Source organism: Balaenoptera musculus, chromosome 1 (genome assembly GCF_009873245.2).
Source record: "Balaenoptera musculus isolate JJ_BM4_2016_0621 chromosome 1, mBalMus1.pri.v3, whole genome shotgun sequence".
Taxonomy (NCBI): Eukaryota; Metazoa; Chordata; class Mammalia; order Artiodactyla; family Balaenopteridae; genus Balaenoptera; species Balaenoptera musculus.
The window spans coordinates 127,209,039-127,352,884 of NC_045785.1; the positions used below are offsets into that span (position 1 = coordinate 127,209,039).

The 143,846-nt window shown below is 38.5% G+C and overlaps 2 protein-coding genes across 16 annotated transcripts; both read left to right on the forward strand.

The window, feature by feature from the left end:
- The first annotated feature begins 18,517 nt into the window (after positions 1 to 18,517).
- On the forward strand, positions 18,518 to 120,194 carry PRRC2C (proline rich coiled-coil 2C). Of its 15 annotated transcripts, XM_036834910.1 has the most exons (36): positions 18,538 to 18,777; positions 49,144 to 49,309; positions 50,822 to 50,999; positions 54,622 to 54,731; positions 55,849 to 55,974; positions 57,954 to 58,174; positions 62,033 to 62,115; positions 62,715 to 62,848; positions 62,929 to 63,016; positions 64,044 to 64,188; positions 65,716 to 65,769; positions 70,233 to 70,866; positions 76,740 to 76,909; positions 77,365 to 77,614; positions 78,945 to 79,155; positions 80,342 to 82,594; positions 84,846 to 85,054; positions 88,366 to 88,520; positions 89,937 to 90,774; positions 91,193 to 91,278; positions 96,161 to 96,349; positions 96,485 to 96,736; positions 97,938 to 98,030; positions 101,101 to 101,202; positions 104,640 to 104,841; positions 107,045 to 107,248; positions 109,133 to 109,245; positions 109,503 to 109,639; positions 112,736 to 112,967; positions 113,188 to 113,310; positions 114,415 to 114,633; positions 114,973 to 115,076; positions 115,467 to 115,593; positions 116,446 to 116,682; positions 118,212 to 118,264; positions 118,715 to 118,937. In XM_036834910.1, exons 2-36 carry the CDS (start codon positions 49,198 to 49,200, stop codon positions 118,785 to 118,787), a joined length of 8,517 nt encoding a protein of 2,838 aa, XP_036690805.1. In that variant the 5' UTR covers positions 18,538 to 18,777; positions 49,144 to 49,197; the 3' UTR covers positions 118,788 to 118,937. The 15 variants fall into 15 exon arrangements, with proteins under 15 accessions (XP_036690278.1, XP_036690536.1, XP_036691050.1 ...); XM_036834383.1 differs by lacking the exon at positions 118,212 to 118,264 and having other exon boundaries at positions 18,518 to 18,777; positions 50,828 to 50,999; positions 118,715 to 120,194; XM_036834641.1 differs by lacking the exon at positions 118,212 to 118,264 and having other exon boundaries at positions 18,518 to 18,777; positions 50,828 to 50,999; positions 113,188 to 113,295; positions 118,715 to 120,194.
- A 15,633-nt stretch (positions 120,195 to 135,827) lies between these two features.
- MYOCOS (myocilin opposite strand) lies at positions 135,828 to 139,563 on the forward strand. Its single transcript, XM_036873830.1, has 3 exons — positions 135,828 to 135,859; positions 136,829 to 136,965; positions 139,404 to 139,563. Exons 2-3 carry the CDS (start codon positions 136,871 to 136,873, stop codon positions 139,561 to 139,563), a joined length of 255 nt encoding a protein of 84 aa, XP_036729725.1. The 5' UTR covers positions 135,828 to 135,859; positions 136,829 to 136,870.
- Positions 139,564 to 143,846: the final 4,283 nt, after the last annotated feature.

Sequence of the window (143,846 nt, forward strand, 5' to 3'; positions counted from 1 at the left end):
AGTACAGGAAAAAAGCAAACCCAACAGAGAAGAGGACGATACAGAGGGAACACAGGGAGAATAGACACAGAAGGAAAACACAGTAAGGATCATAGAGTATAAAAATAAGAAAAGTGATATAAAGATTTTAAAGGAGAGAGCACTATACAGGAAACAAGTAAAGAAGCGCCAACACATGCATAATTTAAATCCTTGAAGAAGAAACCCAAAATAATGTCATAACAAATAGTTAAAGATATCCAAGAAAACTTTCCTGAAATAAATGAGGACGTGAATGTACACTTTGGAAGAACATACTAAGTACCAAAGAAAATTCACCCGAAAAAGCTGTCGATGAAAAATTAATCAGTCGATCTAAAAAAGAAACGGAAAATTTTATTCGAGCCAAATTTGAGGAGTATAACCCAGGAAGAGCATTTCAGAAAGCTCTGTGAACTGTTTTGCCCATCAGAAGTCAAGGCACAGTTATACAAGTTTTTTGAGACAGGGGGCTATACGTCAAATGACGTATTATTGACAGTTTACATAATCCAGATCTAAGCGCCATGGAAGGAATGTTATCTTTAAGAAGTTGTCTTGTTGATGCTAGGAGAATATTGCTCTTTATGGTTGAGCAGGTATTTTTGCCAATGGGGAAGTCTGGTTGATGCATAATGCAGATACATAATGCACAGTGGGGGAAGAGAGGAGGCCAAAAGGCAGAGAAATTTTTTATTTAAATTTTTCTTGTCTTGCCATAAAATATGAATTTTATTTCACAAGCATATCCTAGGAAAGTTATTGGACTGAAAATATAAATAAAGAATACTTTGGACAGCCAGGCAAAAGACTAAATCATTTATAAAGGAGAAAAAAATCAGGATGGCCCCAGATTTCCCCACAGCAATGTTCAATTCCAAAAGACGTTGGAGGTTTGATTGGAGCCAGATTTCTCTATCGTTTTTCTTTTTTTTAAATCTATAGGTAACATGGTACTGAATTTTTTTTTAATATTTATTTTATTTATTTATTTGGTTGCACCAGGTCTTAGTTGCGGCCGGTGGGTTCCTTAGTTGTGGCAGGCGAACTCTTAGTTGCGGCATGCATGTGGGATCTAGTTCCCTGACCAGGGATCGAACCCAGGCCCCCTACATTGGGAGCAGGGAGTCTTAACCACTGCGTCACCAGGAGAGTCCCCCAGATTTCACTTCTTAAGGTTGTGGCTGGATTTGATAATTCACTGATTAATTACTTAATTCAACAAACATTTAGAAACCATTCAATAAATGTTTGTATATTTGGACAATAGACGTATCATCTGACAACCTATAATTTTCCTGAGGATTAAAATCACATTCTAGGGACGTCCCTGGCAGTCCAGTGGTTGGGACTCTGGGCTTCCACTGCAGTAGGTGCGGGTTCAATCCCTGGTAGGGGAAGTAAGATCCTGCATGCTGCACTGTGCTGCCAAAAAAAAACAAAAGACATTCTATTAGTTTATATGCCCTTGGGAATTTTAGAAGCTCACAGACTAGTAGGAAAGACAAACAAGTAAACAAATTATCACAATACAATTTGATAAGGGTCAAAACTCATGACAGGAACAATAGGAAAGTTGTGTTCAGATGGCAAGAATTTCAGGGAGAGGTGGAAGATGGCCTACTTTAGGGCCAGTTCATTATGAAATTTGACCTTAAATTATAGGTGACAGAAAGTCAATGAAGGGTTTTAACTTTGGGAGTAATAAGGAGAAAGTGTGTGTCTCTCTGTGCTGTGTGTTCACATGTGTAGGGATAGGATTCTTATTGGACCTCAGATGCACAGGGATGAGTTAATCACTTGATAGGTCATGGCATATTATCATTTTTTTTGGTCCTTTTATTTATTCTCTTTTTATCCTCATATTCTTTTTCACTTCCCTTAACTCCTACCATATGTAATCATATTATGTTTAATGATATTTTTTGTTTTATGTGTTCTTACAAAATGTACACGTACTTTTAATTTCTGTAAATGATAGTTTGTCACACAGTTCATCTCTTTAGTGTTTTTTTTTTCTTTTTTTGGTTGTCGTTTCTTTTTAGTTTTTTTTAAAGGGCCTTTTTAAAATTTTTATATATTTATTTTTGGCTGCATTGGGTCTTTGTTACTGCGCGCCAGCTTTCTCTAGTTGCAGCAAGCGGGGTCTATTCTTTGTTGCGGTGCATGGGCTTCTCATTGCGGTGGCTTCTCTTGTTGCGGAGCAGGGGCTCTAGGTGCGCGGGCTTCAATAGCGGTGGCACGCGGGCTCAGCAGTTGTGGCATGCAGGCTCTAGAGCACAGGCTCATTAGTTGTGGTGCACGGGCTTAGTTGCTCCACGGCATGTGGGATCATCCCGGACCAGGGCTTGAACCCATGTCCCCTGCATTGGCAGGCGGATTCTTAACAACTGTGCTGCCAGGGAAGTCCTTTAGCATTTTTTTATGTTTATTTATTTTTGGCTGTGTCGGGTCTTAGTTGCGGCACGTGGGATCTTTCATTGTGGCTCCCAGGCTCTCCACTGAGGCATGCGGGCTTCTCTCTAGTTATGACGTGCAGGCTTAGTTGCCCCTCGGCATGTGGGATCCTAGTTTCCTGACCAGGGATGGAACCGCGTCCCCTGCATTGGAAGGTGGATTCTTAACCACTGGACCACCAGAGAAGTCCCTTTAGCATTTTTTTTTAACTAAACATTATGGTTTTAAAGTATATCTGTATGGCTCTGTGTATATCTAATCTGTTTATTGTAATTGCTATATAAGGGTGTGCATTCATCACATTTTACTATCCACTCTCCAAATGATGAATGCTCAACTCCTCACTACCATACCAAAAAAAAAAAAAAGCTACAGTGAACATCCTCTTATGTGTCCTGTTATAAATCTGTATGAGAATTCTTAATTTGACTAAATCATGCCAGGCTGCCCTCCAAAGCAGCTACACAGGTCTACATTTTCACCAGTAATGCGTGAGGGTAAATTCCCTCACCTTGCTTAAACTTTCTAATATTTGCCAGTTTACTTGGTATAAACTATTTCATTGCTGTTCTTATTTGCATTTCTCTGATTACCAATGACCAGCTTCTACTCATAAACTCATTAGCTTTTCAAGTTTCCCTTCTGTAAACATCTTTGGCCCATTTTTTTTCTTTTTATCCTTAGCCCATTTTTTCATTGGGGTTGCTGTCTTTTGTAAGAATATTTTAAAATATTCTATATATTAATCCTCAGGTAGGTTTAGACATTACAAATTCTTTTTCCTATTCTTTCCTTTGTTAACATCATTTACAGAAATACTCAGTTTTGATATAATTGCCTTTGTCAATTTTTTTCCTTACAGTTGAGGCTTTTAAGAAGCCCTCTCTGACCCGAAATCACAAATATATTCTCCTACGTGTTCTTCTATTAACTTTGTCATTTAGCCTTTCACTTTTAGATCTTTAATCCATCCATAGCCCACTCTTCTATATGGTGTTAGGTGGGAAGTAGGTTTTAATTTTCTCCATATAGTGAGCCAATTTCCCAAAAATTATCTTTTTAATAATCCATTCTTTCTCTCTATTGATTTGGGAGCAAATTTGTTTTTTTGTTTTTGTTTTTTTTCTTGGAAGTTAACTGACTGGCAGTTCTACAGAGAAGAAAGATTAGAAATAGGGATGCCAGGTAAGATATACTGCTACAATCCAGATAGAAATAAGAACTTGACCAAAGACAGTAGCATGAGGGTTGGGGGAATGGATAGAGAGGAGTATCAGATTTGAGAGATATTTCTGGGTTGGAAATGTGGGATGAAGGAGAGAAAGGAGTCAGAAACAACTTCAGTTTTGAACCCAGCACATTCTGTGGCTAGAGATGCCGCTACTGAGGTAAGGACAGGAATGTGAACAGGTTTTGAAGAGAAGAGATGAACACAGTTGCAGAGGTGTTGAGGCTGGGGTGCCTGTAGACATGCTTTGGCTCTCACATTATTTAAAAAATAATGTGTTAATTAAATAACATCATTTAATAACTGGGAGGTTTTATTTTTTTAAAAATCTATATTCAGCTTCCTTCAAAAGATCAGGACCGCCGTAACACCAAAACTGCTTCTCTGTTTGGCTTCAGCTGAATGTAGCAGGAGCTCCACAGCTCTCCACAGTCTGCACTGGACCCTCAGTTCCTATAGACATTTGGGATTGGGATCCTGGTATATGCGAAGTGATGAGGTGGCACAAAAGTGTGGATGTTTTCCATAAACAGACAATTTGAATCCAGGGTTCAGCCATTTACTTAACTGCTCTAAACCCGTATCTTCTTATCAAAAAACGGGCAGAGTACCCATCTTACACGGGTTTCTTAAGAGAGTTTAAAGAGAGAATGCATATAAAGCTTAATAGTAATTGTTAGCAAATGATAGCTAGAAAAAAATCCAATTAAAAATTGGAAATGCGGGCTTCCTTGGTGGCGCAGTGGTTGAGAATCTGCCTGCCAATGCAGGGAACACGGGTTCGAGCCCTGGTCTGGGAAGATCCCACATGCCGCAGAGCAACTAGGCCCGTGAGCCACAATTACTGAGCCTGCGCGTCTGGAGCCTGTGCTCCGCAACAAGAGAGGCCGCGATAGTGAGAGGCCCGCGCACCGTGTGAAGAGTGGCCCCCGCTTGCCGCAACTAGAGAAAGCCCTTGCACAGAAATGAAGACCCAACACAGCCAAAAATAAATAAATAAATTTAAATTATTAAAAAAAAAAAAATTGGAAATGCAATTCCAGATCTGAGGAGAGAATCAGAGCTATGAGCCATGGATTGGAAAGGCAGTTGTGTATGGCTCTGTCCTACAATCTACAAATCATGACGTGTTTTGTTTTTTTTTTGTTTTTGGCCATGCTGCAGGGGCATGCGGAATCTTAGTTCCCCAACCAGGGATCGAACCTGTGCCCCCTGCAGTGGAAGGACAGAGTCTTAACCACTGGACCGCCAGGGAAGTCCCATGACTTTCTTGATGATTGGAATGTCAGAACCTCTTCTCTATCACAACCCCATCTTCACTTCTTTAAATCCCTAAAAGTTGACACATAGAAAGAATTTCATAAACATTTGTGAAAAGAAGGGAGAGAGGAAGAATAGGTGAAGGATCTGGAAAAAAAAAAAAAAAAGGCCTTTTCTTTCATTTGTAAAACAGAAGAAAAATTGAAGTTACCAACTTACCTACGTTTATTCCTGCCAGCCCAGCCCCACCTCCCAGCAAATAAAAATGTTGACTAAGGCGTACAGTTGCATTCTGTACTCCCAGTTCCCAGGAAAAGATTGCAAAAAGACACACAATTAGTCATGTTGGCTGAAAAATATATCTCTAAGCCTCCCTGAGTAAAATACTATTTGGACAGTATTTTAAAATTATTTCTTATATGTAATTAATAATACCAACAGAACTCAAAGAATACAAAGACATAACAATTAAGATTTAGTGAAGAAAGCTTCAAAGAAAAGATTGTGGGAGTTGTTTTATCTTTTTCTGTTGTGACAAATATATATATTATATATATATTTATATAATATATATATAGTTCTGAATTCTCCACAGCAACATTCAACTCTGTAAACACATTTTGCTCATGCTTCTGCTAAACAACCACAGTTACTTTGAATTCATTTCTTCAGGATACCCTGGTATTTGTTCTTTTTATAGTATGTAAAATTGCACTGTTAGTGTGGTCCTGATTTTACTCTCTGTAGCTAAGGAAAATAACCATGTTAAGTTTGAGAATGTGTTAACTCCCGTGGGGGGGGGTGGCGAAAAAAAAACTAGGCTAAATTAAATTATAAAGTTTTAATATGATTTTATTTTGGCTGCGCTGGGTCTTAGTTGCAGCATGTGGGATCTTTGTTGAGGCATGCGAGATCATTTAGTTGCAGCGTGCAGACTTCTTAGGTGCCGCATGTGGACTCTTAGTTGTGGCATGCAGGCAGGATCTAGTTCCCCAACTAGGGATCGAACCCAGGCCCCCTGCATTAGAAGCATGGAGCCTTACCCACTGGACCACCAGGGAAGCCCCTAATATATTTTAGAATGTCATGAATTTTCGAAGCTAGAGTATAAATTATCTGACAACAACTAGGTCATCTTCCACTATAAATAAACATTATTGCCAGCTAATTCCAAAGATTCACCTAACATAAAAACTGTAGGGTAGGTTCTTTTTTTTTTTTTTTTTTTTTTTCACACACACACACTGTATTTTATTTTTACAAGAGATAAATAGACTGACACCAAGCATTGTACATGGATGACCACAACAAAAGCAACAATGATTGCAATTACCAAACATGAAACACACTCATACTATGTCATAATATTGACATTCAGTTAGGGTAGGTTCTTGAATGCAATGATTTGGCTGGAAAACCCAGATTATCCTTGGAAAGAAATGAGCACCAGCAGAGAAAATAAAGGGTGATTGGCTAGTAAAGGAGTGCTATGAAGGGTATCCTATTATCAGATGAAGGAATAGGCATTTAGTGCCAAATCACCTGTTATTATAAGCAGATGTATATAAAGTCCAATTGTTTTACATTGTCTCAACCAAAAGATCATTATGGTCATTATTCCCAAGGAGCTAGATTCAAAGACACTTAGAACTGGAATGGGATTATTGAGATCATCCAGTTTAGTTTGCTCATTTTCCAATAAGGAAACTGAAGATCAGAAATCTGACTTGCTCTCAGTAACCAGATCATGTGCTCCTTTTGAACTCCCTTGCTTCAACAGCAACTGCACCAAGCATAAGTTATTCAGTAAATGGTGCTAAATTTGTATTCATGAACAAAGCATGGGAAGGGTCATTTTCATGGTGCTTATATTCTAGCTGTGCTATTGGAAGAAGGTTTGTCAACAGAAAGATTTCTAAAACAGGGAGAAGTAAGAATATGATGTAGAATGTGTCACTGAGAAAAACCTTTAAAAATTTTTTATTGTAGAAATTTTAAAAAATTAATGAAAAGAGAATACAATGTATCCCTAACCACCTTAAACAATTATTGACATTCTGCCATTCTTATTACATATGCATTTCCTCCATTTGTTTTTTCTTTTTGCTTTGTTTTGTTTGGCTAGAATATTTTTAAAGCAAAACTGAGACATTGTATCATTGTACCTATAAATATTTCTATATGTATCTCTAGGAGATGAGGATTTTTAAACAACATAACCACAGTAACATTATCATACCCTTAAACAGGCTAACATCCAGTCCAGGAGAAATTTAGTTCTATGACAGTATTCAAGAATGGATCAAGATCTCAAGTCTTTCAATAAGGCTAAGAATGAATTCAAAAGAAGAGAACTTCAAAACTAAAGATCGCAATCTCATTTTTTCTTGTATTGCTCTGCAAATACAAATCTGGATACTCAGATTCCAGAAGAAGATAAAAATAGTCTATGAATCAAAACCACTAATCATATCCTGTTATTTTTAGTTATGTTTCTTCCTGATATTTTAATTCAAAATCAGTTTAATATATTTAATCACACTTCTTTTTCAGGGAAAAAGTATTTTAGGTTGAAGCAGAAAATTTTGACCAAACGATAAATTTAAAGCTAAATTAGGGTGGTTGTCAGAGCCTATATCCATGACCTTGGATGAGGTGCTTACTTACTGACTTGGAAAGTCCCGTGTTAATAGTCTGTTCTATGACTCAACTATCTGTCTCATAGAGATAGTACAAAAACACCCTCAAAAAACTCACACCTAGAAATGTAAAAAATCACACAAAATATATAAATGGTAATTGGGTGATAGGTCACATTACCCTCCATACTAAAAGCAGACACTAATAACAGGAATGTTGAGATAGCTTGTAAAAACATCTGGCTCTGAGTAAACTTAGAGTCAAAGTAAAGTACCAAAGTTTTACTTCTGTTGGAATGTTTAGAAAGACCCCTCCATACACAGTAGATGCTCAGTAATATTCGCTGACTGGATTTAATGCTGGAACCAAACTTTTGCAACATAGCAACTATTAAATTCCTGATTATGTAAAATGCAATGGATATGTATTATTCTACATCCTGGAACTGAATAGGAGAAAACTTTTTTTTATACATGCTTTTGCTCTGCACTCAGCACTTTTTCTGCTGTCCCAAACCTATACGTTCATATTCAGGGTTCATGCTGAATTTGTGTTTGTGTGGATGGAGACATCCAGCATCTCTACTTCACCCCCATCCCCAAATTTCAGGGAAGCCAGAGGACTGTCCACAGGGTGAGTGATAATGGGGGCATTTTCTGGGCATTGATAGAAAGGTACTTACCAACACTTTATTTTTATACTAATTCTTCAGGATAGCCTACTTGGTAAGGATATCAGACCTCTCCAGATAATTCTATTTCATCTTTTCCTGACCTAGAATTCACTAGACCTAAGTAGACTTTATATTATCATGTATGCTTCTAATTACATACCAGCTTATATATAAACACAGTCTATCAGTCCACATATTTGTCTACCAGCACACTTTTACTCCCAACAGTAACATGAAAAAAACAATAGCACTTGGCCTGTCTGTGAAGCCTTAGGCTGTATTTTGCAGGACGGATGATATGGACAAATAAATTTGTATTACCTAGAGCCAAAATCAAACCAACAAACAAAAACAACAACAAAAACTGATGTGGCTTGACTAAGTTTTCCTTATTAGCTATGCTCCTCTCCCAATCATCTCTGTGAATAGGAACAGTGCCTTCAGTATATTTGCTTTCTTAGAAGAGTCCATCAGAATCACATAAAGAATTTTTTAAAAACATGAGTCCCCAGGACCTTGCAGCCCTTTACTACAAATCCCAGAGTGTGAGACCCAAGAATTTATGATCTTAACAATTCCTCAGGTGCTTTTTCTGTGGCCAGCACCAAGAGTGTGTGAGAATCACTGCCCAGAATACCTAGAACAGCACTCTACATATAGTTATTTTATATAAATGTTTGATAAATGAACGAATGAATAAGTCAAGATTGTGGAAATTAGCAAATCCATGAGTTCTAACCACACCCAAGATCTACTGGTTTATGTATCTTCTAAGTGTCTTGCATCTTGCATAGTCTGACCTAGATAGATACTGACGCAACTCTGATCTGTGTAATCTCACCCCCATTCCACCCTGAACAGCCAGCAACAATCCCACTTAGCCAAGAAACAGTGATAAGAAAACTGCTTTATTTTTACTCCTTGACTGGTAAGGTAAACAGACTGAAATCATAAACCCTAGCCTCACAGAAATACCTCTTGGCATTCAACGTAACTACTTATTGGTTATCTACTATAGACTTTATATATGCCATGCACAGTAGAAGACACAAAATGATTACAAGGCTTGATACTTGTCCTTGAATATTTTACATTCAAAGTTGATAAGACAAAAGGATGTGTCACATCCTGTGCTGGGAGCTTTTGGATATCATCTTATTCATTCCTCAGAGCAATTCTATGGGGGGAAAAGTATTGTTATCTCTATGTTATAGGTGAATAAATTGAGGCTTAAAGAGGTTAAATACCATCTCAAGGTTATATATGGGCAGAGTTTGTATCTGAATTTCTCTTCTTTCTGACTCCAGAATTCAAGCTATTGCCCCAAAACTACTATGCACCGTGCAATGGAGATTACTATCCATTCAACATCCACTCCAGAAGTATGTAATAAGCATTTACTATACATTAGGTCCTGGCATAGATGCAGATCACACAGGGTCTCTGTCTTCATACAGTTTCTAGTTTAATTGGAAAGGCAGACATTTAACAGTAAACGCAACAAGGATTATAAGGGAGAACTAGAACTAGAACTAGAACTAGAAGGATGTTATACAGGAGCCTGTAACCAGGAACTTATTTTGGTCTAAGGATTCAGGAAGTAGCTGAATCCATGTAAACCCAGGAACTCCACTTCCTAGCTGCATGATTTGGGGAAAATTACAGTTCCTTATTTGCAAAATAATGACAATAACACCAGTTACAGGTTTTGTGAAGGTTAAGAGATACAATGTATACGGGCTTCCCTGGTGGTGCAGTGGTTAAGAATCCGACTGTCAATGCAGGGGACATGGGTTCGAGCCCTGGTCCGGGAAGATCCCACGTGCTGCGGAGCAACTAAGCCTGAGAGCCACAACTACTGAAGCCCACGTGCCTAGAGCCCATGCTCCACAAGAAGAGAAGCCACCCCACTGAGAAGCCCGTGCACCGCAATGAAGAGTAGCTCCCGCTCACCACAGCTAGAGAAAGCCCTCGCGCAGCAACGAAGACCCAATGCAGCCAAAAATAAATAAATATTTTTTAAAAACCAAAAAGAGATACAATGTATGTAAGGCACAGAACCTGACAAAATAACCACTCAATAATCATTAATTAGCAGTTATTTAAAATATTCATTCATATTTAAGAATATACAAAAGCAGGGGTAAAACAGAGAGAAAAGAGCAGTAGAGGGAGAAGGAAAACGCAGGGCAAAGGCCCTAAGGCAAGAGGGGCAAAGCATCACATAATTTGGTTTAAGATCCAGTCCTGCTGGCTAGAAAGTAGAGAGCTCTGCCAGAGAAAGCTGGAAAGGCAGGTGGGGGACCACAGCAAGCCCTCAGGTAAAGATTTTTATCTTTATACAGAGGCAACTGAAGCAATTAAAGGAATTTAAGACAAGGAAGAAACTTATTGAGATTCAAATTTTAAAAGATTACCCCAAGGGAGGGTGGAGAGAATTTCTGTTTCCATTTTCTGATTGCACACACACACACACACATATATATATATATATATATATATATATATATAATCTCCAACTAGCTTGCACATGCAGCTTTTGTAATTTAAAAAATAATAAGATCAGTGCTGAAAATGTCACCTCGATTGTGGTAATAGTTTCATTTGACTACAAATGACTAAGGAATAATATACATTACGCTGTATTCCATGTGCGATGCCAAGAACTAAGATCTATGGCTCCACTTCATTGCAGCCAGCATAGGGTGACCAACTATCCCACTTTGCCCTGGACTGAGAAGTTTTTTGGATCATGGGACCTTCCGTACTAACACCACGACAGTCTCATGCAAACTGAGATGATTCATCATCCTAGCATTTTCCAAGGTTGGGCAGGTGGCCTGGTAACATGTAGCCTAATAGGTGGTACTATTTTATAAATCATTATTATGATTAACACTTTCCAATTAAAAATCTCATACAGGTAATAATGAATATTGAAATGAAGAGTTTCATTTCACTGCAATTTACCCAGGCTGTTAAATACTTTGAGAAGCTTTTTCTCAATTCTCTTTCAATCACTATTCCTCTTTTCTTTTCTTCCTATCAAGACAGTGCCCTATAAAGTTAACAATGGTCCAATCCCTTGAGTATTGTGCTTATTATTAATTCCCATTTGAAGCAATTATCTCACTGATACTCTCAGCAACTCAAAGAAATATTTCTGAAATAACTGTTTAATTAACCCCAACAGAAATAAGAATGGAGAATACAAAGAAATAAAATCTGAACTGGGTGTGAACTACCGATACTCTGTAACACATGAAATTCTCTTTTCCAATAGAAGCCTGAAAGTTACTCAAAATACCTAATCCCAGTGCTAACAAAGAAATGTACTATCATGAAATAATGCCATTTACAGCAACATGGATGGACCTAGAGATTATCATACTAAGTGAAATAAGTCAGACGGAGAAAGACGAATATCATATGATTTCACTTACATGTGGAACCAAAAAAATCTTTAAAAAATGATAAAAATGAACTTATTTACAAAACAGAAACAGACTCACAGACACAGAAAACAAACATGGCTACCAAAGGGGAAGTGGTGGGGGAGGGATAAATTAGGAGCTTGGGATTAACAGATACACACTACTTTATATAAAATAGATAAACAACAAGGTCCTACGTATTGCACAGGGAACTATATTCAATATCTTGTAATGACCTATAATGGAAAAGAATCTGAGAAAGTATATATATATAAACATATATATATAATTTTTTTAACATCTTTATTAGAGTATAATTGCTTTACAATGGTATGTCAGTTTCTGCTTTATAACAAAGTGAATCAGTTATACATGTACATATGTCCCCATATCTCTTCCCCCTTGCATCTCCCTCCCTCCCACCCTCCCTATCCCACCCCTCTAGGTGGTCACAAAGCACCGAGCTGATCTCCCTGTGCTATGCGGCTGCTTCCCACTAGCTATCTATTTTACATTTGGTAGTGTATATATGTCCATGCCACTCTCTCACTTTGTCCCAGCTTACCCTTCCCCCTCCCCGTATCCTCAAGTCCATTCTCTAGTAGGTCTGCATCTTTATTCCCATCTTGCCCCTAGGTTCTTCTGACCATTTTCTTTTTTTTTTTTTTTTGATTCCATATATATGTGTTAGCATACGGTATTTGTTTTTCTCTTTCTGACTTACCTCATTCTGTATGACAGTCTCTAGGTCCATCCACCTCACTACAAATAACTCAGTTTCATTCCTTTTTATGGTTGAGTAATATTCCATTGTATATATGTGCCACATCTTCTTTATCCATTCATCTGTTGATGGACAATATATATAAATTAAAAAAAAAAGGGAAATGTACTACAACCTTACTTCTCTTAATTACTATGTAGCAATAAATGATTTGAATTGGTGGCTTCATTTTTACATTTTATATACAACTGGTTGGGCAGCAAAAAAATTAAAAGTGACTTATACTTTGAGAAATGCTACAGGCAGCAGCCAAAGTTACAATTTTAGAGGTAATAATTGAGTACTGTATTTATATCATCAGCAATATATCAATTTTCTATTATCTGCCCTGAAACATTAAGAAATCACCTTTTCTGTATCTTCAATTACCACCTGCCTAGTTTCCTTGTAATCTTTTCTACTCTGCATTCCCTAGACCCACTCCCTTCCTATTGGTCTCTGGATCCGTCCCCCTTTATCATTACTCACTTCCTGACTTCGTAACTTCCAGCCTAAGGCAAAACTGTGAACCAGTAAGTCTCTTCCTCTAGTTCCTTCCTCTTCCCCTCCTTTCTTCTCCATGATATTCCTCTGTTCATTAATGACATTATACCCTCTTGACTTAAATCCACTGCTCCAAGAACTTAGTTTCTCCTCTTAGCTAAGAAAATTCTGGGGAAATTTTGGGTGGACAGTAGACTCCAGTTAATTCAAATTTCTTTGACATATGACTTGTGATAAATGAACACTTTTAGCCAAAAATGTACCTTTTATTCCATTATAAAAAGGGTTTGCTGAGCAAATTAATAATAGTCTGATAAATAATGAAAATCTTTATCCTTTACATAGAATATAATATTTTTATATAACATATATAGTAATATATTTAGTATATAATGTCTTACAAGTTGGCAGAAGGTAATTTTTCAAAGCACTGGCAATATGTTTTCTTTATTAGCAAAATTACAATATCTGTTGAGGTTTATAAAATGAGATTACATTTTCATACAGTATTTGGGTATTATGGTTTTCATTATATCAGGCTCATACTATTTCACAATTTTACTAATTAAGATTTGCTGGACCATTGGTGAAGGAAACCAAAATTGTCATGTGCACATAAATATTTAAGAAACACTATTACTAATGAAGCATGATACCTTCATTGGTTCTTTTGTTTTTCACCTCATACCCCATAAACGTTCAGTACCTATGGGTTTATAGAATCAATCCCAATGAGAAGGGTAGAAACAATAAAACCGCTAGCAAATAAGGCTGGGCAATCACAAACAAAGTAGGTCATACTGTTTGGAGAATCAATTTGTTTTCAGTAAGAAACTAGGTTGCCCTATTTCATATATCAATTGGCAATTTGATATTAACCTAAAATTAATGTTTAAAAAGCAGAACTGGAAATTAATTGCAAGTTTTCATTCAAACTGTCATGAAAACATTTTTGTTATGACAAATTTATCTACACTAAAAGGGTGTTAGGAGAGACGCAAATAATCCAAAACAAAATAAAATTTTTAAAGAGTATTATTTGGCTTTGGACACTGTACCAATATCTAGAGATCGCAGTCAGATTTTCCCCAAGATATTGGAAATAAGGATAATATGACTGTTTCCTGAAAGCTAAACTTTAAGATTATGTACAATGCATATGAGCAGAAGTAGGCAAAGTCACCTTTAAAACACAAACTGGCCTGACTTGATTGTAACTTGACTTTTAATGAAGAATATTGTTAAGAGGTTTGGGTAGCCATGGAAACAGAGAAAAGAGCATACAGGGTCGCTTTAGGGTTAGTGCCCATGCAAATGCTGTCAGGAGAGAAGGAGCCCAAATCAACAGTGCAGCAGGATGCCCCTACTATATTGGAGATCAATGTACAAAGTTGCAACCGTTGGAAACTGAGTATTTCTATCTCTGGGACAAAACAGTCCTGTCATGGAGTTAGATGAATCAAGAAGAGTCCGTACACACAACTCCACTTGTTCTGAATCTGTGCTCATCAGGCAACCTTCTGTTAATGCCTTTGGTTTCCTGAGTAGGTTTGTCTACATAGAAAATGCACTGGCTTTGCAATCTTGAGTATTCAGGTATATAAATTACAGCTCTTGGAAATTAATAACTATTCTGGTTGTATACACCAGTCTTGTGACCTCAGTTAAGGTAAGTTCATCTGATGGCCGGAGCTGTTCTACATTGCTAACGAAAGATATTTCTGTTCTAAAATACTCTAGACAACATCCTAGAGTATTTTGGAAAATTCACCAAAGTTATGCTTCCCTGTCTGCCTGGGGACAGTCAGCAGGCCTTTCGCTGGCAATGACCCTATATCAGCCAAGCTTTTCCATTTCAAAAGATCATTGATTATCAATGGGGTAGGGGTTGAGTGCCTGTGATTTACTTCTCTTTATTATTTTATTTATTCCAACATTGCTACAGTGACAATTTCATGACCACAATGGTATAGAAGACAGCTCATACCAGGAGAAGTGGTAGGTAACCTTTGGATATAAAATATATCATAAACAATTTATAAAGTGGACACAAGTTACCATCTACTACACATCCACCATATGTTTAAACACAGTATTATCATTACAGTCCCTCACTTACAGATATCCTTGCCTCCCTATGTTACACTTGCCCGGTAAAACTCAGCATGGGTGAATCTTTCTATGTTTTCTGTAGCTGTACCAAAGAGCTAACATTGCTGGAGAAATCATATGAATAAACTGAATGGCATATTTTAGATCCATAATCACAACTTCAAAAAATGCTCTCAGCAGATTATGCGAATCCTACTCTGTTCCTCACACTAGGCTTACTTTTTCACTCTCTGAGATAAATTTTGAATCTCCTTCTCCTCAAACTCCTACATACCAAGCCCTCTAATCAGATTACTTTGCTCCCTACTTCGCTGAGAAAATAGAAGCCATCAATGGGACTTCCCTTATGTTCCCACCATCAAATCATCAATTGTCCCTAGAGCTGCAACTATCTTCTCCTCCATCAGTGCTCTGGACTCACCTCTTCACATCTTCTCATGGATTTCTCTCTTTTAGTTTCCCTCTCTCTACTACATAATTGCCACCTCTTGCCTCTTCTGGATTATTCCTATTATCATACAAACATGATCTATTGTCTCCAATGTTTTAAAATGTCTCTCTTTACTCCACCTCTCTCCAGCCACTACTTTCTTTCTCTGTCACGACAGAGTTCAAGTTCTGGAAAGAATGGTTTATCTATAGTCTCCACTTTCTCAACATCTATCTCATTTTTAGCTCACTACCATATGGCTTTCTGGCCTCACTGCTCCACCAAAAATTCTTGTAAAAGATACCAGTAACCTCCATGTTGCCAAATACAATGGACACTTCTGGCTCCTTCTTCATAAGACTTGACCTCTCAGCAGCATTTAACATAGTCGATTGCTCACACTTTCTTACAATACTCTCCTCTCTTGGCTTCTGTGACATCATCCTCTTGGGTTTTCCAGTTCTCTGGCATCTGTTCAGTGTTCTTTGCTTAATCCTCCACCTCCACCTAACCTCCAAATGTTGTTGTTCTTCAGGTCTGGCCCTTTATTCTTGTTTCTCTAATCTCACTCTCTGAGTTATCTTATCTCTTCCCACTGCTTGAAACACGTGAAATACATACAAAACATGTCTATGAAGCCCAAATCTCTGTCTCCAACCCCAACCTCCCCTCTGAGCCCAAGACATCCATGTCAACTGCATACTTTATCTACAGTTGGACACTATGTGAACATCTCAAATTTAACATGCCTAAAATCTAATTGTTCTCAATTTTTTCTTTTTAATATTTAATTTTTATTGCTCCACCAACCAAACTGTTTTCCTTCCCTCTCCCATCCCCATGGTCTCTATAAATGTCACTGTCATCCACCCAATTGTTCAAGCCATAAACCTATGTCATCGTTGTTTTTTTTTTTTTTTTTAATTTTTGGCCGCATTGTGCAGCATGCAGGATCTTAGTTCCCTGACCAGGGATTGAACCTTTGCCCCCTGCAGTGGAAGTGTAGAGTCTTAACCACTGGACTTCCAGGGAAGTCCCTAAATCTATGTCATCACTGATTCTTCTCTATTCTTCACACCTTTCCCTCACTTAGAAGTGATCATCTCCCACAAGCAAGTATATTCTAGCTCTAAAAATATATACCAAACCTGTCTACTTCTCTCCATCCCAGAGCCTCTATCCTACTCCAAGCTACTATCATTCTTCACTACTGTGATTACTTCATTACTGCCTAGTGGGGCTCCTTGCTTCTATTCTCACCTCCCTTTAATCCATTCTTCACACTCTTCACTCAGCAGTAACGGTGAGCTCCTTAAAATGGAAAATCAGACCATGTGACTCCCCTTCTTAAAATCTTCCAATGACTTTTCACTGTACCTGGAAGACATTCTGAACTCCTTACCCTGACCTCCAAGGCCCCTCTGAGCCTAGCCCTTGTCTCTCCTTTTAGTTTCATCTTGTGCCACTCTCTCTCAACTAAGCTCCAGACATACTCCTCCTAGTTCCTAGACCATTCCAAGCTCTTTCCCAAATCAGGACACTTGTAATTGCAGTTCATTTGGTCCAGAGCACTTTCCCACCTACTCTATGCATTGCTGAGTAGGTCCCTACTGTTATCATTTAGGTCCCAGTTTAAATGGCACCTTCTCAGAAAGGTACTCACTGACCACATAAAGTAAATCTGGAGTGCCTGTCTTCCTGGTTATTCTTTTCTTCCTTCCTGTTTCCCTTCCTTCCTTCCCCCCGTCCTTCCTTCCTTCCTTTCTTTCTTTTCTCTCCCTTTTTTTCCCCAGTTATTCTTTACCTTAATATCCTGTTTGTTTCCTTCACTGCACATATCCAAATCTACTATGTGATCTGCATCACTACACTGTTTCATTAGGACCAAGATCTTAACTTTTCTTTACTTTTGTATCCCAGTACCTAGCACATATAGTAGGTGCTCAATAAATATTTGGTGAGTCAATAACACAAACTTGAAAAGTAAGTGTATATTATCTCCATTTTACAAAATGAGAAAACTGAATTTAAGAGATGTTAAGTAACTTATCCATACTACATAGTAATTAATTAGCAGAACTGTTATTCATACCTGTTTGAGTCTTATTTTAAAGGCTAAAAAATATGTAATCCTTTTCGTATCTTTTTTTTTTGCCTTTTTGTATCTTAAACACAATGCTATATATATTTACATAAGCATGCACACTAAATACACACATGTATGCACTATATATGTATACACACATTTACCATTTGTTTCTCATAACAATTTTATCACTCACAAAAATTTTTCATTACACATTAAAACTTTTTCTGATTGTAAAATCTAGAAATTACAGAAAGCCATACATAAAATATTTTTAAAAATCTGATGGCTCTAAGAAAACTACTGTTAAGTGTTTACCATTATAAACATTTCAGAGTACATTTTAAAGTCTTTTTTTCTATTACTATGCATATATGTGTGTTTTTATAGCATATTTATGGCATAAGCGTATTATGGCTTAAGCATTTCCCTTGTCCTTAAACATTATTCTGAATTTAATGGCTTCCAAATATTCCATAATATGGATGTAACATAATGCATTTATCTCTGTATCTTTATTAACAAACAGGTTTTGGCATTATGAATACTGAGTATTGTGCATGTACATTTCTAGAAAATACCGAGATACTGCCAAATATCAAGGTTAAAGATTATGCATAGTTTAATTTTGATTCACACTGCCAAAGTGTTGTCTGAACCAATTCACACAACTATCCAGCACCTACAAGAGTGCTCACTTCCCTGAGGCATAACAACCTGTAATTGAGGTCTCTTTAAGAGTTCCTGGAGAGATCTCAGGCGAAATCTTCACCCTGCATCTTGAGCTCTGATCGCAGGAACTCCCTCGGTCCAGCAAGCGGCGCCGTCACCTTCCGTCGGGGTTGGGTCGCCACGGAGACCTCACGTGATCCGGCCGTCTCTGCGCCGGGGGGCGGTCTTGCGGGGATTTGCCTTACGTACGCCGCCGCATGACGTCGTACGTAGGGGCTGGCTAGCCGCCATCTTGCTTCTTTTTCTCGCTCGCTATCTCCCTCTCGAGAAGGAGTGAAAGTGCTTTGGCGGTTTGTCCATCCGCAGCTTCGGATCTCTGGGGCCTAGGGTCCTTCCAGCCGCCCCCTACCCCTAGTTTCCCCTTCCCCTTCCCCCTATCAGAGCTCTGCGGAGCCCCTCGAAGCGCGCAGACACACTCAGCTTGACACTCATCCTGGCCGGTAAGGAAAGCGAGGGCGTAGGAGCTGCGATCAAAGCGGGCCCTATCCGGGAGGGCTGGCGTGGGGCGGCCCGGGGCGTGGGAGCGCACCCCGACCCTGGCGCCCAGAGACGAGGGAGCCGCGTGGAGAGGGCCTTGGGTCCGGGCATCCTCTTTTTCTCTTTGGCTACCATCATCTCTGCTTCTGGGGGAGCCTCGGCCTCCTGCTTGGGGAGCGGGAAAAACCGGAGTCAGACCCGCCCCATGTGGTCTGCAGCGGGAGTTCCGGACCCGTCGGCCTCCTCCCACTCAGGCCCTGTAGGGGGATTACGCGCGTTGCCGGGTAAGGGAAGGGAGTTTCCTTTCCGCGGGATAGGCGGGTGCGCGGTCTCTTTTCCTAGTGTGGGCATGTGTCCCCCCAAACAACTCGGGGGCTCATCTACGCTCTTTAATGCCTACCTCTTCTTCATGGTTAGTGAGGGTGAAATTTGCAATGAGTAGTGTGCGGGAGAGACCGGGTTAAAGGCCGGGCTCGGTGAGAGGCGCTTCGGGGAATGAGGACCAGTCCCACTTCCGCTAGGGACGTGCTGCCCCAACTCCAGAGGCGGGTTCGGATAGTCTTTTCTCACCCTAGGCCTCTCCATCCCCTAACCTGCTTGGTGAATCTCCGCAGCTTCCTCTCTTGAGATAGCATTAGTGTTGGTGTTACGGTAAAGGCCCCACTTTAGGGCTTGAAGAAAAGGGCATAGGGGGCCAATAGGAACACTGATAAATTCTTCCCTGCCTTGAGAGGACTGTGTCTAATTCCTTTAAAGGGATGTGTATATGTTTTGACTTGATCTGAGATTCTTTTGAGGTTTCCGACGTGTCTGATGTTTGCTGGCTTCTAAGGCTAGCCGGATTTCCGCATTGACCGATCTTCAGCGTATGTCCATAGATTCATACCTCGCCAGGGTACTTGGAATTGTACAGTAGGCGGCTGTGCTGTAAGATTTTCATTTGGAATGCCCCCAGAAGAATCGGGATTCTTGATTAAATGCTTGATAGCTTATTCCCGCAAATAAAAATGATAAGGTGATAGTTAAACACCCACTAAGCCCAACTCCAGCATTTGTTAGAAGTAGATTAACCTCCTCTGTTGGTAATTAAGATGCTGCTCAGACTGGAGCCATTTTTAGGTGTGTGTCACAAATGCACTGCAGCATCATTTCTGGTCCACTTCAAATGCATTGATCCCCTAAAAAAAGGAATAGGTTGAATTTGAGTTTCTAGCATATAGTCAACTAGTAATTCTCTCCTTTAACATAATGGGATTTTCAGAATATAGGCTTTTTACTTTTACTCTTGTGTTTCGGTCTAGTGAACTTCTGTATGTGGCTGTTTTCCCTCCACTAGTTGACCTTTTACCATGTACTGAGCACAGAATTAAGCTCTTTACAGACATTCTCTTTGTTAATCCTACAGCAAGCCTTTGAGGGAGGTACTATCATCATCCCCATTTTACAGAGGAGGAAATGAAATCTGAGAAATTAAAGTAGTTTGACCAAGGTCACACGGCAGTTATTGATGGTGCTGTATAGATTCAAACCCAGATTGTCTAAACGCAAAGGGGATGCTCTAAGCTGTCAAACTGCCTCCCTGTTTCTTGTAATTTTGCAAACTATAGGAACTAAATAAGATACAGCATTATTACTTATTACTAGTTTTTGTTTTCCTTGACTCAGTATAGAAACATTGTTGCATGTGAAGGTTACAGTGTTCCAAGGTGTAAAAAATACATTATAGCTACTCTGGGGATAGAAAAGCCAGCGGAGTAAAACTCAAATGCTGTGGTATGACAGATAATTTTTAAATTTTGATATCTGGTCTATATTATTGATAAAATATTTCCTCATCTGTAAAATGGAGATGATAATAGCAGTAACTCCTTCAAAGGCTTGCTGTAGGTTTATCACAGATAATGTATGTAAAGAGCTTATTACTGTGCTCAGTACATAGTAAAAGTTCAACTAGTAGTGGAAGGAGAATGACAGAATACTGGTAGAAGAAAATACTCTTCTTCCAAGCAGTGGGTAACCTGTATATTCTCAGAATGGAGTATACCTTTGGAACTTAAGAAATAGTTTTCCTTTTTTTTTTTTTTTTAAGGCTTTTTTAGACTTAAATATCTTTTTTTTTTTCCTTTTTTTTTTACACTTATATATTGGGTTTTGTTTCTTAAAGATTTCTTCATGTTCTAGAGTCAGTACCTCTGGGATCAGTATATTGGGCATAGCTGAAAATACAGAAGTTCTGCCTCATTCAAGTCCCTGTCTCCCCTCTACCCCTACCCCACCCCACCATCCTTATGGTAAAATGTCTTTGAAGATTATATTATGTCCTCCTCTCCCTCCAAGTGGTTTCCTTCTTCCCCCAGCCCCCAAACACCACTTCAGTTTGTAATTCAGTTGAGGAACTCATTTTTCAGATGCTATTTATGCCATATTTGTGTAAGGCACGAATTGATCTTTCATAAAATGTTGACACAAACTGGTATAGAACCCTATTCTTACCATGAAGGAGATCCAAAAGTTGTGTCTGCCTGAGTTATGACTAATATACTTTCAGTAAAGCGAGCCTTGTCATCTTATGAATAGGCTGACACAATGAAAGCTTGTCTCAGTCTGTGTTAACTGTTGCTTAGAAGTCTTGAGAATTAATAAGTTAGTTTTGAGTCATAACATTTAAAAATTCTCAATAATGCCATTGATGCATCAGTCAGGACATCTTTTGGGGTAAAAGTGTTCTCTAGAGACAGTGATTTCAGTAAATTTTTTATTGTATGTGTGTCCTCCCCCCTTCCCCAAAGGCTAAATATAGTCTGACCTTTTTGCCCGTTATATTTCTAGTCATTATTTTGCTCTAGATTGACAGAATGCCTGTCACATTTGGGGCCTTTGTGTGCGCATATTTTCTGGCAAATCAGAATAAGGGCTATTACTGAGTTTCAACAGTTGTCTAGTTGACAAAAACTTTTAGGTGGTTAGCCTATACCTAGAGTTGAACACAAGATAGCAATGGAATTATTACTGTCAATGTAATATACTCACCCATGTGTGGTGCTGCTAGGTGCTCTGCATTAAAGAAGAGCAGGACATAATCAGCATTTGTGAAGCACATCTAGTATTTAAAGAACACTATTAGGTTTTTTTTTTTTTTTTTTTTTTGGCTACGTTGGGTCTTTGTTGCTGCGCACAGGCTTTCTGTAGTTGTGGCGAGCGGAGGCTACTCTTCGTCGCGATGCACAGGCTTCTCATTGCGGTGGCTTCTCTTGTTGCGGAGCATGGGCTCTAGGCACGCAGGCTTCAGTAGTTGTGGCACACGGGCTCAGTAGTTGTGGCTCGCAGGCTCTAGAGCACAGGCTCAGTAGTTGTGGCACACTGGCGGCTTAGTTGCTCCGTGGCATGTGGGATCTTCCCGGACCAGGGCTTGAACTCGTGTCCCCTGCATTGGCAGGCATATTCTAAACCACTGCGCCACCAGGGAAGCCCCAATACTGGGTATTATTTACATAACATTATATAGTAGTTTTCTACTTACTTGTCTGCGTTCTGATATTACTCTGTCTTACTTTGCTAGACTGTTTCCGTGTCTTATCACTTTGTACAGTGGTTGGCATGTATCTAGAGTTTATTATATGTTATTGAATAAATGAGATTAGGAAACAAAGATTAGACCCACAACTAAGGTTCAACTGACAAATGTCTTAGTGGAGCAAAAGAATACCCCAATCATTTTTCCCCGTTTATTTACCTATTAGAATAGTATCAGATGCTTTCAAATAGTTTGTGTTTATGTTCTGTACATTGTGAGATTTTTTTGCATCAGATTATCCTTACTAATTTTTAGGTTTATTCAACAAACATTACAGGTTCTTTTAATTTTGTAAGGCACAGTGCATGAGAGGAAAATGGCTTTTGGTTCGTACTGCCAAGATGTTCACAGTCTTAAGGATTAATATTAAAAGTTATCATGTGATCTTTGGATTCATACCAGAAGATAAAAATAAAGATATAGAGACAGGTAATGGAAATTTGGAGCAGAAAATTCATATATGGAAAATTGTCCATAGTATAGGTCGAATGCCCAGTTGGTTACAAGTAAAGGCATGATGGCCAGGAGAGACTAAGAATAATTGTAATTATTAATATTTAGTGAGCACTTACCATGCCAGGCACTGAGCTAAGAACACTTTGAGGATTATCTCTTTCATTCCATACATTAAGCCTAGAATGTGGATTATTTTATTCCCATTACACAACTAGAAAACTGGATTTAAACAGAGTTAGTAATTTGTTCATAGTTACTTAGGTAGTAGGTGAGATTCGAATCATTGACCCAGAGCCTGAGTGCTTAACTTCTGTACTGCATGGATTTCCCAGTGGCCAGTGTTTCTCAAACTTTAGTCATTCACAATTTTTGCTTTATCTTCAAACCATCTGTCAATATTTTTCTTTAATTCAGCTTACTATCTTCTAATTGAGTTTAAAAGAAAAATTTATGTGATTATTTGGTGTTAGAGTTTTTTCCCCTCAACATGTGTTAAAGTAAACACGTAATTTTAAATATTCCTCTATGGACTACTTAAAATCATCTAATATACCATCAGTACTCATTTGTATCCCACCCTTTGGGACATAACTGCTATAAGAAATGAATACTGCATAGGATCAGGCAGCAGTTGGAATTAATGAAGGCCAGAAGTGATGAAAGCCTAAAAATAGAATAGATTCATCAAACAGGAAATGGCAGCATTACAGGAGTAGAGATATAAATTAGAGTCTTAACTACATACTTGGGACAACCATTTCCAGGATGAACTGCAAAGTGGATTGGGTTTATTTAGACAGAGAAATGTAACAGGATAGGATGTCTAAGACAATCTATGGCAAGAGAAGGAGAACAAGAATGAATAACTTAAGACAGAAAACACTACAGAAATCAGGGTGGAAGAGGAAAATCTCTAAAATAGGATTGTGACAGCCAAATGTAGCAGAGTTCAGAAAAATATGTGAGAAATGGCTCTTGGATTTGGCTTGAGTGATCCTTGGTGACCCTAAGGATTTAAGTCAAGTAATGAGGCTGAAAGGTTAAGCAGGGAGGAATAAGTAGTGAGACCTCTTGATTTTTAGGTGTGTTGAATACTCAAAATGAGCTCTGGACTAGGAGTTTGAAAACCTGGGGTTAATCCTTTTGTCACTTGGGGGCAAGTGACTTGGCTTCTTCAAATTGTGGATACACTGTATTCATCTGGAAAATAAGGATAGTACCTGTTTCCCCTATCTTAGAGGATTGTTACAAAGATCACATTAAATGTGTTTCTTATACTTTTTGAGTTTAATATCCTTTGATATCACATGAGTCTTAACCACATTTAAAACAAAAGGGACACATGAAAAGTAGAAAGTTGAAGGTAAAGGGAGGATAGGTCCTCAACGAGATTGGAAGATCTCCTCATGGTGCATATGTAGTTGGAGAATGGGTGTCTAGGGAAGTTAATAATCGATCTTCCTTCCTCCTTCTTTCCTAATGAACGATCTGAAAATGCAGGGTTGCTGTATATGGTTGTATACAGGGCTGCTGTATATGGTTGTACCATTTGTGCACTGCACAAAGATGCCTGGCTGAAGGAGGCAGCAAGGACTGAAACCTAGCCCTTGGTCTGCTTTCAGAGTCCTGTGCCCTGGCTAGGCCTCCAGCTTCTCATTGCGGTGGCTTCTCTTGAGGACTGTTAACAATGTCCAGCAGCATGTCTAGGAGTAGGGAGTTGGTGGGAGGCACAAAGCAGCTGGATCAAATAAGAAATTAGAGTTGTGCCAGGCAGGTGTAAAGAAAAGCAAGGGAGATGAGGATACTGCCAGGAGAATGGTTAGATTAACATTTCATGGAAGTCTAAATCAGAGTGAAGTAAGACAAGCTGGAAAAAAATGAGGAGAGGAGAAGGTGGAAATTGTGCCTCCACTTCTCTTCTCCCTCCCAAGACATCAGCCCTCTCACCAAGATGAGTACCTGTATCTTCCCAGAGGGTGTGTTTTTCTGTTTGCACAAAGGCCCTATGGAGGCCAGTGCTCTGAAAGGCTCCTTAAGGAGACATATTAAGGATATGTTTAGAACAACATCAAAAACATTTGGGAGACTGGAGAAATGGTCACTAGGAACAGAAAGCTTAGAACTTATTATGAAAATAGGTTAAGTAGTTGCCCAACAGCAAGTACAGAATTCCAGTTTATCCAGTGTATTTTTAAAGATGGGCATTGTAACTTTTTTTTTTTTTTAATCCTGTGCTCTTTTTTTTTTAATTTATTTTTGACTGTGTTTGGTCTTCGTTTCTGTGCGAGGGCTTTCTCTAGTTGTGGCAAGCGGGGGCCACTCTTCATCGCAGTGCGCCGGCCTCTCACTATCGCGGCTTCTCTTGTTGCGGAGCACAGGCTCCAGACGCGCAGGCTCAGTAGCCGTGGCTCACGGGTCTAGTTGCTCCGCGGCATGTGGGATCTTCCCAGACCAGGGCTCGAACCCGTGTCCCCTGCGTTGGCAGGCAGATTCCCAACCACTGCGCCACCAGGGAAGCCCTGCATTGTAACTTATTAAGTGTTTCTAGTAATTTGGAAACAAATAATGTTTATTAAAATATCATATGTAGATTATCAACTTTCCAAGAGCAAAGAGAATATATGAGTAAAACTATACTTAACATTTTAATCTTTAAAAAAACCACTTTATACTTTTTCAGTTGCAATTACAATTTACATTTTTGGCAATATGACTATTGTTGCTTGGCCTGTATATGTATATATTTTTAATGTTATTTTGATGTTTGAGCTTTTTTTTTTTTTGGCTGTGTTGGGTCTTCGTTGCTGCGCACGGGCTTTCTCTAGTTGTGGCGAGCGGGAGCTACTCTTCATTGCGGTGCGCGGGCTTCTCATTGCAGTGGCTTCTCTTGTTGTGGAGCACAGGTTCTAGGCGCGTGGGCTTCAGTAGTTGTGGCACGAGGGCTCAGTAGCTGTGGCTCATGGGCTCTAGAGCTCAGGCTCAGTAGTTGTGGCACACGGGCTTAGTTGCTCCGCAGAATGTGGGATCTCCCCGGACCAGGGATCAAACCCGTGTCCCCTGCATTGGCAGGTGGATTCTTAACCACTGTGCCACCAGGGAAGTCCCTTGGCCTGTAGTTTTAAGTAACTTTTTAATGTTAGGTTTAAACTTTGTAGATCTTAATTGAACATAATATGAAGAATTACTTCTGAAATGGGACAGATAGAGGAATTTTATTTTAAAAGCAGGGAAAGGATGTTATTGAAATAAGCCTTTTGACAGAGATGTGGAAGGTTAGTTATATTGCTGTATAAGTGTTAAAATTTCAATTAAGAAAAATTGGATTTTTTGATATGTGTAGTTACATGTAGCCCACACCACAATTAGGATGCAGAATGTAGAAAGATGAAATATCTCCCCACTGTAGAATCAGAGTCTTCTGACATTTTGGAGACACAAAATATCTCTCCTGATGAAGAAAGAACTATTGAGTAAGGATTCAAAAGTCAAGAATAGCTTATATGTGCTGATTGCTTGATTTCCTGACCTGACCAAAAAATAAATAAATAAATTTCTTTGGTTGTGTAGTTATATTTATGACAAATTTGAAAACATGGGAAAAAATGAAAGTACAAAGTAGGAGAAAGAGATGGGTAGGTTAACATGTCTCAAGACAGATCATTTTAATGGTAGAGGAATAGAGCCAGTGCTTGGTGGGGAGGGATGCTAAACAATTCTCTACACTTAAAAATTTAAACTTACAATTCCAACCCTTAAAGGCAGCACTTTAGTTATATGAAAGGTTTAGAATAATTCATGATGTTGGATGAGCATCTTGAACAGAATGCTTCTCTTTTTCTTCCATAAAATCCAACATACTTGCCTTTCAAAAAATTAAGTTGACTAAAATTATTTATGCATTAGTTTTTATTTATTATGTATAAGTTTTGAAAATGTTATTACCGTTTATTAAGCTCATTATTAAGTACCAGACACCATCTAACAGCTTTATACACACTTAAATCTCACAACAGACTAGAAGATATAGCCAACAGATGAGAAAATAAAAATTCAGGATTATATTTAATGACTGTGGAAATGCTTATGCCATAATATGTGTATGCCACAATTATGCTATAAAAACACCTAGCTACTAAATGTTAGAGCTGGGGTTTAAACTGAATCTGTTGTAAGAGAAGTAATTGTGTAATACGAACAGTTTTAAAATACTACAAGTTGTCCAAAAGAGTGCTCTGGCAGTCAACTTATAGAGTAAGTGATAGACACACAACTTTACTTTGCTGGGATAGTAATTTATAATACAGAAGATTTGATAGCTACATTTCTTTTCTGATAAGGCTTTCTTGGCCCCAGAAACTTAATTCACATATTTCAGTTTCTAAGAACGGTCTGAGCCCTTCTACCATTTTGATTAAAACTGCAACAGATTTATTTGTATTACACTTTGTTTTTAAAAATAACAATTTTTAATGCTTTTGCTGTAGTGCTATTTGTAGTAGAGGCAGTCAACATGGTGATATTCTTAACTTTACTGTTATAATAGCAAATGATCTTAAAAATATTGGATGTCACTCTAACTTTATTTTTTTTATTTTTTTATTGAAGTGTGGTTGATTTATAATGTTGTATTAGTTTCAGGTGTATAGCAAAGTGACTCAGTTATACACACATATATATATATTCTTTTTCACATTTTTTTCCATTATGGGTTATTACAAGATGGTGAATATAGTTCCCTGTGCTATACAGTAGATCCTTGTTGTTTCTCTTTTATATATAGTAGTGTGTATCTGTTAATCCCCAGACTCCCAATTTATCCCCCCACCCTTTCCTCGTTGGTAACCATGTTTGTTTTCTATGTCTGTGAGTCTTTTTCTGTTTTGTAAATCAGTTCATTTGTATCAGTTTTTTGAAGATTCCACATGTAAGTGATATCATATATTTGTCTTTCTCTGATTTACTTCACTTAGTGTGGTAATCTCTAGGTCCATCCATGTTGCTGCAAATAGTGTTATGTCACTCTGACTTTAGAATTACTAAGTGTTATAACAGTTAGCAATGGAAGTGACCTTAGAAGTTGACCAGTTCAACCTCTCACTCAAAGCAGAAGTTACCTTTTAAAATATTTTTGATAAAGGCTTATCTTGCTGTTGCTTGGAACATATCTGGTGCCCAGGAAGACACTGTAGTCAACCTTTAACAGTCACATTTTAATATCTTATAAATTTCCAAATATTTGAACACCATGATAGCATTCAAACCTCTTCACTTTCTCTTGGCTTCCATCATCTGCACGAGGATTTGGCTTTCTTTTCAGAGCTCTTTTTGTCCTACAAAGAAACAGTTATGTATCTCTTCACGAGAGTTACTGTTTCTCTAAAAAACAAAACAAACTCTGGGGATGAGACAGCAGGAGAGATAGGGAGAGATGTCTGAGCTTATTTCCTAGAAGCATCCTTCTCTCACATACCTCATGGCATTGTGGCATTTTGTGCCTCAGCAAAATTACTTATCACTTCATTTCATAGCTCTTTGGGTTGCTTGGCTAATGGTGAAAGTAGAGAATGAGTTTAAGATATAACTTGTTCCCACCTATGGGTAAGCTGAACAGTTATGAAGTTTTTCTTTTGTATCCAATTTAGTTTGTTTTTAATGTTTGTCTTAATGAAGACCAGAATTGAACGTAATGCTCTAAACAATGTGATAAACACAAGATTCAGTAGAACTGTCACAATTCCAGATTTGTGCATTAGATTTCTATCAAAGTAGCAATTTTTGTAAAGCAGTGCTGTCACACTACTAGCTGTCACTAACTGTCCTGTTTTATATGAACAGACTGGGTCTGTATTCTGTATTTATGAAATTCAGTTCTTGAGCTATGACTAACTACTTATTCTTAAATCCAATTTAATTCTATCCAGCATTCCAAGAAAGTCATTAAATCTTAAGAAAGTCATTAAGTGCATTGTTACTCTTTCAGATGTTTGTGTCATATGTGATGTCTACTTTCCAGGTCTTTATTCAAGTTTTTGACAAGAGGCTTTGAAAAGGACAGGGTCCAATATATTAGTTTTTCTGGTCATATTACTTCATATTGACTTACTTGAATATAAAATAATTTTCAGCCTCAAATATTCTATGATCCTCATTTGTATTTAAGGAGTGTATAAAGACTAGTACCTTGATTAATGTGTTTAAAGTCAAACTGGGGGGGAGGGGGAGTTAATCAAAAGTAAACTTTTTAGAAAGGTAATATTTTACATTATAACTCAACTATACTCCAATAAAAATTAATTAAAAAAAATTTTTTTTTAAAAAGTGAGTGCTGATTGACCTGGAACTCAGAGGAGTGTGGTGAATGTCTTGACTTTTTTATTTTAAATGGAAAATTTAGTTAAAATTTGAGTGATAAAATGCTGTTTTCTGAAGTTAGTACATCAATCCCCTCTATCTTTGTTAGCTCCAGCTACCATAAGAAAATACCATAGGCGAGGTGGCTTAAAAAACAGAAACTTATTTTTCACAGTTCTGAAGGCTGGAAGTCCAAGATCAGGGTGCCAGTGTAGTCGGGTTTGGCTGAATGCCTTCTAGCTGAGTCCTCGCACGGCTGAGAGAGAGCTCTGATGTCTCTTCCTCTTATAGGAGAACTAATCCCATTATGAGGCCCCACGCTCATCACCTCACTTAACCCTAATTACCTCCCAAAGGTCCCAGCTCCAAATACTTTCTATTACATTGGTAGTTAGGGCTTCAACATATGAATTTTGGGGGGACACAGTTCAGTTCATAGTAACCCCCCTTTTATAGTCTATAGTGCATTGATTTTTATGCTTTTTACATTGTTATACTTCAAAATAATGTTTCTACAACAGTTAGAATACATTCATTAATTGAGATATTACTATGTTTTGTTGCTTTAATTTTTTTAATTTTTTTATCCTTGATATTCAACTCTGTATTGTAACGGAGTAAGTTTTTTTTTTAATTAATTTATTTTTTGGCTGTGTTGGGTCTTCATTGCTGCTCACGGGCTTTCTCTAGTTGCAGCAAGCAGGGGCTACTCTTCATTGCAGTGCACGGGCTTCTCATTGCGGTGGCTCTAGGTGCGCGGGCTTCAGAAGTTGTGGCACATGGGCTCAGTAGTTGTGGCTCGTGGGCTCTAGAGCGCAGGCTCAGTAGTTGTGGCACACGGGCTTAGTTGCTCCACGGCATGTGGGATCTTCCCGGACCAGGGCTCGAACCCGTGTCCCCTGCATTGGCAGGAGGATTCTTAACCACTGCACCACCAGGGAAGTCCCCAGAGTAAGTTTTGATAAGAAAAACTTGAATCTTTTAAAATCTCTTAACCTCAAATGACATGTTATTTATTATTATGTATTTTAAAGGTTTGATGCTTGTCTCTTCTATAATGAAAATTGAGTTCTGATTTTCATATGGTGAGGTTATCTTGGTTACTGGCTTTGACAGTAATCTTGGCTCCATCACTTCCTAGCCTTATGAGTTTTACTTCTCTAAGGTGGTTTCTTCACTGGTAAGTTTTGGTGACTTGGGCTTTGAGCTCTTCTTATTTCCAGTCTGATATTTTTACATTCTAAATCTCTAGAGCTCAGATTTTTAAAATTTGGCTTCAAGAAACATTACAAAATTAGAATGTATAGAACTTGGATCCCTCTTTATGTTAGAAATGGGAGAAATAAATATCAAAGATTATTCAGGGTTTTAAACTGGAGGTTAGGGAAAATGGTTATGGTGAAATTGGGAAGAACATGTTTGGGAAAGCAGATAAGCTTTTAGACTTTTTTGGGGGTTGGATAATCGTAATCTCAAAGAAATGTAAAAATAATACAGAGAATTTCCATATTCGTTCATCCATATTCCCTGATTGTTAATAGTTTACTGTATTTGTTTTACCATTCTCTGTGTGTACATGTACCTATGCACACACTCACGCATATTATATGTTCTTGACCTTTAATGTCTTGGTCTAAACCCTGTCATTACCTGAAACGTTACATTCAAATCACAAGCTCCTATGCCTCCACTTTTCTCATTCAGTACATTTTCTCCTGCTGTTTTTATTAAATGAACAGAGCAATCCATAGTAAGCTTGACTCAGCAAGCATTCAGTAATCACTACTGTTAAGAGCTTTTATTCAATCTTTTCAACATTTCCAGTTCCTTCTCCTCTCCTCCTTATTTTTTTCCAGCTTGTCTTACTTCACTCTGATTTAGACTTCCATGAAATGTTAATCTAACCATTCTCCTGGCAGTATCCTCATCTCCCTTGCTTTTCTTTACACCTGCCTGGCACAACTCTAATTTCTTATTTGATCCAGCTGCTTTGTGCCTCCCACCACTCCCTACTCCTAGACATGCTGCTGGACATTGTTAACAGTCTTCAAACTGCACAGGCTTGGGAATACTGTATATCCCTGGTTTCCAGCTTCTACTAAGGTTTCAGTGCTGCCTGTCAATGCCTCATTTTACTAGTTGGGTGTCTTTTCTCCCAGTTCTTTGCAAATCTTTTCCAGCCTTCTCAAATCTCCACTCAGTTGATGAGATCAGCATGTCTCTTTTTCATTTGTTCCTAGTAGTGCCTGATTAGTAGGCACTGGGTGAATATTTTTTTTGCGTGGATGGCGGAATTAAACGTTTTTAGTGTGTAGTTCTGTCAAGAAACTTAAGTGAAGATGTTTTGTTCTATATGCAACTAAAAATGAATGTCTAAAGATTGTAGCTTGAAGGAAGGATTTGGTTGGGAATTATCCTTACTGAAGCAGTGAACAGTAGATGAGATGGCTAAAGAGGTAAGCACATAGAGAAGAGAGAGCTGACAAAAGCAGTTAACATTTATGTAGAGGGATAGGAAAAAAAAATGAGGCAGATGTCAGTCACAGAAACCAATGAAAATGGTTTACACAGAAGCTCTTTATTTTTATATTTGTATGTGATACTTGACTGTTACTAGTATATATTCTTCCTTTATTTGTTCAATAAAACATTTGTTGAATGTGTCCAGCATGCTCATCTGGAAATGGTTGCAGTTTCTTTTTAATGTTAACAATTTGAGTGGGACATTGTGCTGTGTTTCCCAGAGGAACTAAACAATAACCATAAGAATAAGGAGGAGGGCCTCCTTGGTGGCGCACTGGTTGAGAGTCTGCCTGCCAATGCAGGGGACATGGGTTCGAGCCCTGGTCTGGGAGGATCCCACATGCCGCGGAGCGACTGGGCCCGTGAGCCACAACTACTGAGCCTGCGCGTCTGGAGCCTGTGCTCCGCAACAGGAGAGGCTGCGATGGTGAGAGGCCCGCGCACCGCGATGAGGAGTGGCCCCCGCTTGCCGCAACTAGAGAAAGCCCTTGCACAGAAACGAAGACCCAACACAGCCATAAATAAATAAATAAATAGATAGATAGATAGATAGATAGAATAAGGAGGAAAGAGGTAAACAGAGGCTGGATACATAGAAGCCCATGGAGGCCAGAAAGATTATGATTCTGTTATTTAATTGAATTTTGCAAATTGGTGATTTACAAAAGTATGAGGTTCCTCCCCCCCCAAATATACTAGATTTTAAATATCACTTAATATTTTTGGTATCGAATACTTTTAATCCTTTTGTAATCGTAGGTGAGTCACCTTAGAATCTTACAATTTTTGGCACTGCTGGAATTTTAGAGGTGGTACCTAATCTCTTGATGTGGAAATCCCTTACAGATTTTTTTTTCCCATAAATTTTCAGCCTACAATACCTTTCATGAAAACCATCTTTTTGTTACCACTGTTTTGTTATTCTTTCATTTCAAAAAGTTGATGTTTATATTATGGTAAACTGCTGCCTTCCAAATTTCCCTTGGACCTTTTGGAAACAGTCTGTTGGCTTTTTTTTTTTTTTTTTTTTTTTTTTTAATTTTATTTATTTATTTATTTACTTATGGCTGTGTTGGGTCTTCGTTTCTGTGCGAGGGCTTTCTCCAGTTGCGGCAAGCGGGGGCCACTCTTCATCGCGGTGCGCGGGCCTCTCACTATCGCGGTCTCTCTTGTTGCGGAGCACAGGCTCCAGACGCGCAGGCTCAGTAATTGTGGCTCACGGGCCTAGTTGCTCCGTGGCATGTGGGATCTTCCCGGACCAGGGCTCGAACCCGTGTCCCCTGCCTTGGCAGGCAGATTCTCAACCGCTGTGCCACCAGGGAAGCCCAACAGTCTGTTGGCTTTAAAAGCACAGGCTTCCTTTTTTTTTTTTTCTTTTTTTTCTTCCTTTCTTCCATCTTAACTTTTTTTTTTTTTTGGTCAAAAAAGTTAATATGTATTTATTGTTCAAAATTGGGAAAATGTAGGTGCATGTTTTGCTACATCTAATTTCAGTGAAAAAAAATGCTAGTTTCTTACCAGCATTGCTCAGTTACAGAACCTTGAATTTAGAGAGATGTTTACTTTCTCTTTCCTTAAACAGAGAAAGCGGGTGTGTTATTCAGAAAGTTTTGTTTTTGCAGACTGACCCTCAGCCCTTAATGATTTAGATTTTTTAGGTATATAGTAGACAGGGTAGTAATATAAAAAATAGAAGTTTTTTTTTTTTGGCCACGCCGCACAGCTTGAGGGTTCTCAGTTCCCTGACCAGGAATTGAACCTGGGCCACGGCAGTGAAAGCCCAGAATCCTAACCATTAGGCCACCAGGGAACTCCCTAAAAGATATTCTTAATAGCATACAAATAATAAAAAGCTTTCCAAATTAAAAGGGATAAAGTAGAGGATATAGTTCCTTTGGTCTCTTATAGCTGTGCCATATGTTTTTTTGAAATCAGAAGCTGACTAGTTTGAAGAGAAATGCTCCTATTGAGCTTACAGTTTCAAGGGTTTTTTGAATTACTAATTTGTGTAAATTGTACCATTTTGTTACTTAAGATGTGGGTCTGCTGAATGCAGCCATGCATTTAGTCAGCAGTTGAGATTTGTTTTGGATTATTTTTCCCTCCATTGGCTCTTCATGACATTTAGAACAAACTCAGGGGCCATACTCCTTATCCTAGCCTAAGAGGTTCTGCAATATTTGACTTCTGCCTACTCTGACTTCCTCTACTTCCTTGTTTCCAAGATCAAAATTGGTTTGTTTTTCTGTGGTTCCCAACCATGGCTATACTTTAGAGACACTTGGGGAACTTTTTAGAGAATGCTATTGCCAGACCCAGCCCCAGAAATTGGTTTAACTGGTCTGGCAATGGGGCCTGGACATATAGTGTCTTTTAAAATCTTCCTGAATAAGTCTGTGCAGCTTGAGTTGAGAACCACTGATTGATTTTCTTAACTCATGTCCCCTTTTCATAGAGGTCTTCCAGACCTACAACATCCTATCTAAAGTCTCTTTCCTCTCTTTGCTGTCCCTTTACCCAGTTGAGTTTTTTCATTTCCATATTTTCATTTACTTGTTTATTTTTAAAACTTCCATGAAAGCAGGGACATCATCTGTCTTTTCATGATATATCCTAACATCTAAAACAACATTTGGCAGTTTATTAGTTCTCAACACATTTGTTGTATAAATGTTGAATGAATATTGTCACGGCAGCAATAGGGAGGTACTTTCAGAAGGCTTGTTGTTTCTGTGTAACCTGTAGAGGATTGCTTTGCTAAATTGTATTTCAGAGACTATACTAATTACTCCAGCAGGCTTTAAGAGAACATAGGTTTCATTATTTAAGGTTTTAGTATCCAAGGGCAAGAGCACACAAGAGAGAAGAAGATAGGTTGTCCCTTGGAAACGATGTTATAGATGTGGGTTAGGTTCTCCCTGCCAGTGCCCAAAAGGAGGAGGCATTTTTCATTACTACACTTGCAAGCACCTTTTATGATATAAGGAGGAATAATGACAGTGGTGTTATGCTCAATGAATGTTCACTTAAAGTAGGTTTGCACATGTATTTGGAGATTACTTTTTTCTGATTTTTATTTGTAATATAAACTACAGATCAGGCAGATCAGAAGTCAAGTGAACTCACCAACTATTATTTACCTTTAGTCTTTGATATTCTTTTTTTTTAAAAATAATTTTAGTCCTTTTTTTAAAAATTTATTCACTTATTTTTGGCTGCATTGGGTCTTCATTGCTGCACGCAGGCTTTCTCTAGTTGTGGTGAGCCGGGGGGCTACTCTTCGTTGTGGTGCGCGTGCTTCTCATCGTGGTGGCTTCTCTTGTTGCGGAGCACGGGCTCTAGGCGCACAGGCTTCAGTAGTTGTGGTGCGCAGGCTGTAGAGCGCAGGCTCAGTAGTTGTGACACATGGGCTTAGTTGCTCTTCGGCATGTGGGATCTTCCCAGACCAGGGATCGAACCCGTGTTCCCTGCATTGGCAGGCAGATTCTTAACCACCGTGCCACCAGGGAAGTTTTTAAATTCTTTTCTTTTTACTTAACCATAAACCGTGCATTTTTGCATTTTTTCTGGTCTTGAAACTGAGTTTTTTAAATTTCAAGTCATTGCTTTTTAAACCATTTGTTCTTTATTATTTTCTGTTACAAAATCAAAGTGCACTTATTGTTTAGATTTAGATATTGCAGTACATATAACAAAGTCAAAGTCCCTTATGATCAGCAGTATCTACTGCTGATAATTTGTGGTATGATTTTGTAAATTTTTCATACTCGTCATGTGTATTGTATTTTTCTTATTTAGCATATATGATTTTTAAAAATCAATCAGTACTATTTTACTTTATATCTTGAATATCTTTCTATACAAATCTCTGTGTGTCTTTATCTTAAACTAAACATGGCTAAAACAGAACTGTTGATTTCCCCTCTTCCCCTATTTTCCCTAAATCTGGTCTTCCCCACCTCACTTAAGGTCCAGTTTTTCAAGTTCATGACCCAGATTGTCCTTGATTCCTCTTTCTTAGCCTTCTATATCTAGTCTCCATTTTTCAACCACGGCCCCATCATCTTGTGTCTATGCTGTGGCAATCTATGATATCTCCACATTCCACCCTTGGCCCCCTGCAATCCATTCTCCACATTGTAGCCAGAATTTTATATATATATATACATATGTATATCTATATATATCTATCTATATATATATATATATTTTTTTTTTTTTTTGCTGCTCTGAGAGGCTTGTGGGATCTGTTCCCCAACCAGGGATTGAACCTGGGCCAAGGCAGTGAAAGCACCGAATCCTAACCTCTAGACCACCAGGGAACTCCCAGAATGCTATTTTTAAAACAAAGACAAGCCTTTGCTCAGAATTCAGTGGTTTCCCATTGTTTCAAAGATAAAATTTTTAATCCTAATAGGCCCACCTCATCCAACCTTGTTTCTCTCCTTCAACTGTCCCTTTCTTACTAGCTTCTGCTTCCCCAGCTTTTATATTTTTGAACATGGTTAGCATATCAGGGCCCGAGGTCCTTTGCATTTGGTTTTTCTTCAACCTTGAAGCTGCCTGCTTCCCCTTTAGAGCCAAGTCAGAAGCTCTCTCCTCAGAGAGGCCTTTAGTGATCAACTTATCTAAAGTAGTTCCACCCTTTCTAAAGTAGTTTCCACCCTTTCATGTTGTCCTGTTTGGTTTTATTTATGGCATTTGTCACCATCTGAAATGATTTTATTTACCTATTATTTAAATCACCAAACTAGAAAGTAAGACCCGTGAGAGCAGATTCTTATCCCTTCTATCTCCAGTCCACAGAATAGCATACATAGTAGGTGTTCAGTAAATGTTTCAAAATATGGATCACTTAATGACTGACATAGATTATAAATAAATTTTATCACATACCATATTGTAGTGCATATCCTTATGTGTATGTGTATTTTGCACACATTAGTATTTTTTTAGGATAGATTCTTAGACTTTGTTTTAAGCTATGCTGCTGGTTTCTAAACCATTCTTAGCTCTCTACCCAGGCCTTACAAAGCAGACCACGGGCTGGATTTGGCCATAGGCCTTAGTTTGCCAAAGCCTGCCTTTAGTTCATTGTAAATAGCATGTGAATTGTCTCTGTTTAATGTCAGAATTCCCTTGTGAAATCACCTGGGCCAGACACTTTGGGGGTGGGCAACTTTTGGACAACTTTTTTTTCCATCGTTTTTACCTGTTTATTTTGAGCCAAATCTGGTAATTTCTGTTTTCCTAGAAAACCCTTGTTTCAAAGCCTTCTCTTCATGTGTGTATTTTATATCATCTTTCTCATTCTTAGTGTTAACTTAAAATTAGAGTGATTCAGCTAATTTATATATTTTTTTTCCAAAAGAGCCAGCTCTTGAATTGATCAGTAGTTATTATTCTGTTTTTTATTTTAATTTGATTTTTCTTTTCTGCTTTTTTTGGGTAACTTTTAAAACATATTGTTTTGTCTGGTAATGAAAGTCCTTAAGAGCATTCCTTTGAATTATATGATTCTATGTTTTATGGTTTGAAAGAGGTGTGTTTTTCACTTTCAGTTGATTTTCTTCTACATTTCTAGTTTTGTCTATTAACTTTGGAGCCACAGGAATCTTAAACTACTTTCTTATCAATCCCAGGAACAAAAACCGTTTGTTGATTCCTTGTTTATTATGTTCTGACATTTTTTTTTTCTGCTCCGGTATGAGCTGTATTATTACATTGTTCTTCATTATTCCTTATCAGAGCTACTGATTTCTCCAATTTCATATCTTTCCAGCCTGTCTCCCTCCCTGCCATCCCTGCTCTCTTCCCTTGTACAAATTAAAAACACTACTGTAGGGACTTCCCTGGTGGGGCAGTGGTTAAGAATCCACCTGCCATTGCCAGGGACACGGGTTCAATCCCTGGTCCAAGAAGATCCCACATGCCATGGAGCAACTAAGCCCGTGCGCCACAACTGCTGAGCCTGCGAGCCACAACTACTGAGGCTGCATGCCACAACTACTGAAGCCTGCACGCCTAGAGCCCATGTTCCGCAGCAAGAGAAGCCACCGGAATGAGAAGCTCACGCACTGCAGCAAAGAGTAGCCCCCACTCGCCGCAACTAGAGAAAGCCCGCACACAGCAACGAAAACCAAATGCAACCAAAAAACACAAAACAAAACAAAAAAACTACTGTATATCTCCTATATTAATATTCTACTTTACTTCTGACATTTCTGGTCACCACGTGGAGAGCGGGGTTCCCCACACCAAGCAGATAGATTCTCCAGCCACTATCTGGGTGTCCTGAAATTTAACTCAATTCTGATCTAACTACCCAGAGGTAGCATCATATCCCAGAGATTAATAAGGGCTCAGTCCCACAAGACTGTCCTCCCGAATACTTCAGATGCCAGTTGAAAGTCCAGATTGTTAGGATTGTGCTGCTGGCTAACTGGCTGGCTGCTGTAAATCAGGTTTGATTAATTTGCTAGAGCAGTTCACAGAGCTCAGGAAAACAATTTACTTACTAGATTACTGCTTTATTAAAAAGATATTAAAGTATAGGAGTGAATGAAAAGATATACAGGGCAAGGTCCAGAAGAGTCCCAAGCACATGAGTTTTTGTCCCTGTGTAGTTTAGGGAGCTCCATCCTCCAGGAAGTGCTCCCAACCTTAATGGAAGCATGAATAATTAAATCTTTGGCCAATGGTGATTAATTCAACCTCCAGCTCCTCTTCCTTCCCTGGAGGAGAGGAGGATGGTGTTGAAAGTTCCAGCCCTCTAATCACTTAGTTGATTTCCCTGGCGACCAGCCCCCACCCCTAGAGGCCTTCCTGGAGTCACTACATTAACTTATCCTCAGGTGTGGTTGTAAGGGGCTTGTTATGAATAACAAAAGATACCTTTATCCTATTATTTAGGAAATTCCAAGGGTTTTAGCCCGGTCAGGAGTGGGGATGAAGACCAAGCATAATTTTCTTATAAATCACAATATCATACCTTGCAGTCTACACTCCACTTACAATAAATTTGTGTAAATATCTGTAATAACTTCATTTCTAATCCCTCTTTGTTTGCTTGGAATCTAGGGGTCCTTGATCTTTTTAAAAATATTTTTTATTGACATATAATAAACTGCACATACTTAAAGTATACTATTTGATGCTTTGCATCTACACATCATGAAACTCTTACCACAGTCAAGATAATGAACATATCAACAAAAATTTCCTTCTGTTCCTCCCAGTTCCTATCCATAGGCAATCACTGATCTGCTTCCTGTACCATAGATAAATTTGCATTTTATAGTGTCGACTGAAAAAAAAAGCACAACCTAAAAGTTGAGAATTACGTTTTATTTCACGGACAAAACTGAAGACTTAAGCCTGGAAGTTAGCCTTTCAGATAGCTCTTAGGGACTAGTCCAAAGAGGTAAGGGAGGAGCCAGGATATATAGAAGTTTTGCAACAAAACCCAGGTAGTTAGGACATCAAAAACGGTTACGGTTCATTAAAGAAAACCAGATGTCTCAAGTTAATTTAGCTCTTTTCTAGTATGGGAAGATGCAAGGGTCTGGGCTTATTGAAATCATTCCTTTGATATGCACCTTAACTATCTAGGGCCAGTATCCTCCTTTTCTCCATCCTGGATCCCCTCAGGGTGCACAGTGGCTGCTGTAGCTACTGGCTTGTTGGCTGGTGGCAACATCCTCTGTTTACTGATACGGGAGGCAACATTTTTCATCCGCAGTTGAATTCAGTATATAGTGTATATGTTGGGAGTCCAGCTTCTTTCCTTCACCATATAATGACTTTGAGATTTATCCATGTTGTTACATTTATCAGTAGTTCATTCTTTTTTATTGCTTGGGTATTCATTCCATTTATGTATATACCACAATATGTTTATCCAGTAACCTGTTCGTGAACAGTTGGGTTGTTTCCAGTGCTTGCCTATTACACATAAAACTATGAACCAGAGTACGAGTCTGAGTCTTCATATGGACACATGTTTTCATTTTCTTGTATAAACATTGGTAATGGAATTGGGATTGTATGGTTTTGGGATGTTTTTTCCTTTTTAAGAAGCTGCCAAACTGTTTTCCCAAGTGGTTATACCATTTTACATTCCCATGAGCAGGCTATGAGAGTTCCAGTTCTTCCACATCCTTATCGACACTTAGTATAATTATTCCGTAGTTTTAGCCAATACAGTAGAAGTATGGAGGTATCTTACTGTGGTCTAAATTTGCATTTCCCAAATGCTAATGGTGCTGAAATGCTAAATATCTTTACACGTGTTTATTTGCCACTTGTGTATCTCTGGTGAAGCGTCACATCCTGTGCCCTTTAAAAATAATTGGGTCATGTGTTTTATTACTGAGTTCTGAGAGTTTTGTACATATTCTGGATAAAAGTGTTTCGTCAGATATATGATCTGCAGATGTTTTTTCCCAGACAGTAGCTTGTGTTTTCACTCTCAACCATGAGAACTTTCAAAAGGCAAAAGTCTAGTTTAGAAATGTCATCTTTTATGGATTGTGGGCCCCGCCACCCCCCCCCCCCACCACCGCACGCGGCTTGCGGGATCTTAGTTCCCCAACCAGGGACTGAACCCACGCCTTTGGCAGTGAAAGCTCTGAGTCCTAACCACTGGACTGCCAGGGAATTCCCTATGAATTGTGTTTTTAGTGTACTATTTAAGAAGTCTTTATATATAACCCAGGGTCACAAAGATTTTCTCCTATGTTTTCTCTAGAAGTTTTTACAGTTTCAGGTTTTACCTTTTGTCTGTGGTCCTTTTTTAAAAATTTGAGATATTATTAACATATGATGTCATATAAGTTTAAGGTGTATTTTTGTGCATTTATATATTGCAGTGTGATTACCATTGTAGCATTAGCTTAAACCTCCACACATCACGTGCATAATTATCATTTACGATCTTAGCTCAAAAAATCTACAAACAATAAATGCTGGAGAGGGTGTGGAGAAAAGGGAACCCTCTTGCACTGTTGGGGGGAATGTAAATTGATACAGCCACTATGCAGAACAGTATGGAGGTTCCTTAAAAAGCTAAAAATAGAACTACCATACGACCCAGCAATCCCACTACTGGGCATATACTCTGTGAAAACCATAATTCAAAAAGAGTCATGTACCACAATGTTCATTGAAGCTCCATTTACAATAGCCAGGTCATGGAAGCAACCTAAATGTCCATCGACAGATGAATGGATAAAGAAGATGTGGCACATATATACAATGGAATATTACTCAGCCATAAAAAGAAACGAAATTGAGTTATTTGTAGTGAGGTGGATGGACCTAGAGACTCATACAGAGTGAAGTAAGTCAGAAAGAGAAAAACAAATACCATATGCTAACATATATATGGAATCTTAAAAAAAAAAGGTTCTGAAGAACTTAGAGGCAGGATAGGAATAAAGACGCAGACCTAGAGAGTGGACTTGAGGACATGGGAAGGGGGAAGGGTAAGCTAGGACGAAGTGAGAGAGTGGCGTGGACTTATATATACTACCAAATATAAAATAGATAGCTGGTGGGAAGCAGCCACATAGCACAGGGAGATCAGCTCGGTGCTTTGTGACCACCTAGAGGGGTGGGATAGGGAGGGTGGGCGGGAGATGCAAGAGGGAGGAGATACGGGGATATATGTATATGTATAGCTGATTCACTTTGTTATAAAGCAGAAACTAACACACCATTGTAAAGCAATTATACTCCAATAAAGATGTTTACCAAAAAAAAAAAGATCTTAGCAGCTTCGAAATACATATACCGTGTTGTTGACCATAATCATAATACTGTACATTAGCTCTCCAGAACTTAACCCATCTTCTAACTGCAAGTTTGTACCCTTTGCTATGGTCCATTTTGCATTGAGTTTTGTATATTTTTGTATTCATTCATTCATTCAGCTAGCTAGCTGCACTGGGTCTTAGTTGCGGCATGTGGGATCTTCGTTGTGGTATGTGGGATCTAGTTCCCTGAACAGGGATCGAACCCTGGGCTCCCTGCGTTGGGAGTGCAGAATCTCATCCACTGGACCACCAGGGAAGTCCCAAGTTTTGTATATCTTTCTATATTCTGTTCTGTTGATCTGTTTTACACTGTTATTACAGTGTCTTCATTGCTGCTTTATAAGTCTTGAAATCAGGTGACGTTGGCCCTCCAACATTATTTTTCTTTTTAAAATTCTTTTGCTTATTGTAGAAAAATTCCCTCTGAGGTTTTGTTTGGGATTGCTTTGAATCTGCAGATAAACTTGGCAAGAATTGACATCTTATTATTGGGTCTTTTGACTCACAGACATGACCTATCTCCATTTATCTAGGTCTTCTTTAATATTTTGTAGTTTTCAGTATACAAATATTGCACAATTTTTGTCAGATATATCCCTAAGTATTTCCTAGTTTTAATTGCTGTTATAAGTTGTACTTTAATTTCTGATTGTTCGTTGCTACTATGCACTGATATAATTGATTCTTGTATATTGATCTTGTATACAACCTTGTTTAACTCTCTTCTTAGTTCCAGTAGCTTTTTTTAGACTTAGTCAGATTTTCTACATATATGATCATGTCAGCAAATAGTTTTATTTCATCCTTCCCCATCTGACTTCCTTTTTTTTCCCCCCCTTGTCTTGCTGCACTGGCTTAGAAATTTTAGGACAGTGTTGAACAGAAGTGGTGAGAGTTGATAGCCTTTCTTTGTTCTTTAGAACATGGGTTAAGCATTCAGTCTTTTACCATTAAGTATGATGTTGCTATAGGTTTTTGTTTTTTATTAATAGACTTTATTTTTTTTTAAATAGGTTGTAATAGATGCCCTTTATCAGGCTGAGTCTTAGTTTCCTGAGAAGATTTTATCAGGAATGGGTGTTGTGTTTTGTCAGATACTTTTTCTGCATATATTGAGATAATTGTGTGTTTGTTTTAGTTTACTATATGGTGAAATGCCTCTATTGAGTTTTGAAGGTTAAACCACCTCTGCATTCCTGGGATAAAGATATTTAAATAATAAAAAAGTGTTTTTCACACATTTCTTACTTAGTTCCATTTCTGGTGCTGTTCATTCTTTTCTGTAGATCCAGCCTTCTGTCTGGTAACTTTTTTTTTCTTTTTTTTCTCCTGTTTGAAGGACTTAACATTTCTTAGAGTGTAGATCTGCTAATGATGAATTATTTCATCTTTCTTAAGTCTGAGAAACTCTTGTTGGTCATTTTTGAAAGTATTTTTGCTGGATATAGAATTCTAGGTTATCAGTTTTTTCTTTCAATACTTTAAGCATGTGGCTGCAACATTTTCTCACTTGGCATGGTTTCCACCAAGGATTCTGCTCTAATTTTTTTTATTTTTTTATTTTTTTTTATAAACCTCTTAGTTCCTCTTAGTTTAAACCAGGGATTGAACCCGCACCCTTGGCAGTGAAAACACAAGAGTCCTAACCACTGGCTGCCAGGGAATTCCCTCTGCTCTAACTCTTATGTTTGTTTCTCTTATTGCTTTTCAGATTTTCTCTTTATCATTAGTTTTGAACAATTTTATTATGATGTGCTTTGGTATGGTTTAGTTCATATTTCTTATGCTTGGACTTCGTTGAGTCTTTCGCATCTGTATTTATATATAGTTTTCATCAGATTTTGTAAGATTCTGGCCATTATTTTTCCTTTCACCCCACCTCCTTGGGTGACTCCAGTTACACATATTAGGCTGCCTAACTCTGTCTCAGGCCTTATCTTTCATGTCTCTACATTTAATCTTTTTACTTGTTGAACATATAGAATGCAGTTATATAAAATAATATTTTTATCCACTAATTCTGATACCTGGGTCAGCTAGATTGGTTTCAGTTGATTGATTCTTCTCTTCAGTATGGTTCATATTTTCCTGCTTCTTTGCCTGCGTAGTTTTTTATTGAATTGTTCAATGTGGATTTTGCCTTCTTGGGTGCTGGATATTTTTCCATTTTTTAAAATAAACATTCTTTAGATTTGCTTGGGACTCAGTTACCAGAAACAGTGTGATTTAAAGTCTAGCATGTGAGAATTGGTGCTATTCCCAGTCCCTCCTGAGCAACAGGCACTGTTCCCTCTGATTATTTCAGATGGTTCTTTCCTGGCTTTGGGTGGTTTCCTCACACATGTACATATTGATACTCTGCTGAATACACAAGGGGGAACAGATCCTCTGCAGATCTGTAGCATTTTCTCTTTGTATACCTCTCTTCTTTCCAGTATTATATCCTAGCTACCTTGGTCATCCTAAATGCCTAGCTTCATTTCTTCAACTTAGGGAGTCTCCCAGCCTCCACTTGGACTCTCTTCTGAGTTCCCTTCTCAGTGCTGTGACCTGGGAGCTCTCCAGGCAGTAAGCTCAGGAAGCCATAGGGCTCACTTCATTTCTTTCCTCTCTGTTAGGGATCACATCAATTCAGTATCTTAAGTTCTTGTTTTATTTATATATAAGTAAAATTACACACACCTACCTGCACTGGACAGTATATATAAACACATTACATATGCATGTGTACAGCAAAGTGATTCAGGTTTTATATATGTATATATAAATTCTTTTACCTACTCTTTTCCATTATGGTTTATTAGTTCCCTGTGCTATACAGTAGGACCTTGTTGTTTATCTATTTTATATATAGTAGTTTGTATCTGCTCATCCCAAACTCCTAATTTATCCCTCTCCACCCCTCTTACCCTTTTGGTAAAACCACAAGTTTGTTCTCTATGTTTGAGTCTGTTTCTGTTTTGTAAATAAGTTCATTTGTATCATATTTTAGATTCTACATATAAGTGATATCATATGGTATATGTCTTTCTCTTTCTGACTTCACTTAGTATGATAATCTCCAGGTCCGTCCATGTAGCTGCAAATGGCATTATTTCATTCTTTTTTATGGCTGAGTAGTATTCCATTGTGATACACGCCACATCTTTATCCGTTCATCTGTCGATGGACATTTAGGTTGCTTCCATGTCTTGTCTATTGTAAATAGTGCTGCTATGAGCATAGGGGTGGGGTGCATGTATCTTTTCAAATTAGAGATTTCTCTGCATATATGCCCAGGGGTGGGATTGCTGAAAGTGCCCACATATAACTGGCAAACCATTAGAGTGCAATTGGCTTTTCTGATTTATCCAGTCTTATTGTTTATGGCTATAAATTCTTTGTCTTTAGAAATGCATAATCTTTTATAGAAATGGGTACATTGTGATAGTTTGTTCTTATCTTTGATTGAATTATCTTTTGAATGCATTTGTACTAGCTTCAATCATGTGTATTTATGATATACTTTTGGACGGGGGTAGTAAGTACTATAAAGCCTTCTTGGGTTTTATACTGGAGAGGCTCATAGGATATGAAAGAATAAATTTATTCTCTATTCTAATGGCCTGAGAAGCTGACTCTCTGGCCATCTTTCTTACCTCAGAATATACCCAGTATGTACTTTGTTTATCTGTTTGGTGAAAGAGCATGTACTGAAGGGCATACCATATAGGCAGTAGTTTAGTAATAGTGGAAGGAGAAACTTTGTACAGAATTTTGAACCTTAAAAAGAACTATTCAAACTTGAATTTTATTATATATTTGCAGGAATTTTCTTATTCTTTTTTTTTTTGTATTTGGAAATTCCTTATAATTTAAAGGAAATTTTTTAGTTTATTTAACTTTTTTTTTTTTTTTTTTTTTTTTTAAATTTTATTTATTTATCTATTTATTTTTGGCTGAGTTGGGTCTTTTGTTGCTGCGCGCTGGCTTTCTCTAGTTGCGGCAAGCGGGGGCTACTCTTCGTTGTGTTGCGCAGGCTTCTCATTGCGGTGGCTTCTCTTGTTGTGGAGCACGGGCTCTAGGCACGTGGGCTTCAGTAGTTGTGGCACGTGGGCTCAGTAGTTGTGGCTCGCGGGCTCTACAGCTCAGGCTCAGTAGTTGTGGCGCATGGGCTTAGTTGCTCCGCGGCATGTGGGATCTTCCCAGAGCAGGGCTCGAACCTGTGTCTCCTGCATTAGCAGGCAGATTCTTAACCACTGCGCCACCAGGGAAGCCCAAGTTTATTTAACTCTTAAGTAGGAAAATTAAGGTTCGTTTTGTGATTATTTCCAGGCTCTAATGTTTTGTGGTGGCTGAGTTGAATTAGATATTCTGTCACCCTATGGTTAAATTGTGTTATGTTACTTTGTTTTCCTTATGTAAGCCAATGGACAAGGTGAACTGCCCTATCTTGTTCATTTTGTTTACTTATAAAATTGAACATTTTAATACATTTGCTTAGTGGTATTTCTCTATAGTGAATTGTTTGTTCATATAGCATTAATGTTTGGGTTTCTGCAAGTTTTTTTCTTCAATTTGTTGACTTCTTACATAACATTTGCATTTTGTCAAATGTTGAGATATTTTCACTGTTGACTCTCAACTTAATATTTTTAACTACAGTATTCCTCTCATGCTTTGTGAATATTTGGTAGGTTTGCTTCTGAAATGCTTAATGTGAAGTACATGCCTGTGTTCTAGGTAAAGTTGAAACTTTATTCAAAACAAAGGAGAAATGTAAACAGGCAGTAGAATTCTGTAAGAACACCCCGAGTTCTGGGCTGGAGATATAAATTTGGCATGATCGGTTGGTAGTTGAAGCCTTAGAATTGGATGAGATTTCCTACAGAGATGAATTTAGAAGGAGAAAGAAGTTGAGGATAGGATGGGTAGCACAGAAGGAAGGATTGGCCTTAAATGGAATAGGAGGAAAGAAAGATTCCTTTATTGCAGTGGTTCTGAAGACTGCTTACATATTAGAATTGACTGAGGAGCATTTTCAAAGTAAGGATTGATGATCAGATCCCACCTCACATCCCTAGAAACTTTTTTTTTTTTAGTAAATTTATTTATTTTTGGCTGCATTGGGTCTTCCTTGCTGTGCACAGGCTTTCTCTCGTTGCAGTGAGCAGGGGCTACTCTTCTATGTGGTGCGCGGGCTTCTCATTGTAGTGGCTTCTCTTTGTTGCAGAGTATGGGCTCTAGGCGCACAGGCTTCAGTAGCTGTGGCATGCAGGCTCAGTAGTTGTGGCTCACAGGCTCTAGAGCACAGGTTCAGTAGTTGTGGCACACGGGCTTAGTTGCTCCACGGCATGTGGAATCTTCCCAGACTAGGGCTCAAACCTTTGTCGCCAGCATTGGCAGGCAGATTCTTAACCACCATGCCACCAGGGAAGTCGGACACTGGTATGTTTTAAATCCCCAGGTGATTTTAATGTGTGGCAAGAATTAAGGACCGACCACTGCTTAGCATATATCTGTTTGTAGTAAGTCAGTGAGTCTTGAACTTTTGTATTTTTCAGAATCACTGGGAGGGCTTTCTAAGGCACAGTGGTGGGCCCCATCCTCAGTTCGATTCAGTAGGTATGGGTTGGAGCCTGAGAATTTGCCTTTCTAACAAGTTTCTATATGATGCTGAGAACCACTGTAACAATAGGTGAAGGAAAGGAAACCCTTAGGAAAGATGGATGTAGATGCCGGTGGCCTTGTAGGTTTCCCCCTAGGAAGTTTAAGGAGTTTCTTTCTTAATGTTGTTGCTTTGTTTGTGATGTAGGCACGTGAGGGTCTCCACTAAGAGTGCTGCATGAGTAGTTGTAGGGTTAAGAGGGGTTTGAGGATTCTTAGGTGTTAAAATTGCCATCAAATGAGGGTGAAAGAACAAGTTGACTTTTTATTATATGTCAGTTACTTTTTTTTCACCTGAAGGAAGATCTCCTTGAATTCTAATTTTGTCGTCTAATGAATATGCACTGTCCTCTTTTGTCACTGGAGGTGAATATTCTTCCTGTATATCTTTGTCCATGTTACTGGTGAAAATATGTCAACAGGATAGATTCTTGGAGTATATAGATAGCTCTCTTCACACTGTCATCGTTAGCACCCTTGGGATAAAATTAATTATATACATTCTGCCACATATGATTGTAAGCCATCTTATATTCATTAATGTAGTTCTTTTGGTTGCAGGTGGGTCATTTTCACAATTTATTTCAAGGAAAGATGGTCTATCTTGTAAATGTATACTTGGAGAAGCTAAGTGATTACAGTTACATGAGGAGGCGGCGGCATGGTGTAAATGGACTGACCCAGAAGTCCTGATTTCAAATCCAATCTTGTTTACCCATGAACATCAGTTTCCTTATCTGTAAAATCAGAATACTAACTGTATTATAAAGTTACTAGACTGAAATGAGATAACAGATGTGAAAATTATTGATAAATTTTATGGAGCGCCATAAATATTGTGGCAGGTGATATGAATATAAAATCACGTCTCTGCATGTGATGCTTATTCTGCAATTGACAAATGTAAAACTAGTACATGAAATGATTTTTATGATGGTAGGGTCTACACAGGCATTTCTTAACTTTGAATGCTTTTTGCATTATATACTATTCTGTGTTATCTTTAGCTCCCATGCTTTTAGTTGTTGATGGTTTATTGGTAGAATTCACCGCCTCCTGTCCTACTTCCACCCTGAAGACAAAATAAACAAAACAAACAAAAAATCCAACTCCTAAGGTTGATAATGTACACCTCATTAAATTGAAGGGAAAAAGTATGAGACCTAATTTGTGTCTTTTGCCCTGTTTATTAATAAACTAGTTGTTAATTGGGATACATTAGTTCCAAAGATGAACATTCTCTTTGTATATGAATGTTCATTAAAATACTATGTACTTCTAATAACTTCTCATATACACAGAGACTTGTTTTGACAGGTGTACACCATTTCTTGAACACTTACTCCATAGCCATGAAATAGAATATTGTTTTTATGTACCTTGGGTTTATAAAGAAGTATTCTACTCTTTGCAGAATGCAGAGAAAATAGAATGTTCTTTCTATTCTAAACTGTTAAACTAATAGATCTTTGTTAGACACATACTGCCTGAAAACACAGGCATGCAGTTTATAGGGAAACTATGTTATTCTTCTGTCACGTTTGGATTCCATATGTGTAAGCTGATCATGCCAGTCATCTCAGTCCTATGAAGTTGAATGATATTTGTTTATTAAATAGAAAGACATTATCCATAGATTCACTGTATTTGAACTGTTCATCTCAGTATGGATTAAAACCCTTATTCTCTATCGTGTAGTTAAATGGTTACAAATCATAAAAAATATACTCACCAAGCACATGGAAGCTTATTTTGATTAATTTTGTCACATTTTGGTTGTTGGAATTTTACAGTATTAAACAGGCTCTTGAAATTATTGTTGACGTGAGTTATTGAAGATTGATTTAATTTCTCATGTTTTTATTTTTCAGAATTTCTGTGAACATTTGAATTTACTAACAGCTTTTAGTAAACTAATTCTAAAGTTTTCCTCCTTGTTTTTCTTTCTTATGTGCATCTTAAAGACTGGTTTTAAGGGGTGTGGCAGGACGTTCTGGACTCGATGAGTTTCCACTGAAATGTCGGAGAAGTCAGGCCAGAACACAAAAGCAAAGGATGGGAAAAAGTATGCGACACTCAGTTTATTTAATACTTACAAGGGTAAATCATTAGAAACTCAGAAAACCACAGGTGAGTAAAATCAAATGGCATTTCATTTTTTATAGTTTTCATGGTTTTGTTTTATTACTATAAATGACACACTAGAGCTATTGCTATTAGGATCTAGGGCAAACATATGTTAATGCAGGCCTGTTTACATTGGACTTTTTATATACGTACACATCTTTGAAGGGATATGAATTTTTTAAAGTTGAAAATTTATAAATGTTTTAAAATATGTTTTTTTTTCCTGTTTGTTATCAGAAAATAAATAAAACTATGTGGTTCCAAAAGGGAGACTTGGTCAATGAGATTAATAGGCATAAAGCTATGTATTAGTGGATTTATTCTACCACTTTTAGTTATGGACTAGAGAGAGTCCTGTGGTTCTTAGTTTTGTTTTTTAATACCTTGAACCCAGTGTTTACAGTGAAGAGTGAAAACTGGACCATGTACACATGATACTGTATGGTGCATTAACAGTGTTCATTATGTACATAAAGGTAGCATATTTATTCTTTTCTAAAATTTATTTTCAAGTATAGTTGATTTACAGTGTTGTGTTAATTTCTGCTGTAGAGCAAAGTGATTCAGTTATACATATACATACAATCTTTTTTCATATTATTTTACATTATGGTTTATCACAGGATATTGAATACAGTAGGACCTTGTTGTTTATCCATTATGTATTTAATAGTTTGCATCTGCTAACCCCAAACTCCCAGTTCACCCCCCCTCACTCCACCCCCCACTCCCCTCCCCCTTGGCAACCACAGGTCTGTCCTCTATGTCTGTGAGTCTGTTTCATATCATGTTTATTCTTTAACGTACGAAGTTTCGAGTTTAAAATCGATTCCCTGGAAAAATTAGAAAACAGCATTGTCAGTGTTTTCTTTTTTGTAGTTTATAGGGTTGGTTCAGTTGTTAGAATTTTTTTTTTTAATGTATGTTCTATTTTATTTATTTTCTGTATACTCTATTTATTTATTTATTTTTGGCTGCCTTGGGTCTTTGTTGCTGCACGCAGGCTTTCTCTAGTTGTGGCGAGTGGGGGGCTACTCTTCATTGTGGTGCCCAGGCTTCTCATTGCGATGGTTTCTCTTGTTGCAGAGCATGGGCTCTAGGTGCACGGGCTTCAGTAGTTGTGGTGCGTGGGCTCAGTAGTTGTGGCTCACGGGCTTAGTTGCTCCGCGGCATGTGGGATCTTCCTGGACCAGGGCTTGAACCCGTGTCCCGTGCATCAGCAGGCAGATTCTTAACCACTACACTACCAGGGAAGCCCGGAAGCGTGGAGTCTTAACCACTGGACTGCCAGGGAAGTCCCAGTTGTTAGAATTTTTAAAGCATCTGTTCAGTGGCTTGATAGTTAATTTTAGTATAATTTCTACATTGGGTATGTTGCAGGTGTGTGGCTTAGTTTTAATTTTTTCATTTTAAAATAGAAAATAATAATTCAAGATCCCATTAATTCCTGTTGTCTTTTTATTTTGTTTTAAGAATAAAATAGTTACTAAGAAAGTTGATGTTATTGATCTTTAGTTGCAGCTCGACATGGATTACAGAGTCTTGGAAAAGTTGGTATTTCACGGCGTATGCCTCCACCTGCTAACCTCCCAAGTCTCAAAGCGGAAAACAAAGGCAACGATCCTAATGTGAACATTGTACCTAAAGATGGCACAGGATGGGCATCAAAACAAGAGCAACACGAAGAAGAAAAGTGAGTCAAAGTCTATTAAAGAATGAAATCATTCCCCTTTCTTTGTGGGAACTTATGTTTGAGTTCCTTACGTTCTAGGTGTTGTGCTATGCCCTTTAAAGTGTTTTATATAGTCAACTTTTGTGTAATTTTTCCTATGCGTGGGTTTAGTGGCAGTATTTTTTTTTTAACATCTTTATTGAAGTATAATTGCTTTACAATGGTGTGTTAGTTTCTGCTTTAAAACAAAGTGAATCAGTTATACATATACATATGTTCCCATATCTCTTCCCTCTTGCATCTCCCTCCCTCCCACCCTCCCTATCCCACCCCTCTAGGTGGTCACAAAGCACCGAGCTGATCTCCCTGTGCTATGCGGCTGCTTCCCACTAGCTATCTATTTTACATTTGGTAGTGTATATATGTCCATGACACTCTCTCACCCTGTCACATCTCACCCCTCCCCCTCCCCATATCCTCAAGTCCATTCTCTAGTAGGTCTGTGTCTTTATTCCCATCTTGCCACTAGGTTCTTCATGTCCTTTTTTTTTTTTTTTTTCCTTAGATTCCATATATATGTGTTAGCATACTGTATTTGTTTTTCTCTTTCTGACTTACTTCACTCGTATGACAGACTCTAACTCCATCCACCTCATTACAAATACCTCCATTTCATTTCTTTTTATGGCTGAGTAATATTCCATTGTATATATGTGCCACATCTTCTTTATCCATTCATCCGATGATGGACACTTAGGTTGCTTCCATGTCCTGGCTATTGTAAATAGAGCTGCAATGAACATTTTGGTACATGACTCTTTTTTTTTTTTTTTTTTTTTTTTTTTTTATTTATTTATTTATTTATTTTTAATTTATGGCTATGTTGGGTCTTCGTTTCTGTGCGAGGGCTTTCTCTAGTTGTGGCAAGTGGGAGCCACTCTTCATCGCTGTGCGCGGGCCTCTCACTATCGCGGCCTCTCTTGTTGCGGAGCACAGGCTCCAGACACGCAGGCTCAGTAATTGTGGCTCACGGGCCCAGCTGCTCCGCGGCATGTGGGATCTTCCCAGACCAGGGCTCGAACTCGTGTCCCCTGCATTAGCAGGCAGATTCTCAACCACTGCGCCACCAGGGAAGCCCCATGACTCTTTTTGAATTACAGTTTTCTCAGGGTATATGCCCAGGAGTGGGATTGCTGGGTCATATGGTAGTTCTATTTTTAGTTTTTGAAGGAACCTCCATACTGTTCTCCATAGTGGCTGTATCAATTTACATTCCTACCAACAGTGCAAGAGTGTTCCCTTTTCTCCACACCCTCTCCAGCATTTATTGTTTCTAGATTTTTTGATGATGGCCATTCTGACCGGTGTGAGATGATACCTCATTGTAGTTTTGATTTGCATTTCTCTAATGATTAAGGATGTTGAGCATTCTTTCATGTGTCTGTTGGCCATCTGTATATCTTCTTTGGAGAAATGTCTGTTTAGGTCTTCTGCCCATTTTTGGATTGGGTAGTTTGTTTTTTTGTTATTAAGCTGCATGAGCTGCTTGTAAATCTTGGAGATTAATCCTTTGTCAGTTGCTTCATTTGCAAATATTTTCTCCCATTCTGAGGGTTGTCTTTTGGTCTTGTTTATGGTTTCCTTTGCTGTGCAAAAGCTTTTAAGTTTCATTAGGTCCCATTTGTTTATTTGTGTTTTTATTTCCATTTCTCTAGGAGCTGGGTCAAAAAGGATCTTGCTGCGATTTATGTCATAGAGTGTTCTGCCTATGTTTTCCTCTAAGAGTTTGATAGTGTCTGGCTTAACATTTAGGTCTTTAATCCATTTTGAGTTTATTTTTGTGTATGGTGTCAGGGAGTGTTCTAGTTTCATACTTTTACATGTACCTGTCCAATTTTCCCAGCACCACTTATTGAAGAGACTGTCTTTTCTCCACTGTATATGCTTGCCTCCTTTATCAAAGATGAGGTGACCATATGTGCGTGGGTTTATCTCTGGGCTTTCTATCCTGTTCCATTGATCTATATTTCTGTTTTTGTGTAGTGGCAGTATTTTTATGTGTCAGGGTAGAACAGTTGACAGAATTGCTAATCACAGTTTTCCTTGTATCATACACTGTCGGGGTCCCTCCTATCCCATCCTCACCAAATCAGGCATTCTCTTTCTAAAATGATTTAAGAGTTGATTCTGTTAACTACTTTTCATGAAGCTAAGAGTTTCTGTCTGCCTGATTCACTGAAACTATACCTGATGCACATCATAGGTGCTCAAGTAATATTATTTGAATGAATAAAGAATTCACAAGAAAGCTGGCGTGGAATTAGTAATATCCTGCTTAATCATCATTCATTCAATAAATATTTAGCATTCTGTGTCACGGATTATTCAGGGCTCTTGGTTTATTAAATGACTAAGCTAAGTAGTGGTAGTTTTTAAAAATACGACAAGAACGTGAGTACTTAGTGCTTTTTGCCTATATCTGTCACTAAATTTCTTTATTCTGGTTTGGGGAGCTTTATATAATAAATACAACTGCTTGGGTGAAGTTTACTAAAGACTTATTGTTCTCTACTTCTTAGTTGTTATAGAATTATTTTATAGTAGCAAGTCAGTTTTAGGTCTAAGTATACCAGAAATATATTGCATTTCTTTTTTTTTTTTTTTTTAAATCTTTTTTTTTCCTTAATTAATTAATTTATTTATTTATTTATTTTTGGCTGTGTTGGGTCTTAGTTTCTGTGCGAGGGCTTTCTCTAGTTGCGGCAAGTGGGGGCCGCTCTTCATCGCGGTGCGCGGGCCTCTCACTATCGTGGCCTCTCTTGTTGCGGAGCACAGGCTCCAGACGCGCAGGCTCAGTAATTGTGGCTCACGAGCCCAGTTGCTCCACGGCATGTGGGATCTTCCCAGACCAGGGCTCGAACCCGTGTCCCCTGCATTGGCAGGCAGATTCTCAACCACTGCGCCACCAGGGAAGCCCTATATTGCATTTCTTAAGCCCGTTAACTGCCTTTTTCATTTTTAAGCCTTAACTCATTACAAGAATTGAATAAAACTGTAGACCCTTTTAAAACACCTTCTACTCATGGGGATGCATCAGGCAAGTTGCTGTTACCTCTTTTGATTAACAGTAATATGTACAGTGGTGAAACTGTTGACTGCCAAATGGAGAGCTTGCTTAGCCTTAGCCCCTGGTTAATCCCACCAATCCAGGCTGTATGTATGACTATAATGTTATTTCTAATTATAAATGTTCACTCCTTCAAAACAAATTTTTGGTAGCTATGTTCAATAATGAGTGCTTCTTTTTTTTCTTTCTTTCTTTCTCTTCTTTCCTTCCTTCCTTCCTTCCTCCCCTCCTCCCTCCCTCCCTCCCTCCCTTCCTCCCTTCCTCCCTTCCTCCCCTCTTTTCTTTCCAAAATTAAAAACAAAGCTGTCATCTCCTTGGGTTATTCATGGGTAGAAATGAAAGGGGACAAAAATAGCTGTACTTCATTTAAAGGAATGTTGGAGAGGGAAAACATGGTGGGGTGCATCTGAGTAAATGTGTAGCCAAAATAATTTGTATACACATTTAGCTTAAATGCAATATTTATTTTATTTAAACATATAATATCTGAAATAATGGATTCATATTTTTTTTAAGAGCACCAGAAGTTCCACCAGCACAACCAAAACCTGGGGTTGCAGCTCCCCCAGAAGTAGCACCTGCTCCCAAATCATGGGCCAGTAACAAGCAAGGTGGGCAAGGAGATGGTAAGTGGACATTAGCTGGGGAAACTGGTTAGGCTTGATAGTTACTGAACAGCCATGCAGGAGGTAAGGGGCAAATTGTGGTGTTTTGGCAGGGGTAGAGAACACTGTCAAAAGATATTATCAGGCCCTGAAAAAAAGGGTCTTGTAAAAATTCTCTTGGGCTAGTTAAGTTTCAGTGTTAAGAGCCATGTATGAGCCAATAATAGGGATTAAAGAAGGAGTCTTTAAGGTACCTTGTGCCCCACATTACTCTGTCTTTACCCTACATGACCAGACAAAATCTTATGCCTTCAGCTCTGAGACATAAAAGTATCCAGACGTTATGTTGATTGCTAGAAGCCATATTATTTTCCATCTGTGCCCCTAAACCTCTTCTGTTTCAAACATGCTGTTCACGATTTCCGTGGTAGAGAAGACCTAGAGAGTAGCCATAAAGCACAGTAGCTGTAATACTTCCCTCCCTGCTAGGAATGATTGGAATCCCCAACAAAACTTAATTTTCCCACTTGCAAAACATGTCTATAAAACATTGTATGGAAAAACCCATCTGGGCCCTCAAGCTAATAAAATCAGCTCTTTTAAATTTATGGAAGTATAAAAATAAATAGGCGGGCAGGTAGGTAAATAGGTGAATGAGTGAATAGTGAGGTGCAATCAGTATCTCCGCAATAAATTAAAATGAAGCATTTTAGTCTCACCGTGATACTTGTAGTGTTGATTCATAAATTCTATTTTAGCAATATTATTTGAACTGATTTTTAGAGCTATTTATTAGTAAAGGAATTTTACTTATATTGAAAATGAAAGGAGTCGTAATAAAAGAGAAACAGAAGTGAAATTCTCCTTACTTGCCTCATTATCTTTAATGAGTCACTGGAACAATGTCTGGCAGATTCCTTTCTTAGATTTTTATTTCCTCATGGCTGTTCATTAACTTTCCAAGGGATTCAAGGGATTCTAATTCTAGATAAATTTAAAAGTTTTATGGATACGAACAGTCACCATTGAAATGCGGAATAAATTATGAAAAAAAGACAGAGAGCTCTATCCTGGGAGGGTTTTTGAATTATCTTCAGTATAAAAGTTACATGTAATTTTTTTTTTAAAAAATCCATAGGAATCCAGGTGAATAGTCATTTTCAGCAAGAATTTCCCAGCCTGCAGGCAGCTGGGGATCAAGAAAAAAAAGAAAAAGAATCAACTGATGACAGCTATGGACCTGGACCCAGTTTACGCCCACCAAGTAAGAATACTTTCTATTTAATAAAAATACAGAATGAGATTATATTTGTGTTTTATCTTGTGATATAACCTCCTGTCTGCTATTGCTGTATGTATGATGACTCACTAGTTTGAAAAGGCAGATAGTAACTGTAGTTGCTTGTCACTCAAGTATGGTTTTTACATGAACAGCATCAGTTTAACTTGAGAACTTGTTGGAAGTATATGTCTTGGGCCTCACACCCAACTTACTAAATCAAAAGTCAGCATTTTAACAAGATGCCTAGGTGACTTGTTTGCACATCAATATTTGGTCATTTTTACAATAGTAAAATTTTTTAGCACACCTCCCCAATATGCAACTATTTATTTATAATTTATATCCATTCGCTTTCTTTTTTTTTTTTTTTTTTTTCCATTCGCTTTCTATTAATATTCTGAACTCAAACCAAGGAACCAATCAATTTGGATAGTAAGAGATACTTGTATTATGTACATTATAAAGCAGAAACTAAAAATAGAAATATAAAATCTTTGAGAGATTTTAAAACATCTTATTAATTATATTGGATTCATAGTGTTGTTACCAAATATCTCAGAGAAACCTGTACCATGTACAGGGAAGTTCCTATTTACAGTAATGGTTACAAATCCATGTTTTTGATAACCTAATACATTTTCTATCTCTTTGGCTCATTTCTTGCCAGGTCTGGGTAAATCACCTTTTTTAATTTTTATTTTTAATTACTGTAATGCGGTTGATGAGTTTGTATTAGGAATAGATGTGTCAGCTCCACTGTTCTCTTGTTTAGTTTCTTTTCACCAGTTACCTGTTGCTGTGTAACAAATTTGGCAACTTAAAAAGACAAACTGAACTGGGCTTACCATTTCACACAGTATCTGAGGGTCAGGAATCTGGGAGCCACTTAGCTGGGGGTTCTAGCTCAGGTTTTGTTGGTTCTCTGTCAACAGAATTGCAGTGAAACTCATCTGGTGCTGACTTGACTAGGGCTGCTGTTTTAAGCTCTCTTATGGTGGCTCATTTGTATGTGGGCGGCTCACAACGGATTTCCTCAGAAAAAATAAGGAGGGACAGACAGACATCTCTCACCCAAGATGGAACCCCTAGGCTTTCATAGCCTGTTCTCAGAGAAGACAGCCAACACTTCTGCCTTATTCTACAGGTTACACAGACCAGTCCTGGTACACTGCTGAGAGGGGACTACACAGGGTGTGAGTAGCAGGAGGTAGAGACCATTTGAACCAAACAGGGTTTCCTTGTAACACCATTTATCTCTTTTATTTGGTTAAGTGTAGTTGAATCAGGTAATGCAGTCACTAAATCTGCTCACTTGGGCACATGTAACTAGCAATAGTAGACTGAAAACGAATGAGAGCGTGCATCACTGTCAATCCTTCTGGGTTATGGAACTCCCTCCCCCCTTCTTCAGGACACCTCAGGTATAACAGTGATTTTAATCTCTGTATCAAAAATTGGTGAAGCTTAATAGGGAAGTTCTAATATTTTCTTCCCTGACCCCAGTATTTGCTTTTGGTGGTACCCTCTGAGGCAGGGGTCCCCAACCCTTGGGCCGCAGATCGGTACCAGTCCACAGCGTGTTAGGAACCAGGCCGCACAGCAGGAGGTAAGTGGCCGGCGAGCGAGGAAGTTTCATCTGCCGCTCCCCATCACTCGCATTACCACCCGAACCATTACCCCCCCTCCCCCCGTTCGTGGAAAAATTGTCTTCCATGAAACCGGTCCCTGGTGGCAAAAAGGTTGGGGACCGCTGCTCTGAGGTACATGGTCTCTGCTTTGGAAGCCAGTGCTCTTGACTACCTAAACACCTTCAAAGTCTAAATTTCTAGTACAGCCTAGGTTAGACTTTCACTGTTCCTTCACTATGCTTAGTTGCTTAACTTCTCTTGAAATGTGCCTAGTTTGGTTTCACTCTGTTCCATTTTCAGATTTTTTTCTTATTTTCTCTCTCTTCATACCAGATGTTGCTTGTTGGAGAGATGGTGGTAAATCTGCTAGTTCACCTTTAACATCTGACCAAGATGAAAAGTCTGGCCAGGATGAAAGCACAGCTGGAACATCAGAACAAAATGATATCCTCAAAGTGGTGGAAAAGAGGATAGCTTGTGGTCCTCCACAGGCTAAACTGAATGGACAGCAGCCTGCCCTTGCTTCCCAATACAGAGCTATGATGCCTTCTTACGTGAGTATTGTTGAGTCAGCAAGTGGTTAAATAAGAGGTTTTTGATCTGGATTCCAAGGAAAGAATTGGAATGGGAAAAAGTTGAGGTCTTTATTTTCATTAACATCTAACTAAAAATTAAAATTTTCTTTGATTATGAATTTAGGAATCAAATCACAGAAAGTATCAGCAGTACCCATGTTTTATCCTTAGGGATCATAGGTATTTTCATATCACGTTACATTGTTTTTAGGTATTGCAAATATTGTTTATACTCAGCATTACTTCAAAATAGTTATTAGTGTTATTTAATGAAGCACATACATTACTGTATCACAAATTTGTTTTTTAAATATTGTGGTAACAGAATTTTAGTATAATTGTTTCCTTAGTAATACTGTGTTTTTAATTATGCATTTAAAAACATTTCTGTGAGAAGAGGTCCATAAGATTTATCAGACTGCCAGAGGGGTTGTTCATGGCACAAGAAAAGGTTAATACCTGCTTTAGTTATGAAGTTTTTATAGTATACCTTGAATTTTTTTAAAAAACTTTTTATAATGGAATATTTTTAACATTCAAAAAAGAAATGATAAAAGAAAGCGTGAACTTTCTTCCTCCCATAACTACCATACATCTTCAACGGTTATCGATTTGTGGTCCATCTTTTTCACCTATTTCTCACCACCTGGCGTTACTAAAATCCTAGATACATCATCTCATCCATATATATTTTAGGTTATATTTTAAAAGATAAAGACTAGGGGAAAATCCACAGTGCCATTACCACACCTAAAAAGAAATTCTTTTTTATTTTTATTTTTTATTTTTTTTTGGCTGCGTGGGGTCTTTGTGGCTGCGTGCGGGCTTTCTCTAGTTGTGGTGAGCGGGAGCTACTCTTTGTTGACGTGCATGGGCTTCTCATTGCAGTGGCTTCTCTTATTGCGGAGCACGAGCTCTAGGCGTGCGGGCTTCAGTAGTTGCGGCATGTGAGCTCAGTAGTTGTGGCATGTGAACTCAGTAGTTGTGGCTTGCAGGCTCTAGAGCGCAGGCTCAGTAATTGTGGCACACAGGCTTAATTGCTCCGTGGCATGTGGGATCTTCTTGGACCAGGGATCAAACCTGTGTCCCCTGCATTGGCAGGTGGATTCTTAACCACTGTGCCACCAGGGAAGTCCCTGAAAATACTTTTAAAATACCAAGTCAATATTCTAGTTTCCCTGATTATCTCATAATTAGGATCCAGATAACATCTATTCTTGAGATGGTTTATATTTTTCTTAGTAATCTTGTTATCTATGGGTACCTCTTTTCCTTTATCTCTTGTTTTCTTTGGAGCATATCTATTACAATTTATTTGTTTTCCTGTAGAGTTTCTCATAGTCTGTATTTTGCAGATTCCATCTTTGTAGTTTCATTTAATATATACTTCTGAGGGGACTTCCCTGGCGGTCCAGTGGTTGAGACTCCACACTCGCAATACAGGCACGGGTTCGATCCCGGGTCAGGGAACTAAGATCCTGCATGCCACACGGTGCGGGCAAAAAAAAAAGAAAGAAAAAAGAAAAGAAACGAAACTTGGTAGTGGTTGCTTCGTGGGCAGGGGAAATTTAAAAAATAAACAAATACATATATATACACGCACACACATATATATACTTTTGACCCCCATATTTCCTATAAATTAGTAGTTAGATTTGGTGCCCTCATTCATTCATTTGCTCTCAGTCTACTGTGAAATTATGTGGCAAGTTACATGTGCTCAAGTAAATAAATTTACATTTTTTGAGAAAACCATTAATCTCAAAGGAAAGAACAATCTAGTTCATACATTTATTTTTCTTATGACTTAACTCCTAAGTAGTCAAGGTCCAACCATATTTTCTATTTTTTCTTTGTATCATTATTACTTAACCATTCTAAGGTAGAAGGAAATAAATTATTAAATACAATTACTTGTTAAATATTTTCTTTAAAAGTTGGGGTGTATGATAAAACAGTCTTATATGCTAACCTGACCTTGAATAATGATTTGCATCCAAATACTTGTCTCCTAAGATTTTTCAAATTGTGCTTTCAAGGACCCCTGCCTGAATTTCCGGGCGTAGGGGTGGAATGGGATAAGGGGGAAGGTAAGAGGGGAGACCAAGTGAGCTTTGTTCCCAATTTCATCAATGAATTTATTCAAATAAAATGTTTCACTAAACAAAAACATTTAAAACACCATTGTTGAGAACTTATAGTTGTTTCTGCAATTTTTTTTTTTTACTTTATTTTTCTGGCTGTGTTGGGTCTTCGTTGCTGCGCGCGGCTTTCTCTAGTTGCGCGAGCAGGGGCTACTCTTCGTTGCAGTGCGCGGGCTTCTCATTGCGGTGGCTTCTCGTTGCGGAGCACAGGCTCTACGCACGCGGGCTTCAGTAGTTACGGCATGTGGGCCCTAGAGCGCATGGGCTTCGGTAGTTGCGGTGTGCAGGCTCGGTAGTTGCGGTGTGCAGGCTCAGTAGTTGCGGTGTACAGGCTCTAGGACATGCAGGCTTCAGTAGTTGTGGCTCGCAGGCTCTAGAGTGCAGGCTCAGTAGTTGTGGTGCACGGGCTTAGTTGCTCCGTGGCATGTGGGATCTTCCAGGACTAGGAATCAAACCCGTGTCCTCTGCTTGGCAGGCGGATTCTTAACCACTGCACCACCAGGGAAGTCCCCTGTTTCTGCAGTTTTTGTGGCAAATTCCTAAATTTCAAACATTTATTAATACCACACGAAATTAATATCTATGCCTAAATAATCAGCAGAAGGATCTAATGCAACTTAACCGATGAACATTTGCCTCCAATAGTGTATTTGCTAATTTCAGTGTAAAGTGTGATCCAACCGAAAATTCTCGAGTATTCCCCAAACAAAAAGCTTCCCCTGTTGAGTTTCAGCTTTTGCTTATCTTAATTAACTTTTGCTTCAACCCTACTTAGAAATTTCTTCTTTACACAGCACAATCATATAAACATAGCCTTTCTTCTAGTATAAAGCAATTCCCTCATCAGTTTTTTTTTAAGAAAAGCTAAACTATTTCAGGATATAAATTATGTATTTAAGATAATACAATTTCATTTTTTTTTTAAACATAATTTAACCTGGATATAAGCAAATAGTAAATAATCAAGCACTCCTTGACATTTCTTCCCTTCCAAATCATAGGATGAATCCCTTGGTGTTATTATTTGTCTTCATAATCTATCTTAGAATTCTCCTAAAGTCAGATTCTCAAAGCCAAGTTCCCGTGGAGAGCATCATCTTTGGGCCTCTGTATATAATTACTATCTGTGTAATGACTCAGAATCCACCTATGCCCTACCCATAGAAAATCTCTCGATTAGCTCCCTACCCACTTCCTCCTTCAACTCTGTTGGGTTATGGACTATCCTTTTATCTGAACTGAGTTCCTCTTTATCAGCAAATCTGCTTTCAGTTAATCTACTCTTGTATTAGGATGAGGTCTCACATTATATCATTTCTAGTATTGATATTTGAACTTGGTTAAGAAACTGAAGTTTTCTGGGGTGCATGCATGTTGTCGTTTTTACTTTTTCATTTCAGTACACAGTCAGTCATTTTTATGTAACTTTGTTAATGGGATAACAGAAGTTCTTAATAAGATGTGTCCTAGTTATCACCTCTATTTGTAATGACTTGGTGGAGGCAGTAGATTTATAAATGGCTTGTTTTTGAGGGTGAATGATCATCTATACCAGTAGATAAAATTAGTTATTGACAGTACTGTTTATTTTAATCATTTCTATAAATTATAATTTCAGGCTTAGTCAGGGTGATCTTTTTTTTTTAAATAACTGGGTAGCTAGATTTTATCAATTTTTGTTTCTTTTATACAGATGTTTCAGCAGTATCCAAGGATGGCCTATCCTCCTCTACATGGTCCCATGAGGTTTCCACCTTCTTTAACTGAAACAAACAAGTAAGACTATTAAATGATTAAAGTTTGCAGCGTATATGTATACTTGTTAAGATTTTCTGGAGGTTGAGTGGATTATGGGGATTTATTATTCTGTCTTCAAGGTACATTTGCCATTAACAAGTAATTGGCTAACTTTTGTAAGACAGAACAAAAATACTTTATTCTTCTAAAACTTTAAATCAGTTGACATAAAATTCTGAAAACTGAAAATTGTGGCCCCAAAAATGGATGGCACTTGTTTACTCCTTCTTCTTTCCATGATGTTGATAACCCCCATTCTCTTTTTTTTTGCTTAGTGTATTTTGAGATTAGTATTAGTCTTAGCCATATCATCTTTTAACATATATTTGTTTTATTTTAAATGTTTGAAAACTTTGCTATTAAATATCTGCATAAGAAATATAATTATGTATTGTCTTAAATTTCTGTGTTAATTTTATAATCTCTTCATACACGTCAGGTGCAAAATATTTTGTATATCACGGTATAGAAAACTAATGTTGAATTGAAATGAACTAAATTCCAATCTTCTAATATTTTCCTAATTTAGTATCATTAAAACTTAGTATCCTTTTCTTTCATAACCTGTCACTGGTTAGAGGCCTTCGAGGAAGAGGCCCACCTCCTTCATGGGCCTCTGAGCCTGAACGCCCCTCCATCCTTAGTGCGTCAGAACTGAAGGAGCTTGATAAATTTGATAACCTAGATGCTGAAGCTGATGAAGGTTGGGCAGGTAAGAGGCAAGATTAATTAAGCACTTTTAGTTTTTAGATGCTTTGAAACAGTCAATCTGAGTTCTCCTTAATTTAATAGGTGCTCAGATGGAAGTAGATTATACAGAACAGCTGAATTTCAGTGATGATGATGAGCAGGGAAGTAGTAGTCCTAAAGAAAACAGCAGGTAAGTTGTGATATCTCTTACTAATAATAGTATGAATTTGTTGATGTAACATGAGCCATTTACGCAGAGAGGTTTCATTAATAGGTATTTGTTCCCCGCTTATAGAATTTCTACATTCTACTCCAAGGATTTTTACTGAGTGGGAAGGCGATTAATGAGCCAAATTTTAAAAGTACAGATAATCAAGGAATTAAGAGTTTGATGTTTCTAAAGAAAATACCTATTTTTAAAAAGAAGCTATTTAGATGCTTGTCATCTAATTGGAGATATTTTGAGAAACAGTGTTCGGGACCGTTTAAAACTTGTTACTTACTTGACCTGATCCACATTTATAAAATGGGAGAAAAATTACTTGGGTTACAACAGCTGCTTCAAGTCTTTGATTTTTTTAAACTTAGCAAGGAGCAATAAGGTCTTGGAAAAATAGGAGCTTTTTCTCTTTTTTTCTGGAATATAGGGGCATCAGAGTCAGGAATATATGGGTTATGTGACATAAAAATTGGGCTCTTAAGATAAACAGGAGTTTGCACGCACATATTCGTATAATTTTTCAGCCATAGTGTTGTAATACACTGCTGTTTCATGATCAGTTGTGAGATGCCTACTAAACTACTGTAGTTTGATTTCTCTTTTTCATTAAATCAGAACAAATTAGAATACATTAATTAATTATCTGGAATATTACTCAGTTGTGTTCAGATGAGAGTTTTGGGTGGGGGTAATAGAAAATGATGGAATCATATTGTGTGTCAAGTGTGAGTGTCCGTATTTGATAAGTACTATATCGCATCTTGTATCTTGTGATAATCTGGCCAAGCCCAGGCCCCATCACATTACAGATATATAGCATATATTTCTTGAATGAATAAATTAGCACTGCTAGGTTACAACACCATCTCATTCCTTGATACATTTTCCCCCTGAAATTGTATGGAAATAATGTCTTTTTTACGTTGAGAAAATGCATTTACTTATGGTACATTCTGTCCACTCTATTTTTTATTTCACCTGGATTTTGATTCTTCAGTGAGGATCAAGGTTCAAAAGCCTCTGAAAACACTGAAAACCGAAAAGAAGCAGATGAAGTTTTCAACACTAAGTCATCTTCTCACATACCTGCCCATCCATCAGTAGCAAAAGGTCCCTATGGGAAAGGACCTCCACTTAATCAGGTTTGTTGGACTCATGGAGATTCTTGTCACTGCAGACAAGTGACAAGGATGAATTAATCTCATAATCATAGAGTTAGTTGGAAAAAGACTTAGGAAATGGGAACTACCTATTTTTTCTTAAATAGCTCTAGACCTAAACCATAATTTTATTGCATACTAACAGGAATTATCAATACAGTAGCTAAAATTATCAAGTAGAAACTAAAGTTTCACTCTCCCTTCTTATAGCAGCTTGGGCATGTCAGAGTGGAGGGATAAATTGTTTTTCCAAGCTAACATAACTGAAGTGCTTTATAGTTTACTGAGTGCTTCGTAAATCCTAGTTAGTATTCATGTGTGAAATTGTATGTTATCTGAGTAGGGAAATCACACTAGGGAGTAGAGAAATCTATGTAATCTGAGCCATTTTGAAGAATGTTGTTATAAAGGGGGAAGTATGTGGGCAACAGATACACTTGATCCTACCTCTAAGATGTAGCAAGAACTGCACTGCAAAGTGAGAATTTAACAGGGCTATCTTCCAGAGAGCCTACTTAAGTAATTCATAGTATACTGAGCATGTATTTGTTGAATTCATACAAAACAGATGGAGGAATCGGTGCCTTCAGGGAGGTAAAAGTAAGTAGCTAACAGTGCCGTGATAGGGTGCACATAGTTCTTAGAAAATTCTATGTAAAACATTTCACAAAAGACTTGATACTTGAAGCAGGAATTAGCCAGTAAACAAAGGGAAGAGGGTGATTCCAAGCAGTGGGAACATGTTCAGGGTAGAGAAGTATAGGAAAGCATGGCCTAATCAAGAAGTCCCCAGCAGTTTGACATGGGAGAGGAGTAAGAGAGCTATATAAGAACTAGTAGTTGTTAAGTCTTGTATGCTATACAAGAGGTTTGAATTTTATTCTTAAGGCATTGGTTAGCCATTGGAAAATAAATTTGTGAATTCTGGAAAAGAAGGATTTTTAAAGTAATTTTTAAATAAAATCTGTGTTTTGTGTGACTTTTAACTTACTGGCATAATGGGGAATGATAAAAGAACAGAAAAATATAGACCATATCTTGATGTTTTGATTTGCGTACGTGTGTGTGGCACTGATATGAATAATAACAAGTGAATAGTCTATATGTATCTGGTTCCAATGTTTTAGATGTTTCTTTTCCTTATATAAATTTGAAAGGTTTCGTTTGCCATTAGAAAAACAATTGGGCTTATGTAAATAAAAATTTGAAATTAGAGGCATACTTCTTCACAGCCAGATTACCCGGGCTAGAATTCTAGAATTTGTACACTAAGATTCTACTCTTAACAAAGTTAATTGGAGATTGTAACCTTAATTAAAATGGCTGAGTGATTGTATAGAACATAAAGTTATTTTGTAGAGACTGATGTACTTTTATTTAAAAAGAGAAAAGGATAAAGATGTTTTACTTTTTGCAGTCTTTTGGTCTCACTGAAAAACATTGCAGTCAGAAATATTTCAAGTAGATATTTTTTATCTTACTTTGTAAAAATCCTTTTCTTTATAATAGGAACGTGGACCATCTTCACACTTGCCACCACCTCCAAAGTTGCTTGCACAGCAGGTAAATTTTAACTAAATGCTTGTTAATGGTCTGTATGTATTAGTCGCCCTATTTGTTTTAATGGAAACGTCCTCTGTGTGTTTCTTATTTATAATGTTTATGAAACAGTTGTTGACTTCACACTGTAGCTCCTGCACGTCTTCCTCTTTAGCCTGTCCCTCTTCCTCCTCAGCTGATGAGCATGCTCCTGATTTTTCCAAGAAAGTAAGAAGCAGCTCTTCTTCCCATTTGAGCGCCCTTCCTGGTCTGACTCTTTTCCTGTTGCCCTTGCTCCTGAGGATGACCCTTCTACTTGTTCTCTGGATCCCATCTTCTATCGGTTACCAGTAATATTCTCTCTCATCTTTAAAAAAAAGTTTTAAACACCAACCCTTCTTTAACTCCCACTACACTCCATTTCCCCACAGTTTCCTACCTATATCTCTGTTCCCCGTCATGGCCAAATTGTTCTAGTGAGCTGTTTACACTTACTGGCTTCACTTTCTCTCTCATTAACCCTCTCCAGTTACGCTTTCATCTCCCCACTATACCTTTGAAACTGTTATTATCGGGGTTAGTAATGACTGTTCCATCTTGCCAAATACAGTTCTCTTGTATTCATTTACTTAATCTCAGCAGCAGTTGACATAGTTAATCTCTTCATCCCTCCATCCTTCTTAAAACTTTTTAAAAACTTGCTTTTGAGACATCATACTGTTTTGTTCTCTTTCTTAAATTTATATTCCTTCTGGACCTCCTGTACTTAAGCCTTTGGGTGTTGGAGGGCTCAGGGCTGTGTTCTCATTTCTTTTTCTAACTATATTCTTTCCCTGGGGGATCATCTGATGGCACTCAGTAAGTATCTCGAGCCCTTAAAGCTCTATCCTGACTTCGAAAGTCTTGTATTCAGCAATCGGCTCAGCATTTCCACTTGGATCTCTGGTAGATATCTGACAGTTACTAGTGCAAACCATAAAAACCCTCACCCACACTTAGGCAGTTCGGCTACTGTCTTCCCGTCTTCCCTATCTTAGATAATGACATTGCTGAGGTTAAAACATGGAAGTCTCTCTTAAATCTTTCTTCTCTTTTACCTTACATCCAACCTAATCTATCAGCAAATTGTCACCTCTACCTTTAGAATATATTCCTATACTGAGTACTTGCTGCTGCCACCATATATATTTCATTTGGACTTAACAGGTCGTCTTGTTTTCCTGTCATGCTGCCTGCTCACCCACTACCTCCATCCCAAATTCTCCTATAGCAGATATAACTTTAAATATATATATATCTTATATTACATGTATATGCTTTACATATATATACACACACACACACATACATACATACACTAGGTCAGTTATTCCTTGCTCAGGTTCTTTTCATGGTCTTTAAAGTTTCTGTCTCCTTTTCTGATTTCATCTACTTTTCTCCCTCTCTGTTCTTGCCACACAAGCTTTATTGCTCTTGTTTTAATTTTACCCTCAAGACATTTTATTTGCTGTTGCTTCTAACCAGAAGACTCTTTCTAAGGTTCTTGCTGTGATCAAGTTCTTTGCTCAGATACTAACAATGCACAGGCCTTCCCTGATCACTCTACAATGATAGTGCACATACCATAACCATCACCGTCATCTCCACCAGTCATTTTCCTTTTAACCACTGAATGCTCTTTGTAGCATTTCTATGCACATAGAAGCTAAAACTAAGACATCTAGCAGAAAATGTAGAAGAAAGTCTTTATGAACTTGGGCCAACAAAAATGTCTTAGATAAGACAAAAAATGCAAGAATTAGAAAGAAAAAAGAAATCGATCAGTTGGACTTTGAAAAACATCTCTAAGGCAAAGAAAAGATATCACAGGAAAAATATTAATACATCTGACAAAGAACTTGTATGGGGGGGGTGTGTGTATTTAAAAGCCCTTAGAAGTCAATAATAAGACAAAAAGTCCAACAAAATGATTTGAACATTCACTTCATAAAATAAGGTATACAAATGTCCAATAAGCACATGAAAAGATGTTCAATATCTTTAGTCAGCAGGAAAATGGAAAGTAAAATCACATTGAAATTTTGTTACACATCCAGAATTTAAAAGGCTGATGACACCAAATATTGGGGAGGATGCAGAGCAGGTGACACCCTCATATATTGCTGGTGGAGCTGTAAAACCTTGTAATCACTTTGGAAAACAGTCTGGCAATTTCTTATAAAGTGAAACACATAGTTACTATATGACTTGGCAGTTCCACTCTTAGGTATTCATCTAAGAGGAATGAAAACATACATTTACACAAAGACTTAGGCATGAATGACCATAGCTGTCTTATTTCTAGTTAAAAAAAACTAGAAGCAATCCGTATGTCCATCCACAGATGAAACAATATGCCTGTGATGCCATACTGTGCAGCAGTAGAATGGAGTAAACTACTGCTACACACAGTGGCCTCAGAACCATTACCCTGAACACAAGAAGCCAGATACAAAACAGTATAACTTGATGTATCCATTTTTGTGAAATTTTAGGAAAGCAGATCTACTCTATACTGCCAGAAGTAGATTGCTGGTTGCTTGAGGTCAAGGATGCAGGCAGAGGACTGATGAAAATGCTCTATATGTTGATTGGGGCAGTAGTTACCTAAGTTTATCATTTGTCCAAACTCATCAAACTATACAGTTAAAATATATATATCACATTTTATGTAAATTATACTTCAATGAAGTTGCTTTTTAAAAAATGCTTACTCTGTGAGTTTACAGTGTAAATTAGGTGTGTTTATATAATTACTCTTCTTTTGCAGCTTGTCTTTCAAGCTCTAGATGAAGTAACTAAATACCAGAGAGACTAAACTGTTTGCCTAAGACAGCACTGTTAGTAAATGGTAGAGTCTGGATTCATGGTTTGTTTGGGTTTTTTGTTTTTAGTATTCAGTCCAGTGTTTTCACCATATTATTTTCTCTTTTGTAGGGATTCTGACTAATTATATGGCTTTTAAGGATTCTTCACCCTAATACTATTACAAATCTTTTTTCTTCTTTTTTTTGGCTGTGTTGCTGAGCACGGGCTTCTCATTGCGGTGGCTTCTCTTGTTGCGGAGCACGGGCTCTAGGTGCACAGGCTTCAGCAGTTACAGCACATGGGCTCAGTAGTTGGGCACTCTGGCCCTAGAGCACGCGCGCTTCAGTAGTTGCGGTGTGTGGGCTCATAGTTGCGGTGTGTGGGCTCTAGAGCGCAAGCTCAGTAGCTGTGGCACATGGGCTTAGTTGCTCCACAGCATGTGGGATCTTCCCAGACCAGGGATCAAACCCGTGTCCCCTGCATTGGCAGGCGGATTCTTAGCTGCTGCGCCACCACAGAAGTCCCGAAAATCAATGTTTTTAAAACAAATTTTTTAGTTCCTTGATGTTGCAGCTCTTCATGTGCTTTTCTTCATCCTGCTTGTCTTTGCAAAGTTGCTGGCATTTTTAGGCTTTGTAGTAATTGTTTTAGAACATGTTAATTGAAAATTAAATCATTAAAACTCAGCCTCTTAGGTCATCCTCCCATTGTCCACCATGGGATCTAGATACACCTTTCTGGATCTTTCAGTTTAAAGATAGAATTCTCTCTACCCAAGCTGCTTTTTAGGAATTTCCTCTCCTTTGGCATGTCAGCAGCAGCAGCAATGTCTCCATGTCCTTCACTTAGCATCTTTGACTGTGTGCTCTTTCCTTGTAACTGTATCTCAGTCTTAGGGCTCATGTGTTGCCATGTTGCATCTTAAAAAAAAAATCTTTTTTTTTTTTTTTTTTAGATTTATTTATTGATTGATTGATTGCTATGTTGGGTCTTCATTTCTGTGCTAGGGCTTTCTCTAGTTGCGGCAAGCGGGGGCCACTCTTCATCGTGATGCGCGGGCCTCTCACTATTGTGGCCTCTCTTGTTGCGGAGCACAGGCTCCAGATGCGCAGCCTCAGTAGCTGTGGCTCACGGGCCTAGCTGCTCCGTGGCATGTGGGATCTTCCCAGACCAGGGCTCGAACCCATGTCCCCTGCATTAGCAGGCAGATTCTCAACCACTGCACCACCAGGGAAGCCCTACCATGTTGCATCTTTATGGACTTCTTTTCTCCCTCTTTAGGCATTCCATCTCTGGAAGTTCCTGCTAAAGCACTCACATTCTAAATTTCCTTTGTCTCTAAATTTAGATTTTGAAATTCATGTTGTGACAACTTCTAATTTTATTCAACAAATACTGAGTGAGCAATAATGTCTGGCACAGTAAATAGGTACACGCTCAGTAAATATTACATGGCTGGATTAATTATTCTCAAAAATTAACTAGATTTACTATTTTCCCCACATTGTTACTTGTTTGCAGTTTAATGTGTATGTTTTTCAGGAAAATTTCTGACGCACTGGAGAATTTTGCTCCTGCTCCGTGTCTATGATATATCTTTTGTTGTCATACTCATCTGATAATTTATCTTAATGTTTCAGCATCCTCCTCCAGACCGACAGGCAGTACCTGGAAGACCAGGCCCTTTCCCCGCTAAGCAGCAGGTCCCGGATGAAGATGAAATATGGAAGCAAAGAAGAAGACAACAGTCAGAACTTTCTGCAGCAGTGGAACGTGCTCGTAAACGGCGTGAAGAGGAAGAGCGAAGAATGGAAGAGCAAAGGAAAGCAGCATGTGCAGAGAAACTTAAACGATTAGATGAAAAGCTTGGCATCGTGGACAAACAACCCTCTCCAGAGGAAATTAGAGAAAGGGAGCGAGAAAAAGAACGAGAAAAGGAACGGGAACGTGAGAAAGAACTTGAAAAAGAACAGGAACGGGAGCGAGAGAAGGAGCGGGAAAAAGAAAGGGAAAGGCAACAGGAGAAGGAAAAAGAACTGGAGCGAGAGCAGGAAAAACAGAGAGAAATGGAGAAGGAAAGAAAGCAAGAAAAAGAGAAAGAACTAGAACGGCAGCAAGAAAAGGAAAAAGAACTGCAGAAGATGAAAGAACAGGAAAAGGAATGTGAATTGGAGAAGAAAGAAAGGGAGAAAGTGGAGGAAAAAATTGAACACAAAGAACCTACTTTAGAGCCTATGGTAGAAAAACCAGAAAGTGAAAACAGCTGTAACAAAGGTATAATAGTCTTGTTTGTCTTTATATAAGCTTTACAAAAGGCTTCATATTACATGTGGATATTGGATGTTTTTGTATTTTTAAAATATGTAATCCAAATAAAAGTGATTAGTGTTTTTTGGATAAGGTTGAATTTTATTGGATACTTTAAAATGTGTTTTTTTCTGTAATTTTTTTTTTATGATAAAATACATGTAACATAAAATTTAGCATCTTAACCATTTTTAGGTGTACAGTTCAGTGGTATTGAAAACATTCATAATGAACCATCACTACCATCCATCTCCAGAACTCTTTTCATCTTCTTAAATTGAAATTCTATATCCATTAAACAGTAGCTCTCCCCAGCCCCTCCCTGGATGGTGATTCTACTTTCTTTCTGTGTGAGTTTGACTATTCTCAGTACCTCATGTAAGTGGAATCATACAGTATTTGGCTTTTTGTAACTGGCTTTTTTCGCTTAGCATAATGTCCTTAAGTTTCATCCATTGTAGCATATTACAGAATTTCCTTCCTTTTTAAGGCTACTAATCATCATATAAATACACACACACACACCACATTTTGCTTACCCAACCTGTTGATGGACACTTGGGTTGATTCCATGTTTTACCTATTTTAAATAACACTCATGTGACTTTGAGTGTACAGATATCTCTTTGAGACCCTGCCTGCTTTCATTTATTTTGAGCACAGGCATACCTCAGAGATGTTGCAGGTTGGGTACCACACCACCGCAATAAAGCAGATATGGCAATAAAGCAAGTCACATGAATTTTTTGGTTTCCCAGTGCATATAAAAGTTATGTTTACACTATTCTGTAGACTATTAAGTGTGCAGTAGCATTCTGTCTAAAAATATATATATATACTGTATGTACATACCTTAACTTAAAAATACTTTATTGCTAAAAATGCTAACCATCAATGAGCCTTCACTGAGCCATGATCTTTTTGCTGCGGGGGTGAGGGAGGGTCTTGCCTCAGTGTTGATGGCTGCCGACTGATCAGGGTGGTGGCTGCTGAAGGTAGGGGTGCTGTGGCAATGTCTTAAAATAAGACAACAGTGAAGTCTGCTGCATCGATTGAATCTTCCTTTCACAAATGATTTCTTTGTAACATCAGTGCTGTTTGATAGCATTTATCCACAGTAGATCGTGTTTCAAAATTGGAGTCAAACCTCTCAAACCCTGCCAATGCTTCACCAACTAAGTTTATGTAATGATGTTCTAAATCCTTGGTTGTCATTTCAACAGGCTTCACAACATCTTCACTAGGAGTAGATCCCATCTCAAGAAACCACTTTCTTTGCTCATCTGTTGGAAGCAGCTCCTTATCCATTCAAGTTTTATTGTAATATTGCAGCAATTCGGTCATATCTCAGGCTCCACTTCTAATTCTAGTTCTCTTGTTGTTTCCACCACATCTGCAGTTACTTCCTCCACTGCAGTGTTGAATCCCTCAAAATTATCCAGTACTAAGTTGAATAAAAGTGGCAAAAGGAGGCACCCTTGTCTTGTTCCTGATCCTACAAAAAAAGCTTTGTCTCTCAACATTGAGTGTGGTATTAGCTGTGGGTTTCTCATAAGTGGATTTTATTATGTTGAGGTAGTTTCCTTCTGTTCCTAGTTTGAGTATTTTTATCATAAAAATGTGTTGAATTTTGTCAAATCCTTTTCTGTATTAATTGTGATGATCATGTGTTATTTTCCCTTCATTCTGTCAGTGTGTAATATATTGATCGATTTTTGTATGTTAAACCATCCTTGCATCCCAGGAATATATCCCACTTGGTAAACGGTGTATAACACTTTCAGTATACTGCTAAATTCTGTTTTCTAGTATTTTGTCGAGAATTTTTGCATCAGTGTTCATAAGAGATATTTGTCTGTAGTTTTCTTGTAGTGTTCTTGTTTGGCTTTGGTATCAAGGTGATGCTGGCCTTGTAAATGAGTTAGGAAGTGTTCCCTCCTCTTCAATTTTTTGGAAAAGTTTGAGAAGAGTTGATGTTAGTTGTTTAAATGTTTGGTGGAATTCGCCAGTGAAGCCATCAGGTCCAGGACTTTTCTTTGTCGTGAGATTTTTGATTACCAAGTCAGTCTCCTTACTAGTTAAAAGTCTATTCACATTTTCTATTTCTTTGTGACTTAGTCTTGGTAGATTTTTTATTTTTAGGAATTTGTACATTTCATCTAGGTTATCCAGTTTGTTGGTGTACAGTTGTCCATAATTCTCTCATAATCCTTTTTATTTCTGTAGAATTGGTAGTATTGTCCCCATTTTCATTTCTACTTTTAGTAATTTGAGTCTTCTTTTTTCTTTAGTTCACCCCCCCCCACCCCAGCTAAAGATTTGTCAATTTTGTTGATCTTGTCAAAGAACCAACTTTTGTTTTCATTGATTTTTCTCTATTTTTCTATTCTCTATTTTCTGGATCTCTGCTGTGATTTTTATTTCCTTCTAGTAACCTTGGGTTTAGTTTGTTCTTATTCTCATTCCTTAATTCGTAACTCTAGGTTATTGATTTGAGAGCTTTCCTGTTTTTTAATGTAAGCATTTATAGCTATAAATTTCCCTCTTTGCTTTGCTTTTGCTGCATCCCATAAGTTTTGGTATGTTGTGCTTTTGTTTTCATTCATCTCATAGGTATTTTCCAATTTCCCTTGCACTTTCTTTTTTGATCTTTTGGCCATTAAAGAGTGTATTGCTTAATTTCCACAGATTTGTGAATTTTCCAGGTTTACTTCTGGTGATTTCTAACTTCATTCCATTGTGGTTAGAGAAAATATTTTATATGATATCTATCTTTTTAACTCTTTTGAGAGTTAATTTGTGGCCTAATGTGATCTGTCCTGGAAATGTCCCTCGAGAAAAATGTGTATGCTGTTTTTGGGTAGAGTGTTCTGTATATGTCTGTTGGATCTAGTTGGTTTATTAAGTTCTCTTTTTCCTTATTTATCTTCTGTGTGGCTATTTTAGCCATTATTGGGATTGGAATGTTGAAGCCTTTATTTTTATATATATATAAATTTGTTTGTTTGTTTTTGGTTGCGTTGGGTCTTCGTTGCTGCGCGCGGGCTTTCTCTAGTTGCAGCGAGCTTGCGGGTACTCTTCATTGTGGTGCGCAGGCTTCTCACTGTGATGGCTTCTCTTGTTGCGGAGCACAGGCTCTAGGCACGTGGGCTCAGTAGTTGTGGCTTGCGGGCTCTAGAGCGCAGGCTCAGTAGTTGTGGCACATGGGCTTAGTTGCTCTGCAGCATGCAGGATCTTCCTGGACCAGGGCTCGAAGCTGTGTCCCCTGCACTGGCAGGTGGATTCTTAACCACTGAACCACCAGGGAAGACTGAAGCCTCTAACTATTAATGTGCAACTATTTATCCCCTTAATTCTGTCAGTATTTTGCTTCATACGTTTTGATGGTCTGTTACTAGGTGTATAAATGTTTTATAATTGTTGTATCTTGCAGTATTGAACCTTTTATTAGTATTTAATGACTTTCTTTATCTCTTGTAAAACTTCTTTGATTTAAAGTCAATTTTGTCTCATGTTAGTGTAGCCACTCTGCTCTCTTTTGGTTACTATTTCCATGGAATATCTTTGTCCATCTTTTCATTTTCAATTTATTTATATATTTGGATCTAAAGTGAGTTCATTGTAGATACCATATAGTTAGATGACCTTTAATTCTATTTTGTCTGCAAAATTGTATTAGCTTCATAGTTAAGAGATGCTGATTCTTCTCCTACTCTTTTCTGATTCCAAGACATTTAACTACTAAATAAAATCTCATTTGTTCACATGTGTTAATACCTCTAAAACTTAAGTTGAATAGAGGTTAATGGGAATTTTGGATTGTCATAATTAAATGACTGTACTCAGTTCATAATTTCATGTTTGTTTTTCTACCAGTGTGAATAGAAAAGCTTCCGTAGGTCATTTATATGCTTACCAGACAGTAATTATGCTTTTTTAAAAAAGCCTTTGCTGGACTTCCCTGGCAGTCCAGTGGTTAAGACTCCGTGCTTCTACCTCAGGGGGCGTGGGTTCAACCCCTGATTGGGGAACTAAGATCCTGCAAGCCGCACAGCGCTGCCAAAAAAACCCCAAAGCCTTTGCTAGCTATAATCAGCTTTTTTGTTCTTTCCCAGTTTGGCTTATAAACTCTAATTAATAAAACTTTGCTCCAAACTTGCTGTAAAATTCAGTCTTAATGAATAGCTTGAGTTAACAGTGATTTAAAATAGAAATAGTTTTATTTCAGTATATTTTCTGTTACGGAAATACTGAAATTTTTTTTACCTCAAAACCCATGCTTTTTCTGTAAGACCCTGCTGCTTGAAGTTATAAAGCTGTTTAAAGTTTTGCTTTAAGTTTTTATCTATATTCTGGGTTACCTTCAAACTTGGTCCTTAATGTAACTATTAAAAGAGTAAGAGTGTTTTATCTCAATTTTTTAAAAAAATAAGATACAGCCCATGTGGATTATTTGTTTAGTTACCAGATTTCACAAATTTTTATATTAAGCATTCTGGGGATAAATTGATATTGATAACGGGCTTTTATTATATATCTTTAAGCACTTTGCTCAAAACACTCAAAAAAGGTAAAGTAAAATTTCTCACCACAGAAATGAAAAACATTTGTATACTTTAAAATTGATGAATTCTGAAAGAGAGCAACCTTAGGGAATCTCATTCACAGTTAATGAGAAAGGACCATGGATTAGAAATAAGGAAATTCATTTTAGTCCTAGTTCTGCCAGTGAATACATGTATTGACCCTGATTAATTAATTTAACCATCAGCAGCCACTATATATACATAATTAATTATGGTTTTGTTTTTAATAATCGTTATTTAGTGACACTTTTATTTTCATTCACATTTTATATGTCCTCTGATGGCAGTTTAATTTTAGCTGGGTTTATCAATGAGATGTACCCATTTCATTTTTAAATGTTGCACCTACTTGGCTCTCTTTCCCCTCTAATATTTTATTTTCTTTAACATTTTTAATATTGAATGTAATACAGACAAAATGTGATTTGTGATTCTTTACTGCATCGTTTTACCATTGGCATTACATTAGCTTTCCCATTAAAATCCACCCCTAATTCTCTGAGAAAAGAATTTATAATATACATGGCTTTGTAGTTGTGACAAATGGCATTCTCTAGAATGTATATGGCTCTGGTTTTCTTTGGGATGAGAACTTTTTTTGTGTGGGGGGATGTGTATGGTTCTTCTCATGTACCATAATTCATACCCTTTACATAAAATAATGATTTTAAACTCTGATGACAACAGAGTGATCACCAGCTATCTTCAAGTATATCACAGAATAATGATTTATATATTTGAAGATAGCTGGTGATCACTCTGTTGTCATCAGACTTAGATTCATTAGTTTTCTTTATAGATAACACCCCCTGATCAAAAAAATTTTTAAGTAAACCGGTGTGTTCTATTTTAAGTATTTATAGGCCATTTGTGTTTTCACCTAAGTCCTAGAGAACCCCAAGTAAATGTTGACAGTAGTGTTAATATTTAGTGAAACAGTGCAAAATAGGTAGTATCTGAAATGGTTTATTATCACAAAATATCAAATACAGACAATTGTATGGTAAAGCATTTGAGCATGTGATTTCTGTCTTAAGAATCCAGCTTTGAAAAAGTCTAGGGTTTTGTTAATCTAATGTTACCTCATTGATGGTTACCAGTATTAAAATACAAAAGTGTTTTAGAGTAAAGATGCTTTCTTCCTCGTTAACTTTTTAAATATATCAATCTAATTATTTCACTCCAGTACAAACAACATGTATTTGTCAAGTGTCGTTGATGAGTATAATTATCTTTCACCTTTTCTTTGGGCAGAGGATGACCCAGTTTTCAGTAGACAAGACAGCAATCGCAGTGAAAAGGAGACCACACAAGCAGCACATGAAACAGAACCAGAATCAGGGTCTCAGCCTCGGCCTGCTATATTATCTGGCTATTTTAAACAGTTTCAGAAGTCTTTACCACCACGATTCCAGCGGCAGCAGGTAACAATAAAAACATTTTATCTTGTATGTGTGATTAAAAAGGTTTATTGTTCAGTAGTATAAGAAATAATTTGACATAAAACTCAAAATACACAAAGCATACAAATTTTCCCTGAAAAATTTCCCCCTTTTAAATTAGTAAAATTTTGTTGATAAGGGCTTTACTATGAAACTTCTATGTCATTCCTTTTTTCCCTCTGCCTCATTTATAGAAACCATCTTCCTTTCTAGGAAGTGGTTTCTGCAGTATAATTAATGAGTGATTAGTTGCTTAAGTCAAGTGTAAGGCAAAATGTCATAACTCATTCTTTGTTCTTTTGTCTTGCCACCTCTCACTGTCAAATGTGTTTGGAGTTCTTTTCCCTCAAGGTTTCACAAAGCCTATTTTCTGATTGATTATATTAATTTATCGCATGGAGCTAAAGTCTCAGATGTGGGGTCCTGCTTTTTTTTAGGAACAGATGAAACAGCAGCAGTGGCAGCAGCAGCAGCAGCAAGGTGTACTTCCACCAACGGTTCCCTCACAGCCATCCAGTGGTGCTGTCCCTCCACCACCACACAGACCTCTTTACCAGCCCATGCAGCCTCACCCTCAGCATTTGGCTTCTATGGGTTTTGATCCAAGGTGGCTCATGATGCAGTCATACATGGATCCGCGAGTGATATCAGGCAGACCTGCTATGGATATTCCACCCATTCATCCTGGTAAGTCTAAGTTGGCATTGTCTCATGGCTCACTTGCAGTTTTGCAAGTTCAAAGTTTTTCATTTTCCCCACGTTTTTAGTCTTAATTCCTTTGAGAGTTATAATCTAGTAAGAACTTAAATAGGACTTTTTAGTCATAAAATAATGTGTCTTCTCTCAGCATAGAGTAGTTAAATGCCAGATACTGTACCAACAGTGTGGTAAGACCAAAGAGAAAATATATTTTCTCTCTTGCAAATACTATTTTAAAATTTTCAGATGGAAAATTACTATCTTAGTTATAATATCTGTTATTCACTACATTGTTTTTATTCCTTCAGGTGTTTCAGCATTTGAATTTTGTCCATATATTATATATTACAGCTTTTAAATTTTCTCTATCATTTGCCAGCCTAACACTTGGATTTCCTAATAGGTTAGCTAAAAACAAATAAAATAGCAGTCTTTATCAGAATAAATCCAGATAATCCAGTACCAAGACAGTGTAGAGGAAAATTTAGAGGTGACAAAAATATGATCAAGAATCACATCTGTATTTTAAAATTTACACTGAAAATTTTAAATTTAAGAGGCATAATTTATAGCATATTGATCAACTAAACTAGATTAATGGGATTTTCTATAGAAAATGTTTTTCTGAAAATTTATCATTTGGTGTAATTCTCATAATGTTTAACATGCGTAGAGTCATGGTGCTTGTTATCTGATTTTTTTTTTTTTTTTTATAAATTTATTTCTTTTTGGTTGCGTTGGGTCTTTGTTGCTGCGCGCGGGCTTTCTCTAGTTGCCGCCGAGTCGGGGCTACTCTTCGTTGCGGTGCGCGGGCTTCTCATCGCAGTGGCTTCTCTTGTTGTGGAGCACAGGCTCCAGACGCACAGGCTTAGTAGTTGTGGCGCACGGGCTTACTTGCTCCGCGGCATGTGGGATCTCCCCAGACCAGGGCTCGAACCCATGTCTTCTGCATTGGCAGGCGGATTCTTAACCACTACGCCACCGGGGAAGCCCTGTTATCTGATTTTTATAGGCATTATCTTTTCTTTCCTTTAAAGTAAAATAGGCTGTTCTTATGGTTTTGCTTGCTTTGCTTCCTCAATTTTTAAATCTATTTAACAGCATCAATAAAAATCTCATTCACAGAAAAACTCAATATAATTTTCACTGATTATTTTTTTGAATTAATCAGTTTTACTTGCCAAAAGTATTTCTTTGGTTTAAATATAGAATGTCCAAATAGTAATTAAGTAATAATGTAGATTCTACGTCTGTAATGATTTTGTTTCCTTCGTTCTCCTACCCCCACCCTCCAATCTTTTTCTGATCTTTTGTATAGGAATGATTCCTCCTAAGCCATTAATGAGAAGAGACCAGATGGAAGGGTCACCAAGCAGCTCTGAGTCATTTGAGCATATAGCTCGCTCTGCAAGAGATCATGCAATTTCCCTCTCTGAGCCTCGTATGATGTGGGGGTCAGATCCCTATCCTCATACTGAGCCTCAGCAGGCCACCACTCCCAAGGCAACAGAAGAACCTGAGGATGTAAGGTAATTATTAAAATTATTAGTAGACCAATAGAATATTATGGGGAAACGAAAACTGTGTAGTCTCTCTGAAGATCTTTCTGATTTAGGACTGAGCCACCGATCTGATTTTCTCCCATTTAGTATGCCTTATTTCATTCTAGGACGTATTTTCCTTTTTCTGGCATTTCTGTATTGATTAGGGCATTTTGTAACGTAGCTCTGTACACTTAGTTAAATGCTGAAATTTAGTGGTAGATGTTAAGATTGGCAAGATTCTGCTGTTGATTAGGTACTTGACATGTAATGTGGCTAAAGTGTGGATGTAGTTCTTCCACTAACGAGAAATATGGTAGACATTTAATTCTAAGGCTGAGTTAAGGACAAACACTAATTAACAGAGTTACTTTGAAGTATCAGACAATTGGTGATCTCTAACAGTTTATAACCATGAAGTTAGAACTTCTGCCCTTTTAAGGAGTATATGTTATGGTGTTTTAAAATTCTGATTCAGTGGGAAAGATGGACCTACTCTAGTGTACTCTCGTTATAAGTGGAAATTACTAGTTTCAGTGGATTAAAAGTTCACATCAGCATGTTCTAAACTTCCTCTTAAGGAATGAGCTTCATTTGTTTTTAATTGTGGGGGTGGAAACATAACATATCTACCCCCCTATCAGAATTTTAAGTGTGTAGTATAAGCATAATGCACAACAGATCTCTACAACTTTTTAATCTTGCACAACTGAAATTTTTTACCCATTTAATCATACTCATTTCCGCCTTCCTCCTAGTCCCTGGCAATCACACCTTCTGTGTGGATGAGTTTGATTACATTATATAGTATATATAAGCGGGATCATGCAGCATTTGTCCTTCTGTGACTGGTTTATTTCACTTAGTGTAATGACCTCATCCATGATATAGCATATGGCAGGATTTTCTTTCTTTTTTTAATACTAAACAACATTCTCTTGTATGCATTTACCACATTTTCTTAAGCCATTCATCTGTCGGTAGGCACTTAGGTTGTTTCTGTTGGCTATTATGAATAATGTTGCACTAAACTCTTTATAGAGACATAAAGCTCTTTATGATTAGGATCCATTTTTTTCTTTTTAAATTAGAGGGGTTATTTTGCTGTACATGTACCTGTGAGAAAGATTTTTGCCTTGATGGCTGTTATATCTTTGAATTCTCCTTATCATAGGCCTGAAGCCCCATTGGATCAGGAACAAATAACTGCTGCTTATCCAGTAGAACATAGTCAGTTAGAGACTCATCCAAAAGCAGACTTTGTCAGAGAATCAAGTGAGACAGAAGTACAGAAGTTTTTAAGCAGATCAGTGGAAGACATTAGACCTCATCATACTGATACAAATAATCAGCCTGCTTGTTTTGATGTACCTGATCAAAAGACTGTATCCACTCAAGAAGAGCGAATTTCAGCTGGAGAAAGTCAGCCTGCCCAGAAAAGAAGTGTTTCCCATGGATCTAACCATACTCAAAAATCAGAGGAGCAGAGAAATGAGCCATCTGCAAGCATTCCTAAAGTAACTAGCAGATGCATTGATTCAAAAGAACCAGCAGACAGACCAGAGGAAAAACCAAAAAAAGAGGGCTTTATACGATCTTCTGAAGGACCAAAACCTGAAAAACTGTATAAATCTAAATCGGAAACTCGTTGGGGCCCAAGGCCTAGCTCCAGCAGAAGAGAAGAAGGTAATGATAGGCCTGTGAGAAGATCAGGTCCTATTAAAAAACCTATACTTAGAGATATGAAAGAAGAACGAGAGCAAAGGAAGGAGAAAGAAGGAGAAAAGGGAGAAAAGGTCACCGAAAAAATGGCAAAACCTGAAAAGACAGAAAAGAAAGAACCTCTTCCTCCACCCCCACCACCTGTGGCACCACTTCAGCCACAGTCAGTTCCACTGCCACCTCAACCAGAACCAGAGAAATTTCCTTCAGTAGAAACGTCACCTTCAACTTTGGTGCAAAAGCCACCTCAAGATACCGAGAAGCCTTTGGAACCTGTAAGTAGTGTTGAGGTAGAGCCTGCAGCTAAAACTGTAAACCAGCAAACTGTCACAGTACCAACAGTCAAGGAAGAAAAGCAACCGGAGAAAATCATCAGCAAAGACCTTGTTACAGAGAGGTCTCGACCAGATTTAAGACCAACAGCTAAGAAAGAATCAACTTTACCCCCTAGGACCTATTGGAAAGAAGCTAGAGATAGAGATTGGTTTCCAGATCAAGGATACAGAGGTCGAGGCCGAGGTGAATATTACTCCAGAGGGCGAAGCTATAGAGGCTCTTATGGAGGGCGTGGCCGGGGTGGTAGAGGGCACACTCGAGACTATCCTCAGTATAGAGACAATAAGCCACGAGCAGAACATGTGCCCCCAGGACCCCTCAGACAACGAGAAGAAAGTGAAACACGAAGTGAGAGCTCTGATTTTGAAGTAGTTCCCAAAAGAAGAAGACAGCGAGGTTCAGAGACTGACACAGACAGTGAAATTCATGAAAGTGCAAGTGACAAGGATAGTTTAAGCAAAGGTAAACTTCCCAAAAGAGAGGAACGGTCTGAAAACAAAAAACCTATAAAGCCTCCATCTTCTTTCAAGCCTGAAAATCATGTCCGAATAGATAGTAGACCTCTAGAAAAACCTTTTGTAAGGGATGATGATAAATCTAAACCAGGCTTCCTTCCTAAAGGAGAGCCTACAAGGCGAGGCAGAGGGGGAACATTCAGACGTGGTGGAAGGGATCCTGGAGGTCGCCCGTCACGCCCTTCCACTTTACGAAGACCTGCTTATCGGGACAATCAGTGGAACCCAAGGCAGGCAGAAGCTCCTAAACCAGATGATGGAGAGCCACCAAGAAGACATGAGCAGTTTATTCCTATGCCAGCAGATAAACGGCCTCCGAAATTTGAGAGAAAATTTGACCCAGCTAGAGAGAGGCCCCGAAGGCAGCGTCCTACCCGACCACCGAGGCAAGATAAACCTCCCCGATTTAGACGGCTAAGAGAGAGGGAGGCTGCTTCAAAAACCAGTGAGGTGGCAGTGCCCACAAATGGCACAGTTAGTAATGTGGTTCAAGAACCAGTTAATACTGCTGGGGATATTTCTGGGAATAAGACACCAGACTTATCTAATCAGAACTCTTCAGATCAGGCAAATGAAGAATGGGAAACAGCTTCTGAAAGCAGTGATTTCAATGAGAGGCGCGAAAGGGATGAAAAAAAAAATGCTGATTTGAATGCACAAGTGGTTGTAAAGGCTGGAGAGAATGTTTTACCTCCAAAAAGGGAAATAGCAAAGAGAAGTTTTTCTAGTCAGAGACCTGGCATAGATCGCCAGAATCGGCGTGGCAACAATGGTCCACCCAAATCCGGAAGGAATTTCTCAGGTCCTAGGAATGAAAGGAGAAGTGGCCCACCATCAAAAAGTGGAAAACGAGGGTGAGTATTTTGTGTTAGATAGAATTACTTTTGCACCTTCTCTTTTTTTTTTTTTTTTTTTTGGCCGCCATGCGGCTTGTGGGATCTTAGTTCCCTGACCAGGAATTGAACCTGGGCCCTCAGCAGTGAAAGCACAGAGTCCTAACCACTGGACCACTAGGGAATTCCCTACTTTTGCACCTTTAGAGAAGCTAAAAGTATACTTCTTGGTTGAACTGTGCAAAGGAGCTAGTCTATAGAGGACCAAGACATTCTTCTCCTAGAATTTTTTTTCTATTCTAAAAGTGTAAGGGTGCTTGAGAAAGAGGTTAGTGTGTCTCAGAAGTCTTTGCCTGTTGTTACGTTACGTTTCCCAAAAGAGTCCTGTTAGGAATTTGTAGGTTTGGGGAAATCTACACACCTAGGGCAGGACCTATACAGTGTCTTCCATTTGGTAAATCATCTTACTGACGATGAGCAGCCTGCCTTTCTTTCTTGGTTTCTCTTTGGAAAACTGGTGCTCACAGGTGTCCTCTGGGACTTAACATGTTGTAACCATATACAGTCACTCTGTACTGGTTTCTAGAGAGTGAATGTTGAAACTTAAGGATAAATAATATTCCTCACTCAAGTTGCAAACCTACAATAAATGATCCAGCTTAGAGAGAGGCCTAGAAAGCAAAGTCCTGCCCAACCACCAAGGCCACCAGTAACATACATACCATGTCATTGGTGGTGTTTTTAAAAGAATTTTTCTCAACTATGCTAAACTTGGTCTGTTTTTTTAAATATTAAAATGTTGGTTATAATAAATTATTATTATTATTTTTAGTATTAGGAAACATTATAAAGTAGCATTATTCCTAGTTTTAAATCTAGGCTCTGGTATTTACTAGTGGTATAAACTCTGCTTCATCACCACTAAAAGGGGGAGAAAGTAATAGTACTTATAAAAATGTGTGAAGATTTAGTGACATGATATTTGTGAAACACTTAATGTAACACCTGGTATATATAGTAAGCAACTATTAATGACCTGCCCATTGTTTTTTTTTTTTTTTAAACCAATTCCCAGATTTGTAGCCTGAGCTGGTAGGAAATTTATTCAGGCAAAGTATCTTAATCTGCATTGGTTAGTTACTTATACTTAGCATTTCAGCATTTCAGGTTACTATACCAGTCAGCGAAAATATTTTTGCTTTCTGATAATTTAGAAAAAGTTCCAGGGAAATAATACTACCAGTTGTGTTTGAGTACCTGCTTAACACAGAATTTAAACCTCCCTTTAAAAGTCAAAAGAATAGGATAACATATAAGTTACAATAACAACGTATCAATAGTTGTTGACTGTAACCAAACTATTCGAATTTCAAGTAATAATACTCAAGGGAAAAATTGATCTGATTTGTGTGCACTGTAGATCTCAACTACTTAGCAAGACTTTTGTGCTATGTAGATGGTAACAACTTTGAACCTGCAGAAATAGCAGTTACTGGCTGTAGTGAAATGAATGTTTTGCAAGAGTCCCATTTAGAAGAAATGAATTCATTCTTCACCTGTTTGAGGTCATGCTTTTTGTCAGGCTCTTTCTAAGCTTTTATCTTGAGTAATACTATAGACTGAGCTGAAAATGAATTGGTAAGGCCATTTTTCATGGTGTATTTTCATGAAGTTTTTGTAAAATGAACCCAAGAAAAGAATCTGTTAGGTAAAAAAAAACCCTGTAGAAATACCTTTGGTTTTGTGAAGTGAATCGTTTCCATATTAAAACTGGTTTTTAAAATGTTTACATGTATATAAATCTGATTGAACTTTTTTAAAGAAAAACATACTTATAGTGTAAGCATAGAATTCTTTTAAAAAAAAATTTTCATATGCTGCCCTCTTGTGGAGAAGATCCACTAGTGAATACTTTGGACTAGCTTGGATCACAGAAATTTTCTGCTATAAACAATGCTGATAGCTCATTTATAACATGATAGACACAGAAAGAATAGACACGATAAGAACCTTCAGAGGATAATTAGAATTCTAGAATTTAATTGCTGGAAAGAATCCTAAGGAGCTTGTCTTATTTCCTTTACTGGGAAGCTCCGTCTTAGTGAAGTTGTACCCAACAAAAGTCACTAAAGCTTGTTGGTTTTAGAGTTAGGGTCTTCTATCCCACTGTTACTTCCTCTTAGATTGAACTTTAGAAACTGCCACTAAGAGCATTTTTCTTTTGTTCGGATATGTAGAGGTAGTAATAAAATCTCAAATTATTATTTTGTAGGCCATTTGATGACCAGTCAGCAGGCACAGCTGGTGCTGATCCTGTCAATGGCAGCTCTGCACACCACCAGGAAGGAGCACCTAATGGTACAGGACAAAAGAACTCCAAAGATTCTACTGGGAAAAAAAGAGAAGAGCCCAAACCAGGCCCTAAAAAACCCAAAGAGAAAGTGGATGCACTATCACAGTTTGATCTCAACAACTATGCAAGTGCGTCTCAGGTCCCTTTTATATATCTATCTGTTTATCTATTTGTTACATTTAAATAGATACTGTAAATAAAGAAGTCATCAAACAAGAAATAGTTGGACTTCAAGGTAGAGATAGAGACTGGTTATGAGTCACCAACTGATATACCTTTAACTGAAATAACACCAGCTTTTAGCATAGGCTTGAGTGCTTGATAAAATTCTTGTTAAAGATAATCCACAGAGTTTCACTGTTCTTCTTTAAAAAAAAAAAAAAGGAGGAAATTAACCACCCTACCTTGCTAAACAGGTGTGGGGAAGCACAGAAAACCAAATGTGGAGATGCTTAGTTATATCTGTACATATTCTGTGTCTGAAAGGAAAGAAATGTTAACCTCAGTGAGTTATGACCTTGATAAAATTGACATCTAAGATACGATAAATAGAGAATAAATAATAGGATGGGAGGTAGTGTGGCTATGGATAAATGCTTTCAGAAAGCCAGGGAGTGATAGGATATCAAATATGAAGGATAACAGCAAGAAGGAAATATTTGATGAAGAAGTTAATAAGGAATCTCTATGAGTAGACACTTATATTGATACATGTAAAAATGTGCTATTTGCCATTCATTCAGATGAGACTTAAGCTGGAAATACTGAATAAGATTGAGAGATTTACTAAGTTAAGACCAGATAGTAGTGATGGGAAACTTTGGTTAGGTACTGTTGTTATTCCAGTATTCAAGATGTAGATGAGAGTTTTCTTTCATCTAGTTAATACTTATTTATACATACTAAATTTGATTTGGGCCCAGGACTTTGGCATTATTATTTCTAGACCAGCGGTTCTCAAAGCGTGGTCCTCAGACCATCAACATCACCTGGAAATTTGTGAGAAATACAGAATCTTGGGCCCTACCCCAGACCTGCTGGATCAGAAACTCTTGGAGTGTGAAGCAATCTGTGTTTTAACCAGTTCTCCAGGTGATTCTGATGCACGCAAACTTTTGAGAGCTAATTCTAGACTACCATTTTAGGATTCACGTGGGAAAGAAATAAACTTATCTTAATTGCGCATTTTAAGAATTTTTAGAACTGTGGTTCTTAACAGGGATGGTTCTGCATTTGGCAATCTCTGGAGATGTTTTTGGTGTCAAAACTGGTGGCTGGATGCTGCTGACATCTTAGTGGGTATAGGCCAGGAATGCTGCTAAACATCCTACAGTGCACAGGACAGCTAGCTCAAAATGTTAATACTGCTAAAGTTGGAAAGTTCTGATTTAGAGAAAGTGATTAAAGTAAATCCATAGGAAGCTTGGATGCTAATCTTACTGTGGTCCATGAGAAGAGATTAACATCCATCTAAACACCACATTTGGAAAATGACAAGTGAAGATTACAAAAGTCCACAAAACATGGCAGATTTCTCAAATATTTGTTTACTGGTTTCTCTTTTTCCAAACAACTTCTGGAGTAGAAATTTTGCAAAGTATTATATTATTGGATTAAGACAATATAAAAAGGTAAGAAGTCAATTATTTCTGAATTGATAATGGAAATTGAGCTATTAGTTTTAACTTGTTGAAGTTAATTTTAAGAGTCATCTTTAGGTTCTTTTCCTAAAAATGTTCTATAATTTCCTTAAAATGGTCTTCCTAATAATGTCCCGTTAGCCCAAAATGTTACAAAGCACCAGGCAAGAACAGGGTGTTGAGAACAAAGTATTGTTCACATGTCCTTAAATGCTTCGTGTAATTGAGTGAACTATTCAAAAGGTTTCTAACGAAGCTCTTAGGCAAGAAAATTTAAATAATGAGTGATGGCATGACTATGAAGATGAGCTTTAAACACACACACTTTTTAGTTTAAGTGAAAAACCGAGACGAATTTAGAATTATGAAGAGGTCTCTTCACAAGTCTGAAATACTGGAGTGCATGACATCCTTAGAAATGTTGGACTAAAACCTTGCATTGAGATGAGCATATGCTCCATTTTACACAGTTGATTTCTTTTTTTTTTTCTTTTGACATCTTTATTGGAGTATAATTGCTTTACAGTGTTGTGTTATACACAGTTAATTTCTTAAAGGATTTAGAACACAAGTAGAAGTGTCATAGATAAATCAGAATCAATTGGTTTTTTCCTTTGAAATTAAATTTTTATTAGAAAAACAATAACAGTAATAGGTTTATAAAGAGTGAAAGCCAGTCTTAGTATTTATTTTTTGTTTCCTTGTCAGTGTTTCTATAAATGCAAATTTTTAGCTATTTAAAAAGAACTGTTTTCCAGTAGATTCCCTATGATCCACTCCATGGTCATATTCTCTTGCCAGCCCCCGCAAGTTATCACCATTCTGAATTGTATATGTATAATTCCCAAGCAAATATCTATTTTTATTATGTGTTTCCCGATCAGAACATATTATATGTTTATATTTGCAAAATTAAAATAATTTATTTGAATTGCCTCACCCTTTTCTTATATTTATTGTGCAAACATTATACCTACAACCCAAAATCACATCACCTGGATTATTTTTATTTTTCTTCTAAGTATTAGTTAATGGATCTAAATTTCTTATACTCACTGGAATATAGAATAATTTAACAAGATAGCCGGAATAATTGTTAGACAATGAGTTGAAAGTATATCTTGAATTATTCTTCCACTGGGTTATTATGATGTATGTACATCTATGCCACTTTACATTCACATGGAACTTTAACATGTATTTCATGTTTTTAACAGCTCCACATTGTAGACAATAGTCTACGTAAACTAGAGGCGTTAAGAACCATAAGACCAGCTTAAGTTGTTCAACACCGCATTGTTAGCACATCAGCCTCTCAGAGCTTATTACATCCTTTGTAAAGGGGAAACAATAGTAATAACCACCTCTTAGAGTGGTTAGATGCAAATGAGATAAAGTACTACGTAGATCTTTACAGCACAGCACACATCTTGAGGCTGGGAGAGGTAGAGGTTAAGTGATTTGACTACGATAAGACAATTTTGATTTTTCTTTTTAAGAACAAGTCATTACCACTACATTGCTTAAGAAAAAAAGATGTATAATATATCATTCAAAGTAGATAGTCTCAGGACTTTTATTTTTAACCTTGTTTACAAAATCTTTTCATATATCTATGAAATCTTTGCAAATTTTGCTGCTAAATGGCCATTTTATGGGAAATGGGTTATATACTATGAGTTATAAGAACTAGATCTTTGCCATGTCTTTTATTTTTTAATCACTACTGGACTAAACATTTCTATTTATCTTTTCAATTGAAAAAAAATATCATTTTAAATCTTTTTGTATATCTGTAGGTGTTGTTATAATTGATGACCATCCTGAAGTAACAGTAGTTGAAGACCCCCAGTCAAATTTGAATGATGATGGTTTTACTGAAGTTGTATCCAAAAAACAACAGAAACGTTTACAGGATGAAGAACGCCGAAAGAAGGAAGAACAAATCATACAGGTTTAGCGTTTCAATTTGTTGCTCGTTATTTAGATTGTTGCCCAAAATATATTAGGAAATGGTCAAGGTTTCTATCCACCTATAAGGTCAGGGCTGCATTTATTATTCAAGTGTTGAGAATGACCTGATTTTTCACAACTTTAAACTGTTTTTAACCAGAATGAGGTAAATTTTAAGTAGAATGTAATCACTAGCTCACTGTTTGCCTTAGAGAAAACCATCTTTACTTTATTTCAAAATATATCTTACTTGCCCCATCTTACTTCATTGCAGAGTTAGGGTTAATTTTAAATCATCTTGGAAATTTAATGAATACAACTGCCATTATCTCTAATAACTTGCAGATTCTTGACCTATACAAGTTTCTGTTGTAATCTAAATTAGTTCATTTAAATAGTATGAATCACAATAAGTTATTTCCTTTAAATCAACCGAAACACCCATTTTACTGAATGCTGACACAGGATAAAAATAAATACAGCACATGGGTCATAGCAATAAAGAGCCCTAACAGATGAGAGGGCTTAAAAGCAGGAAACACTGTAAAAATCCTATGTGGATGGTAACATTGAGTTTAATTGAATATAATCCTTGGGACTAGATATTTTCAGAAGTCATTTATTTGTTATTATTGTTTAGGAAGATACATTAGTGCATATTTTATATAGCATAATACCCAGCAACACTCCCAGAATTAATGCTTCTGTGGCAAACATGAGTTAAGTAAGTAATTTTTTGTCAGGTGGGGTCAGATTTTGCTGCCAAATGAATTTAGTGCGAATTTACTTAATTTCTTTAATTTCAGAATAGTGGAAAAGAGATTGTGGACCTGTATATCAAGAATATCTAATACATATTTGTCTTTTTTCCCCTATAGCATCTTTTTTTTTTTTAAAGTATGTTGTATCTAAATTATTATTTAGCTCCTAACTCTTTTTTTTTTAATTAATTAATTTATTTATTTATTTATGGCTGTGTGTTGGGTCTTCGTTTCTGTGCGAGGGCTTTCTCTAGTTGCGGCAAGCGAGGGCCACTCTTCATCACGTTGCGCGGGCCTCTCACTATCGCGGCCTCTCTTGTTGTGGAGCACAGGCTCCAGATGCGCAGGCTCAGTAGTTGTGGCTCACGGGCTTAGTTGCTCTGTGGCATGTGGGATCTTCCCAGACCAGGGCTCGAACCCGTGTCCCCTGCATTGGCAGGCAGATTCTCAACCACTGCGCCACTAGGAAAGCCCTCCCCTATAGCATCTTGTAATTTAAAATCTCATTGGCAACCTGGATGTTTTTATTCTATCAAGTAGCTATTTTGTAAAGTAAAGGAGCTAAATTAGCAGTAGATAGCTTTGTTGGAATGTCTGTGTGAACTATTACTTTCAGCTGTGTTACTGACACAAATGATTCCTGCAAATTTTTTAAGGTCTGGAATAAAAAGAATGCAAATGAAAAAGGAAGAAGTCAGACTTCTAAGCTCCCACCAAGATTTGCCAAAAAACAGGCTACGGGAACCCAGCAAGCACAGCTTCCAGCCTTAGCTCTAGCCTCAGCTCCAGGTCCAGGTTCAACCTCAGCTCCAGGTCCAGCCACAACCTCAGCTCCAGTTCCAGCCTCAACCCCAGCTCCAGTTCTAGCATCGCCCTCGGCTCCAGTTCCAGCCCCAGCTGCAGTCCCAGTCTTTACCTCCACCTCAGCTCCACTCCCAACCTTAGCCTCAGCCTCAGCTCCAGTTCCAGCCTCCACCTCAACTACAGCCACAGCCTCTTCTCCAGCTCCAGCTCCAACCCCAATCCTTGCCTCCGCTTCCACCCCAGCCTCTGTCCCCATCCTTGCCTCAGCCTCAATTCCCATCCTTGCTTCAGCTCTGTCACCAGCTTCAGCTCCACCTCCAGCTGCCTCAGCCCCAGCTGCCCCCACCTCAGCCCCAACTGTCCCTGCCTCAATCCCAACCCCAGCCCCAGCCCCAGCTCCAGCCCCAACCCCTGCCCTAGTCCAAGTCTCAGTCCCAGCCCCCACTGCCCCAGCCCAGACTCAGGGACAGACTCACAAACCAGTCCAGAGTCCACTACAGACTACAACACAGTCTTCAAAACAGCCCCCTCCTTCAATTAGACTACCTTCAGCTCAGACACCTAATGGCACAGATTACGTAGCCACAGGAAAGCCCATCCAGACCCCACAGTCACATGGCACTCTTACAACTGAATTATGGGATAACAAGGTGGCCCCACCAGCTGTGTTGAATGACATCTCTAAGAAATGTAAGTGTGCAACAAGAAGTGAGGGGTGGAAATGGCATGGGAATTGGGGGTTTGTTTTCAATTTTATTTATATACTCAGTATGTTTTTTCCTAGCCATTTCTTTTTTCTCAGTAGGAAGCAGTAACAGTAATCTTTTCTTAGCTTCCTTTCTTAAAACCTTTGTTTCTAAGACAAGTGTGTTATATTTTTAACAGCCATATTTTATGGACACAACTTTGTGTTGATAAAACAATAGTACAATGTTTTGGAGGAGATTATATTTATTTTGGTATGCAAGAATCTCTTTAAGTATTATATACCATGTGAAAAGTCATTGTTTTATTATCTAGCTACCATTAAAAGAAAGGGTTAAATGGGTTAAAGATTATTAGCCTCTAAATTTTAATGGTCATATTTCCTGTGGCTTCTCCTTCTCAGTAGGTCCCATTAGTCCACCACAGCCACCTTCAGTCAGTGCATGGAATAAGCCCCTAACATCATTTGGATCAGCTACTTCATCAGAGGTAGGAACAGACTTAATAATGGCTTTTGTGGGGTTAGTGTGGCAGAGTTTCCTTAAAACAGTTTCTCAAACTTTGGCATGCATCAGAATTACCTGGAGAGCTTATTAAAGTAGATTGCTGGGACCCATGCCCAGAGTTCTGATTCATTAGGTCTGGGCTAAGGCCTGAGTACATTTCTAATAAGTTCCCAAGTGATGTTAATGCTACTGAATCTCAACAGTTATAAGCTGCTTCTCACCTTTAGACATATTAAGGTTAACATTTTAAAACTTCTAGCTTTGTGACACAGAGAGTGTAAGTGCAATTACTATTTTCTGGACTGTTTTGTGTTTTTAATGATATGCATGTTTGAATAAACATGCATAATATGCATGTTTAATGATATGCAGTATAGTTACTTAGAAGCAGAGTTTCCGGGAGTTTGTTCTAACATAATTTCTCAAACACACAGTATTGGTAATTGGCTATTTAGGCCAGCAATTCTTCATTCATTGAACAAACATTTATTGAGCACTTGTGATGTATCAGGCACTGTCCTAACCTGTGGCCTTAGAAAAAGTGGGTGGTGCTGTGAAAACAGAATAAAAGCCCCGCGCTCATGGGGCTTCCATTGTAGTTGGGGAGAACCAACAATAAATAACACGTAGAATGTTAAATGGTGATCAGTGCTGAGGAGAAAAGCAAAAGCAAGGAAGGTGTATAAGGAATTTCCCAAGGGGTGTGGAGACAGCTTAAAATAGGGTGGCCAGAAAAGGCTACTTAGGTGACATTTGAATTAAAGACTTGAAGGAGGTAAGAGAGCATGCTATTCAGTTGTCTAAGGAAAAGTGAATTCCTGGTTCAGAGAATAGTAAATACAAAACCCTAACACAGGAGCATGCCTGGTGTGTTTGAAGAGGTACATATGGCTGGATTGAAGTAAGGGATGAAAAGAGAACACATGAGGTTGGAAAGATAATAGGTGGAGGATCTGGTAGGGACTTCAGGCATGGTAGGAAGACAGTAGACAGTTTTGAGAAAAAGAGTGACAGGATCTGACTTTTTAAAAGACTATTCTAAGTAGTCTGTTAAGAACAGTCTGTGGGAGCGAAGAATAGATGGTAAGATGCCGTTGCAATAATCACATGATGATAGCTTAAACCAGGAAAGTGACATTAAAAGTGATGAGAAATGGTTGGTTTCTGGGTATTTGAAGATAGAGCTCATAAATTTACTGATGAATTAAATGTGATATGTGAGAAAAAGGAGTCAGTTATCTCCAAAGCTTTTGACTTGAGCAGCAAAAGGGATAGAGTTCCCATCAGTTGAGATTGGGAAGCTGTAAAATGAATCATCATTGGGGAAGATCAGGGAATTCAGTTTTGAACTTGTTAGATTTAAGATGTTTATTACACATCTAAGTGGAAATGTCAAGTAGGTAGTTGAATATAAGAATTTGTAGTTCAGAGAAGATAGTCTAGTTTGACTACATAAATCTGTAAGTCATTAGATGGTGCTTAAGTGATGAGGTTGGTTGAGGTCACGAAGGAAGAATGAGTTATAAAAGTAGTTAGAAAAAGAGAAGAGAATCAAAAACCGAGTCCTAACTCAGGGAGTTGTGGGAGATGGAGAAGCTAAGTGATGAGAAAAGTGTCCTGGAATCCAAGTGAAAGATGAGTTTAAAGAGGGATAAATCAACTGTGTCAAATGCTGTTGGAAGGTCAAGTAAGACAGACCCTGCGAATTGACAGTTGGCATTAACAATGTGGAGGTCACTGGTGACTTTGACAAAAACAATGTTGGTAGAGCACTCGGTGCAAAAGCCTGGTTAGTGTGAATTTAAGAGAAAATGGGAGAAAAGATGAGTGCAGTCGTCCCTCAGTATCGCAGTGGGATTGGTTCTAAGATCCCCCATGGATACCAGAGTCCAAGGATGCTCAAGTCTCTTGTATAAAATGGCACGGTATTTGCATATATTTATCTCTAGATTACTTCTAATACCTAATACAATGTAAATGCTATGTAAATAGTTGCCGGTGTGCAGCAAATTCAAGTTTCACTTTTTGGAACTTTCTCGGGTGTTTTTTTGTTTTTTTTTTAATCCAAGGGTGGTGGAGCCCATGGATGCTGAGAGAAGGCCGACTGTGTAGAGAACCTAGAATAGTTTTGCCGTAAAAGGGGAGCAGAGAAATGTCAAGGAAGATACAGTTAAGAGATTTTTTTTTTTTTCCTTCTTTTTTCTTTTCAGGGAAGTCTTCCTGCTGTTCCCTACCCCCAGTTCAGCTTTCTGACTTAGGTCTGGAGTAGGCCTCATCATCTGTTTTGATTTTTTTAAGTTCTACAGAGAACTCTTTGTAAAAATAGAATTAAGAGTCACTGGATTCTGTATCTGAGATGCTCAGTTTAATCATTTTTCCTCTGCCTGTTTGTTTTGACATTATGATTAATTAGAGCATTTCTTGTACAGAAAGTTGATTTTTCATTACTAATGAGAAGGATGGAGTAGAAAGTTTCTTTTCTTTGTTTTGGATGAGTGTACTGGTTTAATAATTTTATTAAAATGTTTGGTCCAGGTTTTTAAATTGACGTTAAAGTACAGGGACCATAATCTCTCAGCTGCAAGATTTTTGTCGTAGACATTCTACTACAAGTTGATAATACTAAAAGGATGCTTACATTCTTCTTCAGCCTCTTGGAGCAGCAAGATATTTTGTTGGTGTCTCATTTTTCTCATGCATATTTTTCTTCATCCTCTTTATGTTCTTTATATTTTCTGGATAGAATGATTTTATCATCTCTCCTTGTCTTATGTATATTTTATAGACATTTTTTGTTTCAAAGAATATAATATTCTTCCTAATATTGTCTGACGTTCTCTAAGTCCCATTAACTATTTGCCTATTCATTTAACTATTTATAAGTTCTTTATTGTTTTATACATAAAATCAATAGCTTTCAGTTATTAAATACTGCACCATTCTCTCTTCTAAAATTAATTGTACATTTATATTGAACTGACTAGAAAATTTCAACATTGACTGAAACAGAGATGTTTATTCTAAGTTATATCAGTACTGTTTGTCTGTAGTTGAAAGTGAATGTTCAGATATTAAAAATAGATCTGAATGACATGCCTTATTCCTACTGATGACATTGTCATACTGATAAATATAACAATAACCTTACACAGTAATTGACACACTTAATTCAGGGGTAGCAAAAATGATATGAAATAGTGATTTGATTATAAGACCAAGGCCTGAAGTTTAACTTTGTCCCTAGTTTTGTCTTTTTGTTTGTTCTTCCATGAAAAGGTTAAGTACAGTTTTTGTGGTTTCAGTTACCTGCAGTCAGCCACAGCCTGAAAATATTAAATGGAAAATTCCAGAAATAAACAGTTCATAAGTTTTAAATTGTGCACACCTTTCTGAATAATAGTGTCATGAAATCCAGTGTTCCCACCCACCCATTAGTCATTTAGTAGCCATCTTGGTTATCAAGTTGGTCGTTTTGCTGTGCTTGTGTTCGGGTAAACCCTTACGTAACTTAATAGTGGCCCCAAAGCGCAAAAATAGTGTGGCTGGCAATTTGGATGTTCTCTTACTGTGCCTAATTTGTAAATTAAACTTTATCATCAGTATGTATATATAGGAAAAAGAACACAGTATGTGTACTGTTGAGTACTGTCTGTGGTTTTGAATGTCCACTGGGGGACATTGTTATAAACACCCTCAGGCTTACAAAACCCCATGTCATCTAACCTTCTGCTTGTCCATCTTCTGCCACTGTTCCTAATACCTGCTGTGTTCCAGCCTCACTAGCTTTTTGGTTTTTTTTAAATTCCTGACCTTTACACTAGATGTTTGCTCTGCCAGAAACACCTTCCACTAATCCTATAGTTTAGATTCAGTTTCAGTATGACCTCCTAGGGCCTTTTTCTAAGTGGTTTAACCATATTTTAATTTTTGCATATCCCTTGTCTAACTTTTTAGTTGTTTATTTTCTTCATCCATTATAATGCAAGTTAGATTGGTAGTGTCTGCCTGGATCAGCGCCTAGCACAAAGAAGGTATTACGTAAATTAGCAGTTTAATTGATGAATGAATTTCTGATGTGTGTGCACGCCATTATCAATCAAAGTACTTTCATGTATATTAATTCATTTTATTTTCAAAGCAGAAGTGGGTGACACTGGAATTCCTATCTTTTTTCTGCTCCCCCGTTAATTCATTCGTTTATCTGTTGCTGGTGGTGCCTTTCTGTATTTGTTTTACATTTGTTTTAAATGATGTTTTACATTTGTTTTAACTTGAGGCTCTGATTTGCCCTTCAACCCAGGGCACTTAAAGCCAGGACTTTAAAACTTAAGTCTTGTCCTAGTTTTTAATTTATCAGTTGTTTGCTAATACAGATCAGTAGGGTTAAGGGAATGTTCTCCTAAAACATAAACCAAGGTCAGTTAATCTCAGTTGGATGTAGATTGCTTCAAACCTTCTATTGTTCTTTTAAAATATGTGCTATTACATAAATCATTCAGTCAAATTTGAACTCTGCTTTGAAGCAAGTTTTTTGTTTTTTAAGTTTTTATCATTATAGAACCAGAGGGGTTTTTTTTTAATATCTTTATTGGAGTATAGTTGCTTTACAATGGTGTGTTAGTTTCTGCTGTATAACAAAGTGAATCAGCTATACATAAACATATATCCCCATATCCCCTCCCTCTTGCGTCTCCCTCCCACCCTCCCTATCCCACCCCTCTAGGTGGTCACAAAGCACCAAGCTGATCTCCCTGTGCTATGTGGCTGCTTCCCACTACTAGCTATCTGTTTTACATTTGGTAGCGTATATATGTCCATGCCACTCTCTCACATCTGAAGCAAGTTTTTAAATGTTCTCTTACTAGGGAACAAAGAATAGTCAAGAAAGTGGAGTTGAAATTGGAATTGACACAATTCAGTTTGGTGCTCCAGCTTCAAACGGGGGTGAAAATGAAATTGTTCCTGTGCTTTCGGAAAAAACTACTGACAAAATATCTGAACCTAAAGAACAACGGCAGAAGCAGCCACGGGCAGGCCCTATCAAAGCCCAGAAGGTATAGTTCATGTTCCAGATATAATTGTATGAAAGCCACTAACATTTAAGGAGAATAAATAAGTTTCAAAATTGGATTAGTTTTCAATGAGTGTCTTTGATCATGATGTGTTTTTGTCATAAACATTGAATTTAGCTTCCAGATTTGAGTCCAGTAGAAAACAAAGAACATAAACCTGGTCCTATTGGAAAGGAACGTTCATTAAAAAATAGAAAAGTAAAAGATGCCCAACAGGTGGAGCCAGAAGGACAGGAGAAATCAAGCCCTGCTACAGTCAGAAGTACAGATCCTGTGGCAGCAAAGGAAACCAAAGCAGTTTCAGAAATGTCTACTGAAATAGGAACAATGATCTCAGTATCATCCCCAGAATATGGCACTAACGTGAAGGTAAGCAACGTGCAATGATTACCAGTTCAGTTGATGCAAACCACGTATAAAATGAATGGGGAAAACAGCAACAAAATACTTTTTTTTTTTTTCTTGAGGCATATAATTCTGTAGCCTATAAGGGTTGTTATTTCTTACAGAGAAGATTTTATTTCATGGTGTGCATATGTGATCTAAAGAAATTCCTTACAGTAAATTATCTTTCTATGGCAACTTAATTCTGGACTATTGAGTAGTTTAAAGTGAAAAAATATTTACCCAAGATTAGAATGCTTTTCAGTGTGTTTATAGACTTCAAAAGAATTGCTCTATATTACTTTTTATTTTGTTAATGGAGTTACAGTGGACCCCTCCTTATCTTGCACACTAGTGAGATTCTGAAGTCAGGAAAGATAAACTAAAAGATAAACTTTTAGTAACTCCAGTATAGCCAGTTTTCTTTCAGGGTTGGAACAGATCATGTTTCATTGGTTGAGCACCAGAGGAATGGTTGACTTGCATTTAGGGACTACATTGAATGAAAGATGCATATCTTTAGAAATACTCATTAAGGCAAGATACACTGAGTGACTTTATGGGGACTGACACTTGTGGGAGTAGCAAATTTATATCTGCCATTTGGTGTTCACTCCAGAACATGTATTCATGGAGAAGAAAGGTAGATGGAATCTTTCATATTACTTGAATATTTTTCTCTTTTTAATTGCCATACAACTCAATGCATGGAAGTGAAAAGCTTGTGTGATCTAACTCTGCCATGTTTAAAGAAGATATTCATGATGATAAACAAGGAGTTTATCCTAAAACCTAATTAATTGTGACAACTAAGATCTTGACATTCATTTATCCATGTTTTATTTTGAAGAAAATAGAAAATCAGTAGTTGAAAGTAAGCTATAGATTGAGTATAAGAACCACAAAGAGTTCTTTTAGAAATCCAAAGAAATAAATACTTGACACTGTTGACAACCTCCTAGTACTATGCAGTATATTTTTTTAAACGTATAGGACCCCGGCAGTGGTTGAAATGTGGTAGGTCCATGTTTGTTTTATCCCACTGTCGGTCTTTAAGATTTGAATCTTAAGGTCTGCTCTCCTCTCCTGCTTTCTTCCAAAACAACTTTACAACTGTCAGGCTGTTATTAGAAAGTGACTCTTTAATTCAGTTTAAAACGTATTTTTTTCTATTACCACTCCACAGGAGTCTGTAACAGACTATACTACACCTTCTTCCTCTCTGCCTAACACTGTGGCTACTAATAATGCAAAGATGGAGGATACTTTGGTTAATAATGTAAGTAATCAACCTGAGATGTGGCAAGTTTGGATAGGAACCTGGCTATTGTTATCTAATACACACTTTATGACCAGTATTTAACTCTTCTCAGGGAAAGAGTTGATAGTAAGTTTGTATTTAGGAGCACTGTAATATAATTAGGGGAAATAGTCAAAGCTGAGTTGTTTTTCCCCTGAAAGTCATCAGCTTTATGTTTAATATCCAGGCTTGTGATGCTTAGGCTTGGTTTCATAAGTACTAATCCTATTAACCTGGTTTGGTAAGAATTTTTGTTCTTAGCTTTCACATTCTACAGATTCAGCATTTATTTGGTTGGTAATTTTGTTCTTAAATGACACCTTTTTATAATGCAGTGAAAGGTCATTCACTTAAAAAGACAATTAGATTATTACCAAAGATTTATGTGTTTCTTTTTGAATTTAAAAAATTATACTGGACCTTAACAACTTCATTCCTCTTGTGAAGATTGAGCTATAATGTATATCTTCATAAAGCCTTAAAAGCTCTATTAACACATTATTGACCAGGGGATTTTTGCAGAAACTAACGCCTGTGGCCGTAATACGTCTCCGTTCAAAAATGTGTTAAAAGATGACAGTAAGTTATGTAAATTTGGCTCTAGCATCCCATAGCTACCGTGTTATAATTGAAGACTCTGTTAAAAATCAGTACAGTCCAGTATTTTGCCTAGTTCACTAACTGACAGGTGAAAAATTGTGAGCCAAAAAAAAGTTAGGTAACCTCCCATGGAAGAAGAAGAGCATTTTAGAAGTTACATGTATGGCTCTTGTTTTGGAGAGCAGGTATGGTGGAAATTCGGTCATCTGGTCTCTTTTTTAAATATAGCCTTCTATATTAAAGGCTTCTTTTAAAAAAATAACCTTTACAGATATATTTAAAGATCTCTTAAAAAGCTTTAACTCTATCATTTTAGAATAAAAATCTCAATTATCTTTTATTACAGTGTCTTTCCCATGTTTTCTGTTTTTCTCTCTAGCATCAGGTATATAGACTTTTAGGTGAGATACATTAGGGATCATTTAATCCAACTTTTGTAGTCCCGCTGAAGGAAAAAGGAGAGAAAGGAGGAAGACACACATTTTCTCTGTGATAAGAGAACACTTTTGGAGCTGATTAATGTAATTTGTCCAACTTATGTTATAAAGCTTCACTTCATATGCCAAATCCTCTTCGCCTGACCTTTTGGAGAAAGGTTTATTTAACTTCTTATAGGAAGTAATAGAAAACTTGGGAAGGGCAGAAAGACTTTCAGTTTACTTCCTGATGTCACTACATGGATTCTCAAATATTGAATTAGTAACATTTCAATAAGGTTTAATTATACTTGAATCATGCTGTCTTTTCTCACTTTAGAAAAATGTAGAGTATGTTACCTTTTCCAGAAAGTATATGATGCTTTCTGCCAAACTACTCTTTTCTAAAAATATAATTTATAAAATATGAATATGGAAGGGAAGATCATTATTCTTAAAACTCATTGAAAATATCCATATGAGCATTTTAATGGTTTCTGTCTAATCTGCAAGGCTGATTAACATAGTGACTTGTACACAGAGGACTACTGAAGGGAAGACGCCCAGTCTTGTGTTTAAGTAAATAGTCTATATTTGATTTTTAGCAATGTATCCAGAGTATGTTTGAAAACAAGATCAGTTTGGGTCAGGGAGCATTATAAAAGGTCATCAGTTTGGAATGATTTCACAGTGTTGCTTATTTGTGCCGAGTGTGGTGGTGATTCTGAGCTTAACATAGTGTTAAAAACAAATGTCCTACATGGGAAAAAATTTTAGGACCTTTTGAAATGTCCCTTTCTCATTCATTAGTCTGGGGGCTCCATTTTATGCATAGAACTTTTGTCTTTTTAAAAATTAAACTGGGGAATTCCCTGGTGGTCCAGTGGTTGGGACTCTGCACTTCCACTGCAGGGAGCACGGGTTTGATCCCTGGTCGGGGAACTAGGATCCCACAAGCCGTCTGGCGTGGCCAAAAAATTAAAAATTAAAATTAAACTGAAAAAAAGCCTTATTTCCCTTATTGAGGCTTAATGCACTTTTTAAGGATCTTAGCTGATATTCATTGGTTGTAGTACCTAATATTACAATTGTTTTGAATCTTGAATGTCTTGAAGATTTAAATGCAGGTGGTGTTTTTGATTATTATAGCACAGCTATTTTAAAGATTTATAAAATAATCTCCATTAGATGGTCCGTAGTACCACAAAGTGATTATCTTAAACCCACCCCCAACATCTCAGTTATTGTGTTTAAACAACTGACTGAACCATCATGTAGTAGTACAAATCAGTCATATAGTAGTACATAATAAAATCTCAAGATCCAGAGACTTAGAGGAAAAAAAGAGATACGAGTAGTGAATTTCTAGTATCTTCAGGTTTCTAACAGTACTTGCCATAATCATGTCTTACTATAGCAAAGCAATTTGGTTAGCGTAACGAGGTGGGGGGTGATACTATATATTTTCCTCCCAACATAACTTTTGTTCTTGAATCTATTTATAAGTTGATTAGATTGCTGTAAAGAGAATAATTTCTTATACTTACCCTACCATGTTAAATGCTTCTCATAGAACCTGTGGGTCCTGTAAATGGTGGAAATTATGTTACTTAGAGCTTTGCTATACAGCGTATGGTCCAGGGACCAGTAACGTCAGCATCACCTGGGAGCTTGTTTGAAAGGCAGAATTTCAGGGCTTCCCCAGGCCAAGTGAATCAGAATCTGCATTTAACAACACCCCCAGGTGTTTTGTATATACATTAAAATATAGGAAGCATGACCTTTGAGTTTTTACCTTATGTTTGTGACAGATTTTTTCTGTCAATTTATGCATAAATAAGCAGATAGTATTTCTTCTCAGAAGTTTTATCTAAGATGTCCAGAATTATCAGTTACTATAAATGCAGTGTAACTAAGCAGTCAAATATTCCTCTTGGTTCTGATGAAAATAACCTTAGAATACATTAGCATTATCTTTAATGGGGCTTTTGTAGCGGACTTAGATTGTAATATGTGTTGCCTTACCTTTTCAGGTGCCCCTGCCCAACACCCTCCCCCTCCCTAAGAGGGAGACTATACAACAGAGCTCCAGCCTAACTTCAGTTCCTCCCACTACTTTCAGCCTCACCTTCAAGGTATGTACGACATCCATCTCTAAAGGTCCTTGATTATTGCATGCAAGGGGACATAAGTTAACAATACTCTTGGTGTTTTTACTAGTTTTGTGTGAAAAGCAGCAACACTAAGCTGAAGAAACGGAGTGATGTCAAATTATACCTTAAAATTTTATTAGTTTCTAATACCACATAGCAGTGACTTGATATCCTCATATTTAAAGTGAGGCATATTATGCTTGTGAATTTTGTCTTAAAAGTACAGGAGAGCATTTTATATTTCATGTTTGTACTGAGTTCCTCTTAGAGATCTTAATAATTATTGGATACGTTAGTTGTGTAGAAAACAACTAACTTGGTGTTGCATGTTTTTTTATCCTAAGTACTGGTAATGGTAAGAATGCTAATTTTCTGTCTTTCCTCTAAGTCATGTGTGAATTGAATGAATACAATGTAGTAATTAAGAATATTTTATGAAGATGTAATTGATTAATACAAGTGATTTTGATTTGATTTTTGTTGGATAATTTTTGAGTAACGGTCCAAAAGAGATTTTACACAACACATGCTTTTTGATGTCAAGAAGTTTAGGCTTTTTTTTTTTTTTTTAAATCTCCTATTATGCTTATAATTTTGAGCTATGTTACTAATACTTTTTTTACAATTGAGTTATTTGAGAGTATTTTAAATCAGTTGTTCACCTCAAGAGTAGTCAGTGGTTAAAAAGTACAGATGTGGAATTAAGTGAGGATTTTTTTTTTTTTTTAACTGCATTTATATATCTCTTTGGTGCTGTTTGTTTAGTTTGAAACCTGGGCAAGTATTTATCCTCTACTGTAGCAGGGCTTTCTAATGCTACACTGGTTGCCAGTGAATCTTTTTGATGATCTTCAGGAGAGGGAGTAACTACGTTTTTTTTATAATGTGACCAGTGTTTATTTCTAGACTCTTTCTATTTGATTCTCCAGCCTCCTGACCTCTTGTCCCCTTGCCGCCCCCCAACTTTTTTTTTAATACCCCCAACTTCTTTTTAAGAAGCTGCTTAAATACAAGTTTGAGACTATAAAATTTTACAAGACAACCGCTTCTGCTTTGTGTCATCTCCATCTTTACCCAGTTCTTACTGTTTACTGCCAGTTCCTACTCAGCCATTTTTGTTGTTTTTCCACCTGAATGACTGTCTTAACCTGTGTTTCATACTATATCTTACATTTGGTTTTTACCGTTATTCTGCTTAAGGCAGTAGTCTCATTTCGCATAAGCAAATACAATATCATCATTAATTATTCTTCAGGCCAGTTGTTGATTCTTCAGAAAGCCCTTCCACATTGCCTTTCACTTAATGTTTTTAACACCCCAAAAAGAAATAATATACATTTGGATTAAAGTAAATTTAAATTAAATTGTATTAGCTTAAGACTTTTTCTGGTTTATTTTTACTTTTTTTTAATTTAATTTTTATTTTATATTGGAGTATAGTTGATTTACAATGTTTTGTTAGTTTTGGGTGTAGAGCAAAGTGATTCAGTTATACCTATACATATATCCATTCTTTTTCAGATTCTTTTCCCATATAGGTTATTACAGAATGTTGAGTAGAGTTCCCTGTGCTATACAGTAGGTCCTTGTCAATTATCTATTTTTACTTTTTTTTGGACACCTTTCTTTATTTGAGTAATTTATAAAGTATGGAAATATCTATTATATGGGTATTGTCAACAGTATACTTGCCAAAAGGAAAAATGAATATAGTTAAGTAATTATACTTTTTAGTTTCCTTGAATTTCCAAAATTAGAATCTAAATTTTCTTGCTGCTTAAGAAATGAAATGAAACCAATGTATGTGGCTTAAGTATTATGTAAGATTGATAACCTATAATTTATGTATTTCCCATAAAACAAAACTGGTTGTAAAAGGCATTGTAGTCTATAACATTCCTCTAAGCTATAAAATCTCAGATAGTACAAGCAAATCGCATTTTGTCTAACTTGCTAAGTGGTGGTATGGGGGTTTTTTGTTTTTGTTTCTTACCCTCTAAGACTTTTGTTTTAAAATAAAATACATTTGAAACCAGCAAGGTGATTGTGAGGAAAAGGAAAGAGTCAAGCAAACCTAAAAGTGTCCTGTGTTTTGAGTTTGTAGTAATGATATTAGCCATCAAGAAAAGGTTATATTGTATATAGTGTGTGTTTTAACAGGAAAGTAGGGAGATATGTGATATTTCTCAAATACTTAAAATTAAAATCAGGTTGAAATTTTTAAAGTTGGTACTTCAGAGACCTACAGACTTCCCAACAGTGATATTTTAAAATCTTATTTGTGAAAAGTACCCTGGTGTAAGTCATTGCAGCTGAATTTTATAGGTTATCTTAGATTTTTTCCTCTCAGCTCCGTATTTTGACTAGTAGAACTAAAAGCTTCAGAATCTCTCTATCTGTTCCTTTCCTGTTCAAGGAGCCTCAGGATAGTTGAGGATCTACATCTGTGCTCTCCAGTTCAGTATCCACAAGCCACATGTAGTTACTGAGCACTTGAATGTGGCTAATCCAAGTTGAGGTGTGTGCTGTAAGTTTAAAATTAAATAGATGCTGGATCTGAAATGTTAATTTTTTTAATTAAAACATCTCAATTTTTGTATTGATTATAGGTTTTAATTATTATTGTAGATATATTGGGTTGAATAAAATATGTTACCAAAATTAGTTTTACCTCTTTATTTTTATTTTTTAAAGTGTGGCTACTAGAAAATTTAAAATTATATGTGGCTTGCATTTGTTTATCTGTTGAACAGCTCTAGATAGATTAAGCCTACAGGTAAAACCAGCAGCCACAAATACAAATGGTGGCAGTCAGAACCCGAAATGCTTGATGGGGTCTGGAGGTGAAACAAGAAGTGTTTCTACTGTACCCAAGCCTAAAACCTCTCTGGTTACACTGCCTTTTAAAACAATGTGAGCATAAAACAGCCAAACAAAAGGTACCTGTCGCTTGCCATTTGAGAACTGTTGGTTTAAAGAAAGACTGGAGAGAATGGATATTTAATGGAGGGCCTTTAGTGTCTCTCCTACTAGAATCAGAGCCTCAAGTCAGTCCTAAAGGGACATGGTATTTCCATTTCCTTATTCAGTGGTAGGAATAGGGACTCATGTTTAGATGATACAAGAGCTGTGACTATATTTCACTGACCTGTTTGCCAAAGCCTTTAACAAGCTCTCTACAGAGACATAATTAAAGCCCACTGCCTCCAATTTGAGTAAAGGAGTGGAGATAAAGGAGAAAGTGAAAGCTTTGAAAGCCTTATGGTTCTAATCTATATATGTGGTTTTTGAAAGGTTACAGTTGGAACACATTTATCTATATATATTTGTTTATATATGTGTATTAGTTCTGTTAGCATAGTGATTTTCTTTCTTTTTTTTTTTTTTTTTGGCTTTAAAAAATGTTCATTTGGTTGCAGATGGAGTCTGCACGTAAGGCATGGGAAAATTCTCCAAATGTTAGGGAAAAGGGATCTCCAGTAACTTCCACAGCACCTCCAATCGCAAGTGGAGTCAGCAATAGTGCCAGTGGACCAAGCACTGCTAATTACAATTCATTCTCAAGTGCATCGATGCCTCAGATTCCTGTTGCTTCCGTCACTCCCACAACTTCACTATCAGGTAGAAGTCTTATACCTTTTCTTTAAATATCTTAAATTATTTAAAGTTTCTTATGATCTTTTCCTGTTTACTATCCCCCGAGGTATTATTTGTAAAAGACAGAAGATTGCACGTGAGATAATTATCATCTGGTTTATAAACTTCTTGCCTCCCTCCCCTCTCTTGCCCTCTCCCAATTTTAATTTGGCAAATATTTAATGATGGCTTACTAAAATACTTCGCTTGACCCTCTCTTCTTCCCACCCCAACTCCCAATACAGATACGGATAACGAATCGTTGGGAGATTTTCTGTCTTGTTCCTCTAAATTTTTTTATAAATTTCACCTTTTAATTTTTATTATTTAACTCATAGAGCTAATTAGACCAACTCGGAAATAACACAAAATCACAAAGCTTTTAAGTTTTGTGTGATCTGTATCTCATTTGAAGGAGCTGTTGGCCTAAGTCTGTTGGTTTAACATATTTTCTGGGGAAGAGTTACGGGTAGAGAATTTCCAGTCTGTGTTATTTGAGTAAATGATATCCATTAGTTTTGGGGTTTTTTTTTTTTTAAAGGAGAGTCCATCAGCATCCCAAGTTAGAAGGTGTTTTTCTTTCTTAAATGTTTCACTAGTGTGTAATCCTTTCATTGAACTATATCTCATATGGGGCTTTATCATTCTTAAAGAACCAGAGATATTTCTGAAATATTTGACTCTAAGAAGGTATACCCTTTTACCATATGTATAACCATGTTTCTTCTACTGAAAACAGAAATTCGTTTTAAGCTTTCCTAATACTCTCTAATGTTTCCAAAACAGTCGGAAACTCCTTTCCAATACATGTAAAATATATACAGCACAGAATTTACTTGCTTTGGCTAGTTCTCATTTAGTGATTGCAGTAATGATTTTCAGTATTCTGGCTTTCCGTGCTACTTTTAAGCACCAAAAGGACTGAGGTTGTACTATAGTTATTTTGACACTATCTGGAATCAGATATATGTATTAAGACAAGCCCAGATATTCAGATCAAAGAGAGTATTCTAACTGTACTTCTTCCCTCTTTAAACCCTTTCAGGCACACCCCATCACCCATTTCCAAGGCATCTTCATTATGCTTACCAGCTTGGGCCCCAGGCTACTTGGGTGGATAGGAGGTGAGGCTATAAAGGAAGCAGGAGGAGAGTATGGTAGGAAGATTAGGAAATATAGGGACTGGGGAGGTTCCTAGTTTTTTCTTTGGAACCCAACTACTTCCTTTCCTCTGGGTCTAGTTTCCCCACATTCCCATCAACTAGGATAAATTTTTAACAAGGACCTTCTTGGCTAGTCATCCTACTGGTAGAGATTCAAGTGCAAGAACAGAGGTACCTCAGTCTTGGTCCTCTCTTAGAACATCATTTGATATCTGAAAATAATAATAACTACTACATCACACTTTTGAATCAAATACCTATATTGTCATTTGCTCAAGTATTATTAATAGTTTGTCTTGTTTTTAACGTATTACTAAATACCAGTTTTTGCTGGTATATATACAGGGAGAGACAGGAATGGTCTTTAAGTTTATATGACTTTTTAGGAGCAATTTACATTAAATTTTTATATTACATTAATAATTATTCTTAAGACACTTTATCCTTCTGTGTTTTTATGTCTATGCCTGGCCTTTAATAGATGTTCAAATATTTATTTATAAATAACTGAAGTTCTAAAGATTATCCTTAAGGTATTTTGCCAGAAAGAGGAAAAAAAGTCTAACCTTAAGTTTATGTGACTTTTTAGGAGCAATTCTGATCTCTCAAGGCCCATTTATGTGCTGATATTTATGCCTCACCATAAATGAATGAAGCTCTTGATTATCCTTTGTGATGATTAAAAAACTAAATATTAGTTTGAGGCTAGACTATAACAATGTTGTAGGCTCTCAGCCTCCTTATTTTGTGAGTTTATTTTTAAATTTTCTCCTCATTTTAATTTTCTATTTGTATTTCTCCAGATTTTATAGTCTTATTTGCATCTGATAAATGTGTCTTCCTTTTACAAGCCCCCTCATATCCACTTTTGGTCTGAGGTACCGTATATAAGTGCCTAATGAGTACGCAGTGGGCATAAATATTAATTTTCCAGTTTCTGGTTGGTGCTTGAGTTTACTGTGAACAACAGTGGTACTTTAAAATATGCTACATTTCCCCCTTATTTTATCCCTCTCCCAATGTAGGAGCTGGTACATATACTACCTCTTCTTTAAGTACAAAATCTACAACCACGTCAGACCCTCCTAATATTTGTAAAGTGAAGCCCCAACAATTACAGACAAGCAGCCTGCCTTCTGCAAGTCATTTTTCGCAGTTAAGCTGTATGCCTTCCCTTATTGCCCAGCAGCAACAGAGTCCACAAGTCTATGTGTCTCAGTCTGCAGCAGGTACGATGTTTGAATATAAGGAATTTAGAAATGAAGACGTTTTAATGCTTTTTTCCTCTCTTCCCTTACCTTTCAAGCTTAAATATTTTTTGATCTGCTTTGCAAATTTGTTTCCTCATAGAATTGAATGCTGTCTCTCCTTGACAAGCATTCTGGGGTTCGTGGCAATTGTTTCTTACACATATGTTACATATATAGTAGACATATTGGTGTCCAGTACAGTCTATATCCATGGATTCCGAGTCTACGATTTAACCAACTGTGGATTGAAAGTAATTCGAAAAAAATGTTCACAAAGTTCCAAAAAACAAAACTTGTATTTTCTGCACACAGGTAACTATTTACATAACATTTACATTGTATTAGGTATTATAAGTAATCTAGAGATGATTTAAAGTATATGAGAGGGGACTTCCCTGGTGGCACAGTGGTTAAGAATCCGCCTGCCAATGTAGGGGACATGGGTTTGAGCCCTGGTCCAGGAAGATCCCACATGCCACGGAACAACTAAGCCTGTGTGCCACAACTACTGAGCCTGCGCTCTAGAGCCCACGTGCCTAGAACCCGTGCTCCGCAACAAGAGAAGCCACTGCAATGAGAAGCCCGTGCACCGCAACGAAGAGTAGCCCCTGCTTGCTGCAACTAGAGAAAGCCTGCGCACAGCAACAAAGACCCAGTGCAGCCAAAAATAAATAAATAAACAAATTGGAAATAATTTTAAAAAAATAAATAAAGTATATGAGAGGATGTGCTTAGGTTATATGCAAATGATATACCCCATTTTACATGTGCAGGTTTTGGTATCTGGGGGGTGGTCCTAGAACCAACCCTCTACAGATAACCGGAGTTTGTTATCTGAAACCTGACAAATTGATGATAAAGTTCATGAGGAAGAATAAACCTAAGAACAACAAAGAAGAGAAAAAATTATTTATTGGCGGGGGGTAACTTGTCCTACTAAATGTCACAATGTTAATCTGAGTTAAATAGTAAATAAGCATTTGAAAAATATTCGAGCTCACTAATGATTTAAATTCAAAGTAAAAGGACAGTGAGGCTATTTTTTGTCTTTCCATGTGGGAAATATTAGGAAGATTGATAATACCCAGCATATGTGATACCTACTATCTATAAGGATCCACAGGTATTATTAATAGGCTCTTAAAAGTACATTGCTAGTGAGCATATAAATGGGCAGAATTCTTTTAGAAAAGTATCTCAGAATATTTTGTGTGTTATACATAGTCACTGTAGTAGCAGTTTCATAGTTGGGAACCTTATGGTACAGGTAAACCTGCTTATTAATCAGAGATATATGTATCAGGGTGTTCCTTCATTGCAGTATTGTTTATAACGATAATAAATTAAAAACAACATGGGAAGTTCTCCCAGACATACTATTATATAGAAACAGCGTAATACAAAGTAGTGAGTATAAACATAGAGAAGAAATCTGTTAAGAATCTATACCAGATTCTTTCAATTATTAAATGTCAATTCTTGTGAAATATTTTGCTAAATTCTAGTTGGTAGATTTAAAATTGGAGTGGATTAGCTGGTAAACAGGTAGGTTCATTTTCAATTTTAGTGGATTATGTAAAATTTTACTAGTTTATACTCCAGTGGCAGTGTATGAGAGTGCCTATTTTCGTCAACCTTCACAAGTTCTAGAGTTTCATTGTTTTAATTTGCATATACCTGTCTGAAAGAAGTTTTACATCTTTTTGCATTTGCATCTTTTCATATTTCTAGTTTTTCCTTGGCTGTATTAATTTTCAGAGGGCTCACTTTATTTGAAATCTGCTTTTTGGGTTTTTTGTTACTGTTTGGAAAATTCTGAAGTTTAGACACTCATTACTGCTTGTTTTTCCTGCCAATCTGTAGCTCAAATCCCAGCTTTCTATATGGACACAAGTCATTTATTCAATACCCAACATGCACGATTGGCTCCACCATCCTTGGCTCAGCAACAAGGCTTCCAACCAGGTCTCTCTCAGGTAAGTATCACAGGCTTCTTCCATTCTATATTTGTTTCTTTGCATTTTTGTGGTGTGATGTGATAGTATTTGGGGGCTCAATGTAGAACTAGTAATGGATTGAAAAGAAATTTTAGATGTTTACATTTGGTTTTGTTTTAAAAAGGAACTGATACATAGCATTAATCTTTTGTTTCATATCTCAGATTTTTATTTTCCAGGTATTGTCATTTGTGTATATGGTGTTGTTCATATATTGTTCTTTCATTGCATTGCAGCCAACTTCAGTTCAGCAGATTCCAATCCCTATTTATGCACCACTGCAAGGGCAGCATCAAGCCCAGCTAAGTTTGGGTGCTGGACCTGCTGTTTCCCAGGCTCAGGAACTATTCAGTTCTTCACTTCAACCATATAGGTAAAAGCTTTAAAATTATGTATGTGATGTTGGAAAGAATGTAATTGCTGAGCCTTCTTGCCATATCCTTTCTACTCCCTCCTTCCCCTCCAGAACACGATGACCCTCTTATAAACTACATTAAATAATTGTGTTGAGTATGTGTCATGAACTTCAGCCTCTGGTAATTTCTGTCAGTCTTTATTGAACAAAGTGAAGCCTCAAAGCGTCTTGAAGAAGAGGCTAACAGCAGTCCTGTAACAATTAGAAACCACAGGAAATAGCTGCTAAAGGACCTGAAAGTTTGAGTGCCGTCTCGCTGCTAACAACTCTAAATCCAGGCCTGCTCTGTGTAAGAGCTGAGGCGTGGCAGATGACATTACAGTATGTAAAGGGGCAGAGACCAGGGTGGAATATAATAAAAGCGAGAGAGTAGGGTGTCAAACAAAGAATAGAAGTAGTGGTGATGAGTGGTGATGCTCTGTAGTGTAGAAGAGACCATTCTTTTGAAAGATTCACTACTGTCAGTTATCTTTGCAGATAAGCAAGTAATGAAAACTGATCTTTATTGAACTTCTTTATACATGATAGTTATTCAGCCCTTTACACACACTAACTTATTTAATTTTCACAAAACCATATAAGGTAGATTAAATCATCCCCATTTGACATTCGAAGAAGTTGTGGGGGGTTTTTTTGTTTTGTTTTTGGGTTCTTTGGTATTTTATCCTAATGTTAACACTGCAAATAAGTGGCAGAGCCTGGATTTAACCTAGGTGTCTCTCATCTCCAACTTAATGAGAGTGGAAGAGTGGGGTAAGAGTTGAATGACAGCAGTGATCATGGCATAACTCAGTCATCATCATGGTATACCTGTCATTGATACTCATGGTAATGGCCCTAAACAGTCAAAAAGAAAAATAAGGGACTTCCCTGGTGGCGCAGTGGATAAGACTCCACGCTCCCAATGCAGGGGGCCGGGTTCAATCCCTGGTCAGGGAACTAGATCCCACATGCATGCCGCAACTAAGAGTTCACATGCCACAACTAAGGAGCCCGCCTGCCGCAACTAAGGAGCCCGTGAGCGGCAAATAAGGAGCCCGCCTGCCACAACTAAGACCTGGTGCAACCAAATAAATATATAAGTAAATAAATATTTTTTTTAAAAAAAAAAGAAAAAAATTCCTTTCAGGACATTTACTGTAAAGAAGGTTGCAAAACTAGGCATTTCCTTTTAGGAATTTGCTTTTTAAGTGGTTCAGGTAGAATGTCCGTACTTTATAGATTAAACTTGACATCAGTTGATACAGCTCATTTCTTTCAGATCACGTTTTACTCCTAAAGAAGCTAGGCTCAGCTAATCAAACTTTCTCAAAGGAACAGAGTTATTAGTAAACTTAATAAATGTGGCTCTCACTTTCATTTTTTATTAAAGATTATTAAGTAGAATTTAGTACATCTGTATAATTATATAGTATGTTTTATTTTCTGGTATTACTCCGTCACACCAGAGTAATGGTATGGTATGACAGTTTGGTTTGGTTATTCCAAGAAATTCTCTCTCACTACAAGTAAAATTACTTACCCCAACTGGAATTATAGGCAGTCTCTTTCATGTTATTAAATTTGAGGTTATCTTGAAATTTGCGGTAAAAATTAAAATTTTAAAACCAGTAGATTTCGAAATAGCAAATAGAGTTAATCTCAAAACCAATCTCCTTTTAATTGGTACTGGCTGTTTGAAACATTGTTGAAAAGTTTGCAACTTTTCAGCTCTGTTAAAAAGAGTTCAGTAATTAATTAGTAATGTCTTCCATAGCCATGGGAGATGGATTAGCAATGCAATTCTGTATTTGTAACCCCCATTTTAACAATTGCCTTGGAAGATGTACTTTTTAAGACCAGACCTGTTCAATAGAAATATAAGCTGTATATGTAATTGTGGCAAATGGCTACTTGGAAGGCACCAGTTTCAACTTTGAAAGTAGTTGTTTGTATCCCTACCACATCATTCTTCTGTTTCTTGTTCTGAACCTAACTAGCATAGTGTTTATGAACAGGGAATCGTTGAATTAATTTCTGCCAGGACTGGGGTAGTTTTAACAGTATGCTTATGTTTTACATTTTATATTTGAAACAGATTATAAGTGGACATTGTAAAGATTACTTGTGACCCTAGACTAGTGCTCCTGCTTAATGGGTTTTGTTCCTGTCGCATGTGTAAAGATTGGACACCTCCGTCCCAGAAATAATAGGGCAGTCTGAGGTTAGATTTCAGCATTGTATTTTTTTAAAAACCTTTCAGATTTCCAGTACAGTATTATTAACTATAGTCACCGTGCTGTACATTACATCCCCATGACTTATTTTATAATGGGAGGTTTATACCCTTTGACCATAATACTGTGTTGCATATTTGAACATTGCTAATAGAATAGATCTTAAAAAGTTCTCATCACAAGGAAAAAAAAAAAATGTGTAACTGTGTGGTGACAGATGTTAACTAGACTCATTGTAGTGATCATTTTGCATATATACAAATACCAAATCATTATGTTGTACACCCGAAACTAGTGTCATGTTATAAGTCCCTTATACCTCAAGTAACAAAGCAAAATTTTGTGGGTAATCCTGTTACTAACTACTACTCTGCTTCATTCCATAGAGGTCTTGAGACCTCTTAGAGGAAAAATACATATACATGTATATGTATGTATGTATGTATATATACACACATATATGTGGAAGTAATGAAATACAAATAACGAAAGTCAGAGCTATTGGTGCTATAAATTTGAATAGAATGTCAATACCAAAGAGAAAAACAGCAGATTTGGTTCTGAGCTGGCTAATGAACACATGAAAAGAGAATTATTCTCATTGTTAAAGAGAAGGAAATCTTACCATTTCCTCAGGAAGAGCAAGACTTTTCCCAGAACTTTTACATGGGGAGCTTTGCTGTATACAGGGCTCTAAATCTTGAAACAAGTGCTTTAGACACACTCTGCCTCTTTAATTGTGCTGATTAGAGTATTTGGTCATTTGAGATACTCATTCTTAAGATTCCAGATAGAATTAACTTCTAACACAAGCCTTTTCTCTTTAATACTTCTGTAGATCTCAGCCAGCCTTCATGCAAAGCAGTCTATCCCAGCCATCTGTGGTACTTTCTGGTACTGCCATCCACAACTTCCCAGCTGTCCAACACCAGGAACTTGCCAAGGCACAGTCGGGTCTTGCCTTTCAGCAAACTTCAAATACTCAGCCTATTCCTATACTGTATGAACATCAGCTGGGTCAGGCATCAGGACTAGGGGGTTCCCAGCTGATTGATACACATCTTCTCCAGGTAAGGCAGGAGCTAGAATCATGCACTGTCTTTGTATTCCTATGCAGCAAATTATTTAAGAAAACAGTTTTGAAAGAAAAAATGTTAAATGACGCAGTGGAAAAAACAAGATCTTCCTTTCTATCTAATGCTAAAATTCTTAGAGATTACTTTGAAGTCATGATCTTGATATCTGAATTGAAAAATATTTCAATCTTACTTCTTACAAAATATTTTCTAGGCTAGAGCGAATCTTACCCAGGCTTCAAATCTTTATTCTGGACAAGTACAACAGCCTGGTCAGACAAATTTTTATAACACTGCCCAGTCACCAAGTGCTCTCCAGCAGGTAAACTATGGCATGGTAAATTTCCTCAATTTTCTTTACTATTATTGTTGTTGTTGCTGCTGTTGCTGTTGCTTTTGTTATTGTTGGGGAATTTAAATAGAACCAAGATGGGGAGGTGGTGCAGTGGTTTCAGACTTCTCTCTGAGGTGTCTAGTAATTCCATGGGGTCCACTAGTAGTGGGACATGTTTCAGTCCTATACCACCCCTCTTCTCACCCCCACTTCAATCCGTTATGCTTTTTACCTCTTTTTAAAATGGATTTCTGGGTAATCATTTATTTTAACAAAAGATTCCACACATGTAAAAATTTGAAAACCATTGTCCAGGATATGCAGTTACATGTAAGTGTGATAAATGCTTTACCCATTCGTGCTAGAGGTGAAGGAAGACCCTGAAGACCACCACACCGGTTAATATAATACATAGGACTGGGTTGCAGAGTTATGACAGAGTAAAAATGACAAACACATTTCTAAAGTATATGAATGTAATAATTTTCAGTGAAAAATGTATATTTTTATGAAACTATCTCCTCTGGCAATGTCATTAATCAGCTTACTCTTTGAAAGTTGGTGGAGGGCTGGAGGAGAGAGGCAAGCCATTAGTCATTTTCTCATAACTGTTTTTGGTGGGTATTTTAGGGGGTGAGAATTCAAAAAATATCACCATATTGATGTTCAAATTAAATATTATTTGTATGAAAACTGAAAGACTATTTTTTTGTCAAAGCTCATTTTGACCACACCTGGAAACAGTATAAAAATGTCTATTATAAAAATGAACGTTGTAACTGCTTTCTTAAATTGTATATTCATGATTTTATTGTATTTTGTGGTTATTAGGCATGTACTATGGATTAATTCAAAGATAGTCATAATTATTTTATATATGTATAGCTTCTCTACTGCTAATCTGTTTTATTGTTGCACATTTAATAAAAGAATGGAGATAGTCACTAAGCAAAATAATTATATGTGAAATATATTAATAGATTGAAATATTCTGTTTAAAACCTTACTCAAAAGTATTTAAAGAGTCATGTATAATATATAGTAAAAGGGATATACATACAACAGGTCTAAGCAAATTGTTACAGTTTCTGTTTGCTTGTTTTCTAGGTTACAGTACCTTTACCAGCCTCCCAGCTTTCCTTGCCTAATTTTGGATCCACCGGGCAGCCTTTAATTGCTCTGCCTCAGACTCTTCAGCCCCCATTACAGCATACCACCCCACAAGCACAGGCCCAGAGCATGAGTCGTCCTGCACAAGTAAGCCAGCCTTTCAGGGGATTAATCCCTGCTGGAACACAGCATAGCATGATCGCAACCACAGGAAAAGTAAGTGAAGAGAAATTTACGCAGTTTCTTTGAGAATTTAAGGCCATGAATTTAGATATATGCATCTGTGTAGTCTATAAAAATAAAATGCATCAGTTTTTACCACCCTCCAAGAAATGTCAAACTCATTATACTTACTTTTTATCTACTCTCTGTTAATGTGTTTGGTCCCCTCTGGTTTTTACCTAATAACAAAGAATTCATAAATTTTGTGGAGGAATTTTGTACTAAGGTTCTTTGCCCTTTGCCAGATGAAGTTATCATATATAGAATACTAAACACAGCACTTTAGTTTATGGAATTGCAGAAATGTTAAGTTTACTTTATGCTCTTTCTCAGATGTCTGAAATGGAACTAAAAGCCTTTGGAAGTGGCATTGATATAAAACCAGGCACACCTCCCATCAGCGGTAGAAGCACCACACCAACGTCTAGTCCTTTCCGGTAAAATGGGCCTTTACATTTGCTTAGAGAATATCCGAATAACTGAGCACCATTTGTTTGTTAGATACTTAATGCCACTTTTCCTATAGTAAGTATAAGACATTCTGATAGCTTTACCAAAATGTTAAGCTATTAAATTATTAAGAACGTATTTGCTATACTGTATTTTAAGAAAAAAAAATTTAACCCAGGGGAAAATCTAGCTAGTGTGCTTTCTCACATCTGCATCTCCAGTGTCTCTTCATTACCACCATAATGTTTGGTAACTCACCTTGGTAAATTTTCATCAACTACAAGTATGATGAATCTACCAAGAGCAATGTCTCTAAAAATCTAACAGCATCATTTATGTGGCACTACCGTACTGACCAGTGATGGCTTCTTTCCAAGGGCTACTTCCACAAGTCCGAACAGCCAGTCCAGCAAAATGAACAGCATTGTCTATCAGAAGCAGTTCCAGTCAGCCCCTGCCACTGTGAGAATGACACAACCTTTTCCTACACAGTTTGCACCCCAGGTGGGCAGATATAAGTGAGAAATGAGTATTATTTACTTGCAAGTGATTGCTAATCTGGCTAATTCTCTGATTTTATAATCTTGCCGTATTATAACCAGTTTAGAAACAGTTTTTAGTAAATTTATGACATTCAAATATATTCTCTACAATTTTTAGCTAGACACAAGTAGTAACCATATAGTTCTAAAGCAGACAATTGAAATATAGTCAAAAGATTCCCCACACAGCTCTGATAGTTTATTTCAGTCCTGATCCTTTTATCTTTTTGAAGGTGACTTTTCAGAGAAGGGTCCCAGTGCTTACCGTTTTCTAGTTTTAAAGTTGGGGAGGGGGGGCAGTTTTGGTTTTTGTTTTTTTAATATAACTATATGTAGTTGAGCTGGAAATTCTAAAAGGTGTTCTAATGTATGTGTAAAAATGTTGGCTTCCCTTTGCTAATCATATGGAAGGACTAACTAAAATTGATAAGCACTCTCATATATTTGTTGAATTAGTATTATTTTCATTTATCTTCAGATTATATTTGGTATAGGTATGTGCCTTTTCTGCAGTTATATCTTTTTTTAAAGATATCCTAATTAATAGCCTTTCTGTCTCCCCTTCAGAATTTGTAGCTGAAATGCTAGAACCAACTGAAGTGCCATAGCATGCTTTGCCTAATTTTTCTGTTAGATTCTCCAAACATGGCCCATTTGTTCTTGGTCCTTGTAATAGAATGGCACAAACCCATACACTTCCTTTCACTGACAGAATGGGCACAGATTTACTCTGGGATAAGCCAACCTGGTCTAGTTGGCAAATTTTTTCTTTTTTTAACAGTTCAATGTTGTATGTTTTGTTTTTTTCACTCAGATTCTCTCTCAGCCTAACCTGGTCCCTCCATTGGTAAGAGCCCCACATACTAACACCTTCCCAGCGCCTGTTCAGAGGCCACCAATGGCACTGGCCAGTCAGATGCCTCCTCCGCTGACCACAGGCCTCATGAGCCATGCTCGTTTGCCACATGTAGCCAGGGGTCCTTGTGGATCACTATCTGGAGTCAGAGGTAATCAGGCCCAGGCTGCGTTGAAGGCTGAACAAGACATGAAGGTTAGTACAGTGTTAACAGCCAACAGAGCAAGAATCTGTCTCTGAACCATGTCTTAAGATGCCTCTGGACCCATAACTGCATATCCAGGCATTCATTGTCTTAGCAGACTTAACCAAACTAACTACTTTTATTCATCCTACCCCGCCCCCCTTTTTTAATTTCTTTTTTTTCTCCCTACCCCCCCCACACTTTTTTCTTTCTTTTTTTTTTTTTAATGTTTTTGTTGTTTTTTGTTTTTTGCAGCTAATAGTCAGCAAACAAGTTAACATTTTAAACTCTGTGGCCAAATGAATTACTTACAAAATAAATATTTGAGGGAGATATAAGTTTAGCTGCCACATTTTTTGGAAGAGCAAATAAGTAATATGAATTATTATAGGCTTCCCCATTTTCTTTTTTTTTTTCTCCCTTTCCACCCCACCCCCATCGCCCCATCCCAAGATATAAATCATGGTTATGTGAAAACTCTGGAATGGGTGAGGCATGTTACCTATCTTGATTTTTCTTCCTTCATGAGTCATCCAAGTATAGTTTTCTTCTCAGACTGGTTCCATACCCTTTTTTTTTTGCCTGCCGCCTGAGACAGCCATATTCCACAACAGATTGTGTAGCTGTAGATGAAGAGCTCAGAAAGCACTTTGGGATCCTTCGTGATAAAAGGCGCTGATAAACTTGAGGTTTGCTAATGCAGAAGGGTGCCTTTAGGAGTCTGTGTGGGGACAGTTTTTATAGCATAAACCTTACCTGTCTGCCTGTACAGCTAGCTGAATCAATTTATTTCTGTTTCTAGACTTAACTTCAGAGGTCTTAATAATTTTGCCAATTTTGTCACTTTATATATCAGGTCAGACGAGAACAAAGAAAAGCTTACTGCTTTCAAATGGGAAATGTCCATAGTAATGCTTTACTCTGAATTAGAAACATGTTTATGACAATCCTGTTAGAAAATTCGGTTGACTGAGTAAAGTTTCTTTCTGGGTGGATATCCCTTGTTTCTGATCCTGAGTAATCAAATTTAAAGACTGCCCTGCAGTGAAACGCTTGTTAAATGTTGTCCACTTTTATTAAGGCTGTGTGCCTAGGATTTCCATCCATTCATAACTATTAAAAATACTAGTATGTGTAGAAATCTTTGGAAACCATTTGGCCTTGGTTTCCAGTTCTCTTGCCTTCTTGGCACTTGATTTTCATACATCCCCATGTTGGAAATGACATTAGAGCTTAATAATGAATGGGCTGGGGAAGGATACAGATTTCATGAATATTGCTTCAGAACTTTGAATATAGTACAGGTACCTATAGAACATGAAGGGCTTTTGTTATATGCAAGAGGTGTAGAAACTTTAGTTTTAACTGTGTATGTTATACAGTGGTATAATTTACAGATTGACGTAAGTATATTCTGTGGGGGCACAGAGTCAATAAAACTAGGAAATTATTTTACCAGCTCAGAATGTGGTAGGAGCTATCAGAACTTAGTGATCAAGTGAAGTTGTAGTTACTAATTTCTGATGCTCTTCCCCTGCAGAAGAGAGCTGTGGGAAGAGGACTCAGCCACAAGACATTTGGTCCTAGGTGTTGGTAATGCCACAATATAAGTGCTTCCTTTTCATTTTATTGTAGACCACATATTGATAACTAGAAGTTTTAAGTATTACATATATGTTTTCAAATTTGCAAGCAGGCTCCCTAAATAAAATTTAATATCAATAAGCTTTGTTCCAGAAAAGATACAAACCAACAATTTCTATTTTATTATTTGATAAAGGGGCAAACTTTGAAAAGATGGTGGGAGGTGGTCCTGTTCTTTTTATTTCTTTTTATTATTATTATTTTTTTAAATCACATGGAATGTTTTCAAAAATAAGAAGAAATCTATCCATTAAAAGCCGAAAGATCAGTAAGGTACTTTGGGGCCAAACCAACATGGGGAAAACTGATTTGTGATTGGTAAAAGAATTTGAACTGAGCTTGATTGACAAGCTTTGATAATACTGTAGCATTTTCAGTTGTTGTTTCTCATTTTTTAAGGCAAAGCAGAGAGCAGAGGTTCTTCAGTCCACGCAACGGTTCTTCTCTGAACAGCAACAGAACAAACAGATAGGAGGCAAAGCCCAGAAAGTGGACAGTGATTCAAGTAAACCTCCTGAAACACTGACCGACCCCCCTGCTGTCTGTCAGGAAAAAGTAGAAGAAAAGCCACCCCCTGCACCCACCATAGCCACCAAACCTGTTAGAACTGGACCAATCAAACCTCAGGCAATCAAAACCGAAGAAACAAAATCCTAAAGGCTGTGGGCTCTTGCAGGGGGTTGGGGGAAGGGAGAGGGGAAAGAGGGAGGATGAAGTCAGATAATGCCAGCAGCCAGAGGGGTAAAATGTTCTCTGACATTATCCTGTCCAGAGCTTAGAGGTGCACAAGGGACATAGGAGCAATTTACACTGACACACAGCTGCTGCACCAGTAAAAATGAGGCTTTGCCAGCTTGCACCTACTATATAACGTGCACTCTGTTGACGGCCATGCATCTTCAGTCAGAAATTTGTATACGAATACGTGCACACATTCCTTGAGTGCATATAATTTAGAACTAAAATCCTTATGGTTAGATGAAACACCAGAAATAAGAGGGCAGTAACATCACAGAGGAATAGCTCAGCCTGAACAATGCGATGATCCCAGCTATGACATCAGATGTGGTTTCTTTGCTCCGCTTATGTTCTTTGGATATGGTTATAGCATTTATAGGCTTGGTGGTGAAGAACAGAAGATACCTGGTGCTGGATAGAGGAGCCTTATTTTTTATTATGGCAGCTTGCTATTTTTGTAACGTGGTGATTGAGTTGAACACAATCAAAGTACAGTAACTGATCTCCCCTTCTTCCTGAATGAGTGAGCAGATGATGAAATATTGACGTCAGCATCCTTGAACATATCCAGGCGGACAGTGTTTGGCTACTGCTTCTGTTTGAAAAGATGCTGTGTTTTGGTTGTGGCCCAAAGGTTTGATGTGCTACTTGGCGTCTTCTTTCTTCCGTGGAGCTCTTACCGTTCAGACACGACAGAGTTGGTCAAATACTAGTTAGGTTGAATCTTGCTTGCCTCTACTCAGTCATCTTTGTATGAATCCAGTAGTTTTTTGTTTATTTTTTAAAACGGTTTTTAGCTGATGTTCATAAAGATCATTGAGTACCTAGAACTGTGCCACTAAAGAAAGGAAATCCTATCTAAGAAGGTGTATTTCTGTACCAGAGCTGTGTTAATAACCATCCTTTGGGCCCTCTGCTGGAAAAGTAGAATCAAGTCTCAAATAATGCCTTTTTAATTATATCCTCTAGTATTATAGATGTAGGACAGTACTGTATCATACCTCTGTGAATGTAAAATATCTTGTACCTGCTTTATGATACGTAGTAGTGACCGTGCTTTATCAGATCTGTTTTTAATGACGTTATTCTAGAATGTTTTCTTTCCAGATGATAATTGAGAAGCTAATTAAAAAAAAAAAAATGGTGCCAGGTACCACAACAGTAACAGAATTTGCTGTTTTCTGAGGTTTTGTTTTTTACCTTTTTTTTTTTTTTTAATGGAGTGTGCTGGATGTCTGTATAATTGTGTTCAGATGACTGCAGAACCTGGAAAAGCTGTTGCTGCTCTTGATGCATAACATACTGCTATTGGTCTTTTTATATAAATAAATAAATCTATCTATATATATATATATACATATATATATAATTTGAATTTTTGGAAACTTTAGCTGTGCTGTCAACTTTGGAGAAGTATCCCAGTTGTACCGTGTTGGGTTGGCATTGTACAGAAATCAACAGCCATATTGGTCTAGAAACGTTAAACATAATTTTTTCCATTTGTACAGGGGTAACGCACTGTATTAAATATGTAAGGTCTTATCTACATGGGTTTGATTACAGAAACTAATAAAGTATTCTCTAAATAATGAGTCTTGGAGCTTCTTATCCACTCCTAAAATCTGAAGCAAGAAGGCTTGTCACATACCAAAAAGAGTGATCAAGACTACATTATGCTCTAGGAAAAAAATTATCATCCCAAAACTTGATTTCTGACTTTCCAAAACTATAAAGCTTATTCAATCAAAGTAAAGATTGTTTTAGAGGATAATGTTTATGGCTCCTGTTCTCAAGGTAGCCATACTCCTGTTGAAAGCAGTCTGTCAAGGAGGAGGAGAGAAGTCTTTCTTGATGATGCAAAGTGCTGAATGTAGAAAATAGAATCACCATTCTTCTGGTTGGAAGTGGAAGGACCCAAAATAGGTCTCAGTAGTTATATTTGTATTTTTCTTAGTTTTGCTAACACATTCGTAGCCATTATCACCCACACAAGCAGACAGTAAGGGAGTTTGTTTTATCATTTACTCAATTTGTGAAGTGAAGTACTGAGGGATTTCAATTGCCTAAAATCCTGTATCCAGAACACGTGGCTTCCAGACCCAGCTTTAGGAAAACTAGTAAATTCAGTTACTAATAACCTGTGTGCCTTCTTTTTTTACTCATAGATGCTGTGATTCTTAAACATTTAAAATATGCAAGTACTAATAAACCCTACCTTGATGTCCAAGCTTTCCAGTCTCAGGTTTTTCTCTAAATGTGCTCTAATTTGGTATGATGGAGAAGGCTGGGAACACAAGCCTCTACCAAAATGCTGTAGTCACTACTTCACATATGTGCCTTCTCACTCACTTCCATTACCACTCTTTCATATTCTCATCCTTAAGTTCAGTCCTCCTAAATTTTAGGACTTAACAGAGTGACCAACTGTATAGTTTGCACCGTCTTCACTTACAAGCCACCAAGTATGTGCTGTTCAGTTGGTTGTGTTCATTTGAAACCATTAATACCTTAGGCCCTTTATTAGCTAGGATCTACAGTGGAAAAAATGACAATGAAAGTATAGCCAATGAAAGAAGGATATTTGTATAAGTGCTTCTCCACAGTTTGGTCATATAAATCTTATATCTGGCTTCTCCAACATAGGACACGATAACCCAAAAGATGTTGCAGTTAGTGGTTGACAGTAGACTTGGTCACATAACCTTCCACGCCTTCAGCTCTTCTGGTGAGGGGGAAGGGGCATGATTTTGTCCTTAGTTAATAACAAATTGTGCTCTGTGATAGAAGAATGATCAGGGGCTGTGTTGGGGAATGAGGTGAGTATAGTCTGAAAAGGCATTTAATTTACTTGCTTTCACAGTATAAATTACAGAAAGCAAATCAACATACTCTTGGTTGGGGGCAAGATGTAGAAGGTAGGATCAGAGTATATCATAGGTTTAAAAAAGTTGAGAGTAGATGGTCAGAACCTAAATGTATGAGGTATGTCTTTTCTAACAGGTCATCGGTGATATTTTTTAAGGCAAATAATCCATTTTATTTTATTTTATTTATTTTTTTTTTTTTAATTAATTAATTTATTTATTTATTTTTGGCTGTGTTGGGCCTTCGTTTCTGTGCTAGGGCCTTCCTTAGTTGCGACGAGCGGGGGCCACTCTTCATCGCGGTGCGCGGGCCTCTCACCGTCGCGGCCTCCCTTGCTGCGGAGCACAGGCTCCAGACGCGCAGGCTCAGTAGTTGTGGCTCACGGGCCCAGTTGCTCCGCGGCATGTGGGATCCTCCCAGACCAGGGCTCGAACCCGTGTCCCCTGCATTGGCAGGCAGATTCTCAACCACTGCGCCACCAGGGAAGCCCCCATTTTATTTTATTTTTTAATATTTATTTTTTGGCTGCGTCTGGTCTCTTAGTTGCAGCACGCGGGCTTCTCTCTAGTTGTGGCACGTGGGCTAAAGAGCACATGGGCTCTGTAGTTGTGGTGCACGGGTTCAGTAGTTGCAGCGTGCAGGCATAGTTGCCCTGTGGCATGTGGGATCTTAGTTCCCCGATCAGGGATTGAACCCGCATCCCCTGCGTTGGAAGGTGGATTCTTAACCATTGGACCACCAGGGAAGTCCCCATCAGTGATTATTTTATGCTGCCACTGTATCATATTTCATAGCTTCTTGGCATTTTCAGTATTTTCACTTTTCCATTCCAATCATAGCAGTTAACCACAGTTGACCTGTTTGTGAAAAGCATCTTAATTCTATTTTAGGTGCTTTAAGAAATTTTAGCCATAAGATTTCTGCTTGTGAAATGAAACAAAAGAACTATAGACAAAGATGTCTTAATGTTACACTGGCTATCTTAGCATTTGCATGTTTCTTTTACGTTGCCAAAGGGAAATGGTTCCTTGGCCCCTTTCCTTCCTCTATGTGCTGGTCTCCACACCCTCAGTTGTAGGGCTGGGTCTACTGTTGGTGCTCCAATTAGTTACTGGTTTTCCTGGAATATCCAGAAGATGGTGGCAACAGATGTTAAGTCAAGAGTGCTATTGATTTTCAGCCTTTCTTGAGTTATAATGGGTAAAAGCTTATTTCTGTGGTAGGGTGACCGTGACATGGCATCACTTAGATTCTTAATAGAAGCCCTCAGATCTATCTATCTGAACTGGGAGCTGTTTAGAGTGGGAAATCAGAAAATATGGATACTTTAATTGCATGATTTTAGGTGTACATTTATTTTCCATCCAATCTTTTGACAAAGCCTATGCCATTTCTTTGACATGTCTGCTAGAGTCTTTTACATATGGCGAATACAGAATTTCTTTGAATTTTTACAGATACTTTCCTTCAGTTTTTTCCACACCTAGTTTGACAGGAATTTTTTAGAGTGAAAACTGGTAGATATCAAGCAATGTACACAACACATATTGACTAATGCCCACAGCTAGTAGGCTGTTATCTAGGAATGGTTAAAAAAGTTTGGGTAAGGCTCACCAACTTAACTCCATATTCCAACATGGAATTACTCCAGAGAATTATTGTCAAAAACACATTTCCCTGGACAGGGAAATATCATACCAAAGGAGAAGGAAATTTTACTTGCACTGGAGAGTTTAAGCAAGCGATGAGGCTCTTATAATTAGGCAAGGGGTCAAGTATCAACTACGTATGTGTCAGGTGCTGGGAATATAGAAGACAGTTCTTACCTCAACATACTCTAGTGGTAGCTTGAGGTCTTTCAGGTTGCCATCACTGATACCTGACCTCTATTTCCTGGGTCCCTCAAGCCGTCTTCTTCCAGTCAATCTCTCTCCCTTCCCCTGCCATATACCCATACTGCTTAACTTCTAAGTATGATTAAAACCTTCTAAAAGTATTTAGGTAGTACTAATCTGGTCTTATTTCTCACCATTTCTGGATACACTAGCTAGTAAGTAGTAGAATTATATGTAAATTTTGGTCTTACTGGTTTCTGAGCAAAAAAAGCAAAGTCAACAATTTGTTCATCTGAGATGAAAAGGGAGCCCCTAAATGAGTTAATATTCATTGGAGAATTAGAGTGAGGAAATTTCGTTAATCAGGCCTGAGGTTCCAGATGAATAAGTCTTAGGTTCAAGGATGATGTAGAGGGACAGAAAAGGGATGGACAGATGTATTCTGGCCCTCTAGAGTTAGAATTAGAAGTGTTCAATTTCAGTTAATTTCACACTGTTAGGTGTGGAATGATACCTGGTTTACTGACTTAGGGTTGTGGTTTTCAAATTGGAAGTACACATGCTGTTCAACTGAAGCAGTTTTACTTTAAAATTTTGGCCAAGGGATGCAACTGCTACAAAACACAAGCATTAACATGAATAAGGTTAATTGATTCCAGAGAGGAGCTGCCCTCTCAAACTCTAATATGAGAAGCCAAAGAGACGATTGTACCAAGAGTAAAGCCACACTTCCCACAGAAGCTGATAGTGATCCCCATTGGGGGGATTGATTGGGTCTTGAATTTCTATAACCTGGGAATAGAAATGGATGTTATAAAGTTCCCTCTTAAACAACTCAGTTACCAGAATTTTATATCCAGCTTAAAGCCTCACGGGGGGAAAACAATTACTCATAGACATTACCACCTTTTTTTCCTCAGCAGCCCAGAATCAGGGCATAGTTCAGGTGCTTGAGTTTTGTTTTGTTTTAACCTTCCTGGCCAAGTAGGCCTCCCACATAAAGCAATCCTATTCTTAACCATAGGGAAAGGCACATGGGCACTCCTATTTATTCCAGAAACGTTTGTGCAGCACCTAACACATGGGAAGCGTCATCCTTGCTAGGTCCTAAATGTTTAAAGCCAAAGGCATGATTCCACCCTCCAAGAAGCTCACAGTTTAAGAGACAGTGTGACCAAACAGAGTAGTGGTACTTCCCTGGTGGTTTAGGTTACTGAAGGGACAGAACCTAGCCACTAGTGCCAGACCATGCTCATACTCCGTAAGTTCCCACCCACACCCACAGTACAAAGGCTTCTCCCAAGTTGGTTTTGACCAGAGAACACAGGGAAAAGTGGTAACACAGAGTAACACTCTCTGGCCACACGTGTCCAAAACTAGCTTCTTCCTTAGTCCTCCTGCTATGTCTGCATAAAAGTAGGAAACAAGAAAATGCCAGTGTGCCAGGGACTGTCCTAATTACCATGTATCAACTGATGCCTCCCAATACCCTTAAAAGGTATTTTTATTCTCATTTATACGTGAGGAGAATGAGGCATAGATAACTTGCCCAAGGATATGCAGTAAGTGTAGGAACCAGGATTTGGTCCAGGAAGTATGATTCTCAAAGCACAAGCTCTTAACTACTGAGCTGCACTGCTATGAAAGCACTGGACTTGAAGTTACTAAGAAAATCACAACTCTTATGTCTGTTTCTCCAGGGGAGAGTGGGATGAATTGTGAGATTGGGACTAATATATATACACTAATATGTATAAAATGGATAACTAATGAGAACCTGCCGTATAGCACAGGGAACTCCACTTTGCTGTACAGAAGAAACACAACATTGTAAGACAACTATACCCCAACTAAAAAAAAAAAAACAGGAATTTCAGATTGTATTTCCCCCTTTACTCAAGAATTATTTCACACCATGCTTCCTTTAATAAATATTGAGGAGGGACTTCCCTGGTGGTGCAGTGGTTAAGAATCTGCCTGCCAATGCAGGGGACATGGGTTCAAGCCCTGGTCTGGGAAGATCCCACATGCCACGGAGCAACTAAGCCCGTGTGCCACAACTACTGAAGCCCGTGTGCCTAGAGCCCGTGCTGTGCAACAGGAGAAGCCACCACATGAGAAACCCGTGCATCGCAATGAAGAGTAGCCTGCACTTGCCACAACTAGAGGAAGCCCGTGCACAGCAACAAAGCCCCAACACAGACCCAAAAAATTAATTAATTAATTAATTTTTAAAAAATAAATATTGAGGAATTTTCTGAATAAATAAATAAATTCAATGGTGTCTGTGATAAGAGTGGGCACTGGCCTAGTATACTGAAATTGTGGGTAATTATCAGAACATTTCAACTGTTTCCATTGGTACATTTTCTCTTTATATTTCTCTTTACATTTGCAAACTGCTGATTCATTCCTTTGCTATTTTCATGTTGGCATATTTCTCCCATGCCTTCTTTGCAGGTATTATCTCCAAGATGGTGCCTCAATTGTATCTTCAAAAGGCCATTCCATTGCACTATCGGGGTGGCAGCTTCTAGGTGGTACCGTATGCAATAGGACAGTGGGCTCTATGGTTATGCGTCCATTGCCACATCTCCTTTGAGGTAAGGTGGGTTCCTTTGTTCAAAGAGAGGTAGGAACCCTTGAGGGGAGAACACACATTGTGTAAGCTCTCTGATGGTGCCAGTTGAGGTCCTGCAGGCAGAGAAGGCAAACCCATATACAGAATGGGTCAGTTCCAGTCACCAAAGGGTTGGATGGTCTTCCAGTCATTTTTCCTTCCAAGCTCCTGACCAACAAGCCAAGTCCTCTCCCATTGCCCATGAGTTTGCAGATATTCTTGGCTTGGGCCCCTTCTCTTTCCACACAGAGTAAATGGCCAGATGAATTGCCCAAAATTCTACTGGGACAATTTTCCCTTGTCCCTATCATTCAGGGCCACGTCTAACAAGAGGTACAGCACAGCAGCCATCCAGTTTTGGCTTGCATCCACATATTACGTTGACGGGACCAAACTTGAGTTTTCCCCTTCTTTCTAGGCTGACCATAAGGGACACTTCATGCAAACGTAGGGATGATCTGAGGGAGAGGTGCTGTGCAATATTAATGAAAGATATGGGGCTCTGGGCCACCTGCTTGTAGCATGAGCCCTACTTATGCCCAGTTCTATATATATAGCTTATGATAGATTGCTGCTGGGCCTGCTCAACTTATGACCTTGAGGGCCTAACAGAGCTGCTCAAGATGAACAGTCCTGGCCATTTGGTCACTTCACGTCCTGAGGTCAGGTGTTCTGTTTCTCCCAGGAAACTTGTATACATAAAACTCCACTGCAGATGGTCTTGCATTGTAATTTTCCTACTATATCTTGCCACACCGATCTTTTTCCAGTCATCAATACCTTTAATACCATGGGGTCTTCTAGTCAGTTATCAACCAAGTGGCAAGTGAGTACACTTGCCTCACTGTATGTGTCTGCAGGGGCCTTTCCTGCTCTAGAACCTGCTCAAATTTGGCAGACTTTCATGTCACTCAGTACTCCCAAGTATGGAATATGCTGCCTCAGAATCCAAAAGTTGTGCTTTTGTGAGAGGTGTAAGGTGCAATATTTTGTCCTTTAATTTGGAGGTGATGGAACGGCATGACCCCAGATCTCTGGATCCCTAAAAACTTCACTGATGGGGTAGACCCACATCAACCTGCTCTAACAAATGTATTACTTGACTCAGCAGCTACAATTAGGGCTACAGCTGGGTTGAGTTTGCAGTAATCTTCAGTCTGGTTTATTGTAGAGGCCAGAGGAGTGAATTAAATGGGGATATTATAGGAGCCAGTATCTCTGCACCCTTTAGTTTTCTAAGGGTGATACCAATCAGGGCAATAACCACCGGGCACAAGATATTTGATTTACTATATTGACTGGGAGGAGGCAGTTTCAGAGACTTTCATTTAGCAACTTCGTATTTCCCACAACAATAGCTCCTACCTCAGGCCCAGGCACAATGGGAGAGGACTGCCGACTTCCAAGTACGTCTGTTCCAATCATAAAAGGCATGTGGAAAGGACCACTGGGTAGGTCCTGGACCCAGTGGACTCACTGTGAGTCAAACCTGGGCCAGGACTCTATCCCTGGCCTCCATGTGTTCCCAACTCTAGCAGAAGGACCATGTTGACACTTTGAGTATCAACGTCAACTTGAATCCTGTATCCAAAAATCTTCGAAATGTGTAGGTAATTTCCAGTGTATGGTTACTTGGGTAAATGGCCCTAGATCCCCATGAGGAATCTCGCCAGGGTATTGCAAGGACCTCCTCCTAGAACTTGATTTCTCTTTTATTTATTTTTTAAAAATTAATTAATTTCTTTTTTGGCCACGCTGTGCGGCATGCACGATCAGGGATCGAACCCGTGCGCCCTGCATTGGGAAGATGGAGTCTTAACCAGTGGACCAATGGGGAAATTCCTGATTTCTCTTTTAGTGAGTGAGTTATTAAGGTGGCTGCCCTCGGCCCCATCATCCACCACTGATTTGATCATAGAAACTGAGCAATACTTGCTGACTCTTCACCATTCCTGGGAAGGCTGTGTTCTATGAACCACTTCTATAGTTCTGTGGGGTCCAAACCACCCAGCTGCCGCTCTGGTTTTGCTGCTGGTTGTGGTAATATTATCCACCTGTTCCTGACCCTTAACCACCTGACCTGTCTTATTTTAGTATCCGTTATGCTTGCTGCTACAGGTGAGGCCAATTCCAAGTCATAGCATCTCCCACTGTCAGCCCTTGCCTACAGAGGACAGCCGCCCCCTGGGCTTCCTAATGACACTGGAGCCCTTTTGTGCGGTACATTCTTTGCTCCTTTGGTAAAGGGAGTGTCTGCCATGTTCATACTCAACTGGGTTTTCTGCCTTTGCACAGTATATCCAGTCTAGAATGCCCATTTCTCTGAGCCTTGTGTTACCTTCCACCATCCATCCTGGAATTTGTACTTCATCTGACACGGGCCATCTCTTACTGCCAGCTTCCAAGAGCCATCATAGCAGCAGGTGAGCACTGTCTCCCAGGGTCCTTGCTGGGGAGTTAAAAACATGGATCGCAGGACAGGGCTCTCCTAAACCCGCCTTGAGCCGGCATTCGCAGGATCCGGTCTCAGATGTAGGTTAATACCAGGCCCAGCTGGTACAGATTAGCCGAGTGCTGCAGCTGTCTCTTCCCATAGTCCCTTTGGTCCCTCAGCAGTTTCCTGGCAGGCTACGCGGTGACTTGACTCTAGATATTGGTCTGGCAGCCAGAAGGGAGATCCTGAATGGTGTGTGTGTTACCCTACAACACAGAGGCCTCTGCAGCATCTTTAATCAAGAGGAGTGCTAGTCTCCAATAGGGAGGACTAAACCATCTCGGCAGGCCCTGAGGATTTTCTTATAAATTTACTTACTTATTTATTTATTTACTTATTTTTGGCTGCATTGGGTCTTCGTTGCTGCGTGCAGGCTTTCTCTAGTTGCGGCGAGTGCGGGCTACTCTTTGTTACGGTGTGCGGACTTCTCATTGCAGTGGCTTCTCTTGTTACAGAGCACGGGTTCTAGGTGCTCGGGCTTCGGTAGTTGTGGCATGCGGGCTCAGTAGTTGTGGTGCACGGGCTTAGTTGCTCCGCGGCATGTGGGATCTTCCCAGACCAGGGCTCGAAGCCGTGTCCTCTGCATTGGCAGACAGATTCTTAACCACTGCGCCATCAGGGAAGCCCTCTGAGCATTTTCTTCATCCCAAGTCTCAGGATCCTGTTTTTTCCCAGCCTTGCTGGAACTGAGAAGTCAGCCTCCTCTGGAATGTTACTTTTATAATTACGTCCTCAGCCTTATCCTCAACGTCTTCTGTCCTTTGGCTGCAGAAACTAAGCTGTTGCCAAAGAGGCCTCTGACTTTCTCACTTCACCTTCAACTGCTGATTAATGACCCCAATCTTTCATCATCTTTCTCAGAAAGAGGCATTGTCCTTATAATTGGTTCTTCCCCAGAACCTCTCAAAAGCTTGAGATATTAAACCTTCCAGCTCATCCTCTTCCAACACAATCCCATCCCAATTCACCATCAATGAAAAAAAAATTTTTGGAATATAATTGCTTTACAATGTTGTTAGTTTCTGCTGTATAACAGATGAATCAGCTATATGGATACCTATATCCCCATATTCCCTCCCTCTTGCACATCAATGAAAATTTTAACCACTGGCCATTACAGCTTGCCAGGGCCTGCTAATGCTCCACATACCATCAGTGATAAGGTTCTCTTTGCCTGGTAATCCACAGCCAAAATCTCTTTTTAGAGTCGGCTTCCTTACACCACTGCTGGCATCCGCTGTGCTAGACTGAGTTTCCTGGGAAACACACTGAAATGTAGATTTATGTGCAGGAAGCTCTTTGGGGGAGTGCCCTCTGCATCAGTATCCATGGGAGAGAGAAGCTGAACTGCGATGTATCAATAGTTACAACAAAGGCCTCGGTTGATTCTATAGGCAGCTCCCGAGGTAGGATGGGTCTGGACATTCACACCCCTACACTGGTCAGTCATTGGATGAGGGCTATCATTTGTCTCTAGGGGAGGGGCTGAGGCAACTGTCTTCAGCTGAAAGCAATGCCTGGAGAGGGGCTCAGCTGAAAGCCATCAGCCACCAACACTCCTAGCAGCTGGGGAAACGAGTGCCTCGGCCAGAAAGAGAATCTGGATGACGTGCCACGGCCTCAGCTACGATGCGCTGGATGTTGTTTCAGGTGTTGAGATACAGCAGGGAGTATAGCAGGCAAAAACCTGTGTCTTTTTCTATATTTTAAATGGAGTACACAAGGAAGGCATCACTGTGCAGGCAAAATTGAACAAAGACTTGAAGGAACAGAGGAAACAAGGTATGTAGATATTTGGGGCCGCGTGTTCCAGGCAGAGGCAGCAGCAAGTGCAAAGCCTGGCTTGAAGAGGGAGTGTCCCTGGGTGTTCAGGAACATGAGGAAGCCAGAGAGAAAGAGGGAGAGTAATAATTGTTGAGGTCAGAGAAATTGGGAGTGAGGGAAGGGGGCAAATTGTAATAAGCTCTGAAGGCCATTGCAAGGGTTTTTGGCTTTTACTCTGAGTCAAAATGGAAAGCCATTTGGAGAGTTTGGAGCAGAGGAGAAACATGACGTATTTTAAAAGGATTGCTCTGGCTGTATGTTGAAGGAGGGACAAGGATGAAAACAGGCAGGCCAGTTAGGAGGCTTTTGCAATTATTCATGCCAAGGATAATGAAGAGTTGCGGACAAGGGCGGGTAACAGTGAGGGTGGTGAGAAGTGGCTGGATTCTGGATATAACTTGAAAAGTTGAGCTCAAAATCCATCTGCTGATGGACTGAATGTGAGTTTGAGAGAGAGAGAGAGATAAGACAAAGATGACTTCTAGATCTGAGGCTCAAGCAGCTGAACGGATGGGGTTGCCATTAATAGAAATGGGGAAGACAGCAGGTAGAGCGGGTTTGAAGGAGTTGATCAAGAGTTCAGTCTTAGGCGTTTTGAGTTAAGTGTTTATAGTAAAATGGAGATGTCAAGTGGACAGGTGATGTATCAGTCTGTAGTTCAGGAGAGAGATCTGGAGAGACAGACAGGATGTCATCATCCTAGAGATGGAATTTAATGATGTGACTCAATGAGATCAACAGAGAAATGAGAGTAGAGGAGAGATTCAAGGACCGAGCCTTGGTGCTCTAATGTTAAGAGTTTAGGAAGATGAAAAGAAACAAGCAAAGGGAACTAAGAAAGAGTAACCAGTGAGGTTGGGGCAGGAGAAGTGTGGTGTCCTGGAAGCCAATGAGGAAATGTTTCAAGGAGGAGGGAGTGATCTACCGTTTCAAACGCTACTGATGGCTGAGTGAAAAGAGCAATGTTTTGGTAAATCAGTGCTGGCGTGGATTTGATAGAGGATGGAAGGAAAGCAATTGAAGACAATGAATACAAACAACTCTTCTTCAAGAAATTTTTGTTGATCTGTTTTGTGGTGGGGAAAACTGGATTCAAGACAGAGTTTTAAGATGGGAGAAATAATGTTTGTACACTGATGGGAAAGATCCAGTAGAGAGGGGACATTTGATATTCAAGAGGAGAGGGTTACTGGAGTGAAGACCTGATGTGGATGAGAGAGGATGGGGTCAGGTGTCCGAGTGCAAGCGCTGGTCTCTGAAAAGAGTGCTCATAGTTCATCTATAGTAACGGGAAGAGAGGCAAAGAATATGGCACAAAAGCTGGAAGGTGGGTAGATGGGTGGGGGGTGGGTACTTTTGGAAGTTCTCTTGATTGCTTCTGTTTTCCTCAGCTGAAAATGAGAATTAGGAAGAAGTGTTGGAGGTTTAGGGAAGAGATGAGAAGGTTTCTAGGCCTGAGATAAGTACCCAGTTGAAGTTTGCAGTCATGAATTTCAAGTGAGTAGTCATCAAAGTGTGTGTTGTTCTTTAGCCATATATAGCTGCATGGGTACAGGCGTCAAGAGGTAGAGAGGTGAATGTAACTTAGGTTGGCACTCAGCCAAGCAAATGCAGACTAGAGAGGGGGTCAAAGGAGCTGAGAGTAGACTTGAGGGACCCACACACCTGTGTTAGTGCTAATTATCTTGTTAGCTAGGCATCTATGCCTATAAAAATTATACCCGGCTTATACATCTTGCAGAGATTGAGAATAACTGAATCCCGTTCAGGGTAGGGTGCTAGAGCCATAAATTTTTGTAGCTGTAGGGATGGCAAGATAATATAGTCCCTAGAGGTGTCTCCACTTTGGCTTTCCCAGTTCAAGTCTTTCTGGGAGGCACAGCAGGGTGACCCATCCTGTTCTTCCAGGAGGATTCCTGTGCCTCTTTTGCCTGCATATCCTCCCAACAATCCCTATCCCTTGGTCTTTGTTCCACATAACTGAGAGAGCCTAAGAGAGACGTTTCAGTGCCCCTATTGTAAAATTAGTAATAATGGTAGTTGTATAGTTTTCTATTGTTTTTTAGAGAATACATGTTTTCATTTTATTCTATTTTGTGAGTGGAAAACTGCAGTCATTAAATATGTGAACTTTGGTGTCAGGTAGACCATGTTTTGAAGCCCAGCTTTTTTTTTTAACATCTTTATTGGAGTATAATTATTTTACAATGTTGTGTTAGTTTCTGCTGTGTAACAAAGTGAATCAGCTATATGTATACATATATCCCCATATCCCCTCCCTCTTGCGTCTCCCTCCCATCCTCCCTATCCCACCCCTCTAGGTCGACACAAAGCACTGAGCTCATCTCCCTGTGCTACGTGGCTGCTTCCCACTAGCTATCTGTTTTACATTTGGTAGCGTATGTATGTCAATGCTACTCTCTCAGCTTCCCACTAGCTATCTGTTTTACATTTGGTAGCGTATGTATGTCAATGCTACTCTCTCACGTAGTCCCAGCTTACCCTGCCCCCTCCCCGTGTCCTCAAGTCCATTCTCTACGTCTGCGTCTTTATTCTGGTCCTGCCCCTCATGAACTCCAGCTTTAACACATGTTATCTCACAAGTAGCAGCTAACTTCTAATGTGATTTCATTATAGTTAATGGAGAGAAATACAGACTCTCTTACCGCCAAACTGCTCTATTACCAGGGCTTCTTCTTACACATCTGGAGTGTCAACTTCATGTTTGGACGTCAGGGTTCAGAAACATGTTTTAGATTTGTATGGAATATCATAAAGGATGGCTAGCATAGGAGGTAGGGGTTTGTCCAGGTTTGTATTGCTGTTAATCATTCAGATATATCTGACGACAGCAAACTTCCCAAGGGTTCCTACTTAAGAGCTCAGACTTTGTTCTCCAAAGTCACTGGGCCAAAACAACAACAAACAAACACAAAACAAACCAATAATTGTTTCTGACATATTCAAACACCATAGAGAAATTTGATTATGTTAGACTTTGGTAATCACATGGCTAAAGGAAACAGATGGGAACACAATGCTATTGCAGTTTCCGATTCAATTTAAGTAATTGTTGGGTTCCCACTAGGAACTCAACACTGTGCCAAGCCTGAGTTAGGAGGGAGGGAAAAACATAGGGCTCCTGGGCTTCCCTGGTGGCGCAGTGGTTAAGAATCTGCCTGCCAATGCAGGGGACACAGGTTCAAGCCCTGGTCCGGGAAGTTCCACATGACGCGGAACAACTAAGCCCGTGTGCCACAGCTACTGAGCCTGCGCTCTAGAACCTGCGAGCCACAACTACTGAGCCTGCATGCCTAGAGCCCGTGCTCTGCAACAAGAGAAGCCACCCCAATGAGAAGCCCGTGCACCACAACAAAGAGTAGCCCCCGCTCACCACAACTAGAGAAAGTCTGCGCACAGCAATGAAGACCCGACGCAGCCAAAAATAAATAAATTAAATAAATAAATTTTTAAAATATAGGGCTCCTACTTTCAAAAAGTATATAATTGTGTTTGTGAGGAAAAGGCTTACATTCATGGTATTACATCAAGGGCAGTATACACACATATTCATATTCATCCTGGGCTAAATGTATATATATATGTGTGTGTGTGTGTGTGTGTGTGTGTATAAACATGAATTTAAACATTTTAAAAGCCCAAAAAAGGTTAAATTAGGGATTTTTGCAAATATTTTCTCAATCCTCACAACTGCCCTTGTAGAGAGTATTACTTCTTTTTGTAATTGAAGTATAGTTGATTTACAATGTTGTGTTAATTTCTGCTTTACAGCAAAGTGATTCAATTATATATATATATATATATATATATACATTCTTTAAAAATTCTTTTCCATTATGGTTTATCACAGGATATTGAATATAGTTCCCTGTGCTATACAGTTGGACCTTATTTTTTATCCATTCTATATATAATGGTTTGCATCTGCTAATCCCAAACTCCCACTCCATCCCTCCCCAACTCGCCCTTCACTGGCAACCACAAGTCTGTTCTCTATGTCTGTGAGTCTGTTTCTGTTTCATAGATAGGTTCATTTGTGTCATATTTTAGATTCCACATGTAAGTGATATCATATGGTATTTGTCTTTTTCGTTCTGACTGACTTAGTATGATAATCTCTGAGTCCATCCATGTTGCTGCAAATGGCATTATTTCATTCTTTTCTATGGCTGAGTAGTATTCCATTGTGTGTGTGTGTGTGTGTATATACACCACATCTTCTTTATCCATTCCTCTGTCGATGGACATTTAGGTTGTTTTCATGTCTTGGCTATTGTGAATAGTGCTGCTATGAGTATTACTCCTCTTTTACAGGTAGGAAAACTGAGGCTTATAGAAGTTAAATTACTTGCCCAAGATCATGCAGCTCAAAAGTGAGAGTCATGAAATCAATCAATACCTTTTATTTCAAAGTCAAAGCACCTGCCACCTCAGCAGAAGTGCTGAGTCATTAGGAAGGAGTGGGATCAATTATTATGTCGGTGCTGGGAAGAGGGCTGTACATGAATTAGCTTTTTAAATGTAGTCAGTAGTAACAGGTTAGGATTTCCAGCCTCTTTCTGTGCTTCCTCGTTGCTCATGTTGCCAAAGGCTCTTCCCCTGCTTTGCGCTCAAGACCCATCTCCCCCCTTGCAACATCTCTGGGGATTTCTCATCAAGGTCAGTTCTGCAGGGAAAATCTGTGTCAGCTGCTACCTTATTTATTTATTTAGTTGCACTGGGTCTTAGTTGCAACAGGTGGACTACTTAGTTGCAGCTTGCGGGCTCCTTAGCGCCAGCATGTGAACTCTTAGTTGCGGCATGCATGTGGGATCTAGTTCCCTGACCAGGGATCAAACCCAGGCCGCCTGCCTTGGGAGCTCGGAGTCTTAACCACTGTGCCACTAGGGAAGTCCCAGCTGCTACCTTTGAAGGGCACAAATCAATCCATTAACTCAAGCTCTTGAGAGAGATTGACTACAGGAGGATTAAAAAAGTCTGGGAGGCAGTTGGCGGCAGTAGTGGTGGTTTTGGACTTTTCCTTCTCTGAGACGGTGGAGTAACTTGACGTGTGGGAACAGAGACTGCACAGAATAAGGGCATTTCTTTAAAGACCATGAGCTGAGGTGTGGAAAGGGTCACATCCTGAGCTGATCTGGAATCAAAAGGTGAGTCAGTTGGGCTTCCTCCTAAGAACAAACCTTTCCAGCCAGCAGACCAGGCTGGTGAGCTCAGGCCATTGCAACTCATGTTCTGAGAACGGCTATGTCACCTCGTGAGTGTGACCAGGTGTCCAGGAATGAAGACTCATCCCTTACTCCTTTGGAAATGGCTTGGCACCGAGGCAGAACTGGAGGGTCTCTTGACTCTGTACTGGAGTCTTTGAAGCCAGACAGACGTAGGCTGAGATTCCAGCTCTATGCCCCCTGGGGAAGCTACCTAATTTCTCTGCTGCTCAGTTTCCCCATTGGCTCAATGGGGATCGTAATAACTTACCTTGCAGAGTTACTGTGGTTACCAGACAGAATACTGTAAAAGGACACCCCACATCCGACACTAAAGAGGTCCCACTGCTGCTATTTTTCTTCTCAATATCAAGCCTCCAGTGTCTCTGCCAGGTGCATATCTGAATAAGTAGCCTTGTCAATCCTATGTCCCTTTCCCGTTCTTTAGAAGGTAAGTGCTCCAGGAAGCGGGCGGCTCTGTGTCTGTGTCAGTGATGCCAAACAGCCCTGTGAGAGAAGGGCTCCATGGAAGTGGCACTCGTTAGCGGGGAAGCAGCACCGACAGGGCCCAGCTGTGCAACCTGGGGAGAGACAGTTCACCTCTCTGGGCCTCCGTTTCCTCCGCTGTTCCCTGGGGGAAACCATAGCTGCCCTTGGTTTCCATATCACAAGATTGGGTTAATAATACCTGCTCTATCTAAGGTGGGGAGGACCTTGCTCTTCCCCCCCAGCAGGTATTTGAATGTCTGCCTCACGACAGGGGTGGGGCTGGGGAATGGGGGAAGGGGGGCGGGCTGTAAGGAGGACCCACTGAGAACATGGCAGCGAAAGTCCTCTGCAAACCGTGCCCTGTTGGACCCAGGCAGACCAGTCCCAACCCCTGAAGCGTGTTTGCTGGTGCTTTTGTTTTAGATTCACAGGTGCGGTGAATCTAAACCCTCTGAGTGCAAGGCCATGGCAGAGAAAGGCTCCGTGGGCAACAGCATTAACCTCCCCTACAGAGACCTGGCCTCCGAGGTGACCAGGCGCCGAATCACCATGACCATGAGGTATTTCCGGGGTCTCTGGTGGGGGTTAGGATGGAACATAAATGCTGATCCTCACCAAGTGCCCTAAAATGCCTCCAGACGCTGGTTTATGTAAATGTATTCATCCATTGCAGCAAGGCAGATTTTACAGATGAGAAAACACTTTGTCACCCACCGTGGGAAACAGACCCTTGTCACGTGATCCTTCAGTAGGCAATGATAAGGGCGCTGGGATGAACTTCAGGTCAGTGGCTCTTGACTGGGGAGTGAGGGTCACTTTGATACTCAGCTGGAAGCTATGACGTACCCTCTCAGTATAAACATGCATGACTTTGCAAAGTTTGGGAACAGCATGGATTCCCCGAAGCTTGTCCTCATTCCCAGCTAGGCTGTAAGCTCCCTGCAAGGACTGCTCTTGTCCTTCATGACTCTGCACCTGGTGCCCAGGACTGTGCCAGCATGCCCTTAGAAAGGGGAGGCCTCAACAGCTTATCTGGCGGGAAGGAGAGGGTTTGCCTGCCTTTGCGTAGTTAGCTGCCTGAGCTGCATGCTGGAGTTCTCAAACAAGTCCACTCACTGCCTGATACCTTCCCCTGATTGTAGGCTCAGTGGATAAAATACAGGATGCCCAGTTAAATTTGAACTTTAGATGAACAACAAAAAGGGGTTTTTTTTGGCCTAAGTAAGTCTGTGTGATATTTGTGATATACTTACAGTAAAAAAAAAAAAGTTGTTTATCTGAAATTCAAATTTAACTGGGCACCCTGTATTTTCCTTTGCTGAATCTGGCAAGCCTACGATGGCCACTGTGGGATGTTCTGTGCTCCCTCTGGTCTGAGATCCCCAGATCCAGTCAGGTGCCCAAGACATCTCATATATAAAGGTATATAAAGAAAACATTAGGACTCCAATTCATATGAAAACCGAGCTCTGTTGAAATTGATGTTTGGTTGGATGCTGCACCTTTCCTGCGTGTCAGGAGGTCGTGTGTAGACTGAGACTTTCCAGATGGGAGGACGGGAGCTGCAAAGCTGGAGGAAGGCCAGCTTCACTGGACTGCTTCACTCACTCGCAGCAAATGCCAACATGTTGCGGTTTGTCTGTGTGGGTTAAGTGGACTTATAAGTTATTGTGTTTAGTCTTCATGAACGCAACCCTCAACAGAGAAAAGTGACCTAACGAATTTCTGCCAAGAAACCTGGGTTGAAGTCATTCTAATAATGCAGATATGAGTAAACAACAATTGGCAGAGCTGACACTTTTGGTCTGAGTTCTGCGGGTATAGTACGAGCTTAAAAATAATGATTTTATGAAACCTGACAAGTTGGCCCAAAATAAAAATTATTGATTTGAAATAGGGACTTCCGTCCAGTTTGTTCACAGTGCTTCTTGACTTTAGAGTTTGTTGGGATGTAAGATATTAGTGAATTGATTTTAAAAATTATGTACAATTTCTTAGTTAACATAGGTATGGAGTTTTAAACCTGTACAGATGGGGCTGCATGGCAAGTTTGACACCACTGGTTAGACTGTGGAGTGGGCATTGTCTCCAGGGTGCTGTGGTCACTATGTTCTAACATCCACTCAGGAAGGAAGAGATCCCACAGTTCTGGGGCCTCTCCTAGCTTCCTTCCCTGTTAGCCCCTCCCCATTCCCCCACACCCCCGCGGCAACGTTAGGGATCAGCTCTGACTGGGAGAGGCAGCAGTGAATTTGTGATTAGGAAATCTGAGTTTGGATTCCAGTTCTGTATTTTACTGGCCATATGACCCGGGTAAATCGCCTTCTGTCTCAGCTTCCTCAGCTGAAAAACTTAACAGGAGTGAGCTGTCGTTGAGAATCTGAATGTAGTTAGTTTCTAGTTAATTTCCAGGTCCCTAGACCAGAGTAGTAGGTGTTCATTCAGCGAACAGTTAATTCTGAATCTCTAATCACTTGACTGGCTAATCCTATTCCCTTGAAGGCAGGGTTTGCCCAGACCTGAGTAGAATGGAGATGCCTGGTGCATTCTAGCAGAAGGGAAGGAGAACCTGGCAGGCTGGAGGTGGGCACAGGGGGGCAGGGGGTGACTAGGCAGGGGGTGACTTTCTCTCTTCAGAAAGGAGAGCTGAAGTGAGCCTAGGCTGAACTAGCCAGGGAATAGCTGGTATGCAAATAAAACATTGAGAGAGAGAGAGCCTGCCCTGGGCTGAAACTACAGACAGCTGGCTGGTAGGGGTGGACCCCAGCTACATTGGTTCCATGGGACCAGTGGAGATGGTTAAATTGTCTCTGAGAAGAGCTGACACACGAAGTGTGAATAGAGTGTATCTTATCTTTGCCAGGTGATGGCTCTGTAAACGTGGGTAGGTGAGTCAGGATGTCCTCCAAAATGCTGTATGCTCTTCAGGTGCTGGGATCTGGGGGTTCTTTTTAAAAATCCCATCTTTAAATGACATTCAGTGTGCCTTTCTTCCCAGAGAAGAGAGATTTACCAAGAAAAGTGATGAAACCGGGGAGATACCCTCAGATATGGATTTGGGACAAGCTCGTCCTCCTAGTACAGCTGGCTCCGAAGTACCCCCAGCCCCACCTCCTTCTCCAACTGAAGACTCCAAAGTTTCCTTCTTAAGCACCTAAAACATCAGTCATTTTGAACTAGACTTTGACAGAAAACTCCAAAAAACTGTTTCCGTGAAGTCACTGGGGTTGGCTTTGAAGACTCTCTTGGAAAATCTTTGTTCTTTCTTTCCTAGTTTTCTTCTCCTACAACCACTGTTGAGCATTGTTTATCCTTACTCATGCACTTAGAGTAATCTTTGGTTTCTCAAGCCAAGTCTCTGACGTCTCTGTTTGGTCTTTAATTTATGCCACACTGTAGAACACTTATGGTAGTCAGTTGTATTTAAATTAAAAAAAAAAATTATCAAGCCTCAGTGTTTGTTACTAAACCTGGATGAGTGAAAATCTGAATTTAAAGATCTGAGTTCCAGAGAACCCTGAGGGGTTTGGGTTTTCAAACCTCAGCCTGGGATGTGACAGTTTTGTGGTCTTTTGTGGCATCTCCTGGGCTCGGACTGGGCTGCATTTCACATTTATGGACGACATTTTCAAAGTTTGTTTCTTGGAGATTTAAGTGAATTTCAAACTCTGACAGAAGAAACAACTTGAAAAGCAGCCAAGTGCAGAGTGGTGTAGTTAGGGACCCACAGGACTCTTCTGAAGGGTCAGAAAGCATCAAAGAGGCGATAATTCAAATCCACTTCTGGGAAATGTCCTTAGCTGCCATTGGGGAGGGGGGAAATTTTCTCCTCTATTCCTCTTGAGTTCTGGTGGTTGGACTAATAGTAAAATTGACCCAAGACAGATGAACAGGAGAAAGAGAAACAAATTTTAATTCATGTGCATGGAGGTCTCATGGAATTGGGACCAAAGAAGTGGCCAAAGCAGGCAGTTTTTATACTTTTTAGACAAGGAAACAACACATTTGTGAGGAATAGGTAGGACAAAGAAATTTAGGTTTGGGGGTCCTCAATTAATGAAGAATCTAAACAGAGTTTGGGCTTGGAGTAGTAAATAAAAGAAGTAACAAGATTTGTTTACACAGGCTTCTCAGCCCAAATTCTCTCTCTGACCATAAGTGTGTCCAATTATGTGAGAGATTTATTTCCTACTTTTAGGGTCAGACAGAAAGGAGGGTCAGAGTATTCCTCTTGCATTGGTCATTTCTTAAGTAACTTATTTAAGATAATCCATACACCACTGAGGCACATTTTGGGGTGGTCTGCCCTGGCCCCCAACAGGGCCATCTTTTATTGCATTCACTTCTTCAGAGTCCTTGTGGGCGTTCTCCCTCCAAGCCCACCCTTATGTGTGCTCAGATCCCCTCCCCACATAGCCAGCGGGCTGTGCTGCTGATGTGAAAGTCAGGTTCCTTCCTGTGGTCTGCTGCCACAGCAGTGAAGCAGGGGCCGCATGCCTGGAGCACCTGTCATCGCCAGCTGGGGGCTCAACACACACATGACCTCATCCTCAGTCAGATGAGAGAACAAACCTGTACTGTCCCATAGGGTAGCCACTAGCCACATGTGGCTACTTAAACATAAATTCATCAAAATTAAATATAAAATTCAGTTCCTTGAACTAGCCACATGTCAAGTGCTCAATAGCTACATGTGGCTGGCGGCTACCATACTGGGTGTTACAGATACAGAGCATGACTGTCGTTACAGAAAATTCTATTACCGCTGGAACAGAGGTTAAGTGACTAATCTAGGGTCACACAGCCAGTTAAGCATAGAATCAAGGAGGGAAAATGGTGGGAAGGGGTACCCCTTGAGGTAGTTTTATTTCTGATTGTTTCTGGGCAAGTTCCAGGATATTTTTTTCTGTTTATTCATGTGTTCAAAATATTAAGTACCTACTGTGTGAGCTGGACACTGTTCTAGGGACATATTATTTTTAATTATCTTTTTATTTTTTTGGCTTTGTTAAATCTTGGTCATGAGTCAATTTATTTATTTATTTGTTTATTTTTAACATCTTTATTGGAGTATAATTGCTTTACAATGGTGTGTTAGTTTCTGCTTTATAACAAAGTGAATCAGTTATACATATACTTATGTCCCCATATCTCTTCCCTCTTGCATCTCCCTCCCTCCCACCCTCCCTTTCCCATCCCTCTAGGTGGTCACAAAGCACAGAGCTGATCTCCCTGTGCTATGTGGCTGCTTCCCACTAGCTATCTGTTTTACGTTTGGTAGTGTATATATGTCCATGCCACTCTCTCACTTTGTCCCAGCTTACCCTTCCCCCTCCCCGTATCCTCAAGTCCATTCTCTAGTAGGTCTGCATCTTTATTCCCGTCTTGCCCCTAGATTCTTCTGATCTTTTTTTTCTTTTTTTTTAGATTCCATATATATGTGTTAGCATACGGTATTTATTTTTCTCTTTCTGATTTACTTCACTCTGTATGACAGTCTCTAGGTCCATCCACCTCACTACAAATAACTCAGTTTTGTTCCTTTTTATGGCTGTGTAATATTCCATTGTATATATGTGCCACATCTTCTTTATCCATTCATCTGTTGATGGACACTTAGGTTGCTTCCATGTCCTGGCTATTGTAAATAGAGCTGCAATGAACATTTTTGTACATGACTCTTTTTGAATTATGGTTTTCTCAGGGTATATGCCCAGTAGTGGGATTGCTGGGTCATATGGTAGTTCTATTTTTAGTTTTTTAAGGAACCTCCACACTGTTCTCCATAGTGGCTGTATCAATTTACATTCCCACCAACAGTGCAAGAGGGTTTAGGGACATATTACTGAACAAAACAATTGCTGCCCCCATGGAATTTACACTCCAGTGGGGGAAGACTGACAAAAGGTGTATATAATTTAAAAACAACAAATTATATGTTAGGAGATGTTAAATGTAATGGAAAAGACATTTAAAAATAATAAGACAGGGTAAGAGAGATTAGAAGTGGCAGAGGAAGAAGCAGGTGAGTTGCAATTTTAAATAGGGTGGTCTGGGTAGGCCTCATTAGGAAGGCGATATTTGAGTAAAACCTTGAAGACAGTGGTGGAGTTAGGTGTGTGGACATCAGAGCAGAGCGAAGAGCCAGTGCAAAGGCTTTAAGACAAAGGTATATCCAGAGGAGGAGAAGGGGCCAGTGGGGCTTGGCTGGAGTAGAGTGAATCAGGGGCCATTAGTAGATGAAGTCCCAGGTGGTAGGGGAAGGAGGTAGATCACATGGGGTTGTGTAAGGACTTTGAATGAGCTGGGAAGGCCTGGAGGATGTCCAGAAAAGGAGACACGCGCTCTGCCTGTTTGTGTGGAGGACAGGCTGTACGAGGGGAGGGAACAGAATCATTTCAGAGGCTACTGTAGTAATCCAGGAAAAAGACAATGATAATTTGGACAAGTCATAGTTGGGATGGTGAGAAAGGTGGTCAGATTCTAGATATATATATTTGAAGATAGAACCAATAAAAGTTTCTGATGGATTGGATGAGGGGTTGTGAGAGAGAAGAGTAAAGGATGACCCCAAGATTTTTGGTCTGAGCAACTGGAGGGATGGAGTTTCCATCAGCTTCAAGACGAGTAGATTTGGAGTGTCTGAGGGGGTGGGATGGGAAGACTCAGAAATTCTATTCTTGCTCGCTTAATATGCCTAACAGACATTTAAATGGAGAAGTCAAGTGGGCAAATAAATGTATGAATCTGGAGTTCAGGAGCAGTCTGGGCTGGAGATATAAATTTGAGGCATTGTCAGCATAGAGATGGCATTTAAAGCCATGATGCTGGACGAGATCACCAGATGAATGAGTAGATAAACCCTAAAGTGAGCCCTGGGGTGCTACAATCTTAAGAGATTGGGGCTATGTGATGGTTAATTTTATGTGTCAACTTGGCTGGACCAAGGGGTGACCAGATTAAACATTATTTCTAGATGCGTCTGTGAGGGTGTGTCTGGATGAGGTTAGCATTTGAATTGGTGGACTCAGTAAAGTAGATCACCCTCCGCAGTAGGGGTGGGCATCATACAATCCATTTAGGGCCTGAAAAGAACAAAAAGGTGGAGGAAGGAGGAGTTCACCCATTTTGCTCCCTGCTGGCCTGTTTGAACTGGGACATGGGTCTTCTACCCTGCTCTGAGATTTACACCATTGGCTCCCCTAGTTTTCAGCCCTTTGAACTTGGACCAGCTTTCCTGGGTCTCCAGCTTGCAGGTGGCAGACAGTGGGACTTCTCCACAATTGCATGAGCCAATTCCTCAAAATAAATCTCTTTTTATATCTGAATCTGTATTTATACTTATATATCTCCTATTGGTTCTATTTCTCTGGAGAACCCTGACTAATACAGACTAAAAGGAAGAACCAGCAGAACAAACAAATAAAAACCAAGAAGGAGA

Excerpts from the sequence above, each read along its gene's own strand:
- MYOCOS (XM_036873830.1), top strand. The coding sequence starts at position 136,871 with ATGGCAGAGAAAGGCTCCGTGGGCAACAGCATTAACCTCCCCTACAGA. Across the intron at positions 136,966-139,403 it reads CGAATCACCATGACCATGAG|AGAAGAGAGATTTACCAAGA; the intron begins GTATTTCCGGGG and ends CTTTCTTCCCAG.
- PRRC2C (XM_036834212.1), top strand. The coding sequence starts at position 49,198 with ATGTCGGAGAAGTCAGGCCAGAACACAAAAGCAAAGGATGGGAAAAAG. Across the intron at positions 62,849-62,928 it reads AGCTGATGAAGGTTGGGCAG|GTGCTCAGATGGAAGTAGAT; the intron begins GTAAGAGGCAAG and ends TTAATTTAATAG. Across the intron at positions 112,968-113,187 it reads TTGATACACATCTTCTCCAG|GCTAGAGCGAATCTTACCCA; the intron begins GTAAGGCAGGAG and ends AATATTTTCTAG.